The 112,153-nt window shown below is 38.3% G+C and overlaps 2 protein-coding genes and 1 long non-coding RNA gene across 4 annotated transcripts; 2 read left to right on the top strand and 1 right to left on the bottom strand.

Moving 5' to 3' along the window:
• Positions 1-27,024: 27,024 nt before the first annotated feature.
• LOC149815601 (cysteine-rich receptor-like protein kinase 2) lies at positions 27,025-32,991 on the top strand. 2 transcript variants are annotated; one of them, XM_089989615.1, is made up of 7 exons: positions 27,025-27,553; positions 27,844-27,966; positions 28,036-28,172; positions 28,249-28,459; positions 30,826-31,060; positions 31,321-31,471; positions 32,305-32,991. In XM_089989615.1, exons 1-7 carry the CDS (start codon positions 27,061-27,063, stop codon positions 32,626-32,628), a joined length of 1,674 nt encoding a protein of 557 aa, XP_089845741.1. In that variant the 5' UTR covers positions 27,025-27,060; the 3' UTR covers positions 32,629-32,991. The 2 variants fall into 2 exon arrangements, with proteins under 2 accessions (XP_089845741.1, XP_089845742.1); XM_089989616.1 differs by having other exon boundaries at positions 31,321-31,439; positions 32,305-32,482.
• Positions 32,992-53,134: 20,143 nt separating this feature from the next.
• On the top strand, positions 53,135-56,180 carry LOC149815600 (uncharacterized). Its single transcript, XM_089990581.1, has one exon. It carries the CDS (start codon positions 53,135-53,137, stop codon positions 56,081-56,083), a length of 2,949 nt encoding a protein of 982 aa, XP_089846707.1. The 3' UTR covers positions 56,084-56,180.
• An 18,329-nt stretch (positions 56,181-74,509) lies between these two features.
• Positions 74,510-83,256, bottom strand: LOC149815599 (uncharacterized). Its single transcript, XR_016428064.1, has 4 exons — positions 82,924-83,256; positions 75,442-75,725; positions 75,314-75,361; positions 74,510-75,233 (listed from the first exon to the last, which is right to left on the bottom strand). It is a non-coding gene; the product is annotated as an uncharacterized LOC149815599 (long non-coding RNA).
• Positions 83,257-112,153: the final 28,897 nt, after the last annotated feature.

Below are 112,153 nucleotides of genomic sequence, written 5' to 3'. Positions count from 1 at the left end.
CATCATATATTGCATGATAAATTTGATATTTTCTTCATCATAGCATTTTGATGGTTCTTTTTTAACTGGTTAGGATACTATTCGTAACATCATACGACAGAATGACTGCAAACCGTGAATGGATGTACCGTAGGATAGTGGACAATGAGTTATCGCATGAATATATGGATGGTGTTGACAGTTTTATTGAATTTGCAACGGCAAGTGTCAGTACGGTAGATCCCACAGGTCGGATTAGGTGTCCCTGCAAGATTTGTAAGAATAATCGATTTGTAGAACCTCATGGCGTTAGACATCACCTATACAGGAAGGGTTTTGTGAGTGATTATTAGAACTGGACGTTTCATGGAGAAGAATTTAGAAACGATTTTGATGCACGAGTGAATGTGGTGCACGATAATCCATATACGAATTTGATATTTGATGCCGCAGGAACAGAACTGGGTTCTGCTATGAGTTTTAGTGATGTAAGAACTGTCGTAGATGAAGAATCACCAAACGATGCAGCTAGTAGATTTTATGATTTACTTAGAGATGCTGATGAGCCACTTTGGAACGGTTGTGAGAGTCACACTATCTTGTCTGCAGTTCTTCAACTAATGAATTTGAAGTCCGAGTATAATTTGAGTCAATCATGTTTTGACCATTTGTGCATGATTGTGAAGAGTATGTTAACTAAAGATGAGAAATTGCCACAAAATATCTATCGTGCGAAAGTTATGGTCAACGCTCTAGGTATGGGTTACAAAAAGATTGATGCTTGTCCAAATCACTGCATGTTGTATTTCAAGGAGTAGGAAAACGATATATCATGCCCGTCATGTGGGCATCCTCGGTTCAAGCCAAAGACAAGAGACAATGGTAGCACGAGATCAAAGGAAGTTTCATACAAGTCGCTCCGCTACTTTCCTATCACTCCTAGATTGCAGCGATTGTATATGTCTTCAAGGACAGCTAAACACATGAGATGGCATGCAAATAAAGTTCGACACGATGAAAACAAGATCACGCATCCTGTTGACGCTGAAGCTTGGAAGCACTTTGATCGTACTCATCAGAACTTTGCAATGGAAGTGCGAAATGTTAGACTCGGTCTATGTACAGATGAATTTAATCCATTTGGGGGTAGATCAACTCCATACTCATGCTGGCCAGTATTTGTAACTCCATACAACCTTCCACCAAGCTTGTGTATGAAACGTCCAAATCTTTTCTTGTCTCTGTTGATCCCTGGTCCGACCTCACCTGGCCAAAATCTTGATGTATATCTAAGGCCATTGATTGATGAATTAAAAGTACTGTGGGATGACGGTGTTACCACGTATGATGCCCACAAAAAACAAAATTTCAACATGAAGGCCGCTGTTCTATGGACAATCAGTGACTTCCCTGCATATGGTATGTTATCTGGTTGGAGCACACATGGGAGGTTGGCTTGTCCGTACTGCATGGAGGATTCCAAAGCTTTTAGATTGAGGCATGGAAGGAAGCCTTGCTGGTTTGATTGCCATCGTCGATTTCTACACAGCGATCATCCGTTCCGACGTCAAAAGAATGCATTTACAGCAGGCACAACTGAAACAGAAGGTCCATCCTCAAGATTGTCTAGCATAGAGATTCTAAGAAGATTGCGATACTTTCCAGATGTATTAACAGATGCCCGCAGTCCTACACCCTTCCGTGGATTTGGGAAGGATCACAATTGGACGAAAAAATCTATTTTTTGGGAACTACCGTATTGGCCGACCCTATTGATACGACATAATTTGGATGTGATGCATGTAGAGAAAAATGTGTTTGATAATGTGTTCATTACAGTAATGAATATTAAAGGAAAAACGAAGGATAATCCGAAGGCCCGTATGGATTTAAAATTAATATGTAAAAGACCAGAATTGCAACTCAAAGAGTATAATGGCAAAGTACTGAAACCAAAGGCGAAGTACGTGCTCGGACCTGATCAAATAAAACATGTATGTCAATGGTTGAGACAACTGAGATTTCCAGATGGATATGTCTCTAACATTGCTCGGGCTGTGAAGATTGACGATGGACAGTTATATGGGTTGAAGAGCCATGATTGTCATATCTTTATGCAACGATTGATACCCCTAGCATTCCATGATATGTTAGACAAACCTATATGGGGGGTATTGTCTGAGTTGAGCGGATTTTTCAGAACATTGTGCGCATCGGAGGTCATTGTATCAGATGTAAAGAATCTCGAGGACTCTGTCATCACCACTGTTTGTCTGTTAGAAAAGATATTTCCGCCAACATTTTTCGATGTTATGGAACATTTGATCATACATCTGCCATATGAACTAAGGGTTGGTGGCCCTGTGCAATATCGATGGATGTACCCATTTGAAAGGTATATGTTTTTTTATATTTGTCTCTTTAATGACAGATATTTAAAATTTGAAATGTATATTCTTGTCAGATGCATGTTCGACCTAAAAAAAAGGTTCGTAATAAAGCAAGAGTAGAAGGCTCTATTTGTGAGGCGTACACTTTAGAAGAGATTTCAGATTTCTCATCTATGTACTTCGAACCTCATATTCCAACACGTTACACATGCCCGCCCCGTAACGATGATGGAGAACAAGTAACTGTCGTTGACAAGCTGTCAATATTTCAACCACTTGGGCATGCATTTGGTAGTTGCTGATCAAGGCTATTGACAGATCGAGAGCAAGATGCAACACACATCTATATTCTTTTTAATTGCTCTGCGATCGACCCATTCATCGAGTAAGTACATGTATACGCAACTCAATTATAAAACCTTTTATGTTCTATATGTGGATACATGGCTCGGTAATATAAGTATTTGTGGTTTGCAGACGATTTGATCTGGAGTTGCAAAGCGAAGTTTCACATCTCACTGATGCAGAAGTACAAAAAGAACGTGAAACTAAGTTTGTGGAGTGGTTGAAACAGTTGGTAAAAAAGCTAACATAAATTTTGTACTTATAAACAACACTAAGTTACTTAATTGATCGTGATCACAATAATTGTTTATGTCTGTGCGTAGGTTCGCCATGGTGATGTTAAAGATCAAGGAATATGTGATTTAGAAAATGGTCCGACCAAAGTTGTGCAATGCTACAACGAGTATATCGTAAATGGTTATCGATTCCATACAAAAGACTACGGTATAAACAAATCAACGATAAATAGTGGCGTGTGTGTCAAGGGTAGCAACTACGGTGAAAATGAACATGATTACTATGGTGTTATAGAGGAAATAATGGAGTTGACTTACTTAGGCATGAATAACAGGGTTACGATATTCAAGTGTCATTGGTTTGATCCAACTGCAACAAGACTCAACAAAGCTTCAGGCATTGTGGAGGTGAATCATAAATCCAGGTTTGGAACATATGAACCATTTATATTAGCCTCGCAAGCTCAACAAGTTTATTATACTTCATATCCGAGTATAAAAAAGTCAGATAGAAAAGAATGGTGGGCAGTTTGCAAGGTGAAATCCAAACTATACCCCGAGTATGATCAGTTACAGGAAGATGAGTTAGCTGAAGACAGTGATTACTATCAATCAGATGATGTCTGTGACTTCGCTTATGGTCACGATGTTGCGCATGATATGCATGTCATATCTCCATTGGCTGATGAAACATTCATAGAGGAATGTGATCCAAATGATGTACCAAGTGGATGGGCAAACAATGAAGAAGAAGAAGAAGAAGAAGAAGAAGAAGAAGAAGAAGAAGAAGAAGAAGAAAGTCAAACTAGTGACAAGGAAGAATTCTCAAGCTAGTGAGCAAAATCTTATACTACAAACCTCTATTTAAATGCATTGTAATACTTGATGTGAGTTGTATTGCAATACTTGGTGTGAATGATTAAAAATTTTATTTGAATGTATATTAATACTTGATACGAATGATTCGAATGCATTGTAATACTTGATGTGAATGATTTCAATTATCTATATGTATTATAATTTATGCAATTAACGAATGATTTGAATTAGTGCAATACTTGATGTCAATGATTTGAATTATTTGAATGCATTGCAATGCTTGATGTGAATGACTTGAATGCATTGTAATACTTGATGTGAATTATTTGAGTGTATTGTATGACATATGTTATTTGTTAGAATATGGTTCGTGGAGGTTATAGTGGTCGCTCATCCAGTAGTAGCCAGGCTCAGCCTTCATCTTCACGGGCTCCTGTGATAGGTATATCATATAACTAATTAGATGCTTGATTAGTTCAAATGCACATTCTGAGAATTTCTAATGTATTTTTTTACAGATGATGTTGCGCCTGTACACGACCCACCTACACCAGTTCATCACACAAGTCAACAGCCAACACAGGAAACAGGGTCTTCTCAGGCTGGCACAAGAAGACTCATTCGAATAGTGTATATCGATAATCGACCGTAAGTATTTTGTTTTCAATTATTGCATATCTTTTAAATATTTTATATTGATATTTACTGTGTAACAATTCATGTGCAACACGAGGTTTGAGCCACAAGAAGTAGTACGAGAGATTAGGAATTCACTTCTTCAACATCTACCAGGACCAGTTGCTCAATGGAAAGAGTACCCAAAGGAGGTGTTAGACAGATTGTGGTCCTCATTCATGGTATACAGTTGTTCCTCATAGTTAATGTGTTTCATATTTAATTTATTTAAGCAATGTCTACTAACTTTCTGAAAATATTTGTAGGCTTCGAATCGCTTCGCAACTACGGTGGAAGAAAATGATGCAAGGAAGGTGTGGCAGAAGGTGGTTGCCAATCAATTTGCAGACATGTTGCACACTATGAAGACTGCAGCAAAAAAAGCATCTGACGTAGTAGATGATCCATTACTGTGGAAGGGCCATGGTCCTATTAATATCAGGAGAGATTACTGGGATGAAATGTGCGATAAGTGGGTGGGAGATGCATTTAGAAATTGCTCTGCGAAGGCTGCACAAAATCGATCGAAGATGCCCGAAGCCCATCTACACACAGGTGGATCTAAGACATTTGGGAGCCACCTAAAGAAAATGGTAACTCATCAATCTATAATATTAATTTTATAAGTATTGTTGCAAACTTGTGTACTAAATCTTTTGTCATTTAACTTCGCAGAAAGCAGAAAAAGGAGGCCGTGTACCATATAAGGATGTGTTTGTAGAAACACATAAACGGAAGACCACGGGAGTCTTCATATCAGAGAAGGCGAGAACGACAACGGTATGTATTAATTCTATTAATAATCATTGCAATATATATGCAAGTTATCATAATGTTATCATTAATTATTAATGAATACTTTAAACATTATTTTGTAGAAGGCATATGAGCAACAGATGGTAGAGCGATATGGCGATGACGCTACTCAGCATCCATCATTTGATCCTACAGCATGGGTGACTGCAGCAGTTGAACCCAAAAAAGGTCGCGTGTTCGGGTTTGGGAGTAATATGAACACTTCACCAGTTATTAGTTCTTCCAGTTACGGCTCACCGACTTCTTGCGCCGACATAAGCTCCAAGCAGCCGACTATTTTTTCCGGTGATGATGTACGCTCGATCATTAATGAATCACTGAATAACTACTTTCAATACACTGTCGCCCCCTTTCTCCGAAATGAGATCAAGGCCGCTGTTCAGGATAGGGGATCTTCGATTCCAGGTCCCTCTCAGGTATAATCACATATTCAGTTTTTTGACTGCCTTAGAGCATATATGAGCATGCTATAATAATATATAGAGTTTTTTTATTACATTAGAGCACATATGAGCATGCTATAATCACATATAAAGTTTTTTTGTCTGCCTTAGAGCACATATGAGCATGATAGAATCACATATAAAGTTTTTTTGACTGCATTAGAGCACATATGAGCATGATGGAATCACATATAAAGTTTTTTTGACTGCATTAGAACACATATGAGCATGCTATAATTACATATTCAGTTTTTTGACTGCCTAAGAACACATATGAGCATATTATAATCACATATTCAGTTTTTTGACTGCCTTAGCACACATATGAGCAAGCTATAATAACATATAAAGTTTTTTTACTGCCTTAGAACACATATGAACATGCTATATATCATTTATGATAGAATCACATATAAATTTTTTTGCTTTGCCTGCCTTAGAGCACATATGAGCATGCTATATTCACATATTCAATTTTTTGACTGCCTTAGCACACATACGAGCATGATCGAATCACATATATAGTTTTTTGTCTGCCTTAAAGCACATCTGAGCATGGTAGAATCACATATAGAGTTTTTCTAGATGTCTTAGAACACATATGAACATGCTATAATCACATATTCAATTTTTTGACTGCCTTAGCACACATATAAGCATAATAGAATCATATATATATATATATATATATATATATATATATATATATATATATAACTTTTTGTCTGCCTTAGAGCACATATGAGCATGATAGAATCACATATAAAGTTTTTTTGACTGCATTAGAACACATATGAGCATGCTATAATCACATATTCAGTTTTTTGACTGCCTAAGAACACATATGAGCATATTATAATCACATATTCAGTTTTTTGACTGCCTTAGCACACATATGAGCATATTATAATCACATATTCAGTTTTTTGACTGCCTTAGCACACATATGAGCATGCTATAATAACATATAGAGTTTTTTTACTGCCTTAGAACACATATGAACATGTTATATATCATTTATGATAGAATCACATATAAAATTTTTGGCTTTGCCTGCCTTAGAGCACATATGAGCATGCTATATTCACATATTCAATTTTTTTACTGCCTTAGCACACATACGAGCATGATCGAATCACATATATAGTTTTTTGCCTGCCTTAAAGCACATCTAAGCATGGTAGAATCACATATAGAGTTTTTTTAGATGCCTTAGAACACATATAAACATGCTATAATCACATATTCAATTTTTTGACTGCCTTAGCACACATATGAGCATGATAGAATCATATATATATATATATATATATAACTTTTTGTCTGCCTTAGAGCACATATGAGCATGATAGAATCACATATAGACACTACAAGAAAATTGTTAATTAGCGACGGAAATTTGCGACGGATTTTTTCCGTTGCTTATTAGCGACAGATTAGCTAGAGATAGAATCTGTCGCTAATTCGCGACAGATTAGCGAGGAAACAACTTTTATCGCTAATCTGTCGCTACTTAGCGACGGATTAGCGACTGCAATTTTTTGTCGCTAATTTTTATTACAAGAACACCATTTTAGCGATGGATTTAGAGAGGGAACTCTGTCGTCGCTAATCCGTCGCTAATTAGCGATGGCGTAGCGCCAGAATATATTTCGTCGCTTTTTTGGTATTTTGGTATTTTAATTTAGCGACGGAATTTTTCCGTCGCTAAGCCGACGCTAAATGTCGCGTAAATCCCTAATCCCATCCCCCTTTCTCTTTTTCCTGTTTCGCTGTCTTGCTCCCGCCTGCCGCCTTCTCCCTCCCGCCGCCCGTCGGCTCTCGCCACCGCCCGGCCGCCACTTCCCGTCCACCGCTCGCCAGCTGCCGCTCCCCGTCAGCCTCCCGCCACCGCCCGGCGACGCGCAGGTAATCACTTGCATCTTCTTCTTCTTCTTCTTCTTCTTCTTCTTCTTCTTCTTCTTCTTCTTCTTCCTCCGATTCCTCATCTGCAGCCTCCAGGTCATTATTTTTGAAGTTCATATGATTACGAAAATTGGGAGAAATTCGGGGTTTGGTTGATGTAGGTTTCGAATGATTTTTAAATACATACTTTTTTTTGGGGTTTTGATTTTTAGTGTTTCGATTTTGGACATGGGTGAACGGTGAATCGGTGATGGCTTGATGGGGCTTTCCAAATATATAGGAATTTTGTTTCTAAACTAATTTGATTAATTTGTTGTTACTTGTTAGTTGCTGCTTGTTAATGATTCATGAATGATAAAGTTAGAGTTTAGAATTTTTTGCACAGTTTGTCCATCACATTTTCAGTTGCTAGATGGGATCTCAGTGTCATGTAGATGGCTATATATGTTTTTTTTTCTGATTTCTTGAAATAGTGTTGCTAAAAGAATATGTTTGGGATTTTTATGCATCTCATTGCAACAGATTTTTTTGGTTCAGTTACTTCAGTTGGAGTTTTTTTTTTGTTTGATTTAAGCATGTGAATGTGAAGATGTGTGATGTCTGTGGTTGGTTGACTAGGCTATTTTTTTGTTTTAAATGTTCTGTTATAAGTTATGACCCGCCTGTAGCATATAAGCAGGTGTCCGCTTCGAATTTCCGATGATGATTGTATCATCAGATTGAAATTTAGATAACGGTTTTCCATGGTTGGATTGGGATACAACTGAATCCACGTATTTATTCATATTTTGGTTCTGATTTGGGCAAAATTGTATAAACAGAGTTCCTAACTTCTATTTTGATATTTATTTCATAGAATCTTTTTTTGCTTTCTAGAAATTGCAGAAGGGTCTCTGATTTGCCTATTACCCCCTGGAGTGCCATTTTGCTACGAATTGCATGAGTTTTATTTTTTAAAAATAATAGCAAGTCTAGAAACTCTTGTTGCATGCGTAAACTAGATTAGAAAAACAAAACATTTATTTGATTATTTTGTGAATATTTTGTGAATATTTTTTAGAATTACTAGTTTATAAAGAATCTTTTAATCCTAGTATTTATCTATGTTTAGGCAAATGACAAATAGAATAATCATGGTTTTAGTAAAGCCATCAATATCGAACTGAGATATAATTGATTGTGGGTTTGGATCTGATCATATTTGGGTTTATTTATGTAATTAACCAATCCTATGCGATAAGGTATCAATTGCTATGTCAGGGTAGAAATCACAATCCCTCCACATGTGAATTGCTTCTTCTTAATTCATTTTTTCCATGATGTTCAATGCTTCTGTTTCACTTTATTTCATCGCATTTCATCATTAGATATATCATCAATAGTTTAGTTATTTTTTGCATTGCATAAGTGTTTGTGTTTCCCTAATTAGCTTCAATATTCATTTTAACACAGTGTTTTTTGCAGATTTCTCAACGGAACTCGCTTGTGCCCCGCCACCCGTGGTAAGTAAGTGACAAAAACAATGCAAATCGGGTAAATACCCGTGGTGAGTAAGTGATGCAAGCGCATCACATGTTATTTAATTTATTGAATATAACACTTTATTGTTCACACACTCACTTAGTTGTTGATATCTAGGACTGCTTTGTTGGAGTTCGGAGATCATGCTGAGCATGATTTTAATGTATGAATATGGAAGTATTCTTATTTTTGGAGTACGGAGTCCATGCTATGCATGGTAGTAGTTAGTGGGATATTGAAGTGTGTTTGCTGCAGGTACATGTTTGACATTTGTTTGATATGAATTATTTCGATGTATTGCAATGTTTGATGTGATTGTATCCATGCTTACATATAGTTACTTTCAATTTGATTATGTCTTCCATGTGAAATTGTATACTGAAAGCATGCTTCAAATGAATGTATCGTGTCATGAATAGTTTGCACATGAAAATATTAAGTTATCAACGCATGCATCATAATTCTTGTGATTGTATGACATCATATATTGCATGATAAATTTGATATTTTCTTCATCATAGCATTTTGATGGTTCTTTTTTAACTGGTTAGGATACTATTCGTAACATCATACGACAGAATGACTGCAAACCGTGAATGGATGTACCGTAGGATAGTGGACAATGAGTTATCGCATGAATATATGGATGGTGTTGACAGTTTTATTGAATTTGCAACGGCAAGTGTCAGTACGGTAGATCCCACAGGTCGGATTAGGTGTCCCTGCAAGATTTGTAAGAATAATCGATTTGTAGAACCTCATGGCGTTAGACATCACCTATACAGGAAGGGTTTTGTGAGTGATTATTAGAACTGGACGTTTCATGGAGAAGAATTTAGAAACGATTTTGATGCACGAGTGAATGTGGTGCACGATAATCCATATACGAATTTGATATTTGATGCCGCAGGAACAGAACTGGGTTCTGCTATGAGTTTTAGTGATGTAAGAACTGCCGTAGATGAAGAATCACCAAACGATGCAGCTAGTAGATTTTATGATTTACTTAGAGATGCTGATGAGCCACTTTGGAACGGTTGTGAGAGTCACACTATCTTGTCTGCAGTTCTTCAACTAATGAATTTGAAGTCCGAGTATAATTTGAGTCAATCATGTTTTGACCGTTTGTGCATGATTGTGAAGAGTATGTTAACTAAAGATGAGAAATTGCCACAAAATTTCTATCGTGCGAAAGTTATGGCCAACGCTCTAGGTATGGGTTACAAAAAGATTGATGCTTGTCCAAATCACTGCATGTTGTATTTCAAGGAGTAGGAAAACGATATATCATGCCCGTCATGTGGGCATCCTCGGTTCAAGCCAAAGACAAGAGACAATGGTAGCACGAGATCAAAGGAAGTTTCATACAAGTCGCTCCGCTACTTTCCTATCACTCCTAGATTGCAGCGATTGTATATGTCTTCAAGGACAGCTAAACACATGAGATGGCATGCAAATAAAGTTCGACACGCTGAAAACAAGATCACGCATCCTGTTGACGCTGAAGCTTGGAAGCACTTTGATCGTACTCATCAGAACTTTGCAATAGAAGTGCGAAATGTTAGACTCGGTCTATGTACAGATGGATTTAATCCATTTGGGGGTAGATCAACTCCATACTCATGCTGGCCAGTATTTGTAACTCCATACAACCTTCCACCAAGCTTGTGTATGAAACGTCCAAATCTTTTCTTGTCTCTGTTGATCCCTGGTCCGACCTCACCTGGCCAAAATCTTGATGTATATCTAAGGCCATTGATTGATGAATTAAAAGTACTGTGGGATGACGGTGTTACCACGTATGATGCCCAAAAAAAACAAAATTTCAACATGAAGGCCGCTGTTCTATGGACAATCAGTGACTTCCCTGCATATGGTATGTTATCTGGTTGGAGCACACATGGGAGGTTGGCTTGTCCGTACTGCATGGAGGATTCCAAAGCTTTTAGATTGAGACATGGAAGGAAGCCTTGCTGGTTTGATTGCCATCGTCGATTTCTACCCAGCGATCATCCGTTCCGACGTCAAAAGAATGCATTTACAGCAGGCACAACTGAAACGGAAGGTCCATCCTCAAGATTGTCTAGCATAGAGATTCTAAGAAGATTGCGATACTTTCCAGATGTATTAACAGATGCCCGCAGTCCTACACCCTTCCGTGGATTTGGGAAGGATCACAATTGGACGAAAAAATCTATTTTTTGGGAACTACCGTATTGGCCGACCCTATTGATACGACATAATTTGGATGTGATGCATGTAGAGAAAAATGTGTTTGATAATGTGTTCATTACAGTAATGAATATTAAAGGAAAAACGAAGGATAATCCGAAGGCCCGTATGGATTTAAAATTAATATGTAAAAGACCAGAATTGCAACTCAAAGAGTATAATGGCAAAGTACTGAAACCAAAGGCGAAGTACGTGCTCGGACCTGATCAAATAAAACATGTATGTCAATGGTTGAGACAACTGAGATTTCCAGATGGATATGTCTCTAACATTGCTCGGGCTGTGAAGATTGACGATGGACAGTTATATGGGTTGAAGAGCCATGATTGTCCTATCTTTATGCAACGATTGATACCTTTAGCATTCCATGATATGTTAGACAAACCTATATGGGGGGTATTGTCTGAGTTGAGCGGATTTTTCAGAACATTGTGCGCATCGGAGGTCGTTGTATCAGATGTAAAGAATCTCAAGGACTCTGTCATCACCACTGTTTGTCTGTTAGAAAAGATATTTCCGCCAACATTTTTCGATGTTATGGAACATTTGATCATACATCTGCCATATGAACTAAGGGTTGGTGGCCCTGTGCAATATCGATGGATGTACCCATTTGAAAGGTATATATTTTTTTATATTTGTCTCTTTAATGACAGATATTTAAAATTTGAAATGTATATTCTTGTCAGATGCATGTTCGACCTAAAAAAAAGGTTCGTAATAAAGCAAGAGTAGAAGGCTCTATTTGTGAGGCGTACACTTTAGAAGAGATTTCAAATTTCTCATCTATGTACTTCGAACCTCATATTCCAACACGTTACACATGCCCGCCCCGTAACGATGATGGAGAACAAGTAACTGTAGCTGACAAGCTGTCAATATTTCAACCACTTGGGCATGCATTTGGTAGTTGCGGATCAAGGCTATTGACAGATCGAGAGCAAGATGCAACACACATCTATATTCTTTTTAATTGCTCTGCGATCGACCCATTCATCGAGTAAGTACATGTATACGCAACTCAATTATAAAACCTTTTATGTTCTATATGTGGATACATGGCTCGGTAATATAAGTATTTGTGGTTTGCAGACGATTTGATCTGGAGTTGCAAAGTGAATGTTCACATCTCACTGATGCAGAAGTATAAAAAGAACGTGAAACTAAGTTTGTGGAGTGGTTGAAACAGTTGGTAAAGAAGCTAACATAAATTTTGTACTTATAAACAACACTAAGTTACTTAATTGATCGTGATCACAATAATTGTTTATGTCTGTGCGTAGGTTCGCCATGGTGATGTTAAAGATCAAGGAATATGTGATTTAGAAAATGGTCCGACCAAAGTTGTGCAATGCTACAACGGGTATATCGTAAATGGTTATCGATTCCATACAAAAGACTACGGTATAAACAAATCAACGATAAATAGTGGCGTGTGTGTCAAGGGTAGCAGCTACGGTGAAAATGAACATGATTACTACGGTGTTATAGAGGAAATAATGGAGTTGACTTACTTAGGCATGAATAACAGGGTTACAATATTCAAGTGTCATTGGTTTGATCCAACTGCAACAAGACTCGACAAAGCTTCAGGCATTGTGGAGGTGAATCATAAATCCAGGTTTGAAACATATGAACCATTCATATTAGCCTCGCAAGCTCAACAAGTTTATTATACTTCATATCCGAGTATAAAAAAGTCAGATAGAAATGAATGGTGGGCAGTTTGCAAGGTGAAATCCAAACTATACCCCGAGTATGATCAGTTACAGGAAGATGAGTTAGCTGAAGACAGTGATTACTATCAATCAGATGATGTCTGTGACTTCGCTTATGGTCACGATGTTGCGCATGATATGCATGTCATATCTCCATTGGCTGATGAAACATTCATAGAGGAATGTGATCCAAATGATGTACCAAGTGGATGGGCAAACAATGAAGAAGAAGAAGAAGAAGAAGAAAGTCAAACTAGTGACGAGGAAGAATTCTCAAGCTAGTGAGCAAAATCTTATACTACAAACCTCTATTTAAATGCATTGTAATACTTGATGTGAGTTGTATTGCAATACTTGGTGTGAATGATTAAAAATTTTATTTGAATGTATTGTAATACTTGATATGAATTATTCGAATGCATTGTAATACTTGATGTGAATGATTTCAATTATCTGAATGTATTATAATTTATGCAATTAACGAATGATTTGAATTAGTGCAATACTTGATGTCAATGATTTGAATTATTTGAATGCATTGCAATGCTTGATGTGAATGACTTGAATGCATTGTAATACTTGATGTGAATGATTTCAATTATCTGAATGTATTATAATTTATGCAATTAACGAATGATTTGAATTAGTGCAATACTTGATGTCAATGATTTGAATTATTTGAATGCATTGCAATGCTTGATGTGAATGACTTGAATGCATTGTAATACTTGATGTGAATTATTTGAATGTATTGTATGACATATGTTATTTGTTAGAATATGGTTCGTGGAGGTTATAGTGGTCGCTCATCCAGTAGTAGCCAGGCTCAACCTTCATCTTCACGGGCTCCTGTGATAGGTATATCATATAACTAATTAGATGCTTGATTAGTTCAAATGCACATTCTGAGAATTTCTAATGTATTTTTTTACAGATGATGTTGCGCCTGTACACGACCCACCTACACCAGTTCATCACACAAGTCAACAGCCAACACAGGAAACAGGGTCTTCTCAGGCTGGCACAAGAAGACTCATTCGAATAGTGTATATCGATAATCGACCATAAGTATTTGTTTTTAATTATTGATATCTTTTAAATATTTTATATTGATATTTACTGTGTAACAATTCATGTGCAGCACGAGGTTTGAGCCACAAGAAGTAGTACGGGAGATTAGAAATTCACTTCTTCAACATCTACCAGGACCAGTTGCTCAATGGAAAGAGTACCCAAAGGAGGTGTTAGACAGATTGTGGTCCTCATTCATGGTATACAGTTGTTCCTCATAGTTAATGTGTTTCATATTTAATTTATTTAAGCAATGTCTACTAACTTTCTGAAAATATTTGTAGGCTTTGAATCGCTTCGCAACTACGGTGGAAGAAAATGATGCAAGGAAGGTGTGGCAGAAGGTGGCTGCCAATCGATTTGCAGACATGTTGCACACTATGAAGACTGCAGCAAAAAAAACATCTGGCGTAGTAGATGATCAATTACTGTGGAAGGGCCATGGTCCTATTACTATCAGGAGAGATTATTGGGATGAAATATGCGATAAGTGGGCAGGAGATGCATTTAAAAATCGCTCTGCGAAGGCTTCACAAAATCGATCGAAGATGCCCGAAGCCCATCTACACACAGGTGGATCTAAGACATTTGGGAGCCACCTAAAGAAAATGGTAACTCATCAATATATAATATTAATTTTATAAGTATTGTTGCAAACTTGTGTTCTAAATCTTTTGTCATTTAACTTCGCAGGAAGCAGAAAAAGGAGGCAGTGTACCATATAAGGATGTGTTTGTAGAAACACATAAACGGAAGACCACGGGAGTCTTCGTATCAGAGAAGGTGAGAACGACAACGGTATGTATTAATTCTATTAATAATCATTGCAATATATATGCAAGTTATCATAATGTTATCATTAATTATTAATGAATACTTTAAACATTATTTTGTAGGAGGCATATGAGCAATAGATGGTAGAGCGATATGGCGAAAACGCTACTCAACATCCATCATTTGATCCTACAGCATGGGTGACTGCAGCAGGTGAACTCAAAAAAGGTCGCGTGTTCGGGTTTGGGAGTAATATGAACACTTCACCAGTTATTGGTTCTTCCAGTTACGGCTCACCGACTTCTTGCGCCGACATAAGCTCCAAGCAGCCGACTATTCTTTCCGGTGATGATGTACACGAGATCATTAATGAATAACTACTTTCAATACACCGTCGCCCCCTTTCTCCGAAATGAGATCAAGGCCGCTGTTCAGGATAGGGGATCTTCGATTCCAGGTCCCTCTCAGGTATAATCACATATATAGTTTTTTTGACTGTCTTAAAGCACATCTGAGCATAGTAAAATCACATATAGAGTTTTTCTAGATGCTTTAGAACACATATGAACATGCTATAATCACATATTCAATTTTTTTACTGCCTTAGCACACATATGAGCATGATAGAATCACATATAAAGTTTTTTTGCCTGCCTTAGAGCACATATGAGCATGCTATATTTACATATTCAATTTTTTTACTGCCTTAGCACACATACGAGCATGATCGAATCACATATATAGTTTTTTCCCTGCCTTAAAGCACATCTGAGCATGGTAGAATCACATATAGAGTTTTTTTAGATGCCTTAGAACACATATGAACATGCTATAATCACATATTCAATTTTTTGACTGCCTTAGCACACATATGAGCATGATAGAATCACACACATATATATATATAACTTTTTGTCTGCCTTAGAGCACATATGAGCATGATAGAATCACATATAAAGTTTTTTTGACTGCATTAGAACACATATGAGCATGCTATAATCACATATTCAGTTTTTTGACTGCCTTAGCACACATATGAGCATATTATAATCACATATTCAGTTTTTTGACAGCCTTAGCACACATATGAGCATGCTATAATAACATATAGAGTTTTTTAACTGCCTTAGAACACATATGAACATGTTATATATCATTTATGATAGAATCACATATAAAATTTTTGGCTTTGCCTGCCTTAGAGCACATATGAGCATGCTATATTCACATATTCAATTTTTGTACTGCCTTAGCACACATACGAGCATGATCGAATCACATATATAGTTTTTTGCCTGCCTTAAAGCACATCTGAGGATGGTAGAATCACATATAGAGTTTTTTTAGATGCCTTAGAACACATATGAACATGCTATAATCACATATTCGATTTTTTGACTGCCTTAGCACACATATGAGCATGATAGAATCACACACATATATATATATATATATATATATATATATATATATATATAACTTTTTGTCTGCCTTAGAGCACATATGAGCATGATAGAATCACATATAAAGTTTTTTTGACTGCATTAGAACACATATGAGCATGCTATAATCACATATTCAGTTTTTTGACTGCCTAAGAACACATATGAGCATATTATAATCACATATTCAGTTTTTTGACTGCCTTAGCACACATATGAGCATGCTATAATAACATATAAAGTTTTTTAACTGCCTTAGAACACATATGAACATGTTATATATCATTTATGATAGAATCACATATAAAATTTTTGGCTTTGCCTGCCTTAGAACACATATGAGCATGCTATATTCACATATTCAATTTTTTTACTGCCTTAGCACACATACGAGCATGATCGAATCACATATATAGTTTTTTGCCTGCCTTAAAGCACATCTGAGCATGGTAGAATCACATATAGAGTTTTTTTAGATGCCTTAGAACACATATGAACATGCTATAATCACATATTCAATTTTTTGACTGCCTTAGCACACATATGAGCATGATAGAATCACATATATATATATATAACTTTTTATCTGCCTTAGAGCACATATGAGCATGATAGAATCACATATAAAGTTTTTTTGACTGCATTAGAACACATATGAGCATGCTATAATCACATATTCAGTTTTTTGAGTGCCTAAGAACACATATGAGCATATTATAATCACATATTCAGTTTTTTGACTGCCTTAGCACACATATGAGCATGCTATAATAACATATAGAGTTTTTTAACTGCCTTAGAACACATATGAACATGTTATATATCATTTATGATAGAATCACATATAAAATTTTTGGCTTTGCCTGCCTTAGAACACATATGAGCATGCTATATTCACATATTCAATTTTTTTACTGCCTTAGCACACATACGAGCATGATCGAATCACATATATAGTTTTTTGCCTGCCTTAAAGCACATCTGAGCATGGTAGAATCACATATAGAGTTTTTTTAGATGCCTTAGAACACATATGAACATGCTATAATCACATATTCAATTTTTTGACTGCCTTAGCACACATATGAGCATGATAGAATCACATATATATATATATAACTTTTTATCTGCCTTAGAGCACATATGAGCATGATAGAATCACATATAAAGTTTTTTTGACTGCATTAGAACACATATGAGCATGCTATAATCACATATTCAGTTTTTTGAGTGCCTAAGAACACATATGAGCATATTATAATCACATATTCAGTTTTTTGACTGCCTTAGCACACATATGAGCATGCTATAATAACATATAGAGTTTTTTAACTGCCTTAGAACACATATGAACATGTTATATATCATTTATGATAGAATCACATATAAAATTTTTGGCTTTGCCTGCCTTAGAACACATATGAGCATGCTATATTCACATATTCAATTTTTTTACTGCCTTAGCACACATACGAGCATGATCGAATCACATATATAGTTTTTTGCCTGCCTTAAAGCACATCTGAGCATGGTAGAATCACATATAGAGTTTTTTTAGATGCCTTAGAACACATATGAACATGCTATAATCACATATTCAATTTTTTGATTGCCTTAGCACACATATGAGCATGATAGAATCACATATAGAGTTTTTTTATTGCCTTAGATCACACATGAGCACATGATAGAATCACATATAGTGTGTAATTTATTTCATTATATTTTGTTTATCAATACTGACTGTTCTTTTCTTGTGTAGGCTGCTAGCGATAATCAGGGTAGTGGAGCTGAAGGGACAGATAAAGACAATGAACAAGAAGACGCACAAAATCTTGGCGATGATTAGAGGACTGTGTTGAAGAAGTTCTATTTTTTTTATTTTTCCTAATTGTAATTGTTGAATTGTAAATAATTAAACTTCTTAATTTTAAGGTGGAACGATTAATTGTTGTAGATACTTGTTATATGAATTTTTTTGTGTGGTTTGTTTTTTATTTAGAGGAAATATAAATTGTACAGGAAATAGAAATTGTACAGTTATCGGTAATTAATTTTCAAATAAATTTTTTTTAATTTTTTTTCGTGTTTGCGACGGATTAGCGACGGAACCATCCGTCGCTATTCATATTAATCTAGCGACGGCATAGCGATGGAATTAAATCCGTCGCCAAGCCATGGTCGCCGTTTAGTACCGGCGGATTGGCGACGGAATATAGCGCTCGTTATTCCGTCGCAATTAGCGACGGACCTGAATAATTCCGTCGCCAATTAGCGTCGAAATATTCGCGACGTAAGCATACTGTCGCCTCGTTGTCGCTAATCCGTCGCTAACATGGTTAGCGACGGATTCGCGACGGAATGTGATCGTCGCTAATCTACTACTTTGTTGTAGTGAGAGTTTTTTTATTGCCTTAGATCACACATGAGCACATGATAGAATCACATATAGTGTGTAATTTATTTCATTATATTTTGTTTATCAATACTGACTGTTCTTTTCTTGTGTAGGCTGCTAGCGATAATCAGGGTAGTGGAGCTGAAGGGACAGATAAAGACAATGAACAAGAAGACGCACAAAATCTTGGCGATGATTAGAGGACTGTGTTGAAGAAGTTCTATTTTTTTTATTTTTCCTAATTGTAATTGGTGAATTGTAAATAATTAAACTTCTTAATTTTAAGGTGGAACAATTAATTGTTGTAGATTCTTGTTATATGAATTTTTTTGTGTGGTTTGTTTTTTATTTACAGGAAATATAAATTGTACAGGTTATAGAAATTATACAGTTCTCGGTATTTAATTTTCAATTAATTTTTTTTTTTATTTTTTTCGTGTTTGCGATGGATTAGCGACGGAACCATCCGTCGCTATTCATATTAATCTAGCGACGGCATAGCGACGGAAGTAAATCCGTCGCCAAGCCGTGGTCGCCGTTTAGTACCGGCGGATTGGCGACGGAATATAGCGCTCGTTATTCCATCGCAATTAGCGACGGACCTGGTGACGGAATAATTTCGTCGCCAGTTAGCGTCGAAATATTCGCGACGTCAGCATACTGTCGCCTCGTTGTCGCTAATCCGTCGCTAACCATATTAGCGACGGAATGTGGTCGTCGCTAATCTACTGCTTTGTTGTAGTGTGTGAGGTGGGTGACCATGTTACCTGATGAGACGTGTTGTTTGTCTCACCCTTGCCTTTTTCTTATTTTCAGGTATCCACGAGTAGATGGGCGTGACAACGAAAAATGCGATGAACTGGAGTATACCTAGAGCTGAATCATAGACTCTTCTATTCTTTGGGATGCTATGTGTGTTTTGGGTCATTTATCAGAATATTTATTCCAATGTAAATTTTGTAAAGAGTCAGTGAAATTTCATTATATATATTAATAGAATTATTGTTTTGTTGAAAATGTTTTTCTTCGGCTGTGCAATGAATTCTTTTCAAAAGATTTCAATGATTTGATATTCTGCAACATATTCTATTTAAAAAAAAATGACTCAATCTTTTGGGGTCCCACAAAAAAATTCCTTCAAAAGACTGGTTAGCACGACAATTAACAGCTACCACGAACCGAGCTAGCGCAAGCTCTGCTCAGGCTCAGCTGGTTTAAGCTCGACTCAAGCTCATCCAAGCTTGTACACAAGTTTAGGCTCAACCTACATAAACAAGCCAAGCTCAATCAAGCCGCTAAACTGGATAAACCTCAAAAAACTCAATCAAGCTCTCAGAATTATTATATATAAAATATGTTTGTCAATACAAAAACAAAAGTTACTGTTTCCCTAACGGGTAGGGTGTTGGTCTTTTGTTTGACAGGTAGCGAGATTGAATCTTTGTCCGTTTTACAATAAGGAAACCTGTCCTACTAAAATATGTACTTTCTTTTACACTTTTACTTTTAGGAGAGGTTGGGGATCCAATCCCACGTCATCACAAGGGTGTGTGATTGAATCCCACGTCATCACAAGGGTGTTTGATTGCTGGGGGGAATTTCTCCCATCCAGATAAAAACATCCGAATGTTTTTGTCACAATAAGAATTTATCATGTGTTTGTTCATTGATGATGTTGAAAAAAAATATGAAAAAATTTATTATGTGTTTGATTTGCCAAAATGAAAAAAATTAGAATTTATTCCTAACCACCACTTTATATAATTTTGGATCTAATTCTAAATGAATTGTTCACTTAATATATGAGCCAACACTTGAGTGAACCACGGTCCTAGGTCGATGTAATGGATTTAGATCTTGAATCTAAATCCAAATCCAAGCATCCGAAATATGAAATTCATAGAAAACATGTAAGGTTTTGCTCGTTTAACATTATTAAGCAGTAATATAACCAAACACTCGGGTGAAGCATGGTCACATGTTTGGGCCCACATAATGGATCTGGATTTTGAATTTAGATCCAAATCCAAATATCCAAAATATGAAATTCATAGAAAATATTCAACATTATTAAGCTGTAATATATGAGCCAACACTTGAGTGAAGCATGATCCCAGCCTTAGTGACAAAAGTTTAAAACGGCAAGATACAGACAATCACAAACTTGGGAGATTTTGAAAATTTTCATAAATCTTGTATTTTTTTTAAAAATCTTGGCAATAAAAAACAAATTAAAAAATATAAAAAAATTATAAGAATATATATAAAATACATTTAAAAATAAAAATATTGAGGGTTTTCATGATAAATATATGCTAAAATCATAAATATCACGATATTTGTACCGATTTGAAAATCTCGCAAGAAATTGTCATTTTAAACTTTTAGGCAATTTCTAGTGATATTATTGCAAGATTTTTATAAATCTTGCAATATTTGTCACAGACGTTCGGGCCCACATAATGGATCTGGAAATTCAAACATCCAAAATGTGAAATTCATAGAAAATATGTAAGGTTTTGCTTGTTTAACATTATTAAGCTGTAATATATGAACGAACACTGGGTGAAGCATGGTCCCATGTTTGGGTCGATGCAATGGTTTTGGATCTTGAATTCAGATCTAGATCCAAATCCAAACATCTAAAATTTAAATTTTATAAAAAAATGTAAGGTTTTGCTCATTTAACATTATTAAGTTGTAATCTATGAGCCAACGCTCAGGTGAAGCACGGTTCCACGTTCAGGTCAATATAATGGATTTGGATCTTGAATCTAGATCCAAATCCAAACATCCAAAATGTGAAATTCATAGAAAATATGCAACGCATTTCTGGTTTAACATTATTAACCTTAATATATGAGCCAACACTCGGGTGATGCATGGTTCCATGTTCAGGCCCATGTATGGATTTGGATCTTGGATCCATATCCAAATCCAAATATATAAATGCAAATGCTTAGAAAATACCTAGTAAAAGGTATTATATTTGTTTTGTTTAAGATTAGTGAGTAACAAATAAGTAACCCAATACTCAAATGACGTGCGATCTTATATTGGGACCCATGAATGGATTTGGATCTAAATCCAAAATTCAAGATGCTAAATAACAAAAAATATCATAATTTTTTACATAAAAGTATTACAATTTTATGTCTTTGAACGTAGAATGTGATTTTGAATACACATTTTTTGAATTTTCATCTTATATAAAAATTACCCAATTTTAAGTATTTTTTTTATATTTAGATCTAGTAGAGACCCATATTTGGAGCTACAATATACCTTTTTTATGTATTTTCATAATTGGATCCAATATGAAACCTATCAAAGCATTTGTATATAAAAAATATGATTTCCTATTTTTTTTAAATTACATAAATTTTATTTTGTGATATTTGGATCCAATTCAAGATCCATATCCAAGGTTAAAATGCAATCCAAACATGTTCAAAACATTGAAATGATGGGACGATTGGGTCCTACTATCCGAAACAAAGCTAGCAGACCAATTTTCATATGTGTCCAAACTGTCTGCATAGTGCAAATCAAACACAGAACACAAGGAACACATGTCCTTGTCCAGTCAAAGCAAATGCTGGACAAGTACGGTTGTTTCTGTTTTGGACAGAACATGTGTTCTGTCTGTAATTGAAAAGCGTTCTGTTGTAGCTTGGACAAGCAATCAAACAGTTCTTAAAGGCGCGTTTGTCTGCTGTAGACGCACTCTCTGCGACATGGACGCCGCTGAGAGTTCATTCGCTGAAAGCAAATCGAACCCCCTCCCCCTGAAAGGGGTTCCAGTGTTGATTTTGGGCTCCCTTTTCTTGCGGAAAGGGAGCTCAACGTTTGCATTGCAGCGGTAGTCCCCACAGAAACGCATCGAAGGTTGTATGTTTCTAGGGAAAGCCTCCAGCTTTAGGCACGCAAACGCACCTTAAAGATTCACATGTTAGCCCTTGACAATTTTCTTTCCCAAGTTTGTGTATGGTCGCTTAGGGCCCCCACAAATGAGCCATTTTAGATACCTCCATACCGCAAGTTGCTGGTCTGTGTCAATCTCATATCTCTGATTGACAAAACCTACAAAGAAGGATGCAAAATTCTATCCCCTTTGTCTCTTATGGAAAACTAAGTCCAGCCCCATTAACAATATTGGTCTTTCTCCATATTTTATGAGCAAGAATTAATTGGCAGAATGAGAGAAAAGAAAAATTTTTTTAAGGTAAAAAGGAAAAAGATTGACTTACGATGACCCGCCATGAGAATGAGAATAAAAACGAAAGAATCTCATAGAATATTTGTTTCAGAAATACATTTTCCTAGGGTTGGGTCCACCGTACACCAAAGTCTAGTATAGAGTAGGAATATTTGAAATCTGAAAGTCTCCCAACATTGGATTCGATATTAGGATCTAACCCATCTGTTAAAATCTTGATTATTGACAAACTTGTGTCTAAGAACCCTTGATAACATTTTAGTTTTCAATTTCACACTCTTAAGCTATTGTGCACTAGTTTAATTATAGAATTATTGAACCAAACAATTAACAAGAATGGTAGTCTCTTGGGCTATGTTTGGGAGCATTGAATCGGAGGTTGCTTTGAGGTTTCTGCCATGCTCTCATACTCCCTTGCTGTTTGAGAGCATTGAATCGGAGGTTGCTTTGAGGTTTCTGCCATGCTCTCATACTCCCTTGCTGTTTGAGAGCATTGAATCTGAGGTTGCCTTGTGGTTTCTGCCATGCTCTCATACTCCCTTGCTGTTTGAGAGCATTGAATCTGAGGTTGCTTTGTGGTTTCTGCCATGCTCTCATACTCCCTTGCTGTTTGAGAGCAGTGGTGTTGCTAAAACAACGGTGTCGACAGGCTCACATTTCAACACATGTTTTTGGCAACTCCATTTCTCAACATCACACATTAGCAAAACGATATTTTGGCAGGCACACTGAAACCATGTTTCTATCTCATTGCAAGGCTCCCAAATATAGCCTTGATCATTTCTTCTGTTTGGAAACTGGCATCCATAATGGGAGTTTATGCATTTGGTAGATACATGGTTAGAAGATGAGATGGTGGGGCTGTATCCCTTTTGGTATATGAGATTACTGTCGACTTTTTACAGTAATCGTGATTTTTCATGTTAGCAGAACGATAATATCTATCTATCTATATATATAATACTTAAATGTATTAATATTCTTTTAAATTTCTTCAAGAGAAACAGTTATTTTAATTTACAGCGAGTTTTTCTTATGATGACGAGATGTGTCACCATCAAGCAGATAAGATGCTTGCACTACTGGAACCAAGCAAATTTGAACTACATGGATTGGCTATGGAGGATAATTTATAAATATTTCATGGAAAAATTCTTTCAAGAAAGTCTGTGAAAATGACCATGACGATCATTGACAAGCAAGACCACTGGCTACCCGTTTCATATCATAAGTAATTATAGCCGCCAGACTCAACTGCTTTTACCAATATAATAATCGTCGGGTGTCAGAAGTCAAGATCGGGAAATGGTTCAAAATATTTACCTTTTTCTTTCTTCTGATGTTGATGGAACAACGTTTTTCATCTCCAAAAGAGAATATAGGAAACCAAAAATGTCACATTTTTCAAGATGATGATTCATATTAAGAATTTCAGAAAGGTGAGCTTGAGATTATGGGTAAAACATTGTCCCCCAGATGGAAAGTTTTCATAATATTAAGCGTATCCATATAGACAACTAGTGCTAGCTCCCTCTATCCCACTATATAGTAAAAAATAACCTTAGTTTTCATTGTTATTGTTAAAGTAACTTCTTGTAAATTGCACAGGCTATGATAATAAGCTGTGCTAGAATTTCTCATAATGGAGCTCAAAGGTCAGATAATCAAAAGACAGCCAATCACAGAGACTCATTAGTTAACTACGTCAGTTGGCATTCTATTCCTGGCTTTCAGAAATTTACAATCCCGTTTATTGGTTATTTACAAATAAGAGCCCAACTTATCACTCCTTATGTTTTACTGCGTATTTGTGTTTTTTTTTTCTGCTTGAAAGACATGCAAGGTCTTGAATTTCCTAGAGTGTGGTGTGGTGCTGAGCCCGTTGGAGCAACCAAACATATTATATTATTGCGAACCTGTTCCTGTTGCATAGACTTGGCTAAGTTATTAGTAGAGGGTGGCAATCGGGTTGGCTTGGCGGGTAGTGTCGGCGGGTTGGCGGGTCAGCATACCTCAACACGAACCCGACCCGTTTATTAAACGGGTCGGCTGTGGCAAACATGAACCCGGCCCATTTATTAAACGGGTAACCCGACACGACACGGTTAACCCGTTTAATAAACGGGTCGGGTCGGGTAAACGGGTTGGCAAGGACTAGGTCGAAGAGTCAGCTGCCGAAGAGGGCGTTCACGACAAAGGCGGTGGCGACGGCGTTGGCCACGCTCGAGCCAAGGTCGCTGCCGAGAGGGAGCCCCTTCTCCAGCGAGACCGAGATGTCGAGTCTGCCGACGGCCGAACATCGATGGCCCGAAGGGCTGCGATCCCTGCGCAGTTGTGGAGCGGGTCGAGGGTGAGCCTGAGGGAGCTGTGGATGACGGCGATCGCGACGCGGCTGTGATAGACGGAGGGATCGACAGCGACAGTGACGTGGTCACCGAGCCTCGAGATGGTGCAGTCGAGAAAGTCGAAGCCCGGACCGAGGTTAGCGATGGTGGCAGGAGCGAAGGATCGAACGATGGAGGAGACGGGGGCTGGCTCGGCCTTCAGGGTCTCCGACTCGAGCCACCGTGACCTGCATAGGACGATGGTGGAGGGTTTGCGATGGTTGGGGTTAGGGTTAGGGGTGCAGCTGGGGAAGGGCAAGGGGGAGAGAGGGCATCTGACGGAGGTGATCATTATGTGAGAAAGAGAGAGAGAGCCGCAAAAGAGGGCAGTTAAAGGGTTTAAGGTAGGAACCCTAGGATGACGCTGAGGTGTTTTGTTTGGGTTTTGAATCAATGATATGACCCGCCCGCCTAATCCATTTATTAAACGGGTTGGCGGGTTAGCATACCCTTACCAGGAACTCAACCCGTTTAATAAATGGGTTAAGCGAGTCTACCCGTTTATGACATAAACCCATTTAAGCTAAACCCGAACCCGCCTAAGAAGGGTTGGCAGGTCGTGTCAGAAATTACCACGATTCACCTGAACTGACCCAGGTCAACAATGATTCTCACGAAAGTAATAAAACCGGGTCCTTTTCGTCTGCCATTGGGTAGGAGGAAGGTCTAAAAACTGGTCGAGTTAACCTAGTGATTCGGTTTGATTTGGTTACTTAATGGGTCCCAATGAATGACCTGAAAATCAACAAAACTCAGCCAATTCTAATACTTTTATCAATTAATCTCTTAAAAGATTTCACCAAACCTTTTCACTTGGTTCTCAACAAACTTAACCTAAAATGGCAATAGCAATGGTTGAACAAATTTGTCCCTTCTACGATGAAATATGTGGAGGGATTTGATCTGGATGATGATGATCACATTAACGTAACCCCAAATGGTTCAGCAATGATATTTTCATTCACTGTCTACTCTTTCTTTCCCATTCCTTCTTTTTTTTTTATAATAAAAAAATAAGTCTTAAAAGAAAAGTCATTTATATATTATATAAAATATAACATAAATATTATATATATTAATAAAAGTATACATTATATATATATATATATATATAAAACCTGACATGCAGGAGTCGAAGTAGATTGTCGTAATGAAATGGGAAGCTGAGAAGACGGCAAGGCAGATATAGCTGTCAAAGAAAAAGAGGCTTAAGCCTTTCAGTTTACACCATACAAGTCCAATTCCTCATCATGGTTAGTGAAGCTTTTCCCAATTCTGACGCCAATATATATTTATGAATCAAGAATGCATTTTCCTTCCCCATTTGGGTATCTGTGAGTTTCTTGCCTACACGCTCAATCTCCCGTATTTGACACCACCCTTAACGAATTTCAGACAAATTTGGCTCCTTCCTCTTGCTCACTTAGAGCTTTAGAATATGGGCAGGCGAGGCTTCTGGCTTAAATTCATTATATGTCTCAAAGTTGGAGGCTTTTTGTCTCTTATGATGTCTGACCCCAGAACAGATCTTGCAGGCCTCGTTTGTGAGAAAGATAATGCCACTTCTGGTGATGTTCTGGCTCATAATTTCATTCGTGCAATGGCAAACTTGAGTTCTTTGACTGATATGAAAGGCTATGGCACTACAGTTGTGGGGTCAGGTCCTAATATTGTTTATGGATTGGCGCAGTGCATGAAGGATCTGAACGCTATTGATTGCAGACTCTGCTACTCGGAGGTGAGGTTCAGTCTTCCAAAATGTTACCCAAGGAGAGGGGGAAGGATATTTCTTGATGGGTGTTTTGGGAGGTACGAGAATTACTCTTTTTTTGATGTGGAGAAGGACTCATGGGATACAAGTGTGTGCCTTTGGAATAGGAACAGCTCAAACCCACCCAGGTTTGTTGAGATGGTTAGAGAGGTTACAGGGAATGTAAGTTTGGAGGCTCAGAGGAACCAAGGATTTGCAGTTGGTTCTTCAACGGGGTCAGATATAACTGTTTATGCTCTGGTTCAGTGCTGGGAGAACCTGAACATGACCCTCTGTAAATCTTGCCTTGATGCTGCTGCTTTGACTATAGTTTCTTGTGCACCGGCTATTGAGGGGCGGGTACTGAAGGCTGGCTGTTATATGAGATACTCCACCAGTAGTTTCTGGAATACATATCAAAATTCTCATTCAGCAGGTGAGATGACCCCACTATTTCTCTTTTTACTTTTTTTGGTCCTCTTCTGTTTCTTCTAGAAGTTGGTTGTGGGATTATGCAGATACTGTAGCCTTTGTATTCAAAACAAGCTATTTATCTTTTTCTTTTTGTCCTCAGTTGCATATTTTTTGTGTCTTTCTGTTTAATGCTGGAATTGTCGGTCTTTTCTCTATGAGTGCAATCAGTTTGTGTTTTCAATTGTTATTTGGCATCTGCTTATATGGACTTAGCAAGTTCAATTTTACTGATTGTCTCCTTCCAACAACCAGGGGCTAAAAAGAGTTTATGGATAATTTTGGGGTCTGCTCTTTCTGGTGTACTGCTCATAGTTGGCCTCCTGATCTGGAAATCAAAAGTTTTATTCAGCCAACCCAATGAGCATACCTTGAAAGGTAAGAACATGAATATTAACTAAAGAAGAATTCAAAAAGATGAGTTACTATAAGCTCCCTTTTCTGCAGATTTATGTTTATCGGGATTACCTGTAGCTATTGCTCAATCCAAGCTGAATTTCAGATATGATGAACTGAGGATGGCTACCAATGATTTTGATTCTGTAAATAAACTTGGACAGGGTGGATATGGTATTGTTTACAAGGTTGCAAAGAAACCCAGCTCTATTGAGCTCTTTGTTATGGTTTCCTTGTTCTGAATAAAGCTCATATTTTCCGCAGGGAGTACTTTCTGATGAAAGGAAAGTTGCCATAAAGCGACTGTTTCTCAATGCAAGATTATGGGTTGACCAATTCTTCAATGAAGTGGATCTGATTACTAGAGTTCGGCATAAAAATCTAGTGAAGTTGCTGGGTTGCAGTCTAGATGGGCCTGAAAGCTTGCTTGTTTATGAATATTACTGCAACAGAAGTTTGGATCTCTTCATCTTTGGTAATCCCCTTAACTTGGGACCCACTAGGATTGAACTATTGTATCACCAATATTCTTCAGTCCTATACATTAAAGTTTGTGTTGTTGTTGTATGATTCATTGACATGAAGACAAGTTATATACCTACTAGAAAGAAGATAGTAAGATATTCAGGATTTTTAAATAAATTATTTTCCTTTGTCTTCATCTCATTCATTTGTGGCGAATGTTAACATTTCTAACTCGACTTACTCATGATGAAGGTGCAGCCCATAGTGACAAACGTTTTTATCAGCAATTTCTCGTTTTTCAAAAACTCATGAGAAATTGAAAGAAATCTCGCATTTTTTCAGCAAAATCTTGGCAATAAAAAATTTAATTAAAAAATATAAAAAATAATTTTTATACAACAACAACTACGCCTTCATCCCAATTTTTTTTATAATTTTTTTTTATGAAAATTATTTTTTATAAGAAAATATTAATAAAAATTATTTAAAAATAAAAACACATGATTTTTTCGTGATAAATAGCTGTTTAAAACGTAAATATCGCATTTAAATCACGGTATTTATGTTTTTTCATAATTCTCGCGAGAAATTGCCGTTTTAAACTTTCAGGCAATTTCTTGCGATATTATCGTGAGATTTTCATAAATCTCGCGTTATTTGTCACACTGGTGCAGCCCCACCAATTCAAGGTGAGGGAACTGAAAGTACAGAAAAAAGATACATGAATCAATAGGGGTTCTTGATAAGGACAAAGTTTATCATTGACATATACTTTCAATTATATCTCTACTGAAGGGAAGTCAAGCATATGGATGTTATCATTTCTGGGCAAGTCTTCTCATTTGCTCAGCATCAAGAAACCAGAAAAACCACAAAGTCATGAAACAACAAATCAATAGTGGAACCCAAGGCATGAAAACTGAATCTCATTAATGCAGAATTGTGGAATTGCACTAAGGATGATATATGGGATAAATTATATTTCATGTTTTCGTGTAGAACTTTTGGTTTAGTACTTAGCTGTCTTTGTTGGCCTTTTTGATTCAGATACTGCAAATGCACAGGTCAACCTGTCCTGCTGTCTAGCATCTTGACTTTAAAACATCGACCTAACTGATCAGTATAGCTTGTCTTGTAAGTTGGTAAGGTGCAACTTGCACTTGATCTGGATTGGTCAAGCCACCATCTAATATGGACTATGCTGGCCAAGTTGCTTGTATGGTGAACTTTTTGTCATCTAAGGTAATTAATGTTTGTTGGCATGTGTAATACAGGAAAATTCCATCATCTTGGAAATGCCCTGTAGGCCGAAGATTGTTTCTCCATCTAAAATTTAAAATTTAGACACTTTGATCTGGGGTAATAGGTATCTTTTAGAGTTTTCTTAAGTTGCTGTCACATAGCAGGTTTTCTCCTCTCGTCTCACTGTAATTTACTACTGAAACATGATGGTGTCATAAAAGGTGATTCCAGTCACATTCCATTCTGTTCAAAGTTAATGATGTTATTCTTTTGTTGTTCTATTTTTCTATTTGTTTTATGAAACTGCTATTTTATGTGTCCTAGCTCAGCAATCTGTTTTCTAAGCAGGCTGGTGGTGTAGCGAACACCCTGTGGGATTCATTATGGTGGGTCTCACATTTTTCTGCCTTATATTTCATATCAAAGTGGGTCAGTACCCCAACACAAAGGCAGTGTTTCACGGGCATTGAAAAATCTGCTCCTAAATGTTTGTATCATTTGTTGTTGTAATCTTTTTGACAGATTTGGTGGCAACTAGTGATGACTTGTCTTGGTTGAATATGGTCCTGGATTTACGTTTGCTTGTAGTTTGCAGGACTCTGTATTTTTTGAACTGCAGAGAGCATCTAAATGATGGACCTTTAGTATTTAAATTCGGGAATTATGCATGGACAAGTCTTTGGTCTTTTAAATTCGTCTTGGTGAAGTATTTGTGGTCTGATATGAAGTACTATTGGAAATTATAAGGATATCACCAATTTTAGAACTCTCGCAAAGTAGAATTTGGAGGGAGAGTTGTTATTATATTCAAACTGGTCCTAGAAGGATGAGATCAAGTGTTTGTCTTGACCTTCCTGCTAGGAAGTGTAGTGTTATATGCTTCAGATATCTGGTAAAATTTTTGTAAGAGAGTGATCATCTCTTTCAAATTTTGTTAGCGCTAGAATATTTCCTCTGGCAGGTATTATGATGGACAGTCTTAGCCATATTTACTCTCCTTATTTTATATTACAATATGAAAATCTCTGATAATTCATGTGCAGAGCGTAGTAAATCATCTGTCGGTTTTTGTAGATGTAAGATCTCTGAGATTATCAAACAAAATCCCCTTTCTGACCACCATTCTTTTGACAGATCCCAGCCGAGGCAAGCTATTAGATTGGAGGAAGAGGCTTGACATTATTCAAGGAGTAGCTGAAGGACTCTCATATCTCCATGAGGAATCTGACATTCGAATCATCCACAGAGATATCAAAGCAAGTAATATTCTTTTAGATGAGAAATTCAAGCCAAAAATAACAGATTTTGGTTTGGCACGTTCCTTTGCAGAAGATCAGACACATCTCAGCACTGGAATTGCGGGCACATTGTAAGCTCAGAATGCTTTTACTTTCTGAGTTAGGAAACTGTGATATCTCACATGCATACACGATAGACACACATGGCAGTCAATGAAAAAGAAAAAAATAGATAATGGCACAACCATTTTCATAAACATTAGAAAAAGATAGATAATGGCACAACCATTTTCGTAAACATTCTCACATGCACCTATAACTTTCTCATGTTTGATGTATTCAGAAATATCTATTATATCCTCATTTTGATTTATTAACTGCCATCATGTAGAGGCTATATGGCTCCAGAATACATTGTCCATGGGCAGTTGACTGAAAAAGCTGATGTATACAGCTTTGGTGTACTGCTTCTTGAGATTGTTACTAGTCAGCAGTGCAGCAATCCAACAGGTGCACAAAGTGGGCAGTATTTTTTGTCAAAGGTGCTTATTTATTCATCTTATTTTTCTTTAAAGATATTGCCGTTAAGCTCCTTACAAACTTTTCTTTGCATTCCTCATATAATCCCATTCAAGGAAAGTCTTGTCATTGTGGATAGTCAGAGGTGATTCTCTCATGTTCAAAACAAAAAGATTATGTTTACCTTCAATTACCGGATTTGTTCATCTTATCTTTAAAAAAAATCCAAAGTGAACTTTGTTAAGCACTGTATTGCAAAGTTTTCTGGGCATTTGTTCTTATAATTCTGTTCCTAGATATTCTTGTTGTGATAGATCATCAGAGGTGATTCCTTTATGTTTGGAACAAATTGAACCATTAATCTGCCTTCAAATACAGCTAGGTTTCCTATATTTCCCATTTGAATTTTGACTTAACATTTTACTCATCTAAAATAGCTTTAGTTTGTCAAAAGGATAGAAAGCGTCTGAATTACCTTAAAATCACCTTTAGTTCAATTTAGTTATTCCCTTTGTTAGATACTTATTAGGTTAGTCATAAATTCCTTCTAGTGAAGGGGAAGATCTCTATGAGTTATGGTAAGCACTCTTGCTAATGAATTACACCGTATAATGATACCTAAAAGTGGCAGACAGTACCAGCAAGATCCTACTAATTTCGTGATTCTTTTCCATTTCCTTTTGGTCATTCATGCATTTCAAATATCTGATTATCTACCATGACGTGGAATTCTATTATGAGTCACAGAAGCTCTACTTATTACTTATAAGCTGTGTATTTCCTCATATATGGTAACTGTGGGAAGCACTCTCCTTTCTCATGACTTTAATCGACTTAAATCACTTTTTATTTGTAGGTCTGGAACCATTACAAAGCAAACACTGTTGAGGAACTTCTAGATGGATGTACAGATGGAGATCATCTGAAAGAGATGTTACAGGTGGTTCAAGTAGGTCTCTTATGCACACAGGCAACACCAAGTTTAAGGCCTTCAATGTCAAGGGTGGTGGAAATGCTGAGAAGCAGGGATGAGGAAGTTGTTCCATTTGATCCTCCATTTTTAGATGTTCTAATCTCTGAGTCTAATGATGAAAGTGAAGTCTCGCGGCTGCTGTCTGTTTCCTCCATACCTAGTGTTTTGACACCATCAACCTCTCAAAGACAGATGAATTCCAGCTAAGTTAAAATGAGAAACAGGCGCTCACAGGCAGGTGCAAGCACACACACACACACACAGGAAAGAACATGCATTCGCAAACATATACTTGAAGTCTGTTTCACAGTCCCCTACATGTGGGGATGCACAGATGCACACAAATTGTAAGCGTCTAATTAGTGTAAACCAGAACTTCTTCTGTTAGATGAAGGAAAAGATTTATCAAAATTAGAAAGAAGTATCTGAAACATGTCTTCCCATTGGCTTAGATTCTCAGAATTACATTAAGAGAACAATTTAGACTTTTAAATATATTGAAGTATTTAAATACCTGTTTTTCTCCAAACTACTTTTGATATCTTAGTTACATTGAGATAACTTCTTAAGTTTGTTTTTTAGTACAAAGATTTATTTTTGGGAATAATTTTTCTGGTTTAAAATTGATTTGATCTCATAGAATATTTCACAAAGATATTTAATCTTGATAAACTGCTCGTTTCTCACTCGAACCCCTTTAATGCATAAGAAAGTTAGGCTATACCTAAACATGACTGTCACAGGTGCACAATTTCACCTTTTAAGCATCTTGATTGGAGGGTACCATTATCTACAAACTGTTGATAATTAACTCTGTAGCCACTTGATCCTTCTATGTAGTCAACATTTGCCTACATATTTGAAGTTCAGAACCTAAATATTTGAAGTTCAGAACCTACATATTTGAAGTTCAGAACCGTATTTTTTTAGATTGTATGAATATTTCCTTTTCAAAGTCTTTGATTGTAAATAATTTGATTACTCAGAGTCCACATGCCCCTTTTGTATTCTCACAAAAGAAATGTAGTTAGTCGCTAGCCTCAAGTTGTACGAATTTTGCTCTAACTGCAAATGATGTATAGAAGACAAAGCAAGTGGTCTGCTTCTGCCATTTATACAATGTTTGGGCAGTGGAGAAATTAATGAAGAAGGCTGAGATTACTCTAGACAAGTATCTACAACTGTACAGGTGGCAGTACAAATCTTGGCAACTTGTTTTCAACCTGATTTCCCATCAGACTATCAATTTCTCATTTTTCTGGTACTGTAAACCTGTTTGAAAATTGCAACACCAAACCTTGCTTTTAGAAACCCACAAGGGCTCCACCTTCTGGTGAAGTCAATGGGGGTTAAAATCGGTTCACTAGGTGAATCAGTTTCTTGAAAAAAATGAATGAAATCTAATCCATCTTGAATCAGCCCTTTTTTACCATCAGATGATACCTGACATTAAAAAGTAAAAAATGTTAAGAAATTTTTTTTTATTCCCTTACAAAATACTAAAAAATGAATTGAATCAACCTTGAATCGCCCCCTTATCAGGCCGATTCTGACCAATTTTGACAACATTTGGGTGAAGGGCGACACGGTTTGTCACCTGACATGGGATTCTAACAGCATCGAAGCGGGGTGTACTCTAGTATGGTCAGGGGACCTCAAGAGTTTTACCAGTTGGTCTGCCAAGAGTTTTTTTAAGCAATAAGCCGTTGTACTATTGTCAAATACACCACCAAGCTTTTAACTGTAATTAGTAAACCTGCTATAGTCTTCACACTTTTCAAAACGTTCCCAAACTTTTGCATTGGTTAAGCAACCACCCTCATTTATCTAACATTGTTAGCTTTATTAACAGGTTTACCAGGTTAAATTACCATACCATGCATTAAATAACATGTATACAACATTTTCTCTTTGTGCTCTACCATATATTATTTTTCTACCACTAAGACATACTAAACGTTTGTTGCCACAGTGGGAAGAGGGCTTTACTTTGTGATAGTGTAATTGTTCTAGATGGAGGTAGAAGTCAAGATGGAGTTTTGACAAAATGATGGAATTAGAATTCATGCTAATTATTTTTGCAAGGGTAAACTGATCTTGGTTGAATATTTTTGTACAAGTTGGTTTGTGGTGATACTTCCTTAACCCAAGTTAATTGTTTGGATAAGTAACAAAAAAGTTGATTGATATTTAGGGCTAAAATTTTGGAAAAGAGATTTAAAGATTCATATTTCTTGTATTTTCATCAGAAAATTATCAGCAAAATAAATATCTTTTGAAAATCAGAAAAATACATGTAAAAAAAATATATAAATGTGCGAAAAAAGTAAATGATATTTTTATTTTAAGGAATCTCCAATAAAAATTTGAATATCTCAATAAAAACACATTTTTCTAACAGAAAATATCATTATATTTTGGTTGTTATTTAAAGAAACTGGCTAAATATCGTGATATTTGTCACCCTGAAGTCTCTCAGACCTACCATGAATAAAGGCCTTCAATAAATGCCAAAGGCATCCCATGGTTCTAAATAAAAGCAAGTCTTTTCATGCCAGACATGGCATTCAATTTCAAAGTAGCCGACCTGGGCTCAGATGAACCGTCACATGTATCAAATTGGGTGGTTGAGGTTTGGTTTGTCATAGTATTGCTGCATTGATTACCATATATCAGAATGCTTTCACATACGTTACTTTAATGTCTTCAGGCTGCTAGGTTCTAATAATTTTTCTTAGTATAAGTTCAGAAACACAGTTAGCAATTGCAAACATTGAAAACTCTCAACTGCGTGAACCGCTTGTGACTAAGAAGAAGCTTCATAGTACCTAGAAAGAGCTGCTCTCTACGAAGGAGAAGCTTCTAAGTGTCAAAAAAAATTGTTTGCTACGAAGGAGAAGCCAAAAAAATTTGTTTGCTACGAAGGAGAAGCTTTTATAGAACTAGGATAAGGTGCTCATAACCTTAGAGCACACTTGCAGAATCAACATCCACTGAGCAACTCTCGATACATTCATACATTCAATGACAATATTATAAAAGATGTATCTTATTTACAAAACATTTCATGTTTCTTTATGAATTATAGTACATAAAAATTCATCTCAAATTGTTTCATATTTCTTTAAAAGCAACTTCTTTCTGGCTCTGCCTAACTAGCCGTCGGAGTCACGGTCTCCTCCACTTGTTTTTTGGTTTGTGAAGTCATTATCATAGTTGCCTATGTTTTTTATTTGGCTTTTGATTGCATCACCTTTTTCTTCTTTAGTTCCTCATAGAATTTGACCATCGACATCCTTGTGTTCCTCCTGACAAGGTTATTACCAAAAAATTAATTAACTTACATTTCAAACACCTAACAAAACTATACATGACAATGTACTTGCATGAAATTGAGTTACATCCACTTGCCTATCTACATTAGCATAAATATACCACAATAATACATGTAACAATTTCATTATAAAAAATATGTACTTGCATATATTGAATTAACAATCATATATGAAAGTAATTACTTATTATTTTTTTGAGGAATCCCTTGCATGAGATAGACTTGCCATTCAATATAAACATCGTACTCTGTAAAATAATATACCTAAAACTCAATAATAATTCTACCTAATATGAGAGCAAACTAAAGACATTAGTGAATAAGTTAACAGTTTATATTAGATTCGCAACGTCATTATGTAATGCCCCAAAATTTTAAGCCAAAAATACATATTTTTTTTTATATAAAGCCTTATCGATGGTATTGCTACAACCGAACTTAGCACTAGGAAGCCCACTTATGCATAGGCGCTAGTGTATATTAGCCCACTAGAACTAAGTTCAAGAAAGCGACAACTAAAGACAAAAACTCTTTATCAAGAAAAAACATAAATACAATGAAAGCATTTATTTTTTGTTTTGGTTAGAATTTCGAGTGGGTTACATGTATTTAAACACATGAGCATTTAATTCCTGTTTGGACTTGGGTCCAAGTCCAACTCATAATTCAGTTCCAACTCAAGAATCCAAATCCTAAACATAAAAGATACATACAGTTCGTGCATCAATTTAAAACCATTCATCAATTAAATAAATTGTTTCTAAATAATTATCAAATAAATTAATAAGTCTTTCAATTTAAGACTAATCCCAGATCTAAGTATTTGGTTCTTGGCACCACCTGCAATATCCCGTCATCGTTCCAGCTTTCTACTCATTACCTGAATATTTATAATATAAGGGTCAGACTTAGGGATGGCAGTGAATCAGAGGAGAATGGGGTCTCACCTCACCTTGCCCCATTTAGATCGAAGACAGAGGATATGAAACGGGGATGGAGATTAAAATCCAAACCCGTGCAGAGATGAAGGCATGGATGGATTTACTCTTGCCCCCACCCCACCTTGCCCTGTCCCATCCTCAGCCTCATTAAGTAAATTACTATTATACCCTTATACATATTATAAAATCATATATATATATATGTAACCCTAACATAAAATATTTTCTCGAATATCTCCTCTCTCCTTTCTCTAACGAGTTGCACGAGCTCTCATTTTTCTCCCCTCCTTCCTCTAACGACGGAAGGCAGCATCGATAGTGGCAGAAGCATTGGGGAAACGGGGCCCCACCCTGCCTCGCTCCATTTGGGTTAGAGATGGAGGACATGAAACGAGGAATGAATCAAGGATGGTGGTTAAAATTAAAACCCATGTGAGGATGAAGGGCAAAATTTTGAGACAGGGTCGATATGGAGAGCTTGTTCCCTACCCCGGTCCACTGTCATCCCTAATCAAACTCATCAAGTCTCATTAAGAACACAATAATAATGCATATATATACAAAACCAAGTATACATTAATACCTATAGTCTTTAAAACATTTGCAATGCAATGTCATATCATAATGCATTCCAATAAAACTATATTTATGCATTTAGTTGGCAAGAATAACAATCAAATCATAAAACTAATTACCAAAACATGCGTATACCAATAATTAAGCATTTGCATTATTAGGGCATGTTTTCAATGCAAATTTTTACAGAATAAATGTCTCCAAGTGTAAGGCTTTTGTTTTTCTCTTGTATGTACTCACAAGGCCAGACATCAAGACAAAAAGCTTACTCGAGGGTTTATTATACTATGTATTTTAATGACCTGAGTGATTTAACGAATCAATCCCATTATGGGTGGTTTGTGACCGAGAAAAAATTTCACCGGTGATAGCATAACAATATGATGCATCCTAAACTTCTATAGAAGACATGAACTTACCACATATGATACATTGATAGTTTGCCCCCAACTTTGAGGGCTAGGGACCAAGTGAGATGCTTTTGCTCTAAAAAATACATCACGGTCCAACGAAGTTTTGTAAAACCTACCGTCTCAATGAGTTATTGAGTCATCTTTATTAAGAGTGTCATTGCATTTATCACATGTGTTGTATATCATTCAACAATGTATGACTCAATGGCCCAAGTACCCCTCTATGCTAGTTTTACACATCGCCTTATGGCATGAGAATCATTCTACACATCCATGGTAGATACACATTTTCATTAGCTCAATCATATTGATAACTCATTCAATATGCACAGGTACTTTTAAACCAGAACATCTTGCATGTGAAGGTGATAACTAGAATATTATGTGCACACACACACACACACACACACACACATATATATATATATATATATATATATATATATATATATATATATATATATATATATATATATATATATATATATATATAAACTTAGTGCTCTTTTAACACCCCATCGGTTCTTATCAATTCCTTGCTAATTTATTAGTGATCCTGTGTGCATGCATGTTTTTTATGTCTTACAACACAACATCATCACATGTCACATAATATAAATTCATGCACTCATGACACCATGTTGGTTTCTTTGAACCACAAGCTTATTCATGAGCATCAACATGTGCATGCATACATTTTATTTCCTATAACACATCATAATACCATATAATATCATGAAGCATATCATCACATTATGCAGCCCATTAAAGTATTATGACAAAAAAATTCAGCATAACATTAAAACAATATTTACAAGTGATGACATGACCCCATAGCCTCAAAAGGCCCACATACAGGACACCAACAAGTCAATGTGTTCATCCGATTCATGTATGAAACCAAGCCATGTTTATCTTGCCCACTTTCAGAACCATAACATGTATTCAACTACAACTTCTCAATTCGGGACTATTAGGATAATTTCTCAGTCATTAGAAATTCTACCATAAATCATACAAAATGATTTTGGTTGAGATTTTTATTGTAGATTCATATGTATGTTAGTTGTCTATAAAAAAAACCCATACATAAACTCATTCCAAAATAAAAAATAATTTTTTTAGAAACATCGACTATTTTCTATTCGTATAACAGTCCTCTCCTGTTTGGTATTTTTGATAACAAATCAGCCATGAATCACACAAAATGAAATAAATTCTTGGATTTTTATAGTGGGTGTCTTGATATGTCTGATACAAGTCTCCAAAAATTAAGACTTAATTTTATTTTTTACAAATAATTAAAAATTTTGTGATACATGATATTTATATTATTTATCAAACTATTTTTTAAAATTTATGAGTTTTGGACCAAAATTCTGTGATTTTTAATTCCTATACCTTAACTAATCAGCTTACCAGATTTTTGTAGTTCTTTCGTATACAAACTAACACACATAAAAATCTCAACCATAAATTCTGAATATTTTGGGAGTTATAATTTTTACAAAAATATACAGCCTACACATATTTTTTGTCGGGACACCCTTTTATGTTGACTTACAGAAGTTGTATCTCCTAAACCATGACTCATTTGAGTCTAATTATTGTGAAACTTTTAACCGAACCTCCCCTTCTTTGAATGTAATCTTACATGGCATTTTCATTGAAGTGTTCTTAATGGTTGGCCAGAAATTTGGTTTTTAGGACTGTGAATGGTTGTGGTCTATGTTTACTTCTTGCCCTTCTTTGTTAACTTTTTAGTAGGTCAATTTCTCTGTGATCCAAGTTGGGCTAATATTGGAAACTACAATTCTGCTGTTGAGGTTTCTTGGATGTTAGTGGGGAAGCGACAACTTGAATATGCGGAGCACTTGGAAGATTTAGGGGAGATTCTCTGCAGTCCTTGTTAGATGTCTGATGTTTCATTTTTCAAATCGGGATTTCATTGGTGTGAACTTCATTCACATCTACTTTTCTATTTCCCATACATAAGCGTAAAGTCACATGCATTTCAATTTCAAACATGTATGTTAAAACTGGGTTTAGGTCTTATAGTTGGAAAGATGGATACATATATTTATAAAGTCAGCAGACTTACAGATGTAGTTTAGTTCAAATTCAAATTGGATATTAAATCTAATCAAAGGATTTAATAGGTTTTCTGTTATGATAGCTACAGCAGAGTTTGATGTGAGCTGTCTATGATGCTTTTGGCTACTGATTTTTAGTTCTTGTTCTATTATGAGATTCTCTACTAGCTGCTTCTTTCTATTTATGATGAACTACTAGCTGGCTTTGCTTTGTCAAACACGTACTTTAAGTTTACATATAAAAACACAGTATATATATATATATATTAACAGTTCTATGGTTTAGGAAAACCTATAGAGGATATCTAATATTTGTTATTGAAAGAGAAAGAGAACATATTAGAAGTACGATCCTGTCTTGATGCACTTGAAGGCACAAGAACATGGATGCGAATAATTTCCACTGCAGGAGATCAATTCAAGAATCCTAACAAATAACTGCATTACATTTAAAGGTGACACTCTTAGTTTATTTCTTGATGAGAATACATTATTGTTGCAGAATTTCATGCCAGAAGCTGCAGGACCAAACAGAATCAGCTCAACCATGTTGATCCTTCATACAATTCTTATCCTCCTTTCAACTAGGGACTTCAGTTTTGAGTGTAACATCCTGGTCCTTTCACGAGGACCAATGCTTTGGTTGTCATTCTAGTGATAAATCTGCTGGGCACTGGGCAGGTTTTGATATGGTCAAAAAGTTGTTTGGCATAAATGTTTGCTGCCGAATTTGCTTTGTCCAGCTCGTCCCTGGCCCTTTGGCAAAATAACTGGCCATCTAAAATGGAATACTTTCTTTTCACCTTTGGTAGTCTCTCTCTCTCTCTCTCTCTCTCTCTATATATATATATATATATATATATATATATATATTCAATGGCCATTGAACTAAAGCTAAATGTTCAAGAAAGTAAAATGGAAAAGAATGGAGAAAGAATTAAATTTGTTGAAAGAACTAAATTCATTGCTATCTAAAGTGTCCACTTATAGAATTCAGTGCGGCAGGCCTAAGAGTTCTAGGAACCCTAACAAGTGCAGGTAATCTCACCGGAGCATTGAACTTCGTTTTATTTTTTTTAAACATAACCCTTTGCTGTCAATAAATTTTTTTGCTGGGCTTTACTGGTGCAAAATTGCACCAGTAAAGTGGGATTTACTGGCATAAAAAATGCGCAAAAAACATCTTTATTGGCACATTTTTTGTACCAAAAATTTATTTTTTTGGCAAAAATAAAATACGGGAAAATCACTTTACTAGCATAATATTAGCACCAGTAAAAAAATTTTATTGGCGCTTTTAATCACGCTACCCTGTAGCATGAGTAAAGTCTTTACCGGTAAGACCTATTATGGCACACCTATCGACAATGCTAGTAAAAGCTTTACTGGCACTAGTCATGTCTTTACTGGCACAAAAATCATGTCAATAAAGATGAAATTTCTGATAGTGACATTATGAAGTGCGAGCCAGAGAAAATAAGAAATAACATGAAAACAAGTGCAAAATACTGTTGGATCAATAAGCAAGCTTATTATAAAAAAAAAATTGTTAATTTTTAATATGAAAAACATAGAAAGTGATGGGGAAGTGAGAGAAAATGTTAAGAAAGAGAGGCAGAATCAATTTGGAAAATGAGGTGAAATGAATTTCCCACTAAAGGAAAATGAGTTTCTCATATTTGGAAAGTGGGTTTCCTAAAGCTTCTTCTCCTTTCGGGAAAGTGAGGAGTTTCCCACTTTCTAAGCACGCTTTCGAAGAAGTAAGCTTCTCCTTTTAACAATAAGCTTCCAGTAAGTAACTGAGGTGGTATCCTATGTGGTAAGCGGGGTCATGTACCAAGCTGAAGGCCCAAGTTCGAATCCTTCTGCCACATGGGGCTTAAGAGATATCTGGTAGGGGTCTGCATAAGCCCAGCATGCCTATCAAGGAAAAAAAAAGCTTCCAGATGGTTTGATTGAATTACAAGCAATAAGTATAGAGTCCAAATCCTATTGCTTCCAGCTTTGAAATAATGTTTTTATCTTAAATCTTAAATATTATAAAAGTATAAGCATGGGTAGTGGGGCCCAAAAAGCAACTATTTCTCAAATGACATATTTATCATGTTTTTGTTGGATGAAATTATAAATTCGTTTAGACATTTATAATTATTACTTGCATGATCCCTATGTAACTTTTTTTTACAAAATTGGGATTACCTTTTCAAATAAAAAACATTAGTTCTCTCTCTCTCTCTCTCTCTCTCTCTCTCTCTCTCTCTCTCTCTCTCTCTCATGTTCTCAATGCCAACCTTGCATGACCTACCAAAGGTTATGCCCCTTCCACTTTTTTGCCATTAAATTGTGAAAACTTTCCCTACAAGTGGTATAAAAGGTATTTTTTAGCTTTAATACTTTTACATATGTTTTTAACAAACAATATTTCATTCTAAACGTATGCATATAATTTATTAATCCTATTTTTTCATAATAATAAGTTTTTTAATATAAACTTTATTTGTTTAGAGCTCGGCCATATGGACGGGCCGCTATAACATGCTAGATTTTGTAAATGAGGTGGTTTGAGCTTGGCTAAGTAGGTTTAGAGTTCAAATTTTATTAAATGCATTTTTTTTAAATGAGCCATCTGAAATTCTCCTCATCTAACTCAGGTTCACCATGAGTTTAAGCTTGGCTCGGCTCAGCTCAGCTCGTCACAAGAATGAGCTCATCACAAGAATGAGCCGAGCTTGAACACCCTCTGTTCAGTTCATTTGACTCGTTTGTCAGCCCCAGAAATAACATGGTACTATTAAACAAGATGAATTCTGTTTAATTCCATCCAAATCCATTTCCCCATTTTCCTCCAACTCATGTCCGTATATTCCTCTCAATTAGGGGTGTCAAGGGGTCGGACCTGGTTTCGACCTAAATGGTTTGCGGACTTGGATCTGATTTTGAGGTGTTGGTACTGCATCCGGACCCGAGTCTGATTACCATAAGAAAAACATACTCGGGTTCTATAAGGATTACATTTAACATAGTTCGTTTATACTTGGTAAAGTAATATTTTTTACATTGAAAAATTGTAGATCATAATCAAAACTCAGGTCCATCGGGGGTCTACTGTGAAATTTTGCAAACCATAGCCAGCTATATATACTAATTGGATCTTTTGAGTCTGATCCAAATTCTGGTTGAACCACTTTCTTTATAATCGAACCCAGACTGTATCAGGTTTGGTATGGGTCGGGTCAGGGTCAAACCCTCCTTCTGACATTAACCTCTCAAACTCCAAGGGGTTTGTTTCAGCCTCTTTCTTATGAATGAGCCCTCTTTCTTATAAAAGAGTGCACTTTCTCACATGACATGAAACAAATCTCCCATGGGAAAGAGGTGGTGGGTGCGGGAACCACTCATTAAATGCGAAAAAACTATTTTCTTATGAAAAGGGAGTCACACTTCCCCTCATGGGGAAGCACTTTAACCTGTGGATGTTCTTTTCAATGGAAAGTATCTTCCTGTGAATGGTTGTGACAAACGGCCCCTAACGACCTATAAAATTTCAGCCCATTTTCTATTTCTAGCGTTGGATTATCCTAGAAGACCTTGACTACCCGGAAACATGGAAGATGGGAGATGTTGATTAAACACAAGGAATACTCTGTATCAAATAGCAGCTTAGGTTTGAGGCCTAAGAAAATTTGTGAGTTTCGCTTAGGGTAGGATGATAGGTCGGGTGTTAAAATGCCAACTTATAAACGGCAGCCAAATTCCCGTGAGAAATTGAAAATTTTCATGCTTTCTCATGTTTGTAATACAAAAATAAGTTTTAAAGATAAGAAAAACTATTTGTAAGAAGAAACAGGAAATATAAAATACAACAAGGAATAAATTCAACCATTTTTTTTAAATTAAAAGTAGCCAATAAAATGTGAACATCGTGATAAACATGACATTTAACTTTTTAACAAAAATATAATATTTTTTAAAAATTATCACGATGTTTTGGCATGTAAAGTGGTGACCTAAAATATAACAATTTTCACGATATTTTTCATAATATCTCCAATATTTGTCACACTGCATTGGAGACATCTTCCATGATCATAATCCAATCAACCACTCATCTTGTCATATTCAAATTTACATGTAAAATAACTTAACCGGTTACCCAAAATTTCCGTATCTTAGTTGGATTTAATTTGAGACACCATACCAAATCTAATCCTGATTTGACCTAATATCCATACCAAACCCACCCCCTTGACATTTCTCACTTACAATAACTGAATCTGACAACTCAAACCTACTGGAAGACCCATATTCTACACCAGAACTACTAAAAAGAAGTCAGCAATTATCTATTTCCAATATGCTGTTCAAATCCCACTAGCATCCGGTCTCATATTATATTGTTGTTATAATTAAGTCACCAATTATTCACCTTCTCTTTTGTTTTCTAGCATTAAACTACAAGATAACATGTGCAACATGTGCATGGGCTAGTAGCAACTTTGGATGATTCCCTGTAGGCCTGTTTGAGAGCTCTTGGATCTTAGATCCGATGATCCCGAGATTCGCGGGATTTGAGATCGGATCTCAAATCCCTGGATTTAGGCCGTTTTCGAGATCTCGAGATCCCCTGTTTGCGTGAAGGTTGGATCTGGCCCTACATTGAATCCTGCTTTGAGATGCGTGTCCATTCAAATGCACTCTAAATATCTCTTATCTAGTTTCTAGGAAAATACCAACATATCACGGAAAAGTGGTAATGACCAGTGACCACCACTCACTCTAGAAAGTTAAAAGGAAGTGACAAAATGAGAAAAAGTGAGGATTCTTTTAGGGGCCAGCTTAGACATCTGATTTTATTGGTTGGCCTATCAGTTACATGGGAACAGTTGAGTGGACCCCTTTCTATTGTGGTACTGAACCACCACAACTTGTGGTGTTATGTTACACGCTTGATTTAAATAGATCTAATCTCCAAAAGCAAAAGCCAACCATTGAATCATGTTTATCTTGTTCAATGTTGTCAGTATCGGTGCGTATGGGCCCTATCATATCAGCAGCAAATCTATACGATACTAACTTAAATCGGCTGTTTTTTAATAAATATAAAAAATACTTAAAATTAATATTTTAATGGTTTTAACATGTGTCAATTGACATGAAATATTTTTAATTATTTTTACTTAATATTTTATTGGTTGATTTTTTTCTATTTAACAAAAATCAAATCTTATGGTGTATTAGACATGATAAAACCACCTATTAGTAACTAAACTGTGTTAAACACAACAGATCCATGCAAATAAGAGTGTGAACCACCATACAATGTCATGGTTCATAGCCAATATATATATATATATATATATATTGCATAAATGTGTATTAAAAAAACAATTCTAAATGTGTTTGTTTGCAAATCTAAATGCACGTATGTGTTCTACATGGTCAGAAACCTAAAAACCAACACTTAAATTAAGTTTTTTTATTGCATAAATGAGATTTTTATAGTCCAAAAAAATTGAAAATTTCAACCATTGATTTTTAGCATATTATAAAATCTTATTTACGCGTCAAAAAAAACTTGATCAAGCGCATATTAGGTTTTTGGTCATGTAGATCACATCCATTCACTTAGATTTGAAAAAAAAAGCATCTAAAATTGATTTTTGAAAGTGATTTGGATGGTTCAAACTCTCTCTCTCTCTCTCTCTCTCTCTCTCTCTCTCACTCACTCTCTCTCTCTGTGTGCGCACACATGGGTGTTTTACTTCTGAGCAGGAATACATGCACTACTCAACTAGAATGAACTAAAAATATTGAGAAACCATTATTCTCCGTTGCCATGTTCTGTTTTACGTTTTCATGGACACCTCAATACCCATGCCAAATAATGAAGAACATGTTGGAGTCACTCACGTATAAGGACTCTTCTAGAGGTGTCCCTATCAGATAAACCTTACCATTTGGAGGGAACAATTATCTTAACTGTTTCCTAATAAAGGTTAATGCTATAAAAAGGGTATTGATAAGAGACCCCAAAGTAGATGCAGAAGCTAATCAACACAGTTGATTATTTTGGGATTCAAATTCTGCTCATCGTCGCTGGAGGGTCTGCGCTCATCAAGAGCTACGACGGGCTGAGGAGACAAATATCTCATAGACGATAGATCGAGTTCACTCATTGGCTATTATCAGACGAACATGGTCGCTTTAGGTATATTCTGTCTTATCTTTTGTGCAACCACCAACATTGGGTTATGGGCCCACTCCCATGCATTCTGCTGCGCGTGGGTGCAGTGTAGGGCCTTCTGGCGTTCTCGGATTCAGGCGCGCTGATCGCATGTCACCATGGGGTGACATGGGTCACCAGTTTCTACGGCAAACTGTTCCCATGGGGTGACAACCTTCACTGGCGACAGAGCCATCCTATCTGGTGATCGCCCGTCGTCGTGAGGCAACGTGGGTTACCGATCAAAGGTGAGTGTCGTCGTGGGGCGACTGCTATTCCCAAAAGCCAAATGTCGGTGGCGCTTGCAGCCCTGGCGACCCTATGCATAAAAAACAACAATAGAGGATCAAGGGTTTTACCTATGGTCGTCGGGTTGCAGGGGATATGCTTGTGTCGAGGTCACTACAAAACGTCGCCGGTGGAGGGGTGTGGTTGCCGGGTTGTAGGTAACCGGCCTATCATCACTGTGGGGCGATGTGGTTTATCGATTATCGGCCGATTATCGCTGACATCATTAAACTCATTTTACCCCTCTTCTCAGTTTACCTCTGCTGTTGGGCAAGGGGGTTCTTCATCGTCGGTGAACAATGACAGTGGAGTCGCCGTGGGGCGACAGACATTAGAAGGAGACCCTTTCGTCGACTGTTTCCCCTCTACCGTTGGGCTCGATGGGGGTATGCTGTCGCCAGAGAGATTAAGGGCTGGTGGGGTCTTCGACACCGACGGCTTTTCGGCATGTCACCGGTGCTGGTGACTGCCGCTAGCGGCAGTCATCCTGGGGTGACGTGGGTCGCCTGAACGACAACATGGATCGTCGTGGGGTCAGATGGGTGGTCGTCGATCACTGACGGTTTTGCCAACGTTGATGTCAGGTGGACGATCGTCAGCTCACGATCGCACCGGCAACGTCTGCTGACAAGCAACGACCATGGCTCCATGGCACCTTGCCGGAGGTCGTCGACTCTGATGAGGTTCTTCAGATCCCCCTAATGCAAGCGACAATTTTTGGTTTTCTGATTTTTTCAGAAACCGAAAATCGTTTCAGTATCTTGTTTAACCCTAATGAGTTTTGCCTTTTGAACCGGGTCATACCGGGTATTTCGACCTGGTAATGGGTCCAATCCAGACCCATATGGGTGGTTCGAGTCTGCACAGAATCGGGTCCTATCGATCCCCAGATTAGATTCGGACCCATATGGTTACTGGGTCTGGGTTTGATCCCGTGAGGCCGGATCCTGTGTGGATCGTGTTTGACCTGGATACAACTTTGGACCGGGTCAGATCCAGATATAGCTTTGGACCGTGTCTGACCTGGGTCCAGTTTGAATCAGGTCAGACCCGAATCCAGATTGGACCGGATTGGATCCATAACAGGGTCCAGATACTGTTTACACCTGAATCAGACCAGGAACTAATACAACCCTTTTTAGGAATGGTTCGGAGCCATTTTGACCGGTTCCTTTTGGTTTTCCACCGGTTCTGAGATGCTAAGACCCTGTTTTCATAAATATATGAGGATACAAGGATTTTGGCATACAATTATTGGGTTTTATGAACTTTTTTTCATACTTAGCACCAGTTCATAAGGTTTAGAACCAGTTCAGACCCTTGGATGACCAATTCGGAGCTGTTTCAGACCGGTTCGGGGTGTTTTCAGACCAGTTTCATTTTGAGGACCGTGGGTTTTACCCATTTGAGCTTGTTTTTGTTATTTTTATGCATTTTATTTGTGATTATTCATGCATTATGTATGACTGATATTGAAATCATGGATAGTTAGATAACTTAGTGAATTCATGTTACTAAGGTAACTGGATGCATGTATGTTGTCAAATTTTGTTCTATTATACAATTTTATCCAATATTAATGTTGTACTTAAATTCATGAAACGATGAAGCAATCTAAAGGAAGTTTCATCATGTTTGAAATTTAAGTAGGATAAAATAAAGCAAGTGTGTTGAGATACATTATGCATGCGTATCCAAAGGTGCCATGGGTTGATGGTCTAGCTTCACATGAGCTTTAGTTTTACCAGCTATGGTTGGTAGGCGTAGTGATTACGCATGTCAAAATTCTTACCAAAGTAGGACTTCGATGACCCTCTACACTCGCCCAGAAATAAGCATATCAAGGACCTTATATGTATTGCTTTTTCCATCAGGTTTGTCTCGTATATGCTTCCTTTTTGATAGATGTCTCTTGCCATGCAGTTTCTGGTTCTGTGATTTTAGATGACTCGAGTACTATCCATTTTCTTGATGGATCTAATTTTAGTAATTGGAAAGAAATTATCCTTTTCATATTAGGGTATATGGATTTGGATTTGTCCTTAAGAAATGATGAGTCTGCTGCCCTGACAGATCAAAGCACTACTGAACAAAAAAAAGTGCTTTTGAAAAGTGGGTGCGCTCGAATAGACTTAGCCTATTGCTTTTGCAATTTAAGGTGGCTAAGAATATTTGCAGTGCTATCCCGCAATGCAGGACAGTGAAAGAATTCCTGAGTGCCATTGAAACACAATTTGTCAGTTTGAATAAGGCTAGGGCCAATACCCTAATGCCAAAACTCATATCTATGAAATATTCTAGAGGGAGTAATATTCGTCAGCACATTTTAGAAATGAGGAACATAGCGTTCTAGCTGAATGACATGAAGCTGATTATTTCTGACTCATTTCTAGTGTATTTAATTTTGGCATCCCTATCTATAGAATATGGTCTTTTTAAGATCTCTTACAACACACATAATGATGAATGAACACTCAATGAACTTATGTCCAAGTGTGTTGAGGAAAAAGAAAGATTGAAAGGAGAGAAGGTGCAAAGTGCACATATGGCTTATCATGAATCCAAGGTCGGATAAAAGAAAAATGCATTTAAGAAAAATGCTAAGAAGAAGTCAGTAGGAGAAAAGTCATCTCAGAGCAAACAACCTGATTCTGCTCCCATGAAGTGCTTCTTTTGCAAGAAGAAGGGACACAAGAAAGCATATTGCATAAAGTACAAGAAATTGTTAGAAAAGAATGAATAAATTGTTAGAAATTGTTAGAGATACTATATTGTTATTCCTAATAATGATTTGTTTGATCACCTGGTTGTTGATGCACAAATCCAAAATGAACTGATTGTGGATAATGCAGAAGCACATGAACAAATTCAATCTGAACTTGGAGAACAACCTGTTTGAACATCTATAAGGGTTAGAAAATCTGCCATACATCTTGATTATGTGGTCTATCTTCAGGAGCCTGATGATTTCATAGATATAGATGATGACCCGTTGTCTTTTATGAAAGTTGTTGAAAGCAAACAATCTTCGCATTTGATAAAAGTCATGAAAGAAGAGTTGGACTCTATGGCTAAGAATCAAGTGTGGGATCTTGTCAAGTTACCTAAAGGAGTAAAACCCATAGGGTATAAATGGATCTTTAAGACCAAAATGGACTCCAAAGGTGACATAAGAAAAGATTGGTTGCTAAAGGATTCACCTGAACGGAGGGCATTGACTATAATGAGACATTCTCTCCTGTCTCAACTAAGGAGTCAATAAAGATAATTTTGGCCCTTGTAGCTCATTATGACTTAGAGCTAAATCAGATGGATGTGAAAACATCGTTTCTCAACGGGAATCTAAATAAAGAGGTATACATAGATCAACCTCTTGGTTTCTCTGAAGATGATCGTTTGGTTTGCAAGCTTAATAAATCAATATATGAACTTAAACAAGCCTCCCGACAGTGGTATATTACATTTTTTCATGTCATCATGACTTTCGGGTTTAAAGAAAACATCATTGATTGATGTATATACCTTAAGGAAAGTGAGAGTAAGTTCATTATATTGATGTTGTATGTAGATGATATACTACTTGCAACCAACGATATAAAGTTACTTGTAGAGACAAAACAATTTCTTACATCACATTTTGACATGAAAGATATGGGTGAGGCTGCTTATGTACTTGGCATAGAGATCCGTCGAGACAGAGTAAAAGGTTTTCTAGGTCTCTCCCAAAGATCCTACATAAATAAGATATTAAAGCGATATGGGAAGGAGAATTGTTCTTCTGGTACATCACCCATATCAAAAGGTGATAAACTGAGCCTAAAGGATTGTCCACAGAACGATATTGACAAAGTACAGATGAATGCTTATCCATATGCATCAGTTGTTGGCAGCTTGCAATATGCACAGACTTGTTAATGTCTAGATATTTCTTTCACAGTAGGGATGCTTGGTAGATTTCAGTCTAACCCAAGCATATCTCATTAGAAGGCTACTAAGAAAGTCATGTGGTATTTGCAAGGAACAAAATATTATATATTGATGTATCATAAGGTTGACCACCTCGAGGTCATTGGCTACTCAGATGCGGACTTAGGAGGGTGCTTTGATAGTAGAAAGTCTACTACTGGGTATGTCTTCCTACTTGCTAGGGGTGCGATCTCTTAGAGGAATGAAAAGTAGACGACCACTGTTGCTCACACCATGGAGGCAAAGTTTATAGCATTGTATGAGACTTCTTCGCAGGCCATATAGTTGAAGAACTTTATATCACAGTTAAAGGTGGTTGATTCCATCGAGAAGCCACTGAAGGTCTACTGTGATAATGAAGCTGCAATGTTCTTTTCGAATAACAATAAAAGTACTACAACATATAAGCATATGAAATTAAAGTACTTTGTTGTTAAAGAAAGGACAAAGAATCATCTAGTGCATATTGTTAATATTGGTACCAAAGAGATGATTGGTGATTCTCTTACTAAAGGGCTAGCACCGGGTTGTACTCCGAACATGTATTGAGGATGAGCTTGTTAAACTCTTTTTGACATATGCATATGAATAAAGTGATCACATACAATTTTGATTCTCATTATGGTCATTTTTTGTTAATCTCATAAGGATTAAAGATTTAACTAAGGATCTGTAGAATAGATTTTAAAGGTCAATCTATTTATCAAGTCATTTCATAAGGTATTTGGTTAAGGGTTTATCGTTGGGACAAGTGGGAGAATGTTGGAGTCACCCACGTATAAGGACTCTTCTAGAGGTATCCCTATCGGATAAACTTTACCATTTAGAGGGAACAATTATCTTAATTGTTTTCTAATAAAGGTTAATGCTATAAAAGGGATATTGATGAGAGACCCCAAGGTAGATGTAGAAGCTAATCAACAGAGCTGATTATTCTGGGATTCGGATCCTGCTCACCATTACTGGAGGGCCTGCGCTTATCAAGGACTGCAACTGGCTGAAGAGACGAACGTCTCAGAGACACGATAGATCGGGTTCACTCATCGGCCATTATCAGATGAACATGGCTGCTTCAGGTATATTTTGTCTCATCTTTTGCACTGGCGCCAATAGAACATACGTGTCTTGTGAAGTTTTTGTGCTTATAGAATTTCAGGAAGTGCCATGGTGGTGGTGCATGTGTTGGTTGGTTTTGTCAAAGGTATTTGGTGAACCCTACCTAAAGCATTCCATCACCAAAAGGCAACCCCTACATGAGGGTTCATATAATCCTTTTATGGTATGCCTGTACCTAATGAGCAAAGGCATGCAAGCATTCTAGCCATCGCATAAGGTGGCTTGGATTGGAAAATATCGGCTCATCATGTCATTGTTGAGGCCAAACTCGTGGGCACAATATAGGGCAATTCCTGCCATTTATTATGTTTCTGCCACCGAAATGAACACAAAAGACACACATGGGAGCCCCAAAAAAGTGTTTGCAGTGAGCACCCACAGTATAAAGTAAAACATACATATAGTACCCAAAAGATACTGATAGGATGGTCCAACTGCCCTTCCAAGTGGGGAATTGAACGTTTTGTCTCGTATTTTTTGTTTCAATTTGATGGGGCAGTCTTAGATTTTCATTTCTTGTCTATGTCAAAAGCTTATGTGGCAATGAAAGATGAGCTACAGGGTAACACTGAAAGCTATGTAAATCGCTGCCTTTCTGTTAACTTTTATTTCAAAGTAAAAGTGAAGAGATTTGTTTGCTTGTGTTTGTGCTCTTTTTGCACCAGAATCCTCATATCTGGACATACGATAAACAAGAAAACAACTCTTCATTGAGTATTCATTTTCTTTTTTATTTCACCCGAGGACAGGGAGCATCTTTGCCTCTAAAGAAATAATTTTGGTTTGTACTCTTTTGATCAGAGTTTTCTTCTACCCTGCTTGTCTCCAGGGCAGGTTTGAACACCTTTTATCTCCTTGGTTATTTATTTTGAGGTTAGGTGTGTTTGGTAAAGGCAGATTCCTGTTTCAGATAGAGCCATCAGCAACAGTCTTTGCTGTTAGCACAGGAAAATGCTAAAGCGCAAAATGGGGGTTGGAGAATGTAAATATTATTATTAAATGTTAAGAGTAGTAGTAAAGAAATAAATATAGATAATAAAAGACCAATTGGCTTTTTGCCTCCTTTGATATGACAGTATATGCACAAAACCAGTTTTTGGATTAGTCAAGAATTAGTTAAGAGAGTCTACCTTGAATATCCAAAAGTCTTTAACAACTTCATCTTGGTTACGATAGCCTTCCTAATCCTCAATTATCAAGTATAATAAAAGAACGAGTCGTTGACCCTTCTATCTTTGTCATTGACTTTTGAAATGTCAAGATTTTTCAATGTCCCTATGCTACATTATTGTTTCTTGTGCTCAATTTTTTTCTCTTTTCTGCTAATATTTGTTTATTGCTTTAAACTATTTATTGCTTTAAGATTGTTTAATTCATCATATATGTCTCCATGTATGTGAGAGAGAGATAGAGAGGTCCTACTGATTGTCCTCACCCTCCTTTACTTGAAACTGATTGTCTCATCTTGAATGAAGCCTTACTTGTGGTCTTTTTGGATGATATCTTACTGTAAGTTCACAAAAAATAGGCCCACAAATTGACATATCTTTTTTTTTTGTTACAATAGTTGCATCCCCTTTGTTTTTCTTGCAGCATGCCTTCCCCCATTTTATTCCTCACTTATTCCCCCTCACACATGCTACTCATCACGTTCAAGGACACTTCTTCACCATTCAAATTGAGTGCCCTTACAACTTTCATCTTCCGCAAGCAATGTTCAGAGATAATCCTCAAGTCCTACCCTGAGCTCATCATTACCAAGAATGGCATTCGGAGAACAGAGTTTCCCTTCTAAATCATCATGGACAAGGAGAGACAAACATAATTTATTGGCTACAATTCTCTCCAGTTCTGCAGTGGGCAACAGAGATATGTACCAATGCATACTTTTCTTATCAGTGTTGATCATTGCTGCAGCTACTTCCTCACATGGCAATCTTTCAGAAGATTCTCGATGGCTGCTTCAGATAAAAGATCAACTGAATGACACAAGGGGCACTCTAGATAGTTGGTCATCTGAAACAGCACTCTGTGACTGGAACGGTATTACATGTTCATTTGATGAAATGCAAGTGATAAGTCTGAACTTATCAGGCTATGGGCTATTCGGAACAATAACACCTGCATTTGCAAATCTGCAATCTCTTTGCAGTCTCGACTTATCATCAAATTCTCTTACAGGCCCAATACCAGCTGACCTTGGAAGTCTCTCAAGCCTCACAGAGTTGCTTCTGTATTCCAATTTCCTCTCCGGCAGGATTCCTGCGGAAATTGGGCTCTTGCAGGAACTAACCATTCTTCGGATAGGAGATAATTTGATATCTGGACAAATCCCGCCACAACTTGGAAATTGCATCAAGTTACAAGTACTGGGTCTTTCTTCTTCTAGTCTCGATGGAAGCATACCAGTGGAACTTGGCAATTTGAAGCATTTAAGAATACTGAATTTACAGAAGAACTTTCTCAGTGGGCCTCTTCCCCAAGAGCTCGGAAATTGTGCAGATCTTCAAATACTTTCTGCAGCAAATAACATGCTTGAAGGTGCAATCCCACATGCAATAGGTAATTTAGCTCAACTACAGATTCTCAATTTTGCAAACAATAGTTTCACTGGTTCTATTCCACTAGAGCTTGGCAGTCTCTCGAGCCTTGAATATTTGAATTTGCATGGAAATAGGCTGAGTGGAGAAATTCCAGCCCAATTAAATCAGCTCAGCCAACTAAAAACCCTTGACCTGTCACAAAATAATCTCTCAGGTGCCATCACAGTTGTAGCTAGCCAGTTTCAAAACCTGCAGTTTCTGGTTTTGTCTGATAATTTTCTCACAGGCAGTCTCCCAGAAGATTTTTGCACTGGTTCTACACATTTGCAGAACCTCTTCCTGAGTAGTAATAGAATCTCTGGTTCGATACCATCCTGCTTAAACAAATGCTCTGCTCTTCATGCAATTGATCTTTCTGAAAATAGCTTAACAGGGGAGATACCATCTTGGATGGGCAACATCAATAACCTTTCTGATCTGCTTCTTCATAACAATAGCTTACTTGGAAGGATACCGCCAGAAATTGGGAATCTAAGCAATCTCGAAACACTGTCCCTTCATCATAATGTGCTCACTGGGCAGATTCCTGCAGATATTGGGAGATTACAGAAGTTGAAGGTATTCACTCTCTATGAAAACCAGATGTCTAAAGAGATCCCACTTGAGCTGACAAACTGCTCTAGCTTAGAGGGGATTGATTTTTTCGGGAACCATTTCTCTGGTTCCATTCCTTCAACAATTGGTAAGCTCAAAAATCTCGTCTTTCTACAATTGAGACAGAATGATCTTTCAGGCCCGATACCCCCAAGCTTGGGACAATGCAAGAAGCTTCAAGCCTTGGCTTTTGCTGATAACAGACTATCAGGCAGAGTGCCACCCACATTCAGATTTCTCACTGAACTGCAGATCCTTACACTCTACAACAATTCACTTGAGGGCCCAATTCCTCAAAGCCTGTCCTCTTTGCAAAAGCTTGAATTCATCAATCTTTCCAACAACAACTTCATCGGGGACATCGACCCGATTTCCAGTTCCAAATCTCTAGTGAAACTAGACCTAACCAACAACAGTTTTACAGGCAAAATTCCTCCCCAGATTGGAAACTCCACCAACCTGGCTCGTCTGCGGCTAGGCATGAATCAGTTGAATGGCGAAATTCCAGATGAAATCTCCCAACTTACACAGCTCACCCTTATTGACCTCTCATCAAACAATCTCAGTGGTGAACTAGGGCTAAAGCTTTCAACTTGCAAACAGTTGAGCCATCTCAATCTCAATGAAAACCGGTTGCTGGGTACAATTCCTTCATGGCTGGGAACCTTACAATCTCTTGGAGAACTTGACCTTTCCTTCAATGGGTTCTATGGGTCCATACCACCAGAGCTAGGAAACTGTTCCAATCTCATAAAACTCTCTCTTTCAAACAACAATCTTTCAGGAGAAATCCCATCAACCATTGGAAACCTAGCTTCCTTGAATGTCCTAAATCTCCAAAAGAACAATCTTTCTGGTTCCATTCCCACCACAATCAAGAATTGCAGAAAAGTTTATGAGCTAAGAATTTCAGAGAATTTCCTTAGTGGGTTTATACCATACGAGATAGGAGAACTTACTGAGCTTCAAGAAATACTAGACCTAAGCCAAAACTCACTATCTGGAGTGATTCCATCATCCTTGGGGAACCTTAAGAAGTTGGAAAGTCTGAATCTTTCTGGAAACCGTCTGGATGGGGAGATACCCACACAACTTGGGGAACTCACAAGCGTGAGCAATTTGAATTTGTCAGGTAATCTTCTCCATGGTGAGATACCTCAAAGCCTTTCAAAGTTGCCATTAGCCTCTTTCTTGGGGAACCCAAATCTTTGTGGGGCACCGTTGTCTTTGTGCTCTGAGCAGGTGGGTGGTGGAAGGAAATGGATGTCAAGAGGTGCTGTTGTGGGGATCACAGTGAGCATTGTGCTGATATCTACGTTTGTGTGTGTGGTTTTGATTTATGGGATGTTGAGAATATGGTGCAACTACAGAAGAGTATCGGTGTCGAGCTCTGATTTCAAAGCAGGGTTTGAACAGAGGAAGGAAGACGAGAAGTGGGTGTTGGCGAAGATGCATCATATGGGTTTGTTTGGTTCGTCGGAGGAGGAGAAACCAAAGGACAAATCTAATTTTTAGTAGGAAAAATCTCTCTATCTCTGTCTATCTACATATGATTTTCATTGTTTTGTTTCCGATTTGTTAATGAGTTCATGATAGTGAAGAGTTTTTTGAATCTTTTGATTGTTGTATCCGTCAAGCACCTGTATCGACTTCCCATAGTGGAAATCTTTCACAATCCAATCAAATTGTGTGTGTTTCCCAGGCATGTCATCTCTCTCTCTGGGTTGGTGTAACTGGGTCGGTTCGAGATGGGTCTTATCGACCCGATTTTGAATTGGGTCTAAAAGTTAGACCCAACCTGACCCAATTTAATTGAGGTCTGAGTTCAGGTTCGGGTATGGCTGAAAATTATGGACCCATATGAGTTAACGGGTTTTGGTGTGTATTGAAAATTATGGACCCATATGAAATATAAATCCTTATGGGTTAAAGGGTTTGGATCTTACCAGGTTTAGGTTTCAACTCAGTTTTTGACAAGATTGGTATTGTAGACCTAATTACTGCTAATAAAAATATACATAAATTAATAGAATTAGCCATTCATTACGAAGATTGCATGTTAACAAATGAGAATCGTATTAACTATTCTAAACAATAGTGGGTCGGATTTCAATGGGTTTGGTTCAGGTTGGTTTGCATATAAAATGAGTTTGGGTACAAAATTGGTTGGAGTTTGGGTCAGTTCGAATACGAAATGGGTTCGAGTTTAGTTTAGTTCAATTATAAAATGGGTTCGGTTTTACATTATGTGGGAACATTTGGGTCACTTAAAAAAATCAGTTGGTTCCATATCAACAGAATCTCATCATCCATACATAACTAATTGGTATATTCATACTATAAGAATAAGATAGAAATGGTAGAAATGGTAAGAATTCTAATTCTTATAGATACTGAAACTCATAGGGAAGAAAATGAATTTATGGATGAAATCAAATATACAATATTTATAGAAAAAAATATTCGGTCATTGAGGAACAATCAATATACTTCTAATGTCGAATCAGGATCAACTAGGATAGAAATAAAGCATTGGATCTAACTCTCCTTTGGTGTCAAGGTAGTAGCTATGAATAGCCATTGACTCTCGAAAAAGGGTAGAAGAACGGGACCTATTATGAGACATACAATGCATTACAGATGTATGATCATTACACTTCAATCGGGTTATTCTATTCCACCTCTTATAGAGAAAAGAACTTAAATAATAAAATGACGATACATTTATACAAAACTTCTACCCCTAGCACACGCAAAGGAGCCATAAACAGTCAAGTGAAATTCAATCCACGAACAAATTTGATCTATGGGCAGCATCATTGTGGTAGTATGCCAGAGGAATCATTACCGCAAGACATAGAGGGGGAGGTCATAAGTGTCTATACCATAAAATCAATTTTCGATAGAATGAAAAAGACATATTTGGTAGAATCATAACCATAAAATATGACCCTAATTGAAATGCATACATTTGTCTCATACACTATGGGGATGGTGAGAAGAGATATATTTTACATCCCAGAGGGGCTATAATTGGAGATATCATTGTTTCTAGTATAGAAGTTCCTATATCAATAGAAAATGCCCTACCTTTGAGTGCGGTTTGAACCATTGATTTACGTAATTGAAAGTAACCAATTAGGTTTACAACAAAACTTAAAAATCAGTCATTGATTCAATTTGAGTACTTCTACGAGATAGACCCCAACAAAAAACTAAAGAGTAACGACATCAGGTGATTGAGCTCAATGGTTCCTCATATAAAATTATTGACTCTAGAGATATGGTAGTATGGAGAAGACAAAATTGTTTGAAGCACGGATAAAACCGTAAGTGCTCCTTGTTTCAAAGAGAGGTGGATGGGTTATTCACATTTTATTTGATGGTCAGAGGCGAATTGAAAGCTAAGCAGTGGTAATTCTAAAGATCCTCCGAGAAAAAAATAAAGGTATTTCTTACGTTACCCATAATATATGGAATGAAAGTATCAATGTAATTTCACAGAGTTATTTGGTCTGAGTGATACATGAAGAACATAAACTAGATGACGGAATGAGGAGACCTAGGATGTAGAAGATCGTAGCATGAGTGATTCGGCAAATTTGGATTCCTATATATCCACTCACGTTCATCATACGATTCATATAAGATCCATCTGTCTAGATATCATCATCTACATCCAGAAAGTTGTATGCTTTGGAAGAAGCTTGTATGGTTTGGGAAGGGTTTTTATAAAAAAAAGAATCTACTTCAACTACATAACATAAAAATAACACTTGAAAATGGTGGACAATTAGCTAGAGTAGTAGGTGTTGTAACAAAACTGATTGCAAAAGAGGGTAAATTGACATAACATAAAAATAACACTTGGAAATGGTGGACAATTAGCTAGAGTAGCAGGTGTTGTGACAAAACTGATTGCAAAAGAGGGTAAATTGGTTACATTAAGATTACCATTTGGAGAGGTTCGTTTGATATCCAAAAACTGCTCAGCACCAATGAAACAAATGGGTAATGTTAAGGTGAACCAAAAAAGTTTGGGTAGAGCTGAATTTAAATGTTGGCTAGGTAAACGTCCTGTAGTAAGAGAAGTAGTTATGAACCCTATAGGCCATTCCCATGAAGGTGGTGAAGGGAGGGCCTCGATTGGTAGAAAAAAACCTACAACTCCTTGGGGCTATCATGCGCTTGGAAGAAGTAGAAAAGAGAATAAATATAGTCATGTTTTACTCACATGATGATTCCATTCCAATCTCTTTTCTATTTTACCTTTTTATTGTTATATTTTTTTTACGAGATTGGCCTCATATGGCAAGGTATATATAACATATAAATAATTATATCTTAGTGCAAAGAAAAAGGAGAGTCAGAAAGAAGAATCTATGATGAAGGCTAAAAACGAAAGATGACATTAAAAATGAAATATGGCATGACTCTTGATTGAGTAACAGATGTAGCCAAGTGGATTGTGAATCCACCATGCACGAGTTCAATTCAAACCTATGGGTCTACTAAAAATAGATCAGGTCAAATATAATTGATTCAAGACATCCACTACAACAAAGCAGTAGATTAGCGACGACCACATTCCGTCGCGAATCCGTCGCTAACCATGTTAGCGACGGATTAGCGACAACGCGGCGACAGTATGCTTACGTCGCGAATATTTCGACGCTAACTGCGACGGAATAACGAGCGCTATATTCCGTCGCCAATCCGCCGGTACTAAACGGCGACCACGACTTGGCGACGGATTTAATTCCGTCGCTATGCCGTCGCTAGATTAATATGAATAGCGACGGATGGTTCCGTCGCTAAGCCGTCGCTAGATTAATATGAATAGCGACGGAATCATCCGTCGCTAATCCGTCGCAAACACGAAAAAAATCAAAAAAATTTTATTTAAAAATTAATTACCGAGAACTGTACAATTTCTATTTCCTGTACAATTTATATTTCCTGTAAATAAAAAACAAACCACACAAAAAAATTCATATAACAAGTATCTATAATAATTAATCGTTCCACCTTAAAATTAAGAAGTTTAATTATTTACAATTCAACAATTACAATTAGGAAAAATAAAAAAAATAGAACTTCTTCAACACAGTCCTCTAATCATCGCCAAGATTTTGTGCGTCTTCTTGTTCATTGTCTTTATCTGTCCCTTCAGCTCCACTACCCTGATTATCGCTAGCAGCCTACACAAGAAAAGAACAGTCAGTATTGATAAACAAAATATAATGAAATAAATTACACACTATATGTGATTCTATCATGTGCTCATGTGTGATCTAAGGCAATAAAAAAACTCTATATGTGATTCTATCATGCTCATATGTGTGCTAAGGCAGTCAAAAAATTGAATATGTGATTATAGCATGTTCATATGTGTTCTAAGGCATCTAAAAAAACTCTATATGTGATTCTACCATGCTCAGATGTGCTTTAAGGCAGGCAAAAAACTATATATGTGATTCGATCATGCTCGTATGTGTGCTAAGGCAGTAAAAAAATTGAATATGTGAATATAGCATGCTCATATGTGCTCTAAGGCAGGCAAAACCAAAAATTTTATATGTGATTCTATCATAAATGATATATAACATGTTCATATGTGTTCTAAGGCAGTTAAAAAACTCTATATGTTATTATAGCATGCGCATATGTGTGCTAAGGCAGTCAAAAAACAGAATATGTGATTATAATATGCTCATATGTGTTCTTAGGCAGTCAAAAAACTGAATATGTGATTATAGCATGCTCATATGTGTTCTAATGCAATCAAAAAAACTTTATATGTGATTCTATCATGCTCATATGTGCTCTAAGGCAGACAAAAAGTTAAATATATATATGTGATTCTATCATGCTCATATGTGTGCTAAGGCAGTCAAAAAATTGAATATGTGATTATAGCATGTTCATATGTGTTCTAAGGCATATAAAAAAACTCTATATGTGATTCTACCATGCTCAGATGTGCTTTAAGGCAGGCAAAAAACTATATATGTGATTCGATCATGCTCGTATGTGTGCTAAGGCAGTAAAAAAATTGAATATGTGAATATAGCATGCTCATATGTGCTCTAAGGTAGGCAAAGCAACTTTATATGTGATTCTATCATGCTCATATGTGTGCTAAGGCAGTAAAAAAATTGAATATGTGATTATAGCATGTTCATATGTGTTCTAAGGCATCTAGAAAAACTCTATATGTGATTCTACCATGCTCAGATGTGCTTTAAGACAGTCAAAAAAACTATATATGTGATTATACCTGAGAGGGACCTGGAATCGAAGATCCCCTATCCTGAACAGCGGCCTTGATCTCATTTCGGAGAAAGGGGGCGACAGTGTATTGGAAGTAGTTATTCAGTGATTCATTAATGATCTCGCGTACATCATCACCGAAAAGAATAGTCGGCTGCTTGGAGCTTATGTCGGCGCAAGAAGTCGGTGAGCCGTAACTGGAAGAACCAATAACTGGTGAAGTGTTCATATTACTCCCAAACCCGAACACGCGACCTTTTTTGGGTTCACCTGTTGCAGTCACCCATGCTGTAGGATCAAATGATGGATGCTGAGTAGCGTCTTCGCCATATCGCTCTACCATCTGTTGCTCATATGCCTCCTACAAAATAATGTTTAAAGTATTCATTAATAATTAATGATAACATTATGATAACTTGCATATATATTGCAATGATTATTAATAGAATTAATACATACTGTTGTCGTTCTCGCCTTCTCTGATACGAAGACTCCCGTGGTCTTCCGTTTATGTGTTTCTACAAACACATCCTTATATGGTACACTGCCTCCTTTTTCTGCTTCCTGCGAAGTTAAATGACAAAAGATTTAGTACAAAAAATTGCAACAATACTTATAAAATTAATATTATATATTGATGAGTTACCATTTTCTTTAGGTGGCTCCCAAATGTCTTAGATCCACCTGTGTGTAGATGGGCTTCGGGCATCTTCGATCGATTTTGTGAAGCCTTCGCAGAGCGATTTTTAAATGCATCTCCCGCCCACATATCGCACATTTCATCCCAGTAATCTCTCCTGATAGTAATAGGACCATGGCCCTTCCACAGTAATGGATCATCTACTACGCCAAATGCTTTTTTTGCTGCAGTCTTCATAGTGTGCAGCATGTCTGCAAATCGATTGGTAGCCACCTTCTGCCACACCTTCCTTGCATCATTTTCTTCCACCGTAGTTGCAAAGCGATTCGAAGCCTACAAATATTTTCAGAAAGTTAGTAGACATTGCTTAAATAAATTAAATATGAAACACATTAACTATGAGGAACAACTGTATACCATGAATGAGGACCACAATCTGTCTAACACCTCCTTTGGGTACTCTTTCCATTGAGCAACTGGTCCTGGTAGATGTTGAAGAAGTGAATTCCTAATCTCCCGTACTACTTCTTGTGGCTCAAACCTCGTGCTGTACATGAATTGTTACACAGTAAATATCAATATAAAATATTTAAAAGATATGCAATAATTGAAAACAAAATACTTACGGTCGATTATCGATATACACTATTCGAATGAGTCTTCTTGTGCCAGCCTGAGAAGACCCTGTTTCCTGTGTTGGCTGTTGACTTGTGCGATCAACTGGTGTAGGTGGGTCGTGTACAGGCGCAACATCATCTGTAAAAAAATACATTAGAAATTCTCAGAATGTGCATTTGAACTAATCAAACATCTAATTAGTTATATGATATACCTATCACAGGAGCCCGTGAAGATGAAGGCTAAGCCTGGCTACTACTGGATGAGCGACCACTATAACCTCCACGAACCATATTCTAACAAATAACATATGTCATACAATACATTCAAATAATTCATATCAAGTATTACAATGCATTCAAGTCATTCACATCAAGCATTGCAATGCATTCAAATAATTCAAATCATTGACATCAAGTATTGCACTAATTCAAATCATTCGTTAATTGCATAAATTATAATACATTCAGATAATTGAAATCATTCACATCAAGTATTACAATGCATTCGAATCATTCGTATCAAGCATTACAATACATTCAAATAATTCAAATCATTGGCATCAAGTATTGCACTAATTCAAATCATTCGTTAATTGCATAAATTATAATACATTCAGATAATTGAAATAATTCACATCAAGTATTACAATGCAATCAAGTCATTCACAACAAGCATTGCAATGCATTCAAATAATTCAAATCATTGGCATCAAGTATTGCACTAATTCAAATCACTCGTTAATTGCATAAATTATAATACATTCAGATAATTGAAATCATTCACATCAAGTATTACAATGCATTCGAATCATTCGTATCAAGTATTACAATACATTCAAATAAAATTTATAATCATTCACACCAAGTATTGCAATACAACTCACATCAAGTATTACAATGCATTTAAATAGAGGTTTGTAGTATAAGATTTTGCTCACTAGCTTGAGAATTCTTCCTCGTCACTAGTTTGACTTTCTTCTTCTTCTTCTTCTTCATTGTTTGCCCATCCCCTTGGTACATCATTTGGATCACATTCCTCTATGAATGTTTCATCGGCCAATGGAGATATGACATGCATATCATGCGCAACATCGTGACCATAAGCGAAGTCACAGACATCATCTGATTGATAGTAATCACTGTCTTCAGCTAACTCATCTTCCTGTAACTGATCATACTCGGGGTATAGTTTGGATTTCACCTTGCAAACTGCCCACCATTCATTTCTATCTGACTTTTTTATACTCGGATATGAAGTATAATAAACTTGTTGAGCTTGCGAGGCTAATATGAATGGTTCATATGTTCCAAACCTGGATTTATGATTCACCTCCACAATGCCTGAAGCTTTGTCGAGTCTTGTTGCAGTTGGATCAAACCAATGACACTTGAATACCGTAACCCTGTTATTCATGCCTAAGTAAGTCAACTCCATTATTTCCTCTATAACACCGTAGTAATCATGTTCATTTTCACCGTAGCTGCTACCCTTGACACACACGCCACTATTTATCATTGATTTGTTTATACCGTAGTCTTTTGTATGGAATCGATAACCATTTACGATATACCCGTTGTAGCATTGCACAACTTTGGTCGGACCATTTTCTAAATCACATATTCCTTGATCTTTAACATCACCATTGCGAACCTACGCACAAACATAAACAATGATTGTGATCACGATCAATTAAGTAACTTAGTGTTGTTTATAAGTACAAAATTTATGTTAGCTTCTTTACCAACTGTTTCAACCACTCTACAAACTTAGTTTCACGTTCTTTTTGTACTTCTGCATCAGTGAGATGTGAAACTTCGTTTCGCAACTTCAGATCAAATCGTCTGCAAACCACAAATACTTATATTACCGAGCCATGTATCCACATATAGAACATAAAAGGATTTATAATTGAGTTGCATATACATATACTTACTCGATGTATGGGTCGATCGCTGAGCAATTAAAAAGAATATAGATGTGTGCTGCATCTTGCTCTCGATCTGTCAATAGCCTTGATCGGCAACTACCAAATGCATGCCCAAGTGGTTGAAATATCGACAGCTTGTCAGCTACAGTTACTTGTTCTCCATCATCGTTACGGGGCGGGCATGTGTAACGTGTTGGAATATGAGGTTCGAAGTACATAGATGAGAAATTTGAAATCTCTTCTAAAGTGTACGCCTCACAAATAGAGCCTTCTACTCTTGCTTTATTACGAACCTTTTTTTTTAGGTCGAACATGCATCTGACAAGAATATACATTTCAAATTTTAAATATCTGTCACTAAAGAGACAAATATAAAAAAACATATACCTTTCAAATGGGTACATCCATCGATATTGCACAGGGCCACCAACCCTTAGTTCATATGGCAGATGTATGATCAAATGTTCCATAACATCGAAAAATGCTGGCGGAAATATCTTTTCTAACAGACAAACAATGGTGATGACAGAGTCCTCGAGATTCTTTACATCTGATACAATGACCTCCGATGCGCACAATGTTCTGAAAAATCCGCTCAACTCAGACAATACCCCCCATATAGGTTTGTCTAACATATCATGGAATGCTAGGGGTATCAATCGTTGCATAAAGATATGACAATCATGGCTCTTCAACCCATATAACTGTCCATCGTCAATCTTCACAGCCCGAGCAATGTTAGAGACATATCCATCTGGAAATCTCAGTTGTCTCAACCATTGACATACATGTTTTATTTGATCAGGTCCGAGCACGTACTTCGCCTTTGGTTTCAGTACTTTGCCATTATACTCTTTGAGTTCCAATTCTGGTCTTTTACATATTAATTTTAAATCCATACGGGCCTTCGGATTATCCTTCGTTTTTCCTTTAATATTCATTACTGTATTGAACACATTATCAAACACATTTTTCTCTACATGCATCACATCCAAATTATGTCGTATCAATAGGGTCGGCCAATACGGTAGTTCCCAAAAAATAGATTTTTTCGTCCAATTGTGTTCCTTCCCAAATCCACGGAAGGGTGTAGGACTGCGGGCATCTGTTAATACATCTGGAAAGTATCGCAATCTTCTTAAAATCTCTATGCCAGACAATCTTGAGGATGGACCTTCCGTTTCAGTTGTGCCTGCTGTAAATGCATTCTTTTGACGTCGGAACGGATGATCGCTGGGTAGAAATCGACGATGGCAATCAAACCAGCAAGGCTTCCTTCCATGCCTCAATCTAAAAGCTTTGGAATCCTCCATGCAGTACGGACAAGCCAACCTCCCATGTGTGCTCCAACCAGATAACATACCATATGCATGGAAGTCACTGAATGTCCATAGAACAACGGCCTTCATGTTGAAATTTTGTTTTTTGTGGGCATCATACGTGGTAACACCGTCATCCCACAGTACTTTTAATTCATCAATCAATGGCCTTAGATATACATCAAGATTTTGGCCAGGTGAGGTCGGACCAGGGATCAACAGAGACAAGAAAAGATTTGGACGTTTCATACACAAGCTTGGTGGAAGGTTGTATGGAGTTACAAATACTGGCCAGCATGAGTATGGAGTTGATCTACCCCCAAATGGATTAAATCCATCTGTACATAGACCGAGTCTAACATTTCGCACTTCCATTGCGAAGTTCTGATGAGTACGATCAAAGTGCTTCCAAGCTTCAGCGTCAACAGGATGCGTGATCTTGTTTTCATCGTGTCGAACTTTATTTGCATGCCATCTCATGTGTTTAGCTGTCTTTGAAGACATATACAATCGCTGCAATCTAGGAGTGATAGGAAAGTAGCGGAGCGACTTGTATGAAACTTCCTTTGATCTCGTGCTACCATTGCCTCTTGTCTTTGGCTTGAACCGAGGATGCCCACATGACGGGCATGATATGTCGTTTTCCTGCTCCTTGAAATACAACATGCAGTGATTTGGACAAGCATCAATCTTTTTGTAACCCATACCTAGAGCATTGACCATAACTTTCGCACGATAGAAATTTTGTGGCAATTTCTCATCTTTAGGCAACATACTCTTCACAATCATGCACAAACGGTCAAAACATGATTGACTCAAATTATACTCGGACTTCAAATTCATTAGTTGAAGAACTGCAGACAAGATAGTGTGACTCTCACAACCGTTCCAAAGTGGCTCATCAGCATCTCTAAGTAAATCATAAAATCTACTAGCTGCATCGTTTGGTGATTCTTCATCTACGGCAGTTCTTACATCACTAGAACTCATAGCAGAACCCAGTTCTGTTCCTGCAGCATCAAATATCAAATTCGTATATGGATTATCGTGCACCACATTCACCCGTGCATCAAAATCGTTTCTAAATTCTTCTCCATGAAACGTCCAGTTCTGATAATCACTCACAAAACCCTTCCTGTATAGGTGATGTCTAACGCCATGAGGTTCTACAAATCGATTATTCTTACAAATCTTGCAGGGACACCTAATCCGACCTGTGGGATCTACCGTACTGACACTCGCCGTTGCAAATTCAATAAAACTATCGACACCATCCATATATTCATGCGATAACTCATTGTCCACTATCCTACGGTACATCCATTCACGGTTTGCAGTCATTCTGTCGTATGATGTTACGAATAGTATCCTAACGAATTAAGAAAAAAACAATCAGAATGCTACGATGAAGAAAATATCAAATTTATCATGCAATATACTATGTCAAACAATAACAAGAATTTTGATGCATGCATTGATAACTTAATATTTTCATGTGCAAACTATTAATGACACGATACAATCATTTGAAGCATGCTTTTATTATAAAATTTCACATGGAAGTCAAAATCAAATTGAAATTAACTACATGCAAGCATGGATACAATTACATCAAACATTGCAATACATCATAATCATTCATATCAAATAAATGGCAAACATGTACCTGCAGCAAACACACTTCAATATCTCACTAACTACTACCATGCTTAGCATGGACTCCGTACTCCAAAAATAAGAACACTTCCATATTTCTACATTAAAATCATGCTCAGCATGATCTCCGAACTCCAACAAAGCAGTCCTAGATATCAACAACTAAGTGAGTGTGTGAACAATAAAGTGCTGCATTCAATAAATTAAATAACATGTGATACGTTTGCATCACTTACTCACCACGGGTATTTACCCGATTTGCATTGTTTTTGTCATTTACTTACCACAGGTGGCCGAGCACGAGTTGGTTCCGTTAAAAAATCTGCACAAAAACAAAACAAATTAAGTAACAAACTAACTGTTGGGTTCAATCACAATAGTCTATTATATTTTAGCAGTGTGGTTCTTCATAACTACAGTCGTTTCAAATTTCAGCAGCTTGAATTGTAGTACCGTTGTTATTCTTTTTATTTCAACAGCAGTAATTATTTCTAATAATTACGATCTGATTTTAGCACAACATAAAAGTATTACTTTTTTTTATTCAAATCAACATGATTTTCAAATACAACAATTTGTTTTCAATTTGTTAGTTTGTTTTCAATTTGTTAGTTTGAAAGCACGGCAGGGGGTTAAAGCCCCTGCCTTTCCGGCAGGGAAGGGGGTTAAACCCCCTGCCGGAAAGGCAGTTCCGGCATGGGGGGTTGACCCCCTGCCGTGCCTTTACGGCAAGGGGTTAAACCCCCTGCCTTTCCGGCAGGGGGGGTCGACCCCCTGCGTTTCCGGCAGGGGGTCGACCCCCCATGCCTTTCCGGCAGGGGGTCGACCCCCCCTGCCGGAAACGCAGGGGGTCGACCCCCCATGCCGGAAAGCACGGGGAGCGGCGGCTGGCGAGGTCGCCGGTGGCCGGCGCAGTCGACAGCAGAGAGGGGGAGACCTGGAGCGAAGCTCGGGGGCCACTGGGTCGCCGGAACTCAGAGCGGAGGCGAAGAGGTGGCTGCAGGGAGGATCGTCGGTCGTCGGTGACTGAGGACGCCGGTTGCGAGTCGCCGGCGAAGGGGAGACAACACCTCCCGGCAGCAGCCACAGGGAGGAACAGCAGGGAGGAGGAAGAGGTCGGCGGCGGGTCGCTGGTGCTCGGGGTCCCTGGCGCAGCCGCTAGCCAAGCAGGGAGGTCGGCAGCGAGGCGGCGGTGGCCGGACGGTGGCGAGAGCCGACGGGCGGCGGGAGGGAGAGGGCGGCGGGCGGGAGCAATACAGCGAAACAGGAAAAAGAGAAAGAGGGATGGGATTAGGGATTTACGCGACATTTAGCTACGGCTTAGCGACGGAAACATTCCGTCGCTACGCCGTCGCTAAATCAAAATACAAAAAACGCGACGGACTATATTCTGTCGCTACGCCGTCGCTAAGTAGCGACGGATTAGCGACGATATAGTTCCCTCTCTAAATCCATCGCTAAAATGGTGTTCTTTTAATAAAAAGTAGCGACAAAAAATTTAGTCGCTAATCCGTCGCTAAGTAGCGACAGATTAGCGATAAAATTTGTTTCCTCGCTAATCCGACGCGAATTAGCGACATATTCTATCTCTAGCTAATCTGTCGCTAATTAGCGACGGATTTTTTCCGTCGCTAATTAACAATTTTCTTGTAGTGATCGGGTCGGGTCGAGTATACACGACCCAGTTACAACCCTAGTGTTGGATATGACAATTACCAAATTCAACTTTATCTGATCCATATAAAATGAAATTAGGATTTAGATTTGCTATTGAATCAAATATTTACACATTCTAATCTTCCAAGAACCCACACACTTAACTTTTGCCCTATTTACAAACATTGCCTATATTACGTTTCAAATATTACAAATACCTGCCTAACTTTTGACAATTGTTTTGTTAACTTGGTGTGTATTTGTAATATCTCAAAAGTCAATCGGTATTTACAAATAGGTCAAAAGTTAAGCACGTTTTTATAAAGTTTTCAAAAAAAAAAAATCTAAACAAGAATCCCTTCTGCAAATTCACCGATCTGGCACTCTGGACTGGTTTCACCATGTTCCTTACGTGCACACGTACCTTGTCCGATTGTCGAGTGTTGGCTTCCGATAAACAGTCTAATCAAGCGTAAATTACAAAACAAATCTATGTTGTTTTCAAAAGAAGAAGGCTAAACAAATCTATGTTGGTTGGTTGCATATTTTTTATTTTTATTCGAAGAAACCACTCCAGGTGCAGAGACCTAGGAAGGCTGGCTCAACCTACCATATACTACAGTCTCTGTCCATGTCAGCGTAAAACTCTGAGGGATTACCTCTTAACCTCAGGGAGTCGCCAAGCTTCAGTGAAGTGACACTCATGAGATTTGAACCTAGAGTGCACGTCAAACAGTTTAGGCCCCCATCCCACTACTCCAAACTCTTTGGCTCTTCCTTGGTTACTTGCATATGGGCTAAAGGAATGACCAACCCTTTTTCTTTTAGAAAGAAATTAAAATTGATAAGAAAAAGGGTAAGATGGCTGTATGCAAAATTTTTATATCCACATAATTGGGGACCGCTCTGAAGCTCGTCCATGTATGATTTGCATTATCTACGAGAAACTGTTTGAATCTTTCATAGATGAATGCCTCATCTCCATCTCCGGTTGTTTCCAACCTCACCGCCTGGTGACCCGAGCACCTTTCTTTAACTCAAAATTTGGAATTGAGGTGAAGCGATCTAATGTGATCCGGATCCTTCCTGGGGATTAACCTCTCTAAAATGCCACGAGCATATGTTGTCAGTACCTTTGGATATTGGGATTTCTGACAAATACAATTTTAGTGAAATATAGTAGAGGAACCCTCTCTGACCTATCACTATAAGAATGCATGTCAATATCGGCTATATATCTCGCTGCTATTGCCCTATTTCTCGTTACTATAGGCCTAAAATGGCAAAAAATCTCGCTGATGAGTTGTAAAAAGAATTCACCTTTGTTGAGTAATAATGGCGATATTTATAGCTCGCCACTAAAAGGTAAACCAACACAAGCAAAGAATCTCATCAAAACTGAAAATACAAATAGCAGTGTGGATCTTTAACAGCGAAGTTGTTTTAACGGTAAGATAGGATATAACAGCAAGATCCCTAGCTCACCGTTATAGGCTACCTATAAGTTATAACAACTAAATACTATTTTGTCATTATAGCCTATAACAGTGAGATCCCTACTCATCGTTATAGGCTACAATTGGAAAAAATAAATCACTGGTATAGGCTATAACAACGAGACCGTGATCCCGCCTGTAATGGCTATATAAACCTATAAACAAAAAACTAAAAATTAGTGTTAAAAAAAAATTTACATTCAACAAAAACTTGCAACAAACATATATTTCAAATATGTTTTTAAAAATAGAAACCCCTCCTGCAACAAATATATACACTTCTAATATTCACATAAATTAAAATATAATTTATGTTACACATTTTCAAAATTATATAGCATCTTTCTTACTTAGATGCTACGTAACTCTAAAATGTATACACTCATCACAAGAAAATTAAAATAATTAAATCATAAATAAGTAAACAAAAAGTTTAGAAATTGTAGCAAAGCAAAAAATTATAGTTAAACAAAAAGAGTTTAGAAATTTCGGATTTAGGATGAGGGTTCAACACACACACACACACACACACACACACACACACACACACACACACACACACACACACACACACACACACACACACACACACAAACACACACACACACACACACACACACACACACACACACACATATATATATATATATATTAAGATGGGCACATGCACAATGTAAAGAATCTGTCGTTTGCCTGATCAAGCGAGTTGAGGCAGAACCGAGAGAGAGATTATTTATGCTAGTTAATTTAATAAAAAATATTAATATTCTAACCAAAATCAAATATTCATTGTTCATGAATTCTTGCTTAGTGCTAATTAAAAGGAAAAAAAACACAAAAACTTTAAAACCATAACTAAACATTCATGCCAATATAAAAAAACTAAATCATAACCCTAATTCCTACAAATATCATAAATTATACATTTATGCTAATTGATAAAAACCCTTAATATTCTAAGTAAAATCAAGAATTCATTATTCATGAATTTATATTTAATAATAATTTAAAAACAAAAAAAAAATCTAAAACCATAGCTCAATATTTATAACATTAAAAAAACAAATCAAATTCTTAAATCCTAACAAACTTCAGTCGTAGATATACTAATTAAAAAAATAAAGACATAAAATTTTACCTAAAATCAAGCATGAAATCATGTTTAATGATGATTGAGAAAGAAACAAAAAAAATACCTAATTAAATATTCATGTCATTTGAAAAATCAAAATAAAAACTTAAACCGTAACAAAAATCGAAGATTTAGGGGTTGAGAAGTGATAACAAAAATCAAACATTCATTAATAGAATCATGCTTATTAATAATTAAAATAAAAAAAAGTGGACAAAAAAACCCTAAAACCCTAATTAAACACTCATGTTATTTGCAAGAATACAAATCAATACCCTAAATGCTAAAAAAATCAAGCATTTATGTTAATTAAAAATTCTTTAATATTCTAGTGAAAATCAAACATTCATTACATGCCTAATGATAATAAAAAAACATAATAAATCCTAAAAACCTAATTAAACATTCACGTTGTTTAAAAAATAAACTAAATCAATAACCTAAATCTAAAAAACATCATTCATTATGCCAATTAGAAAAATAAATAAATATAACCCCTAAAATCAAAACAAGCATGCATTTATGATTTAAAAAAAAATTGAAATGAAATAAAAAGGAAGAAGAGGACCTAGCGGCCAACAAATATGTGTAAATGAGGAAGAAGAGGTTGTTGGAGGTTCACCCAGCCCGATAGTGGTGGTGGCGCTGAATGGTGGATGGGCTAGACAGGAAATTGAGAGAGAGAGAGAGAGAGAGAGATTGTTGGGTCATAGGGATGGCTAGTGGGCGAGGGAGGGTCAGAAGGTGAACAGGGGAGGCTCACAAAAGTGATCGATGGCGTTAGGTAACCTGGGGGACCCTGCAGAGATGGTCAACAATGTCCGTCAACCTGAGGAAATGGTAGGGGGGTCGACGTCAGTGGGGGCGCCCAAACAAGCGAGAGGAATAGGGAGATCAGGGGAGGCTCTAGTGTCGATAGTGGAGGCAGCCGATGAACCAAGAGGAGTAGAGATGGTGGTCGACCGTCCAGTGATGGTCTGTCATGTGGAAGTTAGTCGGCGGTTGCAGGTCTCTTGAAAGGGGGATAACAGGATAATAGAGAAAGATCATAGAGAGAGAGAAAATATATAAAAAGGGTATGTCAGGCCATTTTTATAGATGTCACTCTATAATGACAATATAATTATCGTCATTATAGAGTAAAACCCTATAACGACAAGATCTATATCTCGCCAGTTCTATATTTAGTCATTATTGATCTATAAGAGTGAGATTTTCTGGTCATTAAATATAGTTGTTAAAGTATTTTAACATCAATATCTAATGACCAAAGAATCTCGTTGTTATACATATGTCTTTAATGGCGAGATGTGTGCATGGGCAAGATATTCTAGGGGATATCCAACTCGCCGTTATTGATGAAGTTAATATCGATGAGATTCATGGCTGTAGTAGAGTAATGACGGTGAAATATTTATGTTCTTACTATTACCTATTAATTAGCGACGACAAAAATCTCATCGTTATTGCTTTATCCATAGCGGTGAGATTTTATCTTGCTGAAAAAGCTATTAATCCTATCCTTGTAGTGCATGTACAAACCTTAAAATGTCTCCTACTCTCTCAACATAAACACATGTCAGACATACTCATCAAGACCACCATATTGGTTGTCAAACCTCTATCCACACCAATGTTATCAAGCACCTGTCATCTCTTTCGAGCTAAGAGTGTGGCAATCCCACCATCTATCATAGCATGGTAGGTGCCCTGCAATATGCTACTCTCACTTGGTCGAACATCTCGTATGCGGTGCATACTTCGGTACCTTAAACATAGGGGTGGCAAAACCTGACACGACCCACCAACCCGCCTCTTAGGCGGGTTCGGGTTGGGCTTAAGCCAACCCGTTTAATAAACGGGTCGACCCGCGTAACCCGTTTATTAAACAGGTCGGGTTCGGGTTGGGGGTATGCCAACCCGCCAACCCGGCTGACCCGTTTAATAAACGGGTTAGGCGGGTGGGTCAACCGGCCAACCCGCCAACCCGTTTGCCAACCCACCAACCCGTCGACCCGCCAACCTGACCCGTGAACCTGAGAACCCGTTTACCCGACCCAACCCATTTATTAAATGGGTTGGCGGGTCGTGTCGGGTTACCCGTTTATTAAACGGGTCGGCTTCGTGTTTTCCACAGCCGACCCGTTTAATAAACGGGTCGGGTTCGGGTTGAGGTATGCTGACCCGCCAACCCGTCGGGTCGACCCGCCAACCCGACACGATTGCCACCCCTACTTAAACACACTCCCAACTATGATGTACTCATATCAAGGTCCAACAATTTCACTCTACAGGCCTACTCTGATGGTGGCTGGGCAAGGTGCATTGATTATCGCAAATAAACATTAGGTTATGCAGTCTGTATTGGTGTGGTTGTCAGCTCCAGCACTGAAGTGAAGTACAAAACAATAGCCAATATTGTTGTTGCATTTCCTAACTGAAGGGCGACACCTAGCCTCAACATGTCTAGAGACGTTGGGATGTTAGCAGGCGCAGACAGCCTATTGTGGGTGGTTGTTTGAGCCTTAATAGGTGCATGCTTTCCGTTTGGATCTTAATAGGTGTATGCTATCCGTTTGATCCATAATGGACTTTTATGGACCCATGCATACTAGGTTCTATCCATCTGCGAGTTTCTTCTTCCTGTGTTCTCTCTTTCCCTCACTCTCATTTCCTGCGAAGCAGTTCAGGGTAGCTGTATTGTGGTGACTAATCTAATTAGTGTCAGAGTGATATGTATTGCATATGAGGTGCAAGCTTAGTTGCATCCTAGAAACGAGAATGGATTCAACACTTCTGCACCTGGTTCAACCCCGGTGAGACAACTGTTACTTTTAAGAAAGCATCGTTGTTGTGCGCCCTCCAAACTTCGGCCCCACCAATAATTGTTGAGAAGTTTCAATTTTACAACACTTTTTTGCAGCATGTTAAAGAGAGTTCCTTGAGGTGTGAGAGATCACTCAAACTTGTTGGAAGTTTACCAAACTTGCTGTCATTCATTCTCAAATGTTTCTAATGAGGTTAGCTCAGAGAAAGTAGGTGGAAGTGCGGCGAGGGAACTGCCCCTTAAATCTAAATGCCTCAACAGCTTGGGCCTTCCGAAGTCATAGGGTAATCCTTCGACTAGACCTTTACACAATGCCATATTCAGTTTTTTCCAAGCTTAGAAGCGTGTCAAAATCGTTACGTAGTTTGGTGATCTTTGTTGCAGTCACATCCAAGCGTTTCAAACTTCTCATTTTCCACATCGATGCTGGCAGACTTGTGAGTTCTTTGCATCGGCATACTGAAAACTCCAAGAGATTTTCCTACATTCCTATTTTGTCAGGCAGATCTTTAATGTTAGTGATATCCAGGAAAAGCTTAGTTAAATTAAGTGCATCAACAATTGAAGTAGGCAATGCGGTGAGGGAACTGCAGTTTTTAGCACTAAGTACTCGGAGCTTCTTCAAACAGCCTATGGAGTGCGATATTCTTATTTCGGCATCATCTAGCATGAGCTCTTCTAGAGACTCAGAATCCTTGGATCAACTTCGGCAATGTACTCGGCCCCTTGCAGTTTTCCAATAACAGCCGTTGTAATTTATTCAACTGCATTATGGAATAAGGTATACTTTGTGTATCTGTTTCAGAAAGTAGAAGCTCTGTTAGTCATTGCAACTTCCCAGATGCTCAGGCAAAGCGGAAAGCCTTGAGCAGCTAGAGAGCTTCAGGATTCTAAGAGAGCTTAAAGAAATAAGACTCAGGCAGCTTTTCTAGCATTCTTCAGCCACGCATATTGAAGTAAACCAAGCCCTGTAGAACCCCAATGGATTCATGAACTTGGACCAAGTCACTATATCCATCAAGTGTTAATTTCTCTAAGAATGGGAAACTAGAAAAGTCTGTAGTGGCAGCTAGCTTCTTGCAATTGTTCAGCTCCAAAACTTTCAATTTCTAAAAAACCTGATAGGAACAAAATCTTTTGTTAGAATACAAGCAGCACCAACAATGCAATATGCAGAAAACTTGTTCTGACGATTGACCTTGTTTCCCGTGCAACACCTGCTGAGAGCATGTAGCTTGTCCATAACCTGCTAAGAGTAACACCATTTTAATATGAAAACAACATTTGGCTACATAGTGGGCAAGCATCTTTTTATAATTTTCTTACCTTGATATTTAGCAACCCTCGCTCCTTATGAACTTCTCTGATGTAACTATGTGATAGGTTCAGCACCGCAACTTTGTCGAGAGTAAAATCATAAATGACTCTAGAGGACAACCCTGCCATTCCACCCATTCTGGTTCCATAGACAAAGGCTTGAATTTGCCTCTGAAGTTAGCATAGTTTACTGGCAGCAACCTATGTGTGGACAATGGAGCTAGAGAGCTGCTTTTCAAGTATGTTGTCGGCTTTTCAAAATCGTGACTGATGTCTTGAATATTCTCTGTTGCCTGATAACAAATACATCACAACTCAAAAGATAAAAACAAATGACACAGTTGGAAGATGAAATGTTTTGAGTTCATGGTTCTTTGCCATCTTTCAACTGATCCAAGTTTTAATTATGATGTTATTCAAGTGCTGTTTCCTTACAAATTGATCATAATCAACACATCTGTGGGGTTAGATTTGCAAAAAACAACATAAAAATACTTGTTGGCTCGAGGTAGGCCAGAAAAGTGATAGGTGGTAGATGCCTACCACTTTTCTAGCCCATCCGAAGGGTTTTTTTTCTATTTTTCTAAAATTTAATCATACGGATATGATCTACATGCTTCATTTTTATAGGAATCAATTCTTGGATCATCTGATTCCGACACGCAGGTAGGTCTATAGGTCCCACCATCATCCATTCAAGGGTAGTACCCACGCAAACTCGGGGCACACATACGCTGATTTGGTGCATCATGCGGATGCAACACGAAACAACGGCGAACGATCAGGAATGGACAATAAAAAGTAAAGAGTTTTTTTTTTATGGTGGGTGGATGCGGTAGGACATCGTGCCCTGCAACGTCCATAGACTTTACAGGACAGGATGCGTTGTCTGTGATTCAACGCACCTTGAGGGTATGTTTGATGGCTTGCCCAAGATTGGATGGAACAAACGAACAAAGCAGATAGAACAAAGGTTATGTCTTTCTGTAAGAACTGCCCTCCATCCAACATTTGTTTCGATTGTACATGGAGGAAGTTGTGTTCCAAAGTTCACTGTTTGTTTTACGTTGTGCAGACAACATGGACCCACATGGATAATGGGTCGAAAAACTTCATTTTGGATTGTACAACTCGATCCACCCAACCATATGAGTGTTTTAACATGTTTATTATGGATTTTAACTTTGAATATAGATCTCAGATTGGATCTAAAAACAAAAAATATTTAAAATTTGGGTAATTTGACAAAGATAATAATTGATATTTATATATATATATGAATGCTTCAAACTGGATAAGTATGAAAAAAATGTTTAAATTTTGGGTAATTTGAGAAAAAATAAGAATTCATAATTTTTTATATACAAATGCAAAAACCATAAATAAATTATAAAACTCTAAAATGCAAGAAAGTAAATCATAAAAAAAAACACTAAACTACAAGAAAAATAAACTATAAATAAGCCATGAAATCAAAGAAACTATGAATAAACTATCATAAAAATATAAAAAATCCTAATTCAAACCCTAATAAAAGAAAATAAAAAAATAGCCCTAATCAAATACAAGAAAATCCTTCATCAAATTAACTATAAAAAACTGTACTTAAAAAAATTGATTCAAGGCACTAATAAAAGAAAAAAACCTAATCAAATTAACTATAAAAAACCCTAATTTAAGAAATTTGGTTCAAAGCCTTAATCAAATAAAAGAAAAGCCCTAATCAAACTATATATCAAAAGCCCTAATCAAATATATTTGATTCAAAGCTCTGATAAAAAAATAAAAGAACCCTAATCAAACTAAATATAAAAAACCTGAATTAAAAAAATTATTTAAAACTCTAATCAAAGAAATTTTTTATTTAGATCCCTAATCAAAACCCTAGAGAGAGAGAGAGAGAGAGAGAGAGAGAGAGAGAGAGAGAAGAAGATCAACATTACCACTCATGAAGATCAATAAAATGTTAAACCCATGAACCAAACAAGATAGAAAACATAAATAGAAATATAGAAAAATAAGAAGCTAAAGAAAAAGAAACTACAGACAGATAGCAACAGACAACAAAGCCAAGCTCAACCAAGATCCACTGGACTAGAAGGCACCACCGATGAGTGAACGTTGATCAGAGGGAAGGAGAGGTCTCTAAGTTGTATACGTAGAATCACATATACATCAACCAGGATTTTATGGACAAGATTATTAAGGATGACCAGAATTTGATAGAAAATAGCATCATTGCACGCCATCCAAACAAACCACCAAGTAGTAAGCAACCACGTCTTCCAGATCAGCCTCCACCGCTTGCATCATCTAATCTGAACAGGGCCCAGGAGCAGATCAAGCGCAAAAGACTCCTCTTTGACAATTAGGTCCGGAGATCTCCATGTCCTATTAAAAAGGACCACAAAGATTGGGCAGGACCAGAATAAATGAAAAGTAGTTTTTTCATCAGCTTGACAAAGCGCACACCAGCTAGGAAACTGAAAACCCAACTTCTTTAAATAACTGTGAGTCTAAACCCTATCATGCAAAATTAACCAAGCCAAAACCCGAGATCTTGGTGAAGGGCCCTTAGCCCATAACACGCACTCAAGGAACCAATCGACCCCCAGGGAAAACAACGATCTATACACTTTGTGGGTGTGGAACGCACCATTTGGCACAATCGCCCATTACAACCACTGATCGTAATTTCTTGCATCCTCAATTTGATCTCTGAAGAACGATAAGGCTCTCAGCCACATGCTTCGCAAGTGCGAGATTGCCAACCCCCGGGTTCCATGATGAAGAAGAGATAAATCAGAAGCACCATATTTAGCATAAAGCAAACGAGTACAAGGAGAACCCGGTTGATGGGCCATCCAACATTGCTTGGCCACAAGAGCAATACTCTTCTTTCTGGGTGCAAAAACACCTAAGCCAGCCATACGCCTAGGTAACACCACCGTTCGCCAACCAACCAAATGATGCTTACCCTGGAGTTGACACCCAGACCAAAGAAAATCTGCCATTAAATGACAAATCTGCTTATCCACACCTACCAGCATCACGAACATTGACATAAAAAATTCAGGGATAGAGGAAAGAACATGTCTGATTAAAGTTAAACGGCCAACGATGGAGAGATAAGACGTCTACCAAAAAAAAAACTTGTTTTTCACTTTTTGAATAGTTGGAGCCCAAGCAGCGGAGGAGAGGTGCTTCACTTGTAACGACAGACCCAAATACGTCATCAGCAACTCAGAGATCGTGCAATTAAAAATCTGTTGTCCTGTTGCAAGCATAGAAGACTCAACATTGAACATAGTAAGAGAGCATTTGTTATCATTTAGAGAAAGCCCAGAAAGAGAGAGAAAGAATTGAAGAATAAGTTTGAATCTAAGCATCTGTTGTACATTTGCTCGCCAAAAAATAATCATATCATCAGCATAAATAAGAATATAGTCTGAAAAATCTGAAACATCTAAAGGATCTATCAAGCGCTTCTCTACAGCACGCTTAAGCAACACCACGAGACCCTCAACAATGGCATTGAACAGTAAAGGCGAGAGAGGGCAGCCTTGCCATAACCCATGCCCCAACTTGATCTGGCCACCTCTAATGTTGCTAATCTTAATCATGGCTTGAGCATTAGAGACCAATTCCCTCACCTACCTAGAAAAATGATGACCAATGCCAAAATTGGATAACATTTGAAATAAGAAGGGCCAATGCACAGAATCAAAGGCTTTATGAAAATCTAATTTAAGAGAAAAATAGGGCTGACCATGTAAGGAGTGAATGACTTCAAGGCAAGATATAAGAATGCTGAATCCTCTTATTGTGGATAAAAGTGAACTGAGAGTTCAAAAATATTTGGTGAGCCACGACCTTCAACCTATTAGCCAACACCTTGGCGATCATCCAATAGAGGGCACTCATAACAGAAATTGGGCAAAACCTAAAAATATCAATGACAGCATCGTCTTTTGGAATTAAAGATATAATTGCCAAGTGGGTTTGAATAGGCAATCTGGAATTGTGATAGAACTCATCAAACATGTTAATAACATCAGACTTGACACAAGACCAAAAAATTCTGAAGAAATCCACATGAAACCCATCAGAACCTGAAGCTTTCCACCCCGACGAACCTTTGATGCCCCTAAAAATCTCATCTTCAAAGAACTTCATTTGCATATTTGCATAGAGCAAGCTTGATCTTGTTGAATCGACCCAATAGAAACAGGACCAATGACACCCTCCCGGTAAGCGAGCGAGCGAGAGAGAGAGAGAGAGAGAGAGAGAGAGAGAGAGAGAGAGAGAGAGAGAGAGAGGGTATCCTGGCCAGCCACCAGTGTCCTCTCCACCGGCGGCCTCACCCGACTGCTGCACAAGGGTGAGAGAGAGAGGGTTAGACCCCCCCCCTCTTCCAATTTTTTTTAAACCGTTCTCCCCGTCTTGTTCTCAACATAACAGGAAGTGGGGGACAATGAAATAGGGATGCGATGGATGACATTCTATGTGTCTGCCGTGTCCATCGTTTGTTAGATCCTCCATTCCCAGCAGCCGCACCGTCCACAATCAAGCATGAAACGAGGGATGAAACAAGCCCTGAAGCACTTTATCGTCCCACGTTTCAACGGGACTCACCAAAACCTGTGGAAATAAAGCCTGACAAAAGGGTTCTCATAGTAACAAACATCACTGATATTTTCAATTTTTTCATGTTTTTATTATAGTAAATAAATTAAAAAAGATTTAATATTACATTTAGCATGTTTGTATCGTGGTTTTTGAAAAACTCAAAATAATCATTTTCTCCTATAGCTCTCATTCAGCAATTAAGAGCAGGGCATAGGCATCCGATGTGCCATAGGGTTTCCTTGTCCCAACAGAAAAAGTAAAAAAGCGAGCAAGGCAATTTGGTTGAATTACAACAAATACCACAAATAATAATAATAATGTCTCTGTTGGCATCTAAAGACCGACGAATTGATTTTAAAAACGTAGAGACAGTCACCAAATCATTTTTTGTGGGAGAAGAAACCAAGGTTGAGGATCATTGCTGGATGCAACGTGGAGACACAAGTTGCGTCCTAACTCTTGATGGTAATCTTTGAAAAAAAAATCTTCATGGTAGCCATTTTGTTTTTTTTGAAAGCAAGAAAGATTATATTGAAAAAAAAGAACATGCCGCCGGTGCTAGCTCTCATCCCATTAACATACATGTGGGTGTGACGTTTCAACAGAAGCAGTGGGAATTTTTCTATTAGGCAACTGCTAGAGCGAGTTAACTAGAGTTCATTTTAAGCATCTCAACTTCCGACCTATTAGGACTGTGAATTCTATTGCAGCTTGCAGGTGTTAAGGCAAATGTTACAGTTACAGTTACACATCAGCAACCAACTCAGCCGATAGGGTCCACCATGATGGACTCTATCTCTTCCCAGAGTAACTACATATCTCAGCAGATAGAGTCCAATATTGTGGACTCTATCGCTTCTCAGGATAAACAAGTTGGGACTAGTCTCCAACTATCCCAGCTCATTCCAAAGAAGAGAAAAGGCAAATGATGCCTTTTCCTATCCATTTGTTTCCAAATGTAACAAATTGTAACAAGTCTGTTTGTATCTCTTCTTTTGAGGTTGTATTTCACAACTGAAGTCTTATCTAAGATTCTAGGTGTAATGAGGCGAGTTGTATCCTTTTTGTTTTACCATATATGGATTACCTTACACTCACGGTGAACAAGTGAGTTCAGTAAGGTTTCATTTGTCTCTCATCCTTTCATGGTATCAGAGCTTCAAGTTCCCGCGAGTGTGTCAATGGCATCCAACGAAACAATAATGCAGTAGAATGCCATCGCCGACCAAGTTTCAATAAAACTGAACCTAAAAAATTACCTACTGTCGAGATCCCAAATCGAGTCGGTAATGATGAGCTAAGACCTTTTCAAGTTCGTCGATGGCTCGTTCCCTCAACCAATCAAATTTGTCATTGCCGAAGGAGGAAAGGAGAAAGCTAATCCTAATTTCCATGCATGGTGCAAATACGATCAGGTCGCTTTGAGCTGGATCAAAGCGACTATGTTCGAAGCAGTTCTTGATCAAATTATGAGAACCAAGACAGCCTATGAAGTGTGGATGGTGCTTGAGAAAGCCTATGGCTCGCAATTGCCATTAAGCCTTATGATCCTGAAAAAGGATCTCATATTTATTAATGAGAGCATGGATATACTCGCCTATCTAGACATAATTTAGTTTCTGTCAGATTTTTTTGCTACTATCAATCATCTGGTTAAAGACAACAATCTTATTCAAATTGCTCTCAACAGTCTTCCCATTGAATACAAGAGTTTTGTTACATCTATAACCATTAGGTCATCACACCACTCTTTTGCAGATTTATATGATCTCCTTATAAATCAGGAGAAATGTGTAATTATATTGCATCCCAAGCAATATGAGAAACAAGAGTCAACACAGACTACTTTCATTGCCTCATGAGGTAGAGGATGAGGGTGTGGACCCTATAGGGTATGTTTGATGGCTTGTCCTGAGTTGAACGAAATAAGCAAAAAAGATGGAAGAGAACATTGGTTTTGTTCATTCTATAACAATTGTTCCAAGTCCAACGTTTGTTTGGACCGTACTCGGATGCTATGTTCCAAATGTCTACTGTTTGATGTCTGGTACCAAAAAACCTCCAAATTCGTCAGAATATGGCAAAGGGGATAGCTTCTCAACACCGAACTCTCCCGAATGTACCATGTCTGATTATGTTATCCTTATAGGACCTAAGCATGTTCCATGCTTGCAATCCATGCTTAGGTCTCCTCCATAAACAAGTTATGTTGAAACTTTTCTGCTTCAACGGTTGCACTCATAAAAATAAGCTTCAGATTAGCTTTGCTTTTCACAACTTCCTTAAGAAGCCCAAAGAGTACATCCATTGCCAGGGTCCTCTCATGGGCCTCATCCAAATTTTTTACTCGATAACGCTCCAGAAGTGGATCTGTCATTGCTTCTCTCAAAAGCATACTATCAGTTAAATAGCTACAGTCCTGAAACCGGATGATGTAACCAACTTCTTCCTCAATTGTGGCATCCATCTCTTCTGCAACTTGATGAGATACAGACATTGCAGCTGCTCTACGAGGTTGGGTACAAGCAATATGCTTGCAGTTGCTCATGTAACTAGCCTCAACAACGAATTGAGGGATCTATCGAATGGTAAACATTGTCTCATAAACATCTCATTGACAAATTATAGTAGTGGCTCTCAAGAACCAAAAGCAACATAAAGTCTAGAATTTAGTTGCAAAATGATATGGTTAATAACATCTAAATTATTCCATTACAAAGCAAAAATGAAAATCTTCCAAACTTTTTCCCAAATTTTTGGACAAGCATTTGCACACGAAATACCATTCTCATGCAATCAAACAATGGAAACCAAAATGCAGATAATCACAACAAAGAAGAGATTAATAGAAAGAATGCCGACCTGGGTCATCCTTCGACTGCATGTTTCCCCCATGAGGATGAGTGGTTCTGCTCTAGCGCATCGAAAAACTCGTGCCTCTGCTGCCACACCAGGAGCGTCTTCCTCTTCTCGAGGATCTCGTAGTACCACGTTGAGAATGACCACCCTGTCCATCTGTTTACTGCCGTCTTCTTGAGCTTCGCCATAGGGGCAAAACTCAAGCCCACGATGTCGAAGAGGCTTTCCTTGGGCTTCCTCTTCGTCATCATTCCTAAAGGGTAGAAACAAAAAGGCCCTCCTGAGCTTCATGGAGGAGATCACGAGGGGGTTGCAGAGTGCGATGGGTCTCAAAGAGGCGCCTGTCCAGACGAAATGAACATTCTCCTCATCCCTGTTACTTTTGTAATAGGGGAGAGGGTGGAACAAAAAGATTATGTGTATAAGGATGTGATGGATGCGTGGAATGCCATCCACCACATCTAACATTTGTTGGAAATCACCTTTTCCAGTGAGATTTTTGTCTGAATGACGTTGGGAACGACACATCAAACATACCCATAGGGGTCATTGGAATCAAGGCAAGGGACAAGGTCAAAATTTCCCAGGAAATTTGAGTAACTCCATTCAAGGACCTGCTCAAAACCAGTAAGGACCTATCATCTGTCAATACAGCAGATAGTGTGGACACATAGCAAAAAAATGTTGGGATATTTTGAAGGCCTTCTTAGCCATATCCTTGCAATAAAGTACTGATGATTATTAGTACTCTAAAACTCGTGTAACTAATCATTTGACCATAGATGATCATTAGTTCACCAAAAAATCCATGTATTAAGGCAATGAGTCTATCATGATCGGCAATGGTAAGACCCTATCTATTTCTCAGACAGGTTTCTTGGTTTTATCGTCTAAAGGATTCAAGTTTGCATTAAAGAATATCTTTCATGTTCCTGCTATTACTAAAAGATAATGACCGTGTTTTCGAATTTACTCTATATGAATTTATTGTTAAGGATCCGCAAACAAGCAAGATTCATCTCAAGAGACCAAAAACTAGTGCCAGTCTGTATTGAATTAAATCTAGTGACTCATAGTTGATGGCATCCTATGCAGGAAGGAAAACAATGTTCAATTTGTGGCATTAGTGGCTCAGGCACACCAACAAGAAAATACTTTCTTTTCTAAAATCTAGCAATGTTATTTCCTTCAATAGAGACAAGCAAATAAAAGTTTGCGAAAATTGTTTAATTGGAAAGGCTCACAAACTTCCATTTGGGTGTTCTCAATCATGTAGTTCACATCTTCTTGAACTCTTGGATGTCGATGTTTGGGGTCCAGCCCCTGTGACTTTTTATGAAAGATTTTGATTTTATCTTTTAAAAGTAGATGATTTTACTCGATTGTCTTGGTTTTTTCCTATGAAAACCAAGTCTCAAGTAGTTGATTGGTTAAAAAATTTCAAGCTCGTTGTTGAAAAAATCAAGTTGGTTTTGTGGTTAAAAATTTTCAATCTAATCATGGAGATGAATTTGTTAGTCTTGAGTTTGAGAAATATCTTCAACTTCATGGGATTTTTCATCAATTTTTGTGCCCACATACGCTTGAACAAAATGGACTGGTTGAGCGTAAACATAGGCGTATTGTGAAAACATGTCTAAGGATGTGAAGTGGTGCCTCCTTATCTTATGGCTTCTGGGTTGACACTTTTCGAACAATAACCTATATTATCAATCAGTTGTCAACATTGGTTCTTGGTTGAAAATCCCTTTATGAGTTGATCTTCAAGCACCCACCTGACTACCAACACCTATGTATTTTACCCACTTGTAACAACCTATAACTCTTCTAAGATTTAACCTAAAACCAAAGTCTGTCTCTTTCTTGGGTATGCCTCCTGACAAAGGGTTACATATGCTTTGAACCTCACACCACTAGCACCTGCATCTCCCATCATGTCTATTTTGGTGAATTTGACTTTGCTACATAGGGTGTACCAGTTACTCCAACCCAGTCTAAGCTTGCACGTTGGGGAATCTCTCTCCCGATAGTGCTTCCACCACTACCCTTAGCAACTCCTGATGGAGCTAGTTCAACAGAACCTACGGTCCATCCAAGATAGCATCCCATCGTCTCAACTATGATCCATAGTTGCTTGCCTACTTCTCCTCCAGGCTCATATGCCACTGAATACTCCACTGCCACCATACTTGAACCAAGTTCACCCTTAGCGTCATTACCTACCAGTCTGATCCTCACAGGAGTGTCTTTTGCATCTGAGTCATTTTCATCATATACACCTTCACCTGCCCCAGTTTTCACTCTCTCTCTCGTCCCTCTAATCATGTTCATCACATGGTGACTCTGATCCATAATCAGATCTCTCAAACCCAAGGCCTTCACAGTCACCTTATACCCAAATTCTCTAACTTACCTAAATGTCTCCGTCCTTGAACCTGACCCTGTAATACCCAGAAAATTTAAGTGATTTTATATGATTTGGGCCTAGGACCCGTTACCCGAATCCATAAGAAACCTAAAAAATGGGTATTAAAGTATACGTAAAATAACAATTCTAAAATAAGTAAATAACTAATATTATTGGTTATAAGAAAAATAATAGTAAAAATTTTTGTAAAATGGGTCGGATCCATAGTTGGACCCACATGGATCCAACTGAGGATCCACCATTCACGGGCGACCCAGATCCATTTTAACAATGGACCCAGCATTGCGGGTCGCGGAGCTCGGACCCAGACCAGGACCCGTGTGAGTGCTTTTAAAAGTTACGAAAACAAGAATCGTGCCTAGGGCACGATTCTTGCAGAAAAATCAAGAGAGGAAGGGGGGAGTTCGCAAGGAGTAACCGACCCCCTCCGACTCTTCTGGAGGAAGAGAAGGGGATCATCTCGTTAAAAGGGTAAGCATCCCCTTCATTTCGGTAATTTTTTCCTCTGACTCTCTCTCTCTCTCTCTCTCTCTCTCTCTCTCTCTCTCTCTCTCTCTCTCTCTCTCTCTCATTGTGCGCACGCCGGAGGGAGATCCGTCGTCGGCAAGCCTCCCGACTGTCTGCTGCCATCGACGGCCACCACCTTTTCCTTTTCGTTCTCCCTGCCGATCGCCACCTTCACGGCAACACTGATAAGGCTCGACAACAGGAGAAAGATTGCCCTCAGCCGACCCTTCTCTCGTAACGGCTGTCTCCGATCATCGGAAAAATCGTCGAAAAATGTATGGTTCTTCGTTGAATCTTGGTGAGGGATCGAACAGGGGTTCACTTTCGTGTAAGGGTTTGAGATGAGAAGCCACGAAAATCCGTTAGATGGCTACTTTCTTGGTTTTTAAGAATCAATGGGGTTATTTTGGTCTAACCCTAACCCGTAAAATCCCCAAATCAGGTCGATGTGGGGGAGGGGGGGGGGGGCTGAGGTAGTGGATGGCCCCAGCCGTGGAGGTCCCGAGATTCTTATAGGGATACCCCGGACTTGGGGGTTTCTTAGTTAGGAAACGAGAAACCCAGGTGGCTTGAGTTTTGCCTATCGCTATTTTTATTTCATTTCAAGATAGGCTTAAGAAGGTTCTTGAATGCTTTTTTTTTTCTGTAACCCTGTTAGTAGTAGATTTGTAGAACATAACATGAAGGTCAAAATTGTTGTTAGCCGATCTTTGAGTTTTTTTTTTCTTGTGTCCCCGACATTAGATGTGGAGGTCTAATATGCCGAAGGTGATTCGGTCGATGGTTAAGTTTGGAACCCAGTAATGAATTACAAATTGTGTGTTAAGCTATCCTGAAAACCTAAATTAACCTCGAGGATTGTACCCGTTTGGTGTATCCGCAGGCAACAATAATTAAAAAGAAAGAACTTAAAGTTGTATGCATTTAATAGGGCATACATATAGAAAAGAGAAATTTAAATGAAAGATAACAAAAGGAATAATGCATTACACATAATCATGCATTTTCCTGTCTGCACTAGATCATGTATAATTGAATTGTTCTCTAAATCATGATATGATGGTGGGTGTATGTAATTTTACTTCCTAAAAGCATGCTGAAAGATTTGGTTACTTAATGCTTGCTATATGCTACTACTTTATTGTTCCCTACTGGTGAGTATACGAAACCTATTGCATGTATGGTTACTTAAATTCTGCAAATTGTGATAATCTGCACTCACTCAAATTAGCACATGGAATCTTATCCATGTTCTTTGTCTCACCTGGTTTCTTTAGAAGTAGTCGTGCTCAGAATTTTGGTTCTTACACCCTACTTTGTTAGTTTTTTATAAGAACAGGTGATCAGTAAAGTCGACAGCTACTGGGAGGCATGAGGATCACACTTGGTCTTTGACAGTTTAACTCATGGACAGAGCGGCTCTTTCGTTTAGTCTTTCAGTTCTACTTTTTCTTTCAGTTATTTTGTTTCAGCCAATTCTTTTGTTACTTATTATTGAATAAACATTGTCTCTGAAGTTGATTCTTAATTCTTAAATAAAGAGTTTTGCGTTGATCCTTATTGATGATGAATTATAAGCTCTATTATAGTGTGTGGTTATCCAATTGTGAGTGAAACTGTAAAGGCCCCGGATCTCTAGGAATATTTTCGTAACTCGTATTAAAAAAAAAGTCTGCATTTTTAAAGGGTATGAGTTGGGGTCGTTACAGACCCACTATGTTGAAGAAGGCATCTTAAAATTCAAAATGGAGATCATCCATGGAGGATGAGTATCCTGCTTTCATGCAAAACCACACCTGGCACCTTGTTCCAAACTAGTCCCACTACAATGTTATGAGATCCAAGTGGGTATACCGCATCAAACACATTCAGATGGGTCTATTGCCCACTACAAAGCTCTGCTTGTGGCCAAAGACTTTCACCAAGCGTAAGAGGTTGACTTCTTTGAGACATACAACCCAGTCATTAAACCCACAACAATTTAGGTGGTTCTCTCATTTATTGTCTCTTCTAAATGGCCTATGTATCAATTCGATTTTAATAATACTTTCTTAAATAGATTTTTCAATGAACACATTTATATGAGCCAACCTGATAAAGCACATCAGGATTATTTTAGCACATGTGAAGAGCTGGAGGATGATCCACTTTTGAAGATCCGCTACGGTAAGACATACCATCACATATCCAAACCCAAAATAACCCATTCAGGCCAAAATGGGGTGTGAAGGTATTTTCATCTTTTTACAATTTTATATTTCTGAGAATTTTCTTTCTAATATCTTAGAAATTTGTTTAGTTAATCTAGTTCAAAATTTAAGAATTTTTGAAACTCCAAAAAAAATTTTGTATTTTTTTTAAGAGCGAATTCTACAGATTTGGATAATTTTAATACTTGTTAGGATCTTTTTTTGGTACAAGAAGGTGTAGAGGTAACTTGAATAGTTTTGTTTTATTTTTTTCTAGTAATAGATGTGAGTCTTGATCCATTTAAATTTTGAGCATTAGAAGCCTTAACCCATCCCACAAGTGGATTCTCATTATTGGTCAAAATGGGGGTGGCCACTTGGAGTGTCCAATCCAAGAGAGGCCACCTCACTAGCTTTTCATGGGCCAAAAGATAGGTAGCCTTTTTAAAGAGCCACTCTCAACATCCTTAGAAGCCGGCCAAAAAAAAAGTGGAGAATGAGACAAAAATAAAGTGGCTTGTCTCATTGGCCTTTAAGAGAGGTGGCCTCTCGTGAGGACCAATTAGAGTAAAGGAGAGTCTCATTTTTTCGTTTAAAAGCCTTTCCAAAAAAAGTTGAATGGGTCCTCTACTTTTTTTTGAAAATTTTCTATGATGAAAAAGGAGTGAACCTTGAGAGAGTTTAAGGGAGATACTTGAACCGTGGTTGAGGGGACTTTGGGATTAGAGAAGGATGTGTGACTGTGGAAGTGATTCATCCCTACAAACGTCCCTTCAAATCTCAGCTCAAGGATGTGTCTTGGTGTCGTGGAAGTGGACTCTGCTGAGCCTAGTTCGAACTCGTGTTTGCTGAATGTCTTGTTGTTGCATTCCATCGTTGGATGTCTTGTGGCTGCGAACTTGTTGTTGTGTTCCATCGTGAACGTCTTGTGGCTGTGAACCTGCTGAACCATGTGGTGGCTAGAACGGAGGAGCTGAACTTCTCACTGCCAACACAGTTCCTTCATAATGAATGTTAACTTTTTGTCGTTTTAATTTTTTGTGCATGAAACAAACATCAAATTATTTTTGTTGTGTTTGAATCCTGAGAAAAAATTGTGCTACCTTGCTATTTTGAAATATGTTTAGAGTCAACCCCGCAAACCGGATGTGTCTACGTTATTGGGGGTTCTTTTCTTTATTCTTTGATCCTGTTTATATTACGATGTTGTCTGTCAGAAGTCTCAAACAATATCAGATTTTCTATTACTGAATTAACTGAACCATTGGACGCTTGATTGCTGAACTGACAACGCTAAAGCGAATCAGTGTCAACATGTTTCATGCTTCTATTCTGCACGACAGTGGACACACGTACCAGTCTAACACTTGCATTGAAAGAATTGTTCAACTGGGCGCGAGTGTAGTGACACTTGTTTTATTGATTGTGTAATCTAGAATCTGCATCTATTATTTTTTGCTGTTACTGTGAAAGTGTCTACTATCCTGCGAATTGCTGATGCATTTATCACAATGTTTGTTTATAAATATTTTTCATATTCGGCATTAAATAGGATTGTACTTTCCAATATCTTTTTCTTCTGAAACAGATTGCGAACACAAACTTGTTTCGGTGTTGTTCATGTGCCTCAATCTATTTATTTCAGAAATTGTAGAATCTGATTTGCATTTACATGAGAATCCTAAATTTAATCAGAATCAGTTCCATCATTTAGTTTCTGAATATTAAATATGAATTTGTGAAGTCTTTGCGTGTGCATCCAAAAATTAAATTTACAGAAGTGCACGAATTTCAAAATTGCAAACTGCATTTTCTATATATATATATATATATATATATATATATATATATATATGTACTTTTCTTTTTTGGGACTGATTATCGTTAGTTTTTTGAAATTAACAAAAATCCCATTTTGGCTTGCTTATTTAAATTTGTATCTGTTTTCAAAGTCACATCAAGTTTTGGGATTAGTTGCTTCCGCATCGTACACTAGTAGTGTGTTCATGAACCCACCACGAAATCGGTCTATACCATTTTCCATCACTACCCTCAACACCTCCCGATGTTGCCTGTCAGTGTCGTTACCTACTAGTCTTATCTTCAACCATGACCCATCTGCAGCTGAATACCCCATTGCAGTGTTATTAAAAACGCGCCTCAAGACGCAAAAAGCGTGCCTCACCTCAAGGCGAGGGCCTTTGTGCCTTGAGGCGCAGTCATGAAGCATAAAAGCGTCGAGGCGTATGCCTCATACGCCTCAAGGCGAGGCGTGCCTCACCGTGAAGTGCACACACCTCATGTTGTTGGTCAAATGAGGGTGTTGGTCAAATGAGGGCTTTGGCCCTCATTTGACCAACATTAAAATGTTACCCCCGACCCTAATGAGGGTCGAGGCCCTAATTTGTCTCTCGCAGCCCCTCTCTCTCGTCTCTCGCGGCCCCTCTCTCTCTCTCGTCTCTCACAGTCTCTCACCTCTTGTCTCGGTCTCTCCCACCCCTCTCTCTCTCTCTCTCTCTCTCTCTCTCTCTCTCTCTCTCTCTCTCTCTCTCTCTCTCTCTCTCTCTCTCTCTCTCAGTCCCTCTCTCTCGTCTCTCAAAGTCTCGCCCTTCTCGGCCTCCTCCTTCTCGTCGGAAGCAATCGCGAAGCCGACAACCCTTGCCATACCCCAGGTAACCCCGACCCCCTTCATTTTTTTTCCTTCATGTCTGCCTCCCTGATGCAGAGCATCCAGAGATTCAGAATTCAGAAGCGGAGTTGGATTTCAATCCAACTCTCCAGACCCGATCCGAGCATCGCTACCCAAGGCGATCCACACGCTTGCAGGACGTTCCTTGTCCTACTGGATCTACCATTTAGCTGATGCTCGTTGTGCCCCTTCTTTTATTGTTTCGATTCCATTGTGGAATCATATTTTTTGGATATTGTATCGGCAATAGTTATTTCATGTAATTTTTTTACTTTTTAGGAGTCAGATTCTATGGATCTGGATAGTTCTGGTACCCTGTAGGATCTTTTTGTGGTACTAGAGGGTGTATGGGGTACAATGATAGATTTTTTTTTTTTGCAAATCCGCTTCTCTAATGTATTGGTGCAGAATCCGTTTTACTGCACGAACCGAATCTGGATCAAGATCCGTTTGTAATGGTTGGGTCCTAGTTGGCTCCACATGGGTGTGGTTCATCTTGGACCTCATTCAAATCAATTTTACTAGCCCAAAGTCAAAAATTGGGTTGTTGGAGATTTATTAGCTCTTGGTAAAAACGAGGCCCATGCACACTCATTTTTGGCGCAAGGCTTGGGAAGGCCCATGGCCTCTTTAATGTGGCCCTTCCCAAGCGAACAATGCCTTTAATTGAGGAGGGGGGTTGTTCCTTCTTTGAAAAAAAAATTCATGAGTTTTGGTGGTGGTGGTTGGCTGGTGCTTAAGAGAAGCTTTTGAGTGTGGTGCATTGGTGAGAAAGGAAGAAACGTGTGTTACCTTGCGAGTATAGAAGTTGAACTTGTGAGAGGTTCCATTCGTGGTGGTTGTGCCGAACTTGTTCGTGGTGGCTAAAGTTCCATCTCTACTGTTCATGATTCACTTATGGCGTCGGTTGCTTCCCAACGACGACCATTATCATTCTCAACCCGGATATCACCATTGGTTCTTTGTTCTTGACCTTTTGCTACTTTTATTTGCATGAGTTCTGCGATCTTTATTGACTAATCATTGTTAAGCTGTACTGAATCATTAGAGAGTTGTGAATACATGCTTAGAAGTGTTTTATGTTATAATTTGTCTCATTTGGTCTTAAGTTCTTTCAGATTATTGATGTGTGTGAATGAACTCAGACCTTGTCAAAAAGACCATGACTCTGTTACGAGATAATAGAGGCGTCCCTGATAAAACATCTGTGTCGAACTCAATATTGAACAAATTTTTGCGTTCTTTAACTTATTTAAAAGCTAAAACGATTTCCTATAACTTTGTAGTTGAAAGTTTTTTGTGATTCATTCATTTGAACCTCTGAAAGTGGTTGTCAAGATGTCGGACTGACAAAAGTCCACTGTCTCTGTTCTGCTCTAGAACCTTCGTAGTTGTGTTTGGTATTTTTTAGATATCTTGAGATTCCCTACATGAAATTGTGATTTTTTTTATTCTGTGAAAATATAAGATCTAGACCTACAACTTTCATGTTTTGAGTTTTTAATGAATCATTATATTTGTTCATCGAAAATATCAATTTCTGCTGCTGATGATTATTTAAAGATTTAATTCCTTTGACAATATTTTATAACATTCCAAAAATTCAAAAATTTGTAGAGGATTGTAGAAAACTCATAAAATTCTGACTCTTAGTGTTTTGGAAAGGTCTGAACCTGACCTTCGATTGCTCAATTGTGAGTTTCAACAAAGTCTATCGTTTAAGGGGTCAAAAACCCCTACGAACAGTCCGTCCGTGGAATCCGATAGTCTGTCTTGGACTTGTTTATCAGTCCCGGTTCCCAGTTTGTGGAACGGACATCTCTGATCTGAATCCAGTGTTTTTGGATTTGTTGAAAAGTTGTGCGAGTCGTGCACAATTTTTATTTAGACTGTCTCTGTCGAAACAGAGCGCACAAGTCCCAAAATCTGTTTCTCAAAGTTTTGTTCAACCTCTTTATCGTTTAAGCTTTTGCATGCGTTTAGATCCTTTTGGATCTTGGATCATGGATCGGTGTGTACCGAGTCCACACCGTACCATTTCATCACTCCCTCTCTTCAATCTCTCCATCAGGTAGGGGGCATGACCCCTGTTGTGCGATTTATTCCGGCAGGTAGGGCTTTGGCCCCTGCCGATTGTGGTCCCCCATTTATTGTTTTAAGCGGGACCCACGCTAAGGAGCCCCCGGACCCCCCTCCCTGCCCCGGACCCCCCTCCCTGCAAGGGCAATAACTCTGAATCAAGCTCCATAACTCATCATGTTGGTCCTACATTTGGTGTCCCTGTCAACTGCAAGCTAGGATCTTTAACAGTCTAGCATGTGTTATGCTCCTTTTGATCTTGTTTATGTATTAAGAAGTCAACTTCAACATGTATTTGTTCATCTCTGACTTTATGTGTTTGTGTTTTCATTAGTTTTCAATTTATATATATATTGAATCTTATTCAATATGAATCTAATTTTTTGTGTTAATATATATTTTGTTATATATATTTTTGCAGTTGCACAATGGAAAAAATGTAGGATGGGATCATAGAATTAAAGTTTCAAATTCCACTAAAGATCCTAAACTCGTAGGACATGTAATTTGTAATTATTGTCATAAACGGACTACAGGAGGCATCAAGTTGTTGCATTAATGTTATTTTTACATGTTAATCTCATATTTTTCAGTATTTATTTGAGATTTTTTATTTCTTGTTGGTTGTTGCTTCATCAATAAAGCATTTTTTATTTATTTATAATTTTTGATATTTTTTAAAGTTAATTTTTTTTTAGGCTTACGTTTTACGCCTCAAAGCTTATGCCTCGCCTCAGATTTTGGTGGAGCGCCTCACTACGCCTCAATGCTTTTCACAACACTGCCTCATTGTCACCATACCTAAACCAAGCTCACCCTCTGTATCGTTACCTACCAGTCTGATCCTCATAGGAGGATCTTTTCCGTTTAAGTCATTTTCATCATATGCTACACCTCCACCTGCCCCGGTTTCTACTCTCTCTCTGATCATGTTCACCACATGGTGACTCAATCCATGATCAGATCTCTCAAACCCAAGGCCTTCCCAGCCACCTTATACCCAATTTCTCTAACATGCTTCAATGTCTCCCTCCTTGAGCCTGAACCCACTATGTTCAAGTGGGCCTCTTGAGATGGCTCCACTCCTTTTCATGACACTACGCTTTATCATAGCATTGCAGGCAGCCTGTAGTACCTCTCAATCACTCACCCATACGTGGCATTTGCAGTCAGCAAGGCCTGCCAGTACGTACATGCATTGGCCAACCGATGCTCACTAGTTAGCCGTTAAAAGGATTCTGCGTTACTTAAAGGACACCCTGCATCATGGTCTATAATTACTCAGACGGTCAGCCTCTCTCTGACTTAGCGTGTACTCCGATTCTGATTGGGCAGGGTGTTCGGATCTCCTAGTCTTCCCGCAAGTAGAAAATTATAGATTAGTCTAGCACTGAAGCAGAGTACAAGTCCCTTATGTGTGATGCATTTGATTTTATTTGGCTCAAGTCCCTGCTAAATGAACTCCAATTTCTACCTTATGAATTGACCACCCATCCTTTGGTGTGACAACATCGGAGCTCTTTATCTTGCAGCTAATCTGGTTTTTCATGCTCGGACCAAACACATCGAAATCGATTTTCATTTCATCCTTGATCATGAATGCAAAGGTCATCTACAAGTTCGCTTTATCTCCTCTTAAGACCAGTTAGCAAATTGTCACATCAAACCTCTTATGTTTGCTAAGTTTGTTGCTATCCATGACAAGCTCAACTTGAGCCCCCACGAGCTTGCAGGGGCATGTTAAAGTAAATATTACAGTTACAGTCGTTACACATCAGCAACCAACTCAGCGGATAGAGTCCACTTTGAAAGACTCTATCTCTTCCCAGAGTAACTGCACATGCATATCAGCAGATAGAGTCCAACATTGTGGACTCTATCGCTTCTCAAGATAAACGAGTTCAGACTGGTCTCCAACCGTCCCAGCTTATCCAATTGTTTCTAAATGTAACAAATTGTAACAAGTCCATTTTTATCTCTTCTTTTGAGGTGGTATTTCACGGTTGAAAGTCTTATCTAAGATTTCAGGTGTAACGAGATGTATCTTTTTTGTTTTACCATATATGGATTACCTTACACTCACAATGAACAAGTGAGTTAAGTAAGGTTTCGTTAGTGTCGCTCTTCCTTTCATGGATGAAGTAGAAGCAAAACCATCTTGAGGTTATGACTTTGAGCATTGGTCGCTAATTTTCTGGGTAATGGTGCAAGAGGATCTTTTGATGCAAGATGGAAGAGAAAATCCTGTCAACCGTGAAGCAAGGTTTCCAGTGGCATTATTGTTATGCATCCGGTCTTCGATAAGATGATCCTTACGAACCGAACGTCCAAAGCTAGGGTGAGCAACTTGATCACTATTGAAAAGATTGTGAAAAAAAAATCTAAGCCATGAGTTGTCCCATGAGGGTAGAGGGTGGAGGCTCAATGACGTTATTGTCAGGAGGAGAGGAAGAAGAAATAGTTGAAAGATGGTAGCCACCTCTTAGAAAACTCGGAAGCACCCTCGATATCGAACTCTAAACAGACCCATCTCACCAACCGTGTGGAGCCCTTGTAGGCTCAGGGCTCGATGTTACTGATAAACAAAAACCATTAAAGTGGTAATCTCCAAGATAATGAAAATAATGAAAACAAATCTATAACCCTTAAAGGGCAGCACGTCTTCTCAGACTGTTGTCCAGCGAAGCAGGTTATATGTCCCCCCCCGAACAGGGCATCTCATGATCGGGGGTACCAAAAAGCACCACATATATAAGCATGTGCGTCTCGTATCCCAATGTTTGTCAGCATCACTTAGTGTTGGAGTTTGATGCGATTGAAAAGACTTAAGTACCATTTCCTCCACTGGTGCAAAAAAATGACGATTCTAGAAAAGGAGTGGTTGTAAAGACTTAAGTACCCCAAAGATGGTTATTTAAGATCCAGTCCCTGCATTGAAGGATTATCCGAGAAAGGAACCCCCCCTGGAGAAGGCATGAACATCAACCCTCTCACTCACTCTCCCTTCTCTTTATGCTTCTGTGCACATCCAGAAAATGATCCTACATTGCTCCATCAAAGTTTTTACCCTTATAAGAGGGAGGCTAGGGGGATCTTTCAAGCGTGGGTAGCATACTTTTTGCCCTTACAGGAGGGGGGTTTGGGGGATCTTCCCAGCATGGATAACATCATTCAACTTGATGAGTTGTGGAGCCTTATTCAGAGTTTTTTCCCTTACAGAAGGGGGGGGGGGGGGGGTTTGGGGGCTCCTCTCAGCGTTGGTAGCATCATTCAACTTAACGAGTTGCGGAGCCTGATTCATAGTTTTTGCCCTTACAGGAGGGGGGTTTGGGGGCTCCTTCCACCGTGGGTAGCATCATTCAACTTGATGAGTTGTGGAGCCTGATTTAGAGTTTTTACCCTTACAGAAGGGGGGTTTGGGGGCTCCTCCCAGCATAGGTAGCATAGTTTTTGCCCTTACAAGAGTAGGGTTTAGGGGCTCCTCACAACGTGGGTAGCATCATTCAACTTTATGAGTTGTGGAGCCTGATTCAGATTTTTTGCCCTTACAGGAGGGGGGATTGGGGGCTCCTCTCAGCGTGGGTAGCATAATTTTTGCCCTTACAAGAGGGGGGTTTGAGGTCTCTTCCCAGCGTGGGTAGCATCATTCAACTTAATGAGTTGTGGAGCTTGACTCAGAGTTTTTGCCCTTACAGGAGGGGGGTTTAGGGGCTCCTCCCAACGTGGGTAGCATCATTCAACTTGAAGAGTTGTGGAGCCTGATTCAGATTTTTTGCCCTTATAGGAGGGGGGTTTGGGGGCTCCTCCCAGCGTGGGTAGCATAGTTTTTGCCCTTACAGGAGGGGGGTTTGGGGGCTCTTCCCAGCGTGGGTAGCATCATTCAACTTGATGAGTTGTGGAGCCTGATTCAGAGTTTTTGCCCTTACAGGAGGGGGGTTTGGGGGCTCCTCCCAGCATGGGTAGCATAGTTTTTGCCCTTACAGAAAGGGGGTTTGGGGGCTCCTCACAGTGTGGTTAGCATCATTCAACTTGATGAGTTGTGGAACCTGATTCAAATTTTTTGCCCTTACAGGAGGGGGTTTGGGGGCTCCTCCCAGTGTGGGTAGCATCATTCAACTTGATGAATTGTGGAGTCTGATTCAGAGTTTTTGCCCTTAGAGGAGGGGGGTTTGAAGGCTCCTCCCAGCATGGGTAGCATAGTTTTTGCCCTTACAGGAGGGGGGTTTGAGGGCTCCTCCCAGTGTGGATAGCATGATTCAACTTGATGAGTTATGTTGCCTGATTTAGATTTTTTGCTCTTACAGGAGGGGGGTTTGGGGGCTCCTCCCAACGTGAGTAGCATAGTTTTTGCCCTTACAGGAGGGGGGTTTGGGGGCTCTTCCCAGCGTGGGTAGCATCATTCAACTTGATGAGTTGTGGAGTCTGATTCAAAGTTTTTGCACATACAGGAGGGGGGTTTGGGGGCTCCTCCCATCATGGGTAGCATAGTTTTTGCCCTTACAGGAGGGGAGTTTGAGGGCTCCTCTCAGCGTGTGTAGCATCATTCAACTTGATGAGTTGTGGAGCTGGATTCATATTTTTTGCCATTACAGGAGGGGAGTTTTGGGGCTCCTCCCAGCGTGGGTGGCATAGTTTTTGGCCTTACAAGAAGAGGGTTTGGGGGCTCTTCCCAGCGTGGGTAGCATCATTCAACTTGATGAGTTGTGGAGCCTGATTCAGAGTTTTTGCTCTTACATGAGGGGGGTTTGGGAGCTCCTCCTAGCATGGGTAGCATAGTTTTTGCCCTTACAAGAGGGGGGTTTGGGGGCGCATCCCAGCGTGGGTAACAACATTCAACTTGATGAGTTGTGGAGCCTGATTCAGATTTTTTTCCCTTACAGGAGGGGGGTTTGTGGGCTCCTCCCAACGTGGGTAGCGTAGTTTTTGCCCTTATAGGAGGGAGGTTTGGGGGCTCTTCTGAGCGTGGGTAGAGTCATTCAACTTGATGATTTGTGGAGCCTGATTCAGAGTTTTTACCCTTAAATGAGGAGGGTTTGGGGGCTTCTCCCAACATGGGTAGCATAGTTTTTGCCCTTACAGGAAAGGGGTTTGGGGGATCCTCCCTGTGTGGGTAGCATGATTCAACTTGATGAGTTGTGGAGCCTGATTTAGATTTTTTGCCCTTACAAGAGGGGGGTTTGTGGGCTCCTCCCAGCGTGGGTAGCATAGTTTTTGCCCTTACAGGAGGGGTGTTTGAGGGCTCTTCCCAGCGTAGGTAGCATCATTCAACTTGATGAGTTGTGGAACCTGATTCAGAGTTTTTTCCCTTACAGGAGGGGGGTTTGAGGGCTCCTCACTGCGTGAGTAGCATCATTCAACTTGATGAGTTGTGGAACCTGATTCAGATTTTTTTCCCTTATTGGAGGAGGGTTTGGGGGCTCTTCCCAGCGTGGGTAGCATAGTTTTTGCTCTTACAGGAGGGGGGTTTGGGGGCCCTTTCCAGCGTGGGTAGCATCATTTAACTTGATGAGTTCTGGAGCCTGATTCAAAGTTTTTGCCCTTACAGGGGGGGCTTTTCTTAGCATGGGTAGCATAGTTTTTGCTATTACAGGAGGGGGGTTTGGGGGCTCCTCCCAGCGTGGGTAGCATCATTCAACTTGATGAGTTGTGGAGCTTGATTCAGATTTTTTGCCCTTACAGGAGGGGGGTTTAGGGGCTCCTCCCAGCGTGGGTAGCATAATTTTTGCCCTTACAAGAGGGGGTTTGGGGGCTCTTCCCAACGTGGGTAGCATCATTCAACTTGATGAGTTGTGGAGCCTGATTCAGAGTTTTTGCCCTTACAGAAGGGGGGTTTGGGGGCTCCTCCCAGCATGGGTAGCATAGTTTTTGCCCTTACAGGAGAGGGGTTTGGCGGCTCCTCCCATTGTGGGTAGCATCATTCAACTTGATAAGTTGTGGAGCCTGATTCAGATTTTTTGCCCATACAAGAGGGAGGTTTTGGAGCTCCTCACAACGTGGGTAGCATAGTTTTTGCCCTTACAAGAGGGGGGTTTGGGGGCTCTTCCCAGCGTGGGTAGCATCATTCAACTTGATGAGTTGTGGAGCCTGATTCAGAGTTTTTGCCCTTACAGGAGAGGGGTTTGGGGGCTCCTCCTAGCGTGGGTAAAATCATTCAACTTGATGAGTTGTGGAGCCTGATTCAGATTTTTTGCCCTTACAGAAGGGGGGTTTGGGGGCTCCTCCTAGCGTGGGTAACATAGTTTTTGCCCTTACAGGAGAGGGGTTTAGGGGCTCTTCCCAGCATGGGTAGCAGCATTCAACTTGATGAGTTGTGGAGCCTAATTCAGAGTTTTTGCCCTTACATGAGGGGAGTTTGGGGGCTCCTCCCAACATGGGTAGCATAGTTTTTGCCCTTACAGGAGTGGGGTTTGGGGGCTCCTCCCAGCGTGGGTTGCATCATTCAACTTGATGAGTTGTGGAGCCTGATTCAGATTTTTTGCTGTTATAGGAGGGGGGTTTGGGGTCGCCTCCCATTGTGGGTAGCATAGTTTTTGCCCTTACAGGCGGGGGTTTGGAGGCTCTTCTCAGCGTGTGTAGCATCATTCAACTTGATGAGTTGTAGAGCCTGATTCAGATTTATATGATCTCTTTTATAAATCGCTACTCTCTGATCTGATTTTCATTATAAATTGTTACTCTCTGATCTGATTTTCATTGTAAATCGCTACTCTTTGATCTGATTTCTACTATAAATCGCTACTTATTATCTGGTTTTCACTGTAAATCGCTACTCGCTTATGTGATTTTCATTGTAAATCGCTACTCTCTGATCTGATTTTCACTGTAAATCGCTACTCTCTGATCTGATTTCTACTATAAATCACTACTCTCTTATCTGATTTTCACTGTAAATCGCTACTCTCTGATCTGATTTTCACTGTAAATCGCTACTCTCTGATCTGATTTTTACTGTAAATCGCTATTTTCTGGTCTAATTTTTACTATAAGTCGCTACCCACTTATCTGATTTTCACTGTTAATCGCTACTCTCTTATTTGTTTTTTACTGTAAATCGCTACTCTCTGATCTGATTTTTAGTGTAAATCGCTACTCTTTTATCTGATTTTCATTGTAAATCGCTACTCTCTTATATGATTTTTACTGTAAATTGCTACTCTCTAGTCTGATTTTTACTTTAAATCGCTACTCTCTTATCTGATTTTCACTATAAATCGTTACTTTCTGATCTGATTTCTACGGTAAATCGCTACTCTCTGGTCTGATTTCTACTGTAAATCGTTGCTCTCTGATTTGATTTCTACTGTAAATTTCGACTCTCTGATCTGATTTCTGTTGTAAATTGCTACTCCATGGTCTGATTTCTATTGTAAATCGCTACTCTCTTATCTGATTTTCAGTGTAAATCGCTACTCTTTGATCTGATTTCTAATGTAAATCGCTACTCTCTGATCTGATTTCTACTATAAATCACTACTCTCTTATCTGATTTTCACTCTAAATCGCTACTCTCTTATCTGATTTTCACTATAAATCGCTACTCTCTGATCTGATTTTTACTGTAAATCGCTACTCTCTGATTTGATTTATACTGTAAATCGCTACTCTCTCGTCTGATTTCTACTGTAAATCGCTGCTCTCTGATTTGATTTCTACTGTAAATCTCTTCTCTCTGATCTGATTTCTATTGTAAATCGCTACTCTATGGTCTGATTTCTACTACAAATCGCTACTCTCTTATCTGATTTCTACTGCAAATCGCTACTTTCTGATCTGATTTCTACTGTAAATTGCTACTCTCTGGTCTAATTTTTATTGTAAATCGCTACTCTTTTATCTGATTTTTACTATAAATCGCTACTCTCTGATCTGATTTTTACTGTAAATCGCTACTCTCTGGTCTGATTTATACTATAAATCACTGCTCTCTGATTTGATTTCTACTATAAGTCGCTACTCTCTGATCTTATTTCTATTATAAATCGATACTCTATGGTCTAATTTTTATTATAAATCGCTACTCTCTAATCTGATTTCTACTGTAAATCGCTACTCTCTAATCTGATTTCTACTATAAATCGCTACTTTCTGATCTGATTTCTACTGTAAATCGCTACTCTCTGATCTAATTTCTACCGTAAAACGCTACTCATTGATCTAATTTCTACTGTAAATCGATACTCGCAAATTTTTTGGGGCCTGGTATAAATTTTTTCTTTTCTTCCCCTCTTGTAAATATAAAAAAAGAGCAATAAAGTGTTTTGTTTAATCGTGGTGCTCATGTTTGCTTTGGTTGTTTCTTGCTCGAGGTTTTCGTAACACCCTTTCCCACGATTTTTTTGTTTTTTTTTCGCTTTGCGATTTTCGTCATGATGGGGGAAGCCGACGACTGTACTCCATTGTGGGTTTATTGGAGGAAGATTATGTTGTAGGTGTCCCTCAAAGGCGGAGGAGGAGCCGCCATAGTCGGTTGCCCGTTGGACGAGTGCAGCATTCCAGCCACTACTAGTAGAAAGAGGATGACGATCACCATCAGATTGCCAGCTCTTTGCCTCTCTTGATTTCTTTTCTAGAGAGAGAGGGTTTTACAGTGTTTTACGAAGAAGAAAGAAGAAGAAGATGATGATGAAAAGTTCAAACAGTCATTTTTGATGGCTCAAGTTCGTTTTCCCGGATCACCATCGGATCGCCGACTCACCATCGGATCACCGACTCACCATCATTTCACTGGATCACCATCGGATCCTCAGCTAAGGTTCGTTTCGCTGTGTAGACTTTGAAGAGTCAACATCATCCTCGACTTTCTGGATGGAGGACATGTTTGTCTTTTTTTTGAACCGTTTGTTTTCCTTTTTTGAATGAAGGACATTTTTGTTATTTTCTCAAACCGTTGTTTTTATGGCAAGAATAGCAAGAATAGGTACTTAAGTCTTTGCAACCGCACCAGACTCCAATGCTAAGTGATGTCAACATACACGGGAATATGAGCCCCATGTGCTTATATACGTGGTGCTCATTCAGACCCCCGAACACAGTCGTGGGGTTCAGTGAATCATAGGGAGAGAGCATACACCACCCTCCCGTTGTCCAGTGAATGAAGAACAAGTACAAGAAAAAGGGAAGTAAATAGAACGTTTTCCTACAAATAGGCTTTGCTTACTGCCATTTCCATTGAAATGCCACCCTCATGAATCAGAAATGCCTTTTGTTCTTTTTTTTCTTTCCTTAGTTCCAGAATTTCTCAAGTTTTCCTCAACAGCCTTATATACTCGGTTAGTTCTTTGAAAATGTTGTTAGCCAAATGCTGCCCATTCAAGACTTTCTGAGCCTACTGCATCCCTTGTAAGATATTTTCTCAATTTTCCCCAACTGAAGTGAGTCTTGTAGTTCTTCGATATTGGTGTCGCCCAAGAGCAGCACAGTGAGATTTGCGGCATTGCCCATACCAGAAGGCAAGTTTTGTAACTTGGTATTCCTCAAATCTAAGTGCTTGAGGTTGGTCAAGACTCCCACTGAATCCGGAAGTTTTTCTAGTGATGTATGTTTCAAATGAAGAGCAGATAGTGATTCAAGCTTTCCAAGAGAATCCGGTAACTCAACTAGTTCACAGCATTCAACATTTAATATCTTCAGTTTCTTTAATGAACCTAAAGAATCAGGTAGCTTTTTTAGAGCAGAACTATCAAGGAAAAGCTCTTCCAAAGACTTCATAGCCTCTAAATGTTCACGCAATGCTGTAAAATTGCAACATCCAGAGAGCCTAATGATTCTGAGAGAACTTAGCTTGCAAATGGAATTTGGCAGTGTCTTCAGTTTGTAGCAGTAAGAGAGGTCGAGGGTTTTAAGGGATTTTAAGTCAGAGGAAAAACATGGCAGATCCACCAAATTGACACAACCTTTCGCATCCAACAAGACTAGTCTCTGCAGACGCATAACGGATTCGTGAATATTTACCAGGCTTCGACAACCTTCGAGGATCAGTTTCTCAATGTTTGGAAAACTAGAAAAATTGCAAGGTGAAGACAATGACCAAGAGAAAGAACCTTAAACTTGTCGAAAACCTACAAGAAGAAGAAAACGGATATTTCATCAGAAAAAAACAGCGGATGAGGGAGGGCTCAAAGTAACTACCGATCTCTTTTCTTGTCCCATGATAACCACTCAAGAGTTGAACAATCATGCTATGAGACAGATCAAGGACCACCATGTTTTGAAGATTCAGATCATTGGGCAGCGATCTCTTGGGACAACCATGCCACTCCATCCACTTTAGTCCCTCTGGCAGACGGCCAAGTTTGCCTTGGAAATCTACATAATTGGCACTAAGAAATTCAAGATTGCAGAGTTTCTGAAAACCTTTTGTGTCCACATGTACATGTAACTTTGCTTCTTGTCCCTCTTCCGCATTAAGGATCATGGCCTTCACCTTATTCGATCCCTGACAACAGGCAAACAATGCAAGGTAATCCACATAAATGCCACCAAGAGAAGAGAGCAAAGGTCCTTGTTCCTAATTACCTGCTGATTGCGCAACATATTCAAGACTTCGCGATGCTTCCAAAGCCTACTGCGGTTCCCGAGCAGCTCATTTTCTTTTGTAACAATTCTTCTTTCCATGTCTCGTATCAGATCATGCATCTCAAGCTTATTCTCACCATTTGTCTTGATTAAACACTTGTGCAATAGGCTGTCAATATCTATATCCTGATCAGTGCCACTGGTCTCCCATGTGTAACACGCATCTTTCTTATCCTTTCCAATAAAGAAACATGCTATATCAAGAAATTTACACTTCGCATCGTCATCGAGTTTTCGTAACTTATTTCCAAGCTACTTTGGATTTCCTTCTCAGGGATCGTCTTCAATTTATCCATCGTCTGTTTCTATCGATCTTCATCTGTTTTTCTCGGTAAGCAACGCCTCAGTACTTTAAGAGCTAAGGGTAGCCCACATGTATACTTGACAACTTTCTGTGATCTTCTGGTTGATTTCCCCCAAAGGCATAAGCACAGAAGAGCTGAAATGAATGGTGTTCACTCAATTCTTAAACCTTGTAAATGTCACCATCTTTTAGTCCATGTGCCCTAAGTACAGATTCGTCCCGTGTCGTGATAATAATCCTGCTTCCCTCACCAAACCAGTTCTTGTTTCCAGCTAATTTATCAAGTTGATTTTTATTATTGCAATGGTCAAGAACAATAAGAACCCTTTTACCTGACAAATATTGTGGAAGCTTAATTATTCCCTCATTTTCATTTTCTACTGGTTTTATTGTGTATTTTAAACAATCACGAAGTGTTTGTGTTTGTAGATCCTTAAGTCCTTTATTTTTCACTTCAAGGAAAGTATGACCATCAAACCTTTGAAAGATATCATTGTAAATTGCCATGGCAAGAGTCGTCTTTCCAACCCACCAATCCCATGAATTCCAACCATTGGGACATCATCAGCGTCCACATCCAACAGGTTTTTCACTTCTCTTCTGCGTGACTCAAGTCCAACAGGGTAATCAGCTGCATGGAATATTGGAACCTTTCTTAATTTAAGAACCCTCCCAACAATTAATTTGACCAGCTCTGCCTCGTACCTGCAAAATGTTTCACGTAAAAGGTAAGCAGCATATATCGTGGTCCATTGCATCAGAATGTTGAATGGTCAAGTTGAGGCACTTCACCTGATATATATATCAATGAAATGGGTGCTCCTATAGGGGGGCGCTTGACTACTTGTCCAAGCTTGGACAGAACAATGATCTTGTCCAGGACATACTGTCCCGTGGGATTGTTTAATTTTTTATTTATTTTTTGAATATCCTCTCCACGTCCCCGTCTGGGTCAGTAAGAAAAAGACCTCTGTACTGAGATGCGCAGAACAGAGCCTCTGTAGTTTGACGGGGACGGAGTCCCGCGCGTCCGTGTCATCATTCAAACGAACTCATAAAGTGCAGAATCAAGCGGTCTAAGAACTAGTAAAAAATACACCAATCTCTATGCGATTTCTTCCTTGTTCTTTTTTCAAAACAGTTCCTGCTTTGCAGGTGTTATAAAACCGTTCCTCCCTCATGCGTTTTGGGAAAAAATTCCCCACCTTTTCTGCCATTATTGCAAGAACCCATTTTATGAATGGTCAAGCAAGGTCATGGCCCATAAATGAATGATCAAGGTTCTATTTTTATGAGTGTTTTATCTATGCAAGCCGAGCTCAGCATATGCCCTGGGCAGGGATCTTACCTTAAAAAAATTTACGATGCCAGTACGATGACCATAGGCATGGCAGGCTGAGCCAGCATGATCAGGTCTTCGTGTTAGGTATGTTTTTTTTTTACTTATAAAAAAAAACCTCCCTAAAAAAATTTCGACATTGATGCATGATAACACCTCGATCTGGGACCTCGAGAGTCAAAGACCGGTTGGTATTACTTCACAGAGAAAAAGCATACAGAATTCAAATATGATTACTTTTTTTTTTATTCTTTTTCTAATAATTCATTTTCTTTCACAAAGTTTATCATTCATAATAAAAGAAAATATCAAGTACATGTGTGTTCAATGACAAGAAAGTAAAAACTACTAAATACTCTGCTGAAATAATCGATCACGTATTACCTGTACTAGTGTGCCTGAAACCTACAATTGTAATTATACAGAAGGTGAGTCTACAACCCAATAAAGAATATTTATAAGTAAATAATGACTTTAACTTACAACTGTAGTATGTTCTAAACTCTTAGTCAGAGCTTAGTTTTTCACACATCACATAAGGTTTGTATGTTTTAATTTTTTTTCTTTTACTCTCTCAATCAAACACTCACACTAATTATAAAACTAGTTCGGTTATACCTGTTATAATTATCTATGGGCGTAGCAACCTGCGTAAAACACTCAAATTCTATAATGTTTGTTAGACTATGAACTATAAACTCACAGTAATCTCTAAATCACCAGGCATTGCGGTGAAACAAAAATAAGACCCTACCGATAGCTAGCCGAGAAGTCAGACTTAAATTCAATCTTGGTATGGTTCATGCTACATCCTAACTTGATTACTTCGGGTTCATCACCACCCAGTATGACATTGCTCGTTGTATTGTCATTTCTGCCTACCCACTCCTTTTTAGGTCATAGTGTTCATCTCGTGCCCCAAACTCGAGTTGCTCTGCATCAAGAATGTTGTAGTTTATGGTAAAGTTGGATATTATTAAGTCTTTTGACTATGTTCGGTGGCTTTTCTTGATGCAGTCACTACAGAATATGGGTCTCATTGTCGAGTGGTGTAATTGGGTGAAGGAATTGGTTGATACTTCCTTTGCATCGGTTAGTTTAAGTGGTGAATTAGGAACAATATTTGATCTGCATAGGGCCTTCAGCAAGGCTGCTCGCTATCCCCCCTCCTCTTTGATGTGGTCGTAGAAGTGCTGGCGACTATACTTCGACATGTTGTAGGGGTTGGGTTCATTAACTCAACATCGTTCTTCAACTTTGACTTTACTCTTCTCCATTTCTCCAACGACTTCATCCTTTTCGGAGAAGCATCCATTCAGTAGATGTTGAGGGTTCTATGTATCCTCAAAATGTTTGGCTTCATCTTGGGTCTGCACATCAATGATCGTAAGAGCAAAGTCTTCACTTTCAATGTTGATCCAGTGATCGCAATGGCAACATGTCACCTATTCAAGTGCCAGCTAGGCAAGCTTTCAATTTCTTACCTCAGCCTCCCTCTTGACAATCGGCATGCTAGGGCATCCTATTGGGTGCCGGTCTTGCATTGTGTGGAGTCCAGGTTACAGTTTTGGCGAGGCAAGTACCTATCGTCGGCTGATAGGGTGACCCTCATCAAATCAATAGTGTCAACCATCCCTTCCCATTTCATGCCAGTGTTTAAGATGCCAGCAGAAATAGAGAAGCGTCTGGAGCAGCTAATGCATAATTTTCATTGAGATAGTGACAGTCAGTGGTCTAGAATTGCTCTAGTTGCGTGGTCTAGGGTTACTATGCCAGCCAGCGAGGGTGGCATGGGGGCACGCCCCTTGCTCTGCAGAATGAGGCGTTGATATCTAAGTGGTGGTGGTCTATCTACCGCAATGAGGGAGACCTTACACCTTATTTCTATTCAAAGTACGGGTTGCAAGGCCCTTTGTCTAACTGGTTTCCCGACGTGAGGAGTGTTGGGTGTAAGAAGAGGAGGTGAGAGAATTCAAATGAAGAAAACATGGGCTCTTTTCCTTTTTGGAAAAAGGTTTGGACTTGATGATGTGGAATAGTCCCATATTGAAGAGGTTTGAGTTTGTTATGGGCTTCATAACCTACATGTAAACTCTTACACTTGTTTCAAAGAACAAGGGGTTGGGATGACTACCACACACACGCGCGCGCGTGCCCGCCCGCCCTCCCACTGTGCCATGCTGAGCCCAGCCGAGCCGGGCTCGGGTAATTGGCCCTTTAGGGCCATATCCAATCAAGACCAATGTACCTTTTTTCCCAAAGTTTCTGTGATTATTTGGATTCTTTAATGGGTTATAAGAAATGATAACGAGTCACGACTCCTCGTAGTCTGTGTCCGTTAACGAGTCTCGACTCCTCGAATTCCATAACGGGTCTCTTCCACGTTTTTGTAACCGTTCGTGGGTTATAAAAATGTGGTTAGGGCGGATGTTACGAGTATGCTATACACAGAATCAAGAGGAAGTCTGATCCTGCATTTTCTCTCTCCCTGCTGCTCTTGCTCTCTCACTCCCGAGTTATCCCTAAGTGGGTTTGGGTTTTCTGCACAGTGGTTCAGAGAGGTTGTTTTCGAAGGACAATTTGTCGGAGTGCACCGATCATGATTGTCGAGGCTATTGTATCCTGGGGGAAGGATGTCGGACCCTATTTGCATTGTATGTGGGGGCGAATCTTCTCTAAGGGGAGTACTTTCATACGCCTTAGCCTGTTACATAATATTAACATGTTTTTGTTGTTCTTATTGTGTTCTATGCAACTGTTTGTCGATTTGCTTTTGTCTGGATTTTGGTATTATGCGGAAACAGACATGCTTGCTCCCTGTTCCTGTTTCGATCGACTGTTAATCATGATTTCCATGTTGCTATATATCCTGATTTATGTCATGATGTTGATTGTAAAACTGTGTGATCTGAAATATGATACAACAGTCTTAGAGAAGATTCTTAGTATATCGACTTCTTCTGTTTTTGTACCGAAAGTGGACATGTCCGGTATGCCAGAAAAATTTGTCGGGCAGAATTTCAAGCGTTGGCAGCAACACATAAAAATCTGGTTCACTACAATAGAGTTGTTATTTGTTCTGGAACTCGACTGCCCTTCAGTTTCTGAAACTGACCCTGATCCTACTGCGGTTAATGCGGCTATAGAGTGAAAAGAGAAGGACAGTATATGTCATGGTTGCATACTGTTGGCTCTGTTCAACACATTGTTCGATGTATACTGTTCCTCGTCTACCATTACTAAAGCCCTATGTGATCAACTTGACAAAAAGTACAATACCGAAGACCAAGGTCTTGAGAAGTACTCTGTTACCAAGTTTCTTAAATATCATATGGTAGAGGGCAAGTCGGTCACTGAGCAGGCACACGAGTTTCTCTTGTTGCTCCATAGTTTGGCTAAGGCTGATATGAAACTTCCTGAGAAGTTTCAAGTTATGACCATCGTGGAGAAATTTTCTAAGTCATGGGTAGACTTTGGTATGTCTCTCAAGCACCGTAGAGGGAAGATCTCTCTGGATGATCTTATGGTAGCCATAGCCATTGAAGAAGAGCATAGGAGTCAGAAACATGTTGTGATGCCGACTGAACAGCCTAAAGTGAACATGATGATCAGATCTTTTAAAGGCAATGGACAAAAATCGAAATCTGCAATGAAAAACCAATTTAAACCTAAGGCCAAAATCCAAAAGAAGGCAAAGAACAAACCATGCTGGAACTGTGGGTAGGTTGGGCAATGGGCTAAGGAATGTCCTTCCAAGAAGGCCAAGGCTCATGGGACCACAGATGGAACGCCTCAAGTCAATATGGTGACTGAGGTCGTTAGGACCAGTACTGGGTACATTTCTGTTAACCCGCAAATCTATCACGTTATGTACCAACTGAGTGGCTGGTTGACACTAGGGCTAATGTGCATGTTTGTACTGATAAGTCTGTCTTTGTCTCATACCAGACTGTTGCAGGCAGATCCGTGACTATGGGCAATTCAACGACTGCAAATGTGTTAGGGATTGGATGCGTGGATCTAAAGTTTCCTTAAGGACGAGTTCTATCTTTACACAGAGTGCACCATGTGCCTGTAGTTAAAATGAACATTTTAAGTAGTTCATGTCTTGTTAGAGAGGGTTATGAATTTAACTTTAAATGTAATAAAGTTGTTATTTTACATTCTGGAACCTTTATTGGCAAAGGGTATTTAGATAATGATTTATTTAAACTTCGTGTTGAAAATGTTTGCAGTGATAAATTAGAGAATGATATTTCTGTTGATGCATTGTCTAATGTTGCACATAATATAGAATCATTTGACTTGTGGCATAATAGATTAGGTCATGTAAATTTCAATTCTGTGAAACACATGATAAACTTGAAAATGATTCTTAAACATTTCATAGATAAAACTAAAAAATGTGAAATTTGTGTGGAAGCAAAAAATGTAGGAAATCATTCCATACAATTGTTAGAGATTCTGAAATATTGGATATGGTGCACACAGATATCTGTGAGTTTAATGAAGTATTAACCAGAAATCAGAAAAAGTATTTTATCACTTTTATAGATGATGGCACTAAATACTGTTATGTGTATCGGCTAAAATCAAAAGATGAAGCTTTTGATAAGTTTCTTATTTTTAAGAATAAAACAGAAATACAACCGGGTAGAAAACTTAAAAGATTGAGGTCTGATAGAGGAGGAAAATATACCTCTAATAAACTCGATGAATATTGTAAATCTGTTGGCATAGTTCATGAGTTTACTGCTCTATATATTCTCCTCAATCTAATGAGATTGCAGAAAGAAAGAATAAAACCCTAACTGACATGATAAATGCTCTACTTGGGAGTTCTGGATTACCTACCTATATGCTTTGAATACGGCTTGCCATATTCTAAATAGAGTTCCTCAGAAGCATAAGGATAATAGCCCTTTTGAATTCTGGAGAAATAGGAAATCTAGCTTGAAACACCTTAAAGTGCGGGGGTACCTTGTTAAGGTACTTGTCCCAGAGCACAACAAGAAGAAACTGGGTCCTAAAACCGTAGATGTTGTCTTTTTTGGGCTATATATAGAACAACTATACCTATAAATTCTTAGTACACAACAGAAAGAAGTTGGGTCCTAAAATCGTAGTTGTCTTTTTGAGTTATGTAGAGACAACTATGCCTATAAATTCTTAGTAATTAAGTCTGAGATATCTAGCATAGATGTAAAATCTATTATTGAGCTTCGAGAAGCTACATTCTTTGAGGATGTATTTCCCATGAAAGTTGGTGTACCTCATAATCTGTCTTTTTTAGATATACTTTCAACTTCTGGTTCCATTTTCGAACATATGGAAAGGATGACAGATGTGGGGGTTGAACCATCTTGTTTCCATCCTAAACCAATTGAGTCTGAAGAAGTGGTTGAACCAAGAAAGAGCAAGAGATCATGGATTACCAAGGATTTGAGAAGTGATTTTATCACTTACCTTATCGAGGATAATCCTCTCACTTTTCGAGATGCAATGGCTTCACCCAAAGCAAGGCATTGGAAAGACGCCATAAAGAGTGAAATGGACTCCATTGTCTCTAATGACACTTGGAAACTGGTTGACCTCCCTCGTGACAGTTCCACTATGAGGTGCAAATGAATCTTTAAGAAGAAGTTGAAACAGATGTATCCATCGACAAGTACAAGGCAAGACTGGTTACCAAGAGGTTCAAACAAAAGGAGGGAATAAATTATTTTGACACCTATTCTCCGGTTACTCGAATGACCACAATTAGGGTGCTTATTGCACTGGTTTCCATTTATGATCTATCAGTCCATCAAATGGACGTGAAGACTACCTTCTTGCATAGTGATCTTGAAGAAGAGATCTATATGGATCAACCTGAGGGTTATGTGTCTCCTGGTAATGAAGACTAAGTTTGTAGACTTGTTAAGTCATTAAATGGACTTAAATAAGCCCCTAAACAATGGCATGAGAAGTTTGATAATGTTATTTTATCATATGACTTTGTTATTAATGAATCTAATAAATGTGTTTATTATAAAGTTAAAAGTGATGCATGTATTATTTTATGCCTGTATGTTGATATTTTATTATTTGGTTGCAATATGAGAATTGTGAATGAGACTAAGTCGTTTCTTAGTAGCAAATTTGATATGAAGGATATGGGTGTTGTAAATGTGATCTTAGGTTTAAAGTTGACTCATTCAGCTGATGGTATAGCTATTTCTCAATCTCACTTTGTTGAGAAAATACGTGATAAATTTGGCTATAATGAAGGAAGATCTGTAGCAACTCCATATGACCCTTCTATTCATCTCCATAAGAATACGACTAGTGTCCCTGTATCTCAATTGAGGTATTCCCAGATTATTAGAAGTTTAATGTATCTTGCAAATTGCACGAGACCAGATATTTTGTTCTCTGTGACAAAATTAAGTAGATACACAAGTTGTCCAAATCGCACTCATTGGAAGGCATTGGACAGGGTCTTAGATACCTGAAAGGGATTATTTTCTTGAGTTTGCATTACAAGAGATTCCCTGCCGTTCTTGAGGGATATAGTGATGCGAGCTGGATAGACATGAACTCTAGGAGTTATGGCGTGACAGGGTATGTATTTACCTTGGGTGGCGGCGCAGTCGCCTGAAGATCAGTAAAGCAGATCATCTTGACTCTGTCTACTTTTGAGGCTGAACTATGTGCTTTAGATATCACATGATTGAAAGCTGAATGGTTAAAGGGACTCCTTGAGGAAATTTCTTTAATGAACAAACCAATACCTACTATATCTGTGCATTGTGACAATATGACTACAATTGCAAAAATCAAAAGCACAAAATATAATCAAAAGCAGAGAAGACACATCCAAGTCAGAATAAAATCTGTAAGGGAATTGGTGTCTCAGTTAGTGGTTGTTGTTGACTATGTTGGATCCAAAAAGAACACAGCTGATCCATTAACGAAAGGACTAGATAAGTCATTAGTCCTGAAATCCAAAGAGGGGATGGGACTAAAACCCATCAGTAGTTCATCTACAGTAGCGACCCAACTTATCTGAGTGGAGATCCCACAAAGTAGGTTTAATGTGGTAATAACAAGCTGTACGGTGAACTAGATAGCACCTTCTTAA

The sequence above is a fragment of the Nuphar pumila genome, chromosome 15, assembly GCF_984573655.1.
Source record: "Nuphar pumila chromosome 15, dmNupPumi1.hap1.1, whole genome shotgun sequence".
Taxonomy (NCBI): Eukaryota; Viridiplantae; Streptophyta; class Magnoliopsida; order Nymphaeales; family Nymphaeaceae; genus Nuphar; species Nuphar pumila.
Note: the sequence above shows the minus strand (reverse complement) of the source record. Positions and strands in the feature narration are given on the sequence as shown.

Excerpts from the sequence above, each read along its gene's own strand:
- LOC149815601 (XM_089989615.1), top strand. The coding sequence starts at position 27,061 with ATGAAGGATCTGAACGCTATTGATTGCAGACTCTGCTACTCGGAGGTG. Across the intron at positions 28,460-30,825 it reads TTTGGATCTCTTCATCTTTG|ATCCCAGCCGAGGCAAGCTA; the intron begins GTAATCCCCTTA and ends TTCTTTTGACAG. Across the intron at positions 31,061-31,320 it reads ACTGGAATTGCGGGCACATT|AGGCTATATGGCTCCAGAAT; the intron begins GTAAGCTCAGAA and ends GCCATCATGTAG.
- LOC149815600 (XM_089990581.1), top strand. The coding sequence starts at position 53,135 with ATGGCATTCGGAGAACAGAGTTTCCCTTCTAAATCATCATGGACAAGG.